The sequence below is a fragment of the Pimephales promelas genome, chromosome 25 (assembly GCF_988280905.1).
Source record: "Pimephales promelas chromosome 25, fPimPro1.hap1.1, whole genome shotgun sequence".
Lineage (NCBI taxonomy): Eukaryota > Metazoa > Chordata > Actinopteri > Cypriniformes > Leuciscidae > Pimephales > Pimephales promelas.
This window is the reverse complement of record NC_142793.1, coordinates 14807874-14930708: the sequence shown is the minus strand read 5'-3', so window position 1 is coordinate 14930708 and position 122835 is coordinate 14807874. Positions and strand designations below refer to the sequence as shown.

The following is a 122835-nucleotide window of genomic DNA, read 5'->3' as shown; positions in this document are numbered from 1 at the left end:
AAAAAAAAACAAAAAACGAAAGGGGTACCACTGTCGTTTTTTTTTTTTTCGGGTTAGAATTTTAAGTTGCTGTGATCTTCTTGAAACTCTGGATTCTCATAGAGGGCCATGGGACTTAGAACTGAGTACAAAAATGGAGGCTCTAGACCCTTCCAGAGCTGAGATATTGAGATCCCACGTAGCATTTAATGCCATTATAAATATCTCAGATCTGTAAGGGTCTAGAGCCTCCATTTTTGCACTAAGATCTAAGTCCCATGGCCCTCTATCAGAATCCAGAGTTTCAAGAAGATTGGAGAAACTTATTTTTTCGCACAAAAAAAAAAAATACGAAAGGGGTACCACTGTCGTTTTTTTTTTCGGGACGAAATTTTGAGTTGCTCTGATCTTCTTGAAACTCTGGATTCTGATAGAGGGCCATGGGACTTAGACCTGAGTGCAAAAATGGACGCTCTAGATCCTTCCAGAGCTGAGATATTAAAATCGCACGTAGCATTTATGCCATTATAAATATCTCAATATCTCAGCTCTAGAAGGGTCTAGAGACTCCTTTTTTGCACTCGGGTCTAAGTCCCATGGCCCTCTATCAGAATCCAGAGTTTCAAGAAGATTGGAGAAACTTATTTTTTCGCACAAAAAAAAAAAAAAACGAAAGGGGTACCACTGTCGTTTTTTTTTTCGGGTCGAAATTTTGAGTTGCTCTGATCTTCTTGAAACTCTGGATTCTGATAGAGGGCCATGGGACTTAGACCTGAGTGCAAAAAAGGAGCCTCTAGACCCTTCCAGAGCTGAGATATTTATAATGGCATGAATGCTACGTGGGATCTCTATATCTCAGCTCTGGAAGGGTCTAGAGCCTACATTTTTGCACTCAGGTCTAAGTCCCATGGCCCTCTATCAGAATCCAGAGTTTCAAGACGATCACAGCAACTAAAAATTTCGACCCAAAAAAAAAAAAAAAAAAAAAAGGACAGTGGTACCCCTTTCGTTTTTCGTTTTTTTTTTTGTGCAAAAAAATAAGTTACTCCAAGCTTCTTGAAACTCTGGATTCTGATAGAGGGCCATGGGACTTAGACCTGAGTGCAAAAATGGAGTCTCTAGACTCTTCCAGAGCTGCGATATTGAGATATTTATAATGGCATAAATGCTACGTGCGATTTTAATATCTCAGCTCTGGAAGGGTCTAGAGCCTCCATTTTTGCACTCAGGTCTAATTCCCATGGCCCTCTATCAGAATCCAGAGTTTCAAGCAGATTGGAGAAACGTATTTTTTCGCATTAAAAAAAAAACCGAAAGGGGTACCACTGTCGTTTTTTTTTTTTTTTGGGGTCGAAATTTTTAGTTGCTCTGATTTTCTTGAAACTCTGGACTCTGATAGAGGGCCATGGGACTTAGACCCGAGTGCAAAAATGGAGGCTCTAGACCCTTCCAGAGCTGAGATATTGAGATCCCACGTAGCATTTAATGCCATTATAAATATCTCAGATCTGTAAGGGTCTAGAGCCTCCATTTTTTGCACTAAGGTCTAAGTCCCATGGCCCTCTATCAGATGGCAGATTTTCAAGAAGATTGGAGAAACTTATTTTTTCACACAAAAAACAAAAAAAAACGAAAGGGGTACCACTGTCGTTTTTTTTTTTTTCGGGACAAAATTTTGAGTTGCTCTGATCTTCTTGAAACTCTGGATTCTGATAGAGGGCCATGGGACTTAGACCTGAGTGCAAAAATGGAGGCTCTAGACCCTTACAGATCTGAGATATTAAAATCGCATGTAGCATTTATGCCATTATAAATATCTCAATATCTCAGCTCTGGAAGGGTCTAGAGACTCCTTTTTTGCACTCAGGTCTAAGTCCCATGGCCCTTTATCAGAATCCAGAGTTTCAAGAAGATTTGGAGAAACTTAATTTTTCGCCCAAAAATGAAAAAAAAAAACGAAAGGGGTAACTGTCGTTTTTTTTTTTCGGGTCGAAATTTATAGTTGCTGTGATCTTCTTGAAACTCTGGATTCTGATAGAGGGCCATGGGACTTAGACCTGAGTGCAAAAATGGAGTCTCTAGACCCTTCCAGAGCTGAGATATTGAGATATTTATAATGGCATAAATGCTGCGTGTGATCTCAATATATCAGCTCTGGACGGGTCTAGAGCCTCCATTTTTGCACTCAGGTCTAAGTCCCATGGCCCTCTATCAGAATCCAGAGTTTCAAGAAGATCACAGCAACTAAAAATTTCGACCCAAAAAAAAAAAAACGACAGTGGTACCCCTTTCGTTTTTTTTTTTTTTTTTGTGCGAAAAAATAAGTTTCTCCAATCTTCTTGAAACTCTGGATTCTGATAGAGGGCCATGGGACTTAGAACTGAGTGCAAAAATTGAGTCTCTAGACCCTTCCAGAGCTGAGATATTGAGATATTTATAATGGCATGAAAGCTACGTGGGATCTCAATAACTCATTCGCCTTATTCACCTGTCGGCCATTTGGAAAACGGAACGCCGCTGGGGGGTACACTCACCCGGAAGTATGCATGCAACGCAGCAGCACCAGCAATGAAAACTCGCAGTGTGGCCCACCAATCTTTCCTGGTTGCCCGAATTAATTATGCAAAATGTGAAGCAGTGAGCCAGTGACTGCAACATCCCCCGGGCTGTGTAATTAAGGGTTACAGTACCTGGATCGGAGGTTTTATCCATGACATTGAACGTCTGAATGGACGCATCTTTGCCTCAGTTTCTGTGAGCTTGTTGCAGCTAGAGGTAGTAGCTGTAATATGGAGTTGTTGACTGTAAGTAATTATGTTTTAGATTAGAATCTATAAAAATCCGTAACCATCATTATTGTTCTTCTTTATGAATCTATACAAATATGTGAACTTGTATTGTCACCATAGCACCTTATACTAGTCAGTATGTAACAGGACCAGTCTCTGTCAGACCTTATAATCACTTCTCATGCTCTTTTACATACCTGTGAGTGATTTGATTGTTTTACATGTATGTGTGTGTGTATGTATACGCTACTGGATGTGTATCAATCTAAACAATAAAGTACAATTGTATTACACATGGATGATTTCCTTCATAACTTTATAAATTAATATACCGGAACCAGAACAGGCATAAGAAAAAAACAAACAAAAAAACATTAATAGGCACACTGGTTAAGGTTTGTAAAGTTAACTTTGTATATAGAAGTTGGTACAGGGTAATAAAGTAAAATGGCCTGCCTGCGTAAGCTTGGAAAAGAAACCAGAACATCAGAAAACAATTCAAATCAACTGGCCGTTCAAAAAACAATGATAGGCAGAATAGTCTAGGTTTGTAAAGGTAACCTTGTATAAGTATGGAAAAGGAACCGGAACAGGTCAGAACATTAGAAATTGCATTAGGAACAAACCATTTAAAAACATATAAAAACAAAAGAGAACTAAACACAAACAGATTATCAGTGATGTCTTGCACATTGTTGGGGGGACAAATGTATAGCCCATCTTGGCAAAGTGAGCGAGAGTGTAGAGTAGCCTGATGAGATGGTTGCACTGTCCCAAGCCAGGTTTGTAGTTGCACTGCGTCTCCCTTATAAATCGCTGCTCAAGTGACAGCTCCACCTAAAAACATAATCAAACTTTAGACACTTGACACTTAAGAGTTGCTAGTAATACATATATGATATATTGATATATCACACACACTGTTTGTGTCGTAAAGAATTAGGTACATCTGGCATTTAAATGAAAATACTGGTAATGCTAGGTTGTTTACAGCTGTGATGCTTGATAGTTATACTGTCATTACACTAACATTGTCAACAAGCAATAGCATACACTAAGTGTATGTCAGCTCTGGAAGAGTCTAGAGCCTCCATTTTTGCACTCAGGTCTAAGAAACTTTGGAGATTGGAGAAACTTAATTTTTCGCCCAAAAATGAAAAAAAAAAACGAAAGGGGTAACACTGTCGTTTTTTTTTTCGGGTCCAAATTTTGAATTTCGATATCTCAGCTCTAGAAGGGTCTAGAGCCTCCATTTTTGCACTCAGGTCAAAGTCTCGTGGCCCTTTATCAGAATCCAGAGTTTTAAGAAGATTGGAGAAACTTAATTTTTCGCCCAAAAATGAAAAAAAACGAAAGGGGTAACACTGTCGTTTTTTTTTCGGGTCCAAATTTTGAATTTCGATATCTCAGCTCTAGAAGGGTCTAGAGCCTCCATTTTTGCACTCAGGTCAAAGTCTCGTGGCCCTTTATCAGAATCCAGAGTTTTAAGAAGATTGGAGAAACTTAATTTTTCGCCCAAAAATGAAAAAAAACGAAAGGGGTAACACTGTCGTTTTTTTTTCCGGTTCCAAATTTTGAATTTCGATATCTCAGCTCTGGAAGGGTCTAGAGCCTCCATTTTTGCACTCAAGTCAAAGTCTCGTGGCCCTTTATCAGAATCCAGAGTTTTAAGAAGATTGGAGAAACTTACTTTTTCGCCCAAAAATGAAAAAAAAACGAAAGGGGTAACACTGTCGTTTTTTTTTCGGGTCCAAATTTTGAATTTCGATATCTCAGCTCTGGAAGGGTCTAGAGCCTCCATTTTTGCACTCAAGTCAAAGTCTCGTGGCCCTTTATCAGAATCCATAGTTGTAAGAAGATTGGAGAAACTTAATTTTTCGCCCAAAAATGAAAAAAAAACCGAAAGGGGTAACACTGTCGTTTTTTTTTTCGGGTCCAAATTTTGAATTTCGATATCTCAGCTCTAGAAGGGTCTAGAGCCTCCATTTTTGCACTCAAGTCAAAGTCTCGTGGCCCTTTATCAGAATCCAGAGTTTTAAGAAGATTGGAGAAACTTAATTTTTCGCCCAAAAATGAAAAAAACCGAAAGGGGTAACACTGTCGTTTTTTTTTCGGGTCCAAATTTTGAATTTCGATATCTCAGCTCTGGAAGGGTCTAGAGCCTCCATTTTTGCACTCAGGTCAAAGTCTCGTGGCCCTTTATCAGAATCCAGAGTTTTAAGAAGATTGGAGAAACTTAATTTTTCACCCAAAAATGAAAAAAAAAACGAAAGGGGTAACACTGTCGTTTTTTTTTTTCGGGTCCAAATTTTGAATTTCGATATCTCAGCTCTGGAAGGGTCTAGAGCCTCCATTTTTGCACTCAAGTCAAAGTCTCGTGGCCCTTTATCAGAATCCAGAGTTTTAAGAAGATTGGAGAAACTTAATTTTTCGCCCAAAAATTAAAAAAAAAGGAAAGGGGTAACACTGTCGTTTTTTTTTCGGGTCCAAATTTTGAATTTCGATATCTCAGCTCTGGAAGGGTCTAGAGCCTCCATTTTTGCACTCAGGTCAAAGTCTCGTGGCCCTTTCTCAGAATCCAGAGTTTTAAGAAGATTGGAGAAACTTAATTTTTCGCCCAAAAATGAAAAAAAAACGAAAGGGGTAACACTGTCGTTTTTTTTTTCGGGTCCAAATTTTGAATTTCGATATCTCAGCTCTGGAAGGGTCTAGAGCCTCCATTTTTGCACTCAAGTCAAAGTCTCGTGGCCCTTTATCAGAATCCAGAGTTTTAAGAAGATTGGAGAAACTTAATTTTTCGCCCAAAAATGAAAAAAAACGAAAGGGGTAACACTGTCGTTTTTTTTTCGGTGCCAAATTTTGAATTTCGATATCTCAGCTCTGGAAGGGTCTAGAGCCTCCATTTTTGCACTCAAGTCAAAGTCTCGTGGCCCTTTATCAGAATCCAGAGTTTTAAGAAGATTGGAGAAACTTAATTTTTCGCCCAAAAATGAAAAAAAAACGAAAGGGGTAACACTGTCGTTTTTTTTTTCGGGTCCAAATTTTGAATTTCGATATCTCAGCTCTGGAAGGGTCTAGAGCCTCCATTTTTGCACTCAGGTCAAAGTCTCGTGGCCCTTTATCAGAATCCAGAGTTTTCAGAAGATTGGAGAAACTTAATTTTTCGCCCAAAAATGAAAAAAAACGAAAGGGGTAACACTGTCGTTTTTTTTTCGGGTCCAAATTTTGAATTTCGATATCTCAGCTCTGGAAGGGTCTAGAGCCTCCATTTTTGCACTCAGGTCAAAGTCTCGTGGCCCTTTATCAGAATCCAGAGTTTTAAGAAGATTAATGAAAAAAAACGAAAGGGGTAACACTGTCGTTTTTTTTTCGGGTCCAAATTTTGAATTTCGATATCTCAGCTCTGGAAGGGTCTAGAGCCTCCATTTTTGCACTCAGGTCAAAGTCTCGTGGCCCTTTATCAGAATCCAGAGTTTTAAGAAGATTGGAGAAACTTAATTTTTCGCCCAAAAATGAAAAAAAACGAAAGGGGTAACACTGTCGTTTTTTTTTCGGGTCCAAATTTTGAATTTCGATATCTCAGCTCTAGAAGGGTCTAGAGCCTCCATTTTTGCACTCAAGTCAAAGTCTCGTGGCCCTTTATCAGAATCCAGAGTTTTAAGAAGATTGGAGAAACTTAATTTTTCGCCCAAAAATGAAAAAAAACGAAAGGGGTAACACTGTCGTTTTTTTTTTCGGGTCCAAATTTTGAATTTCGATATCTCAGCTCTGGAAGGGTCTAGAGCCTCCATTTTTGCACTCAGGTCAAAGTCTCGTGGCCCTTTATCAGAATCCATAGTTGTAAGAAGATTGGAGAAACTTAATTTTTCGCCCAAAAATGAAAAAAAAACGAAAGGGGTAACACTGTCGTTTTTTTTTTCGGGTCCAAATTTTGAATTTCGATATCTCAGCTCTAGAAGGGTCTAGAGCCTCCATTTTTGCACTCAGGTCATAGTCTCGTGGCCCTTTATCAGAATCCAGAGTTTTAAGAAGATTGGAGAAACTTAATTTTTCGCCCAAAAATGAAAAAAAACGAAAGGGGTAACACTGTCGTTTTTTTTTCGGGTCCAAATTTTGAATTTCGATATCTCAGCTCTGGAAGGGTCTAGAGCCTCCATTTTTGCACTCAAGTCAAAGTCTCGTGGCCCTTTATCAGAATCCAGAGTTTTAAGAAGATTGGAGAAACTTAATTTTTCGCCCAAAAATGAAAAAAAACGAAAGGGGTAACACTGTCGTTTTTTTTTTCGGGTCCAAATTTTGAATTTCGATATCTCAGCTCTGGAAGGGTCTAGAGCCTCCATTTTTGCACTCAGGTCAAAGTCTCGTAGCCCCTTATCAGAATCCAGAGTTTTAAGAAGATTGGAGAAACTTAATTTTTCGCCCAAAAATGAAAAAAAACGAAAGGGGTAACACTGTCGTTTTTTTTTCGGGTCCAAATTTTGAATTTCGATATCTCAGCTCTGGAAGGGTCTAGAGCCTCCATTTTTGCACTCAAGTCAAAGTCTCGTGACCCTTTATCAGAATCCAGAGTTTTAAGAAGATTGGAGAAACTTAATTTTTCGCCCAAAAATGAAAAAAAAACGAAAGGGGTAACACTGTCGTTTTTTTTTCGGGTCCAAATTTTGAATTTCGATATCTCAGCTCTAGAAGGGTCTAGAGCCTCCATTTTTGCACTCAGGTCAAAGTCTTGTGGCCCTTTATCAGAATCCAGAGTTTTAAGAAGATTGGAGAAACTTAATTTTTCGCCCAAAAATGAAAAAAAACGAAAGGGGTAACACTGTCGTTTTTTTTTTCGGGTCCAAATTTTGAATTTCGATATCTCAGCTCTGGAAGGGTCTAGAGCCTCCATTTTTGCACTCAAGTCAAAGTCTCGTGGCCCTTTATCAGAATCCAGAGTTTTAAGAAGATTGGAGAAACTTAATTTTTCGCCCAAAAATGAAAAAAAAACGAAAGGGGTAACACTGTCATTTTTTTTTTCGGGTCCAAATTTTGAATTTCGATATCTCAGCTCTAGAAGGGTCTAGAGCCTCCATTTTTGCACTCAAGCCAAAGTCTCGTGGCCCTTTATCAGAATTCAGAGTTTTAAGAAGATTGGAGAAACTTAATTTTTCGCCCAAAAATGAAAAAAAACGAAAGGGGTAACACTGTCGTTTTTTTTTTCGGGTCCAAATTTTGAATTTCGATATCTCAGCTCTGGAAGGGTCTAGAGCCTCCATTTTTGCACTCAGGTCAAAGTCTCGTGGCCCTTTATCAGAATCCAGAGTTTTAAGAAGATTGGAGAAACTTAATTTTTCACCCAAAAATGAAAAAAAAACGAAAGGGGTAACACTGTCGTTTTTTTTATCGGGTCCAAATTTTGAATTTCGATATCTCAGCTCTGGAAGGGTCTAGAGCCTCCATTTTTGCACTCAGGTCAAAGTCTCGTAGCCCTTTATCAGAATCCAGAGTTTTAAGAAGATTGGAGAACCTTAATTTTTCGCCCAAAAATGAAAAAAAACGAAAGGGGTAACACTGTCGTTTTTTTTTCGGGTCCAAATTTTGAATTTCGATATCTCAGCTCTAGAAGGGTCTAGAGCCTCCATTTTTGCACTCAGGTCAAAGTCTTGTGGCCCTTTATCAGAATCCAGAGTTTTAAGAAGATTGGAGAAACTTAATTTTTCGCCCAAAAATGAAAAAAAAACGAAAGGGGTAACACTGTCGTTTTTTTTTTCGGGTCCAAATTTTGAATTTCGATATCTCAGCTCTGGAAGGGTCTAGAGCCTCCATTTTTGCACTCAAGTCAAAGTCTCGTGGCCCTTTATCAGAATCCAGAGTTTTAAGAAGATTAGAGAAACTTAATTTTTCGCCCAAAAATGAAAAAAAACGAAAGGGGTAACACTGTCGTTTTTTTTTCGGGTCCAAATTTTGAATTTCGATATCTCAGCTCTGGAAGGGTCTAGAGCCTCCATTTTTGCACTCAAGTCAAAGTCTTGTGACCCTTTATCAGAATCCAGAGTTTTATAAAGATTGGAGAAACTTAATTTTTCGCCCAAAAATGAAAAAAAACGAAAGGGGTAACACTGTCGTTTTTTTTTCGGGTCCAAATTTTGAATTTCGATATCTCAGCTCTAGAAGGGTCTAGAGCCTCCATTTTTGCACTCAGGTCAAAGTCTTGTGGCCCTTTATCAGAATCCAGAGTTTTAAGAAGATTGGAGAAACTTAATTTTTCGCCCAAAAATGAAAAAAAACGAAAGGGGTAACACTGTCGTTTTTTTTTTCGGGTCCAAATTTTGAATTTCGATATCTCAGCTCTAGAAGGGTCTAGAGCCTCCATTTTTGCACTCAGGTCAAAGTCTTGTGGCCCTTTATCAGAATCCAGAGTTTTAAGAAGATTGGAGAAACTTAATTTTTCGCCCAAAAATGAAAAAAAACGAAAGGGGTAACACTGTCGTTTTTTTTTTCGGGTCCAAATTTTGAATTTCGATATCTCAGCTCTGGAAGGGTCTAGAGCCTCCATTTTTGCACTCAAGTCAAAGTCTCGTGGCCCTTTATCAGAATCCAGAGTTTTAGGAAGATTGGAGAAACTTAATTTTTCGCCCAAAAATGAAAAAAAACGAAAGGGGTAACACTGTCGTTTTTTTTTTCGGGTCCAAATTTTGAATTTCGATATCTCAGCTCTAGAAGGGTCTAGAGCCTCCATTTTTGCACTCAAGCCAAAGTCTCGTGGCCCTTTATCAGAATTCAGAGTTTTAAGAAGATTGGAGAAACTTAATTTTTCGCCCAAAAATGAAAAAAAAAACGAAAGGGGTAACACTGTCGTTTTTTTTTCAGGTCAAAATTTTGAATTTCGATATCTCAGCTCTGGAAGGGTCTAGAGCCTCCATTTTTGCACTCAAGTCAAAGTCTCGTGGCCCTTTATCAGAATACAGAGTTTTAAGAAGATTGGAGAAACTTAATTTTTCGCCCAAAAATGAAAAAAAACGAAAGGGGTAACACTGTCGTTTTTTTTTCGGGTCCAAATTTTGAATTTCGATATCTCAGCTCTGGAAGGGTCTAGAGCCTCCATTTTTGCACTCAGGTCAAAGTCTTGTGGCCCTTTATCAGAATCCAGAGTTTTAAGAAGATTGGAGAAACTTAATTTTTCACCCAAAAATGAAAAAAAACGAAAGGGGTAACACTGTCGTTTTTTTTTTCGGGTCCAAATTTTGAATTTCGATATCTCAGCTCTGGAAGGGTCTAGAGCCTCCATTTTTGCACTCAGGTCAAAGTCTCGTAGCCCTTTATCAGAATCCAGAGTTTTAAGAAGATTGGAGAACCTTAATTTTTCGCCCAAAAATGAAAAAAAACGAAAGGGGTAACACTGTCGTTTTTTTTTCGGGTCCAAATTTTGAATTTCGATATCTCAGCTCTAGAAGGGTCTAGAGCCTCCATTTTTGCACTCAAGTCAAAGTCTCGTGGCCCTTTATCAGAATCCAGAGTTTTAAGAAGATTAGAGAAACTTAATTTTTCGCCCAAAAATGAAAAAAAACGAAAGGGGTAACACTGTCGTTTTTTTTTCGGGTCCAAATTTTGAATTTCGATATCTCAGCTCTAGAAGGGTCTAGAGCCTCCATTTTTGCACTCAAGTCAAAGTCTCGTGGCCCTTTATCAGAATCCAGAGTTTTAAGAAGATTAGAGAAACTTAATTTTTCGCCCAAAAATGAAAAAAAAACGAAAGGGGTAACACTGTCGTTTTTTTTTCGGGTCCAAATTTTAAATTTCGATATCTCAGCTCTGGGAGGGTCTAGAGCCTCCATTTTTGCACTCAAGTCAAAGTCTCGTGGCCCTTTATCAGAATCCAGAGTTTTAAGAAGATTGGAGAAACTTAATTTTTCGCCCAAAAATGAAAAAAAACGAAAGGGGTAACACTGTCGTTTTTTTTTCGGGTCCAAATTTTGAATTTCGATATCTCAGCTCTAGAAGGGTCTAGAGCCTCCATTTTTGCACTCAAGTCAAAGTCTCGTGGCCCTTTATCAGAATCCAGAGTTTTAAGAAGATTGGAGAAACTTAATTTTTCGCCCAAAAATGAAAAAAAAAACGAAAGGGGTAACACTGTCGTTTTTTTTTCTGGTCCAAATTTTGAATTTCGATATCTCAGCTCTGGAAGGGTCTAGAGCCTCCATTTTTGCACTCAAGTCAAAGTCTCGTGGCCCTTTATCAGAATCCAGAGTTTTAAGAAGATCGGAGAAACTTAATTTTTCACCCAAAAATGAAAAAAAACGAAAGGGGTAACACTGTCGTTTTTTTTTCGGGTCCAAATTTTGAATTTCGATATCTCAGCTCTGGAAGGGTCTAGAGCCTCCATTTTTGCACTCAGGTCAAAGTCTCGTAGCCCTTTATCAGAATCCAGAGTTTTAAGAAGATTGGAGAACCTTAATTTTTCGCCCAAAAATGAAAAAAAACGAAAGGGGGTAACACTGTCGTTTTTTTTTCGGGTCCAAATTTTGAATTTCGATATCTCAGCTCTGGAAGGGTCTAGAGCCTCCATTTTTGCACTCAAGTCAAAGTCTCGTGGCCCTTTTTCAGAATCCAGAGTTTTAAGAAGATTAGAGAAACATAATTTTTCGCCCAAAAATGAAAAAAAACGAAAGGGGTAACACTGTCGTTTTTTTTTCGGGTCCAAATTTTGAATTTCGATATCTCAGCTCTGGAAGGGTCTAGAGCCTCCATTTTTGCACTCAGGTCAAAGTCTCGTGGCCCTTTTTCAGAATCCAGAGTTTTAAGAAGATTAGAGAAACATAATTTTTCGCCCAAAAATGAAAAAAAACGAAAGGGGTAACACTGTCGTTTTTTTTTCGGGTCAAAATTTTGAATTTCGATACCTCAGCTCTGGAAGGGTCTAGAGCCTCCATTTTTGCACTCAAGTCAAAGTCTCGTGGCCCTTTATCAGAATCCAGAGTTTTAAGAAGATTGGAGAAACTTAATTTTTCGCCCAAAAATGAAAAAAAACGAAAGGGGTAACACTGTCGTTTTTTTTTCGGGTCCAAATTTTGAATTTCGATATCTCAGCTCTGGAAGGGTCTAGAGCCTCCATTTTTGCACTCAGGTCAAAGTCTCGTGGCCCTTTATCAGAATCCAGAGTTTTAAGAAGATTGGAGAAACTTAATTTTTCACCCAAAAATGAAAAAAAACGAAAGGGGTAACACTGTCGTTTTTTTTTCGGGTCCAAATTTTGAATTTCGATATCTCAGCTCTGGAAGGGTCTAGAGCCTCCATTTTTGCACTCAGGTCAAAGTCTCGTAGCCCTTTATCAGAATCCAGAGTTTTAAGAAGATTGGAGAACCTTAATTTTTCGCCCAAAAATGAAAAAAAAAAACGAAAGGGGTAACACTGTCGTTTTTTTTTTTCGGGTCCAAATTTTGAATTTCGATATCTCAGCTCTGGAAGGGTCTAGAGCCTCCATTTTTGCACTCAAGTCAAAGTCTCGTGGCCCTTTATCAGAATCCAGAGTTTTAAGAAGATTAGAGAAACTTAATTTTTCGCCCAAAAATGAAAAAAAACGAAAGGGGTAACACTGTCGTTTTTTTTTCGGGTCCAAATTTTGAATTTCGATATCTCAGCTCTGGAAGGGTCTAGAGCCTCCATTTTTGCACTCAAGTCAAAGTCTCGTGACCCTTTATCAGAATCCAGAGTTTTAAGAAGATTGGAGAAACTTAATTTTTCGCCCAAAAATGAAAAAAAACGAAAGGGGTAACACTGTCGTTTTTTTTTTCGGGTCCAAATTTTGAATTTCGATATCTCAGCTCTGGAAGGGTCTAGAGCCTCCATTTTTGCACTCAAGTCAAAGTCTCGTGGCCCTTTATCAGAATCCAGAGTTTTAGGAAGATTGGAGAAACTTAATTTTTCGCCCAAAAATGAAAAAAAACGAAAGGGGTAACACTGTCGTTTTTTTTTTCGGGTCCAAATTTTGAATTTCGATATCTCAGCTCTAGAAGGGTCTAGAGCCTCCATTTTTGCACTCAAGCCAAAGTCTCGTGGCCCTTTATCAGAATTCAGAGTTTTAAGAAGATTGGAGAAACTTAATTTTTCGCCCAAAAATGAAAAAAAACGAAAGGGGTAACACTGTCGTTTTTTTTTCGGGTCCAAATTTTGAATTTCGATATCTCAGCTCTGGAAGGGTCTAGAGCCTCCATTTTTGCACTCAAGTCAAAGTCTCGTGACCCTTTATCAGAATCCAGAGTTTTAAGAAGATTGGAGAAACTTAATTTTTCGCCCAAAAATGAAAAAAAACGAAAGGGGTAACACTGTCGTTTTTTTTTCGGGTCCAAATTTTGAATTTCGATATCTCAGCTCTGGAAGGGTCTAGAGCCTCCATTTTTGCACTCAAGTCAAAGTCTCGTGGCCCTTTATCAGAATCCAGAGTTTTAGGAAGATTGGAGAAACTTAATTTTTCGCCCAAAAATGAAAAAAAACGAAAGGGGTAACACTGTCGTTTTTTTTTTCGGGTCCAAATTTTGAATTTCGATATCTCAGCTCTAGAAGGGTCTAGAGCCTCCATTTTTGCACTCAAGCCAAAGTCTCGTGGCCCTTTATCAGAATTCAGAGTTTTAAGAAGATTGGAGAAACTTAATTTTTCGCCCAAAAATGAAAAAAAAACGAAAGGGGTAACACTGTCGTTTTTTTTTCAGGTCAAAATTTTGAATTTCGATATCTCAGCTCTGGAAGGGTCTAGAGCCTCCATTTTTGCACTCAAGTCAAAGTCTCGTGGCCCTTTATCAGAATACAGAGTTTTAAGAAGATTGGAGAAACTTAATTTTTCGCCCAAAAATGAAAAAAAACGAAAGGGGTAACACTGTCGTTTTTTTTTCGGGTCCAAATTTTGAATTTCGATATCTCAGCTCTGGAAGGGTCTAGAGCCTCCATTTTTGCACTCAGGTCAAAGTCTCGTGGCCCTTTATCAGAATCCAGAGTTTTAAGAAGATTGGAGAAACTTAATTTTTCACCCAAAAATGAAAAAAAACGAAAGGGGTAACACTGTCGTTTTTTTTTTCGGGTCCAAATTTAGAATTTCGATATCTCAGCTCTGGAAGGGTCTAGAGCCTCCATTTTTGCACTCAGGTCAAAGTCTCGTAGCCCTTTATCAGAATCCAGAGTTTTAAGAAGATTGGAGAACCTTAATTTTTCGCCCAAAAATGAAAAAAAACGAAAGGGGTAACACTGTCGTTTTTTTTTCGGGTCCAAATTTTGAATTTCGATATCTCAGCTCTAGAAGGGTCTAGAGCCTCCATTTTTGCACTCAAGTCAAAGTCTCGTGGCCCTTTATCAGAATCCAGAGTTTTAAGAAGATTAGAGAAACTTAATTTTTCGCCCAAAAATGAAAAAAAACGAAAGGGGTAACACTGTCGTTTTTTTTTTCGGGTCCAAATTTTGAATTTCGATATCTCAGCTCTAGAAGGGTCTAGAGCCTCCATTTTTGCACTCAAGTCAAAGTCTCGTGGCCCTTTATCAGAATCCAGAGTTTTAAGAAGATTAGAGAAACTTAATTTTTCGCCCAAAAATGAAAAAAAACGAAAGGGGTAACACTGTCGTTTTTTTTTCGGGTCCAAATTTTGAATTTCGATATCTCAGCTCTGGGAGGGTCTAGAGCCTCCATTTTTGCACTCAAGTCAAAGTCTCGTGGCCCTTTATCAGAATCCAGAGTTTTAAGAAGATTGGAGAAACTTAATTTTTCGCCCAAAAATGAAAAAAAACGAAAGGGGTAACACTGTCGTTTTTTTTCGGGTCCAAATTTTGAATTTCGATATCTCAGCTCTAGAAGGGTCTAGAGCCTCCATTTTTGCACTCAAGTCAAAGTCTCGTGGCCCTTTATAAGAATCCAGAGTTTTAAGAAGATTGGAGAAACTTAATTTTTCGCCCAAAAATGAAAAAAAAAAACGAAAGGGGTAACACTGTCGTTTTTTTTTCTGGTCCAAATTTTGAATTTCGATATCTCAGCTCTGGAAGGGTCTAGAGCCTCCATTTTTGCACTCAAGTCAAAGTCTCGTGGCCCTTTATCAGAATCCAGAGTTTTAAGAAGATCGGAGAAACTTAATTTTTCACCCAAAAATGAAAAAAAACGAAAGGGGTAACACTGTCGTTTTTTTTTTCGGGTCCAAATTTTGAATTTCGATATCTCAGCTCTGGAAGGGTCTAGAGCCTCCATTTTTGCACTCAGGTCAAAGTCTCGTAGCCCTTTATCAGAATCCAGAGTTTTAAGAAGATTGGAGAACCTTAATTTTTCGCCCAAAAATGAAAAAAAACGAAAGGGGTAACACTGTCGTTTTTTTTTCGGGTCCAAATTTTGAATTTCGATATCTCAGCTCTGGAAGGGTCTAGAGCCTCCATTTTTGCACTCAAGTCAAAGTCTCGTGGCCCTTTTTCAGAATCCAGAGTTTTAAGAAGATTAGAGAAACATAATTTTTCGCCCAAAAATGAAAAAAAACGAAAGGTGTAACACTGTCGTTTTTTTTTCGGGTCCAAATTTTGAATTTCGATATCTCAGCTCTGGAAGGGTCTAGAGCCTCCATTTTTGCACTCAAGTCAAAGTCTCGTGGCCCTTTTTCAGAATCCAGAGTTTTAAGAAGATTAGAGAAACATAATTTTTCGCCCAAAAATGAAAAAAAAACGAAAGGGGTAACACTGTCGTTTTTTTTTCGGGTCCAAATTTTGAATTTCGATATCTCAGCTCTGGAAGGGTCTAGAGCCTCCATTTTTGCACTCAAGTCAAAGTCTCGTGGCCCTTTATCAGAATCCAGAGTTTTAAGAAGATTGGAGAAACTTAATTTTTCGCCCAAAAATGAAAAAAAACGAAAGGGGTAACACTGTCGTTTTTTTTTCGGGTCAAAATTTTGAATTTCGATATCTCAGCTCTGGAAGGGTCTAGAGCCTCCATTTTTGCACTCAAGTCAAAGTCTCGTGGCCCTTTATCAGAATCCAGAGTTTTAAGAAGATTGGAGAAACTTAATTTTTCGCCCAAAAATGAAAAAAAACGAAAGGGGTAACACTGTCGTTTTTTTTTCGGGTCCAAATTTTGAATTTCGATATCTCAGCTCTAGAAGGGTCTAGAGCCTCCATTTTTGCACTCAGGTCAAAGTCTCGTGGCCCTTTATCAGAATCCAGAGTTTTAAGAAGATTGGAGAAACTTAATTTTTCGCCCAAAAATGAAAAAAAACGAAAGGTGTAACACTGTCGTTTTTTTTTCGGGTCCAAATTTTGAATTTCGATATCTCAGCTCTGGAAGGGTCTAGAGCCTCCATTTTTGCACTCAAGTCAAAGTCTCGTGGCCCTTTATCAGAATCCAGAGTTTTAAGAAGATTGGAGAAACTTAATTTTTCGCCCAAAAATGAAAAAAAACGAAAGGGGTAACACTGTCGTTTTTTTTTCGGGTCAAAATTTTGAATTTCGATATCTCAGCTCTGGAAGGGTCTAGAGCCTCCATTTTTGCACTCAAGTCAAAGTCTCGTGGCCCTTTATCAGAATCCAGAGTTTTAAGAAGATTGGAGAAACTTAATTTTTCGCCCAAAAATGAAAAAAAACGAAAGGGGTAACACTGTCGTTTTTTTTTCGGGTCCAAATTTTGAATTTCGATATCTCAGCTCTAGAAGGGTCTAGAGCCTCCATTTTTGCACTCAGGTCAAAGTCTCGTGGCCCTTTATCAGAATCCAGAGTTTTAAGAAGATTGGAGAAACTTAATTTTTCGCCCAAAAATGAAAAAAAACGAAAGGGGTAACACTGTCGTTTTTTTTTTCGGGTCCAAATTTTGAATTTCGATATCTCAGCTCTGGAAGGGTCTAGAGCCTCCATTTTTGCACTCAAGTCAAAGTCTCGTGGCCCTTTATCAGAATCCAGAGTTTTAAGAAGATTAGAGAAACTTAATTTTTCGCCCAAAAATGAAAAAAAACGAAAGGGGTAACACTGTCGTTTTTTTTTCAGGTCCAAATTTTGAATTTCGATATCTCAGCTCTAGAAGGGTCTAGAGCCTCCATTTTTGCACTCAGGTCAAAGTCTTGTGGCCCTTTATCAGAATCCAGAGTTTTAAGAAGATTGGAGAAACTTAATTTTTCGCCCAAAAATGAAAAAAAAAACGAAAGGGGTAACACTGTCGTTTTTTTTTTCGGGTCCAAATTTTGAATTTCGATATCTCAGCTCTGGAAGGGTCTAGAGCCTCCATTTTTGCACTCAAGTCAAAGTCTCGTGGCCCTTTATCAGAATCCAGAGTTTTAAGAAGATTGGAGAAACTTAATTTTTCGCCCAAAAATGAAAAAAAACGAAAGGGGTAACACTGTCGTTTTTTTTTTTCGGGTCCAAATTTTGAATTTCGATATCTCAGCTCTAGAAGGGTCTAGAGCCTCCATTTTTGCACTCAAGTCAAAGTCTCGTGGCCCTTTATCAGAATCCAGAGTTTTAAGAAGATTGGAGAAACTTAATTTTTCGCCCAAAAATGAAAAAAAAAAACGAAAGGGGTAACACTGTCGTTTTTTTTTCTGGTCCAAATTTTGAATTTCGATATCTCAGCTCTGGAAGGGTCTAGAGCCTCCATTTTTGCACTCAGGTCAAAGTCTCGTGGCCCTTTATCAGAATCCAAAGTTTTAAGAAGATTGGAGAAACTTAATTTTTCGCCCAAAAATGAAAAAAAAACGAAAGGGGTAACACTGTCGTTTTTTTTTTCGGGTCCAAATTTTGAATTTCGATGTCTCAGCTCTGGAAGGGTCTAGAGCCTCAATTTTTGCACTCAAGTCAAAGTCTCGTGGCCCTTTATCAGAATCCAGAGTTTTAAGAAGATTGGATAAACTTAATTTTTCGCCCAAAAATGAAAAAAAACGAAAGGGGTAACACTGTCGTTTTTTTTTCGGGTCCAAATTTTGAATTTCGATATCTCAGCTCTGGAAGGGTCTAGAGCCTCCATTTTTGCACTCAGGTCAAAGTCTCGTGGCCCTTTATCAGAATCCAGAGTTTTAAGAAGATTGGAGAAACTTAATTTTTCGCCCAAAAATGAAAAAAAACGAAAGGGGTAACACTGTCGTTTTTTTTTTCGGGTCCAAATTTTGAATTTCGATATCTCAGCTCTAGAAGGGTCTAGAGCCTCCATTTTTGCACTCAAGCCAAAGTCTCGTGGCCCTTTATCAGAATTCAGAGTTTTAAGAAGATTGGAGAAACTTAATTTTTCGCCCAAAAATGAAAAAAAACGAAAGGGGTAACACTGTCGTTTTTTTTTTCGGGTCAAAATTTTGAATTTCGATATCTCAGCTCTGGAAGGGTCTAGAGCCTCAATTTTTGCACTCAAGTCAAAGTCTCGTGGCCCTTTATCAGAATCCAGAGTTTTAAGAAGATTGGAGAAACTTAATTTTTCGCCCAAAAATGAAAAAAAACGAAAGGGGTAACACTGTCGTTTTTTTTATCGGGTCCAAATTTTGAATTTCGATATCTCAGCTCTGGAAGGGTCTAGAGCCTCCATTTTTGCACTCAGGTCAAAGTCTCGTGGCCCTTTATCAGAATCCAGAGTTTTAAGAAGATTGGAGAAACTTAATTTTTCGCCCAAAAATGAAAAAAAACGAAAGGGGTAACACTGTCGTTTTTTTTTCGGGTCCAAATTTTGAATTTCGATATCTCAGCTCTAGAAGGGTCTAGAGCCTCCATTTTTGCACTCAGGTCAAAGTCTCGTGGCCCTTTATCAGAATCCAGAGTTTTAAGAAGATTGGAGAAACTTAATTTTTCGCCCAAAAATGAAAAAAAACGAAAGGTGTAACACTGTCGTTTTTTTTTCGGGTCCAAATTTTGAATTTCGATATCTCAGCTCTGGAAGGGTCTAGAGCCTCCATTTTTGCACTCAAGTCAAAGTCTCGTGGCCCTTTATCAGAATCCAGAGTTTTAAGAAGATTGGAGAAACTTAATTTTTCGCCCAAAAATGAAAAAAAACGAAAGGGGTAACACTGTCGTTTTTTTTTCGGGTCAAAATTTTGAATTTCGATATCTCAGCTCTGGAAGGGTCTAGAGCCTCCATTTTTGCACTCAAGTCAAAGTCTCGTGGCCCTTTATCAGAATCCAGAGTTTTAAGAAGATTGGAGAAACTTAATTTTTCGCCCAAAAATGAAAAAAAACGAAAGGGGTAACACTGTCGTTTTTTTTTCGGGTCCAAATTTTGAATTTCGATATCTCAGCTCTAGAAGGGTCTAGAGCCTCCATTTTTGCACTCAGGTCAAAGTCTCGTGGCCCTTTATCAGAATCCAGAGTTTTAAGAAGATTGGAGAAACTTAATTTTTCGCCCAAAAATGAAAAAAAACGAAAGGGGTAACACTGTCGTTTTTTTTTTCGGGTCCAAATTTTGAATTTCGATATCTCAGCTCTGGAAGGGTCTAGAGCCTCCATTTTTGCACTCAAGTCAAAGTCTCGTGGCCCTTTATCAGAATCCAGAGTTTTAAGAAGATTAGAGAAACTTAATTTTTCGCCCAAAAATGAAAAAAAACGAAAGGGGTAACACTGTCGTTTTTTTTTCAGGTCCAAATTTTGAATTTCGATATCTCAGCTCTAGAAGGGTCTAGAGCCTCCATTTTTGCACTCAGGTCAAAGTCTTGTGGCCCTTTATCAGAATCCAGAGTTTTAAGAAGATTGGAGAAACTTAATTTTTCGCCCAAAAATGAAAAAAAAAACGAAAGGGGTAACACTGTCGTTTTTTTTTTCGGGTCCAAATTTTGAATTTCGATATCTCAGCTCTGGAAGGGTCTAGAGCCTCCATTTTTGCACTCAAGTCAAAGTCTCGTGGCCCTTTATCAGAATCCAGAGTTTTAAGAAGATTGGAGAAACTTAATTTTTCGCCCAAAAATGAAAAAAAACGAAAGGGGTAACACTGTCGTTTTTTTTTTTCGGGTCCAAATTTTGAATTTCGATATCTCAGCTCTAGAAGGGTCTAGAGCCTCCATTTTTGCACTCAAGTCAAAGTCTCGTGGCCCTTTATCAGAATCCAGAGTTTTAAGAAGATTGGAGAAACTTAATTTTTCGCCCAAAAATGAAAAAAAAAAACGAAAGGGGTAACACTGTCGTTTTTTTTTCTGGTCCAAATTTTGAATTTCGATATCTCAGCTCTGGAAGGGTCTAGAGCCTCCATTTTTGCACTCAGGTCAAAGTCTCGTGGCCCTTTATCAGAATCCAAAGTTTTAAGAAGATTGGAGAAACTTAATTTTTCGCCCAAAAATGAAAAAAAAACGAAAGGGGTAACACTGTCGTTTTTTTTTTCGGGTCCAAATTTTGAATTTCGATGTCTCAGCTCTGGAAGGGTCTAGAGCCTCAATTTTTGCACTCAAGTCAAAGTCTCGTGGCCCTTTATCAGAATCCAGAGTTTTAAGAAGATTGGATAAACTTAATTTTTCGCCCAAAAATGAAAAAAAACGAAAGGGGTAACACTGTCGTTTTTTTTTCGGGTCCAAATTTTGAATTTCGATATCTCAGCTCTGGAAGGGTCTAGAGCCTCCATTTTTGCACTCAGGTCAAAGTCTCGTGGCCCTTTATCAGAATCCAGAGTTTTAAGAAGATTGGAGAAACTTAATTTTTCGCCCAAAAATGAAAAAAAACGAAAGGGGTAACACTGTCGTTTTTTTTTTCGGGTCCAAATTTTGAATTTCGATATCTCAGCTCTAGAAGGGTCTAGAGCCTCCATTTTTGCACTCAAGCCAAAGTCTCGTGGCCCTTTATCAGAATTCAGAGTTTTAAGAAGATTGGAGAAACTTAATTTTTCGCCCAAAAATGAAAAAAAACGAAAGGGGTAACACTGTCGTTTTTTTTTCGGGTCAAAATTTTGAATTTCGATATCTCAGCTCTGGAAGGGTCTAGAGCCTCAATTTTTGCACTCAAGTCAAAGTCTCGTGGCCCTTTATCAGAATCCAGAGTTTTAAGAAGATTGGAGAAACTTAATTTTTCGCCCAAAAATGAAAAAAAACGAAAGGGGTAACACTGTCGTTTTTTTTATCGGGTCCAAATTTTGAATTTCGATATCTCAGCTCTGGAAGGGTCTAGAGCCTCCATTTTTGCACTCAGGTCAAAGTCTCGTAGCCCTTTATCAGAATCCAGAGTTTTAAGAAGATTGGAGAACCTTAATTTTTCGCCCAAAAATGAAAAAAAAACGAAAGGGGTAACACTGTCGTTTTTTTTTTTTCGGGTCCAAATTTTGAATTTCGATATCTCAGCTCTGGAAGGGTCTAGAGCCTCCATTTTTGCACTCAAGTCAAAGTCTCGTGGCCCTTTATCAGAATCCAGAGTTTTAAGAAGATTAGAGAAACTTAATTTTTCGCCCAAAAATGAAAAAAAACGAAAGGGGTAACACTGTCGTTTTTTTTTCGGGTCCAAATTTTGAATTTCGATATCTCAGCTCTGGAAGGGTCTAGAGCCTCCATTTTTGCACTCAAGTCAAAGTCTCGTGACCCTTTATCAGAATCCAGAGTTTTATAAAGATTGGAGAAACTTAATTTTTCGCCCAAAAATGAAAAAAAACGAAAGGGGTAACACTGTCGTTTTTTTTTCGGGTCCAAATTTTGAATTTCGATATCTCAGCTCTAGAAGGGTCTAGAGCCTCCATTTTTGCACTCAGGTCAAAGTCTTGTGGCCCTTTATCAGAATCCAGAGTTTTAAGAAGATTGGAGAAACTTAATTTTTCGCCCAAAAATGAAAAAAAACGAAAGGGGTAACACTGTCGTTTTTTTTTTTCGGGTCCAAATTTTGAATTTCGATATCTCAGCTCTGGAAGGGTCTAGAGCCTCCATTTTTGCACTCAAGTCAAAGTCTCGTGGCCCTTTATCAGAATCCAGAGTTTTAGGAAGATTGGAGAAACTTAATTTTTCGCCCAAAAATGAAAAAAAACGAAAGGGGTAACACTGTCGTTTTTTTTTTCGGGTCCAAATTTTGAATTTCGATATCTCAGCCCTAGAAGGGTCTAGAGCCTCCATTTTTGCACTCAAGCCAAAGTCTCGTGGCCCTTTATCAGAATTCAGAGTTTTAAGAAGATTGGAGAAACTTAATTTTTCGCCCAAAAATGAAAAAAAAACGAAAGGGGTAACACTGTCGTTTTTTTTTCAGGTCAAAATTTTGAATTTCGATATCTCAGCTCTGGAAGGGTCTAGAGCCTCCATTTTTGCACTCAAGTCAAAGTCTCGTGGCCCTTTATCAGAATACAGAGTTTTAAGAAGATTGGAGAAACTTAATTTTTCGCCCAAAAATGAAAAAAAACGAAAGGGGTAACACTGTTGTTTTTTTTTCGGGTCCAAATTTTGAATTTCGATATCTCAGCTCTGGAAGGGTCTAGAGCCTCCATTTTTGCACTCAGGTCAAAGTCTCGTGGCCCTTTATCAGAATCCAGAGTTTTAAGAAGATTGGAGAAACTTAATTTTTCGCCCAAAAATGAAAAAAAAAACGAAAGGGGTAACACTGTCGTTTTTTTTTCTGGTCCAAATTTTGAATTTCGATATCTCAGCTCTGGAAGGGTCTAGAGCCTCCATTTTTGCACTCAAGTCAAAGTCTCGTGGCCCTTTATCAGAATCCAGAGTTTTAAGAAGATCGGAGAAACTTAATTTTTCACCCAAAAATGAAAAAAAACGAAAGGGGTAACACTGTCGTTTTTTTTTCGGGTCCAAATTTTGAATTTCGATATCTCAGCTCTGGAAGGGTCTAGAGCCTCCATTTTTGCACTCAAGTCAAAGTCTCGTGGCCCTTTTTCAGAATCCAGAGTTTTAAGAAGATTAGAGAAACATAATTTTTCGCCCAAAAATGAAAAAAAACGAAAGGGGTAACACTGTCGTTTTTTTTTCGGGTCCAAATTTTGAATTTCGATATCTCAGCTCTGGAAGGGTCTAGAGCCTCCATTTTTGCACTCAAGTCAAAGTCTCGTGGCCCTTTTTCAGAATCCAGAGTTTTAAGAAGATTAGAGAAACATAATTTTTCGCCCAAAAATGAAAAAAAACGAAAGGGGTAACACTGTCGTTTTTTTTTTCGGGTCCAAATTTTGAATTTCGATATCTCAGCTCTGGAAGGGTCTAGAGCCTCCATTTTTGCACTCAAGTCAAAGTCTCGTGGCCCTTTTTCAGAATCCAGAGTTTTAAGAAGATTAGAGAAACATAATTTTTCGCCCAAAAATGAAAAAAAACGAAAGGGGTAACACTGTCGTTTTTTTTTCGGGTCCAAATTTTGAATTTCGATATCTCAGCTCTGGAAGGGTCTAGAGCCTCCATTTTTGCACTCAAGTCAAAGTCTCGTGGCCCTTTATCAGAATCCAGAGTTTTAAGAAGATTGGAGAAACTTAATTTTTCGCCCAAAAATGAAAAAAAACGAAAGGGGTAACACTGTCGTTTTTTTTTCGGGTCCAAATTTTGAATTTCGATATCTCAGCTCTGGAAGGGTCTAGAGCCTCCATTTTTGCACTCAGGTCAAAGTCTCGTGGCCCTTTATCAGAATCCAGAGTTTTAAGAAGATTGGAGAAACTTAATTTTTCACCCAAAAATGAAAAAAAACGAAAGGGGTAACACTGTCGTTTTTTTTTTCGGGTCCAAATTTTGAATTTCGATATCTCAGCTCTGGAAGGGTCTAGAGCCTCCATTTTTGCACTCAGGTCAAAGTCTCGTAGCCCTTTATCAGAATCCAGAGTTTTAAGAAGATTGGAGAACCTTAATTTTTCGCCCAAAAATGAAAAAAAACGAAAGGGGTAACACTGTCGTTTTTTTTTCGGGTCCAAATTTTGAATTTCGATATCTCAGCTCTAGAAGGGTCTAGAGCCTCCATTTTTGCACTCAGGTCAAAGTCTTGTGGCCCTTTATCAGAATCCAGAGTTTTAAGAAGATTGGAGAAACTTAATTTTTCGCCCAAAAATGAAAAAAAAAACGAAAGGGGTAACACTGTCGTTTTTTTTTTTCGGGTCCAAATTTTGAATTTCGATATCTCAGCTCTGGAAGGGTCTAGAGCCTCCATTTTTGCACTCAAGTCAAAGTCTCGTGGCCCTTTATCAGAATCCAGAGTTTTAAGAAGATTAGAGAAACTTAATTTTTCGCCCAAAAATGAAAAAAAAACGAAAGGGGTAACACTGTCGTTTTTTTTTCGGGTCCAAATTTTGAATTTCGATATCTCAGCTCTGGAAGGGTCTAGAGCCTCCATTTTTGCACTCAAGTCAAAGTCTCGTGACCCTTTATCAGAATCCAGAGTTTTAAGAAGATTGGAGAAACTTAATTTTTCGCCCAAAAATGAAAAAAAACGAAAGGGGTAACACTGTCGTTTTTTTTTTCGGGTCCAAATTTTGAATTTCGATATCTCAGCTCTGGAAGGGTCTAGAGCCTCCATTTTTGCACTCAAGTCAAAGTCTCGTGGCCCTTTATCAGAATCCAGAGTTTTAGGAAGATTGGAGAAACTTAATTTTTCGCCCAAAAATGAAAAAAAACGAAAGGGGTAACACTGTCGTTTTTTTTTTCGGGTCCAAATTTTAAATTTCGATATCTCAGCTCTAGAAGGGTCTAGAGCCTCCATTTTTGCACTCAAGCCAAAGTCTCGTGGCCCTTTATCAGAATTCAGAGTTTTAAGAAGATTGGAGAAACTTAATTTTTCGCCCAAAAATGAAAAAAAACGAAAGGGGTAACACTGTCGTTTTTTTTTCGGGTCCAAATTTTGAATTTCGATATCTCAGCTCTGGAAGGGTCTAGAGCCTCCATTTTTGCACTCAAGTCAAAGTCTCGTGACCCTTTATCAGAATCCAGAGTTTTAAGAAGATTGGAGAAACTTAATTTTTCGCCCAAAAATGAAAAAAAACGAAAGGGGTAACACTGTCGTTTTTTTTTTCGGGTCCAAATTTTGAATTTCGATATCTCAGCTCTGGAAGGGTCTAGAGCCTCCATTTTTGCACTCAAGTCAAAGTCTCGTGGCCCTTTATCAGAATCCAGAGTTTTAGGAAGATTGGAGAAACTTAATTTTTCGCCCAAAAATGAAAAAAAACGAAAGGGGTAACACTGTCGTTTTTTTTTTCGGGTCCAAATTTTGAATTTCGATATCTCAGCTCTAGAAGGGTCTAGAGCCTCCATTTTTGCACTCAAGCCAAAGTCTCGTGGCCCTTTATCAGAATTCAGAGTTTTAAGAAGATTGGAGAAACTTAATTTTTCGCCCAAAAATGAAAAAAAAAACGAAAGGGGTAACACTGTCGTTTTTTTTTCAGGTCAAAATTTTGAATTTCGATATCTCAGCTCTGGAAGGGTCTAGAGCCTCCATTTTTGCACTCAAGTCAAAGTCTCGTGGCCCTTTATCAGAATACAGAGTTTTAAGAAGATTGGAGAAACTTAATTTTTCGCCCAAAAATGAAAAAAAACGAAAGGGGTAACACTGTCATTTTTTTTTCGGGTCCAAATTTTGAATTTCGATATCTCAGCTCTGGAAGGGTCTAGAGCCTCCATTTTTGCACTCAGGTCAAAGTCTCGTGGCCCTTTATCAGAATCCAGAGTTTTAAGAAGATTGGAGAAACTTAATTTTTCACCCAAAAATGAAAAAAAACGAAAGGGGTAACACTGTCGTTTTTTTTTTCGGGTCCAAATTTTGAATTTCGATATCTCAGCTCTGGAAGGGTCTAGAGCCTCCATTTTTGCACTCAGGTCAAAGTCTCGTAGCCCTTTATCAGAATCCAGAGTTTTAAGAAGATTGGAGAACCTTAATTTTTCGCCCAAAAATGAAAAAAAACGAAAGGGGTAACACTGTCGTTTTTTTTTCGGGTCCAAATTTTGAATTTCGATATCTCAGCTCTAGAAGGGTCTAGAGCCTCCATTTTTGCACTCAAGTCAAAGTCTCGTGGCCCTTTATCAGAATCCAGAGTTTTAAGAAGATTAGAGAAACTTAATTTTTCGCCCAAAAATGAAAAAAAACGAAAGGGGTAACACTGTCGTTTTTTTTTCGGGTCCAAATTTTGAATTTCGATATCTCAGGTCTAGAAGGGTCTAGAGCCTCCATTTTTGCACTCAAGTCAAAGTCTCGTGGCCCTTTATCAGAATCCAGAGTTTTAAGAAGATTAGAGAAACTTAATTTTTCGCCCAAAAATGAAAAAAAACGAAAGGGGTAACACTGTCGTTTTTTTTTCGGGTCCAAATTTTGAATTTTGATATCTCAGCTCTGGAAGGGTCTAGAGCCTCCATTTTTGCACTCAAGTCAAAGTCTCGTGGCCCTTTATCAGAATCTAGAGTTTTAAGAAGATTGGAGAAACTTAATTTTTCGCCCAAAAATGAAAAAAAACGAAAGGGGTAACACTGTCGTTTTTTTTCGGGTCCAAATTTTGAATTTCGATATCTCAGCTCTAGAAGGGTCTAGAGCCTCCATTTTTGCACTCAAGTCAAAGTCTCGTGGCCCTTTATCAGAATCCAGAGTTTTAAGAAGATTGGAGAAACTTAATTTTTCGCCCAAAAATGAAAAAAAAAAACGAAAGGGGTAACACTGTCGTTTTTTTTTCTGGTCCAAATTTTGAATTTCGATATCTCAGCTCTGGAAGGGTCTAGAGCCTCCATTTTTGCACTCAAGTCAAAGTCTCGTGGCCCTTTATCAGAATCCAGAGTTTTAAGAAGATCGGAGAAACTTAATTTTTCACCCAAAAATGAAAAAAAACGAAAGGGGTAACACTGTCGTTTTTTTTTTCGGGTCCAAATTTTGAATTTCGATATCTCAGCTCTGGAAGGGTCTAGAGCCTCCATTTTTGCACTCAGGTCAAAGTCTCGTAGCCCTTTATCAGAATCCAGAGTTTTAAGAAGATTGGAGAACCTTAATTTTTCGCCCAAAAATGAAAAAAAACGAAAGGGGTAACACTGTCGTTTTTTTTTCGGGTCCAAATTTTGAATTTCGATATCTCAGCTCTGGAAGGGTCTAGAGCCTCCATTTTTGCACTCAAGTCAAAGTCTCGTGGCCCTTTTTCAGAATCCAGAGTTTTAAGAAGATTAGAGAAACATAATTTTTCGCCCAAAAATGAAAAAAAACGAAAGGGGTAACACTGTCGTTTTTTTTTCGGGTCCAAATTTTGAATTTCGATATCTCAGCTCTGGAAGGGTCTAGAGCCTCCATTTTTGCACTCAAGTCAAAGTCTCGTGGCCCTTTTTCAGAATCCAGAGTTTTAAGAAGATTAGAGAAACATAATTTTTCGCCCAAAAATGAAAAAAAAACGAAAGGGGTAACACTGTCGTTTTTTTTTCGGGTCCAAATTTTGAATTTCGATATCTCAGCTCTAGAAGGGTCTAGAGCCTCCATTTTTGCACTCAGGTCAAAGTCTTGTGGCCCTTTATCAGAATCCAGAGTTTTAAGAAGATTGGAGAAACTTAATTTTTCGCCCAAAAATGAAAAAAAAAACCGAAAGGGGTAACACCGTCGTTTTTTTTTTTTCGGGTCCAAATTTTGAATTTCGATATCTCAGCTCTGGAAGGGTCTAGAGCCTCCATTTTTGCACTCAAGTCAAAGTCTCGTGGCCCTTTATCAGAATCCAGAGTTTTAAGAAGATTGGAGAAACTTAATTTTTCGCCCAAAAATGAAAAAAAACGAAAGGGGTAACACTGTCGTTTTTTTTTCGGGTCAAAATTTTGAATTTCGATATCTCAGCTCTGGAAGGGTCTAGAGCCTCCATTTTTGCACTCAAGTCAAAGTCTCGTGGCCCTTTATCAGAATCCAGAGTTTTAAGAAGATTGGAGAAACTTAATTTTTCGCCCAAAAATGAAAAAAAACGAAAGGGGTAACACTGTCGTTTTTTTTTCGGGTCCAAATTTTGAATTTCGATATCTCAGCTCTAGAAGGGTCTAGAGCCTCCATTTTTGCACTCAGGTCAAAGTCTCGTGGCCCTTTATCAGAATCCAGAGTTTTAAGAAGATTGGAGAAACTTAATTTTTCGCCCAAAAATGAAAAAAAACGAAAGGGGTAACACTGTCATTTTTTTTTTCGGGTCCAAATTTTGAATTTCGATATCTCAGCTCTGGAAGGGTCTAGAGCCTCCATTTTTGCACTCAAGTCAAAGTCTCGTGGCCCTTTATCAGAATCCAGAGTTTTAAGAAGATTAGAGAAACTTAATTTTTCGCCCAAAAATGAAAAAAAACGAAAGGGGTAACACTGTCGTTTTTTTTTCAGGTCCAAATTTTGAATTTCGATATCTCAGCTCTAGAAGGGTCTAGAGCCTCCATTTTTGCACTCAGGTCAAAGTCTTGTGGCCCTTTATCAGAATCCAGAGTTTTAAGAAGATTGGAGAAACTTAATTTTTCGCCCAAAAATGAAAAAAAAAACGAAAGGGGTAACACTGTCGTTTTTTTTTCGGGTCCAAATTTTGAATTTCGATATCTCAGCTCTGGAAGGGTCTAGAGCCTCCATTTTTGCACTCAAGTCAAAGTCTCGTGGCCCTTTATCAGAATCCAGAGTTTTAAGAAGATTGGAGAAACTTAATTTTTCGCCCAAAAATGAAAAAAAACGAAAGGGGTAACACTGTCGTTTTTTTTTCGGGTCCAAATTTTGAATTTCGATATCTCAGCTCTAGAAGGGTCTAGAGCCTCCATTTTTGCACTCAAGTCAAAGTCTCGTGGCCCTTTATCAGAATCCAGAGTTTTAAGAAGATTGGAGAAACTTAATTTTTCGCCCAAAAATGAAAAAAAAAAAACGAAAGGGGTAACACTGTCGTTTTTTTTTCTGGTCCAAATTTTGAATTTCGATATCTCAGCTCTGGAAGGGTCTAGAGCCTCCATTTTTGCACTCAGGTCAAAGTCTCGTGGCCCTTTATCAGAATCCAAAGTTTTAAGAAGATTGGAGAAACTTAATTTTTCGCCCAAAAATGAAAAAAAAACGAAAGGGGTAACACTGTCGTTTTTTTTTCGGGTCCAAATTTTGAATTTCGATGTCTCAGCTCTGGAAGGGTCTAGAGCCTCCATTTTTGCACTCAAGTCAAAGTCTCGTGGCCCTTTATCAGAATCCAGAGTTTTAAGAAGATTGGATAAACTTAATTTTTCGCCCAAAAATGAAAAAAAACGAAAGGGGTAACACTGTCGTTTTTTTTTCGGGTCCAAATTTTGAATTTCGATATCTCAGCTCTGGAAGGGTCTAGAGCCTCCATTTTTGCACTCAGGTCAAAGTCTCGTGGCCCTTTATCAGAATCCAGAGTTTTAAGAAGATTGGAGAAACTTAATTTTTCACCCAAAAATGAAAAAAAAAACGAAAGGGGTAACACTGTCGTTTTTTTTTTCGGGTCCAAATTTTGAATTTCGATATCTCAGCTCTGGAAGGGTCTAGAGCCTCCATTTTTGCACTCAGGTCAAAGTCTCGTAGCCCTTTATCAGAATCCAGAGTTTTAAGAAGATTGGAGAACCTTAATTTTTCGCCCAAAAATGAAAAAAAACGAAAGGGGTAACACTGTCGTTTTTTTTTCGGGTCCAAATTTTGAATTTCGATATCTCAGCTCTAGAAGGGTCTAGAGCCTCCATTTTTGCACTCAGGTCAAAGTCTTGTGGCCCTTTATCAGAATCCAGAGTTTTAAGAAGATTGGAGAAACTTAATTTTTCGCCCAAAAATGAAAAAAAAACGAAAGGGGTAACACTGTCGTTTTTTTTTCGGGTCCAAATTTTGAATTTCGATATCTCAGCTCTAGAAGGGTCTAGAGCCTCCATTTTTGCACTCAGGTCAAAGTCTTGTGGCCCTTTATCAGAATCCAGAGTTTTAAGAAGATTGGAGAAACTTAATTTTTCGCCCAAAAATGAAAAAAAAACGAAAGGGGTAACACTGTCGTTTTTTTTTTCGGGTCCAAATTTTGAATTTCGATATCTCAGCTCTGGAAGGGTCTAGAGCCTCCATTTTTGCACTTAAGTCAAAGTCTCGTGGCCCTTTATCAGAATCCAGAGTTTTAAGAAGATTGGAGAAACTTAATTTTTCGCCCAAAAATGAAAAAAAACGAAAGGGGTAACACTGTCGTTTTTTTTTTCGGGTCCAAATTTTGAATTTCGATATCTCAGCTCTAGAAGGGTCTAGAGCCTCCATTTTTGCACTCAGGCCAAAGTCTCGTGGCCCTTTATCAGAATTTAGAGTTTTAAGAAGATTGGAGAAACTTAATTTTTCGCCCAAAAATGAAAAAAAAAACGAAAGGGGTAACACTGTCGTTTTTTTTTCGGGTCCAAATTTTGAATTTCGATATCTCAGCTCTGGAAGGGTCTAGAGCCTCCATTTTTGCACTCAGGTCAAAGTCTCGTGGCCCTTTATCAGAATCCAGAGTTTTAAGAAGATTGGAGAAACTCAATTTTTCGCCCAAAAATGAAAAAAAAAACGAAAGGGTTACACTGTCGTTTTTTTTCGGGTCCAAATTTTGAATTTCGATATCTCAGCTCTGGAAGGGTCTAGAGCCTCCATTTTTGCACTCAAGTCAAAGTCTCGTGGCCCTTTATCAGAATCCAGAGTTTTAAGAAGATTGGAGAAACTTAATTTTTCGCCCAAAAATGAAAAAAAACGAAAGGGGTAACACTGTCGTTTTTTTTTCGGGTCCAAATTTTGAATTTCGATATCTCAGCTCTAGAAGGGTCTAGAGCCTCCATTTTTGCACTCAGGTCAAAGTCTTGTGGCCCTTTATCAGAATCCAGAGTTTTAAGAAGATTGGAGAAACTTAATTTTTCGCCCAAAAATGAAAAAAAACGAAAGGGGTAACACTGTCGTTTTTTTTTCGGGTCCAAATTTTGAATTTCGATATCTCAGCTCTGGAAGGGTCTAGAGCCTCCATTTTTGCACTCAAGTCAAAGTCTCGTGGCCCTTTATCAGAATCCAGAGTTTTAAGAAGATTGGAGAAACTTAATTTTTCGCCCAAAAATGAAAAAAAACGAAAGGGGTAACACTGTCGTTTTTTTTTTCGGGTCCAAATTTTGAATTTCGAAATCACAGCTCTAGAAGGGTCTAGAGCCTCCATTTTTGCACTCAAGCCAAAGTCTCGTGGCCCTTTATCAGAATTCAGAGTTTTAAGAAGATTGGAGAAACTTAATTTTTCGCCCAAAAATGAAAAAAAACGAAAGGGGTAACACTGTCGTTTTTTTTTCGGGTCCAAATTTTGAATTTCGATATCTCAGCTCTGGAAGGGTCTAGAGCCTCCATTTTTGCACTCAGGTCAAAGTCTCGTGGCCCTTTATCAGAATCCAGAGTTTTAAGAAGATTGGAGAAACTTAATTTTTCACCCAAAAATGAAAAAAAACGAAAGGGGTAACACTGTCGTTTTTTTTTTCGGGTCCAAATTTTGAATTTCGATATCTCAGCTCTGGAAGGGTCTAGAGCCTCCATTTTTGCACTCAGGTCAAAGTCTCGTAGCCCTTTATCAGAATCCAGAGTTTTAAGAAGATTGGAGAACCTTAATTTTTCGCCCAAAAATGAAAAAAAAACGAAAGGGGTAACACTGTCGTTTTTTTTTCGGGTCCAAATTTTGAATTTCGATATCTCAGCTCTAGAAGGGTCTAGAGCCTCCATTTTTGCACTCAGGTCAAAGTCTTGTGGCCCTTTATCAGAATCCAGAGTTTTAAGAAGATTGGAGAAACTTAATTTTTCGCCCAAAAATGAAAAAAAACGAAAGGGGTAACACTGTGGTTTTTTTTTTTCGGGTCCAAATTTTGAATTTCGATATCTCAGCTCTGGAAGGGTCTAGAGCCTCCATTTTTGCACTCAAGTCAAAGTCTCGTGGCCCTTTATCAGAATCCAGAGTTTTAAGAAGATTAGAGAAACTTAATTTTTCGCCCAAAAATGAAAAAAAACGAAAGGGGTAACACTGTCGTTTTTTTTTCGGGTCCAAATTTTGAATTTCGATATCTCAGCTCTGGAAGGGTCTAGAGCCTCCATTTTTGCACTCAAGTCAAAGTCTCGTGACCCTTTATCAGAATCCAGAGTTTTAAGAAGATTGGAGAAACTTAATTTTTCGCCCAAAAATGAAAAAAAACGAAAGGGGTAACACTGTCGTTTTTTTTTCGGGTCCAAATTTTGAATTTCGATATCTCAGCTCTAGAAGGGTCTAGAGCCTCCATTTTTGCACTCAGGTCAAAGTTTGGTGGCCCTTTATCAGAATCCAGAGTTTTAAGAAGATTGGAGAAACTTAATTTTTCGCCCAAAAATGAAAAAAAACGAAAGGGGTAACACTGTCGTTTTTTTTTTCGGGTCCAAATTTTGAATTTCGATATCTCAGCTCTGGAAGGGTCTAGAGCCTCCATTTTTGCACTCAGGTCAAAGTCTCGTAGCCCCTTATCAGAATCCAGAGTTTTAAGAAGATTGGAGAAACTTAATTTTTCGCCCAAAAATGAAAAAAAAACGAAAGGGGTAACACTGTCGTTTTTTTTTCGGGTCCAAATTTTGAATTTCGATATCTCAGCTCTGGAAGGGTCTAGAGCCTCCATTTTTGCACTCAAGTCAAAGTCTCGTGACCCTTTATCAGAATCCAGAGTTTTAAGAAGATTGGAGAAACTTAATTTTTCGCCCAAAAATGAAAAAAAAACGAAAGGCGTAACACTGTCGTTTTTTTTTCGGGTCCAAATTTTGAATTTCGATATCTCAGCTCTAGAAGGGTCTAGAGCCTCCATTTTTGCACTCAGGTCAAAGTCTTGTGGCCCTTTATCAGAATTCAGAGTTTTAAGAAGATTGGAGAAACTTAATTTTTCGCCCAAAAATGAAAAAAAACGAAAGGGGTAACACTGTCGTTTTTTTTTTCGGGTCCAAATTTTGAATTTCGATATCTCAGCTCTGGAAGGGTCTAGAGCCTCCATTTTTGCACTCAAGTCAAAGTCTCGTGGCCCTTTATCAGAATCCAGAGTTTTAAGAAGATTGGAGAAACTTAATTTTTCGCCCAAAAATGAAAAAAAACGAAAGGGGTAACACTGTCGTTTTTTTTTTCGGGTCCAAATTTTGAATTTCGATATCTCAGCTCTAGAAGGGTCTAGAGCCTCCATTTTTGCACTCAAGCCAAAGTCTCGTGGCCCTTTATCAGAATTCAGAGTTTTAAGAAGATTGGAGAAACTTAATTTTTCGCCCAAAAATGAAAAAAAACGAAAGGGGTAACACTGTCGTTTTTTTTTCGGGTCAAAATTTTGAATTTCGATATCTCAGCTCTGGAAGGGTCTAGAGCCTCCATTTTTGCACTCAAGTCAAAGTCTCGTGGCCCTTTATCAGAATCCAGAGTTTTAAGAAGATTGGAGAAACTTAATTTTTCACCCAAAAATGAAAAAAAACGAAAGGGGTAACACTGTCGTTTTTTTTTCGGGTCCAAATTTTGAATTTCGATATCTCAGCTCTGGAAGGGTCTAGAGCCTCCATTTTTGCACTCAGGTCAAAGTCTCGTGGACCTTTATCAGAATCCAGAGTTTTAAGAAGATTGGAGAAACTTAATTTTTCACCCAAAAATGAAAAAAAAACGAAAGGGGTAACACTGTCGTTTTTTTTTTCGGGTCCAAATTTTGAATTTCGATATCTCAGCTCTGGAAGGGTCTAGAGCCTCCATTTTTGCACTCAGGTCAAAGTCTCGTAGCCCTTTATCAGAATCCAGAGTTTTAAGAAGATTGGAGAACCTTAATTTTTCGCCCAAAAATGAAAAAAAACGAAAGGGGTAACACTGTCGTTTTTTTTTCGGGTCCAAATTTTGAATTTCGATATCTCAGCTCTAGAAGGGTCTAGAGCCTCCATTTTTGCACTCAAGTCAAAGTCTCGTGGCCCTTTATCAGAATCCAGAGTTTTAAGAAGATTAGAGAAACTTAATTTTTCGCCCAAAAATGAAAAAAAACGAAAGGGGTAACACTGTCGTTTTTTTTTCGGGTCCAAATTTTGAATTTCGATATCTCAGCTCTAGAAGGGTCTAGAGCCTCCATTTTTGCACTCAGGTCAAAGTCTTGTGGCCCTTTATCAGAATCCAGAGTTTTAAGAAGATTGGAGAAACTTAATTTTTCGCCCAAAAATGAAAAAAAAAAACGAAAGGGGTAACACTGTCGTTTTTTTTTTTCGGGTCCAAATTTTGAATTTCGATATCTCAGCTCTGGAAGGGTCTAGAGCCTCCATTTTTGCACTCAAGTCAAAGTCTCGTGGCCCTTTATCAGAATCCAGAGTTTTAAGAAGATTAGAGAAACTTAATTTTTCGCCCAAAAATGAAAAAAAACGAAAGGGGTAACACTGTCGTTTTTTTTTCGGGTCCAAATTTTGAATTTCGATATCTCAGCTCTGGAAGGGTCTAGAGCCTCCATTTTTGCACTCAAGTCAAAGTCTCGTGACCCTTTATCAGAATCCAGAGTTTTAAGAAGATTGGAGAAACTTAATTTTTCGCCCAAAAATGAAAAAAAACGAAAGGGGTAACACTGTCGTTTTTTTTTCGGGTCCAAATTTTGAATTTCGATATCTCAGCTCTAGAAGGGTCTAGAGCCTCCATTTTTGCACTCAGGTCAAAGTCTTGTGGCCCTTTATCAGAATCCAGAGTTTTAAGAAGATTGGAGAAACTTAATTTTTCGCCCAAAAATGAAAAAAAACGAAAGGGGTAACACTGTCGTTTTTTTTTTCGGGTCCAAATTTTGAATTTCGATATCTCAGCTCTGGAAGGGTCTAGAGCCTCCATTTTTGCACTCAAGTCAAAGTCTCGTGGCCCTTTATCAGAATCCAGAGTTTTAGGAAGATTGGAGAAACTTAATTTTTCGCCCAAAAATGAAAAAAAAACGAAAGGGGTAACACTGTCGTTTTTTTTTTCGGGTCCAAATTTTGAATTTCGATATCTCAGCTCTAGAAGGGTCTAGAGCCTCCATTTTTGCACTCAAGCCAAAGTCTCGTGGCCCTTTATCAGAATTCAGAGTTTTAAGAAGATTGGAGAAACTTAATTTTTCACCCAAAAATGAAAAAAAACGAAAGGGGTAACACTGTCGTTTTTTTTTTCGGGTCCAAATTTTGAATTTCGATATCTCAGCTCTGGAAGGGTCTAGAGCCTCCATTTTTGCACTCAGGTCAAAGTCTCGTAGCCCTTTATCAGAATCCAGAGTTTTAAGAAGATTGGAGAACCTTAATTTTTCGCCCAAAAATGAAAAAAAACGAAAGGGGTAACACTGTCGTTTTTTTTTCGGGTCCAAATTTTGAATTTCGATATCTCAGCTCTAGAAGGGTCTAGAGCCTCCATTTTTGCACTCAAGTCAAAGTCTCGTGGCCCTTTATCAGAATCCAGAGTTTTAAGAAGATTAGAGAAACTTAATTTTTCGCCCAAAAATGAAAAAAAAACGAAAGGGGTAAACACTGTCGTTTTTTTTTCGGGTCCAAATTTTGAATTTCGATATCTCAGCTCTAGAAGGGTCTAGAGCCTCCATTTTTGCACTCAAGTCAAAGTCTCGTGGCCCTTTATCAGAATCCAGAGTTTTAAGAAGATTAGAGAAACTTAATTTTTCGCCCAAAAATGAAAAAAAACGAAAGGGGTAACACTGTCGTTTTTTTTTCGGGTCCAAATTTTGAATTTCGATATCTCAGCTCTGGGAGGGTCTAGAGCCTCCATTTTTGCACTCAAGTCAAAGTCTCGTGGCCCTTTATCAGAATCCAGAGTTTTAAGAAGATTGGAGAAACTTAATTTTTCGCCCAAAAATGAAAAAAAACGAAAGGGGTAACACTGTCGTTTTTTTTTCGGGTCCAAATTTTGAATTTCGATATCTCAGCTCTAGAAGGGTCTAGAGCCTCCATTTTTGCACTCAAGTCAAAGTCTCGTGGCCCTTTATCAGAATCCAGAGTTTTAAGAAGATTGGAGAAACTTAATTTTTCGCCCAAAAATGAAAAAAAAAACGAAAGGGGTAACACTGTCGTTTTTTTTTCGGGTCAAAATTTTGAATTTCGATATCTCAGCTCTGGAAGGGTCTAGAGCCTCCATTTTTGCACTCAAGTCAAAGTCTCGTGGCCCTTTATCAGAATCCAGAGTTTTAAGAAGATTGGATAAACTTAATTTTTCGCCCAAAAATGAAAAAAAACGAAAGGGGTAACACTGTCGTTTTTTTTTCGGGTCCAAATTTTGAATTTCGATATCTCAGCTCTGGAAGGGTCTAGAGCCTCCATTTTTGCACTCAGGTCAAAGTCTCGTGGCCCTTTATCAGAATCCAGAGTTTTAAGAAGATTGGAGAAACTTAATTTTTCACCCAAAAATGAAAAAAAACCGAAAGGGGTAACACTGTCGTTTTTTTTTTCGGGTCCAAATTTTGAATTTCGATATCTCAGCTCTAGAAGGGTCTAGAGCCTCCATTTTTGCACTCAGGCCAAAGTCTCGTGGCCCTTTATCAGAATCCAGAGTTTTAAGAAGATTGGAGAAACTTAATTTTTCGCCCAAAAATGAAAAAAAAACGAAAGGGTTACACTGTCGTTTTTTTTTCGGGTCCAAATTTTGAATTTCGATATCTCAGCTCTGGAAGGGTCTAGAGCCTCCATTTTTGCACTCAAGTCAAAGTCTCGTGGCCCTTTATCAGAATCCAGAGTTTTAAGAAGATTGGAGAAACTTAATTTTTCGCCCAAAAATGAAAAAAAACGAAAGGGGTAACACTGTCGTTTTTTTTTCGGGTCCAAATTTTGAATTTCGATATCTCAGCTCTAGAAGGGTCTAGAGCCTCCATTTTTGCACTCAGGTCAAAGTCTTGTGGCCCTTTATCAGAATCCAGAGTTTTAAGAAGATTGGAGAAACTTAATTTTTCGCCCAAAAATGAAAAAAAACGAAAGGGGTAACACTGTCGTTTTTTTTTTCGGGTCCAAATTTTGAATTTCGATATCTCAGCTCTGGAAGGGTCTAGAGCCTCCATTTTTGCACTCAAGTCAAAGTCTCGTGGCCCTTTATCAGAATCCAGAGTTTTAAGAAGATTGGAGAAACTTAATTTTTCGCCCAAAAATGAAAAAAAAAACCGAAAGGGGTAACACTGTCGTTTTTTTTTCTGGTCCAAATTTTGAATTTCGATATCTCAGCTCTGGAAGGGTCTAGAGCCTCCATTTTTGCACTCAAGTCAAAGTCTCGTGGCCCTTTATCAGAATCCAGAGTTTTAAGAAGATTGGAGAAACTTAATTTTTCGCCCAAAAATGAAAAAAAAACGAAAGGGGTAACACTGTCGTTTTTTTTTTCGGGTCCAAATTTTGAATTTCGATATCTCAGCTCTGGAAGGGTCTAGAGCCTCCATTTTTGCACTCAAGTCAAAGTCTCGTGGCCCTTTATCAGAATCCAGAGTTTTAAGAAGATTAGAGAAACTTAATTTTTCGCCCAAAAATGAAAAAAAACGAAAGGGGTAACACTGTCGTTTTTTTTTCGGGTCCAAATTTTGAATTTCGATATCTCAGCTCTGGAAGGGTCTAGAGCCTCCATTTTTGCACTCAAGTCAAAGTCTCGTGACCCTTTATCAGAATCCAGAGTTTTAAGAAGATTGGAGAAACTTAATTTTTCGCCCAAAAATGAAAAAAAACGAAAGGGGTAACACTGTCGTTTTTTTTTCGGGTCCAAATTTTGAATTTCGATATCTCAGCTCTAGAAGGGTCTAGAGCCTCCATTTTTGCACTCAGGTCAAAGTCTTGTGGCCCTTTATCAGAATCCAGAGTTTTAAGAAGATTGGAGAAACTTAATTTTTCGCCCAAAAATGAAAAAAAACGAAAGGGGTAACACTGTCGTTTTTTTTTCGGGTCCAAATTTTGAATTTCGATATCTCAGCTCTGGAAGGGTCTAGAGCCTCCATTTTTGCACTCAGGTCAAAGTCTCGTAGCCCCTTATCAGAATCCAGAGTTTTAAGAAGATTGGAGAAACTTAATTTTTCGCCCAAAAATGAAAAAAAAACGAAAGGGGTAACACTGTCGTTTTTTTTTCGGGTCCAAATTTTGAATTTCGATATCTCAGCTCTGGAAGGGTCTAGAGCCTCCATTTTTGCACTCAAGTCAAAGTCTCGTGACCCTTTATCAGAATCCAGAGTTTTAAGAAGATTGGAGAAACTTAATTTTTCGCCCAAAAATGAAAAAAAAACGAAAGGGGTAACACTGTCGTTTTTTTTTTCGGGTCCAAATTTTGAATTTCGATATCTCAGCTCTAGAAGGGTCTAGAGCCTCCATTTTTGCACTCAGGTCAAAGTCTTGTGGCCCTTTATTAGAATCCAGAGTTTTAAGAAGATTGGAGAAACTTAATTTTTCGCCCAAAAATGAAAAAAAACGAAAGGGGTAACACTGTCGTTTTTTTTTTCGGGTCCAAATTTTGAATTTCGATATCTCAGCTCTGGAAGGGTCTAGAGCCTCCATTTTTGCACTCAAGTCAAAGTCTCGTGGCCCTTTATCAGAATCCAGAGTTTTAAGAAGATTGGAGAAACTTAATTTTTCGCCCAAAAATGAAAAAAAACGAAAGGGGTAACACTGTCGTTTTTTTTTTCGGGTCCAAATTTTGAATTTCGATATCTCAGCTCTAGAAGGGTCTAGAGCCTCCATTTTTGCACTCAAGCCAAAGTCTCGTGGCCCTTTATCAGAATTCAGAGTTTTAAGAAGATTGGAGAAACTTAATTTTTCGCCCAAAAATGAAAAAAAACGAAAGGGGTAACACTGTCGTTTTTTTTTTCGGGTCCAAATTTTGAATTTCGATATCTCAGCTCTGGAAGGGTCTAGAGCCTCCATTTTTGCACTCAGGTCAAAGTCTCGTAGCCCCTTATCAGAATCCAGAGTTTTAAGAAGATTGGAGAAACTTAATTTTTCGCCCAAAAATGAAAAAAAAACGAAAGGGGTAACACTGTCGTTTTTTTTTCGGGTCCAAATTTTGAATTTCGATATCTCAGCTCTGGAAGGGTCTAGAGCCTCCATTTTTGCACTCAAGTCAAAGTCTTGTGGCCCTTTATCAGAATCCAGAGTTTTAAGAAGATTGGAGAAACTTAATTTTTCGCCCAAAAATGAAAAAAAAACGAAAGGGGTAACACTGTCGTTTTTTTTTTTCGGGTCCAAATTTTGAATTTCGATATCTCAGCTCTGGAAGGGTCTAGAGCCTCCATTTTTGCACTCAAGTCAAAGTCTCGTGGCCCTTTATCAGAATCCAGAGTTTTAAGAAGATTAGAGAAACTTAATTTTTCGCCCAAAAATGAAAAAAAACGAAAGGGGTAACACTGTCGTTTTTTTTTCGGGTCCAAATTTTGAATTTCGATATCTCAGCTCTGGAAGGGTCTAGAGCCTCCATTTTTGCACTCAGGTCAAAGTCTCGTAGCCCCTTATCAGAATCCAGAGTTTTAAGAAGATTGGAGAAACTTAATTTTTCGCCCAAAAATGAAAAAAAAACGAAAGGGGTAACACTGTCGTTTTTTTTTCGGGTCCAAATTTTGAATTTCGATATCTCAGCTCTGGAAGGGTCTAGAGCCTCCATTTTTGCACTCAAGTCAAAGTCTCGTGACCCTTTATCAGAATCCAGAGTTTTAAGAAGATTGGAGAAACTTAATTTTTCGCCCAAAAATGAAAAAAAAACGAAAGGGGTAACACTGTCGTTTTTTTTTTCGGGTCCAAATTTTGAATTTCGATATCTCAGCTCTAGAAGGGTCTAGAGCCTCCATTTTTGCACTCAGGTCAAAGTCTTGTGGCCCTTTATTAGAATCCAGAGTTTTAAGAAGATTGGAGAAACTTAATTTTTCGCCCAAAAATGAAAAAAAACGAAAGGGGTAACACTGTCGTTTTTTTTTTCGGGTCCAAATTTTGAATTTCGATATCTCAGCTCTGGAAGGGTCTAGAGCCTCCATTTTTGCACTCAAGTCAAAGTCTCGTGGCCCTTTATCAGAATCCAGAGTTTTAAGAAGATTGGAGAAACTTAATTTTTCGCCCAAAAATGAAAAAAAACGAAAGGGGTAACACTGTCGTTTTTTTTTTCGGGTCCAAATTTTGAATTTCGATATCTCAGCTCTAGAAGGGTCTAGAGCCTCCATTTTTGCACTCAAGCCAAAGTCTCGTGGCCCTTTATCAGAATTCAGAGTTTTAAGAAGATTGGAGAAACTTAATTTTTCGCCCAAAAATGAAAAAAAACGAAAGGGGTAACACTGTCGTTTTTTTTTCGGGTCAAAATTTTGAATTTCGATATCTCAGCTCTGGAAGGGTCTAGAGCCTCCATTTTTGCACTCAAGTCAAAGTCTCGTGGCCCTTTATCAGAATCCAGAGTTTTAAGAAGATTGGAGAAACTTAATTTTTTGCCCAAAAATGAAAAAAAACGAAAGGGGTAACACTGTCGTTTTTTTTTCGGGTCCAAATTTTGAATTTCGATATCTCAGCTCTGGAAGGGTCTAGAGCCTCCATTTTTGCACTCAGGTCAAAGTCTCGTGGCCCTTTATCAGAATCCAGAGTTTTAAGAAGATTGGAGAAACTTAATTTTTCACCCAAAAATGAAAAAAAACGAAAGGGGTAACACTGTCGTTTTTTTTTTTCGGGTCCAAATTTTGAATTTCGATATCTCAGCTCTGGAAGGGTCTAGAGCCTCCATTTTTGCACTCAGGTCAAAGTCTCGTAGCCCTTTATCAGAATCCAGAGTTTTAAGAAGATTGGAGAACCTTAATTTTTCGCCCAAAAATGAAAAAAAACGAAAAGGGGTAACACTGTCGTTTTTTTTTCGGGTCCAAATTTTGAATTTCGATATCTCAGCTCTAGAAGGGTCTAGAGCCTCCATTTTTGCACTCAGGTCAAAGTCTTGTGGCCCTTTATCAGAATCCAGAGTTTTAAGAAGATTGGAGAAACTTAATTTTTCGCCCAAAAATGAAAAAAAAACGAAAGGGGTAACACTGTCGTTTTTTTTTTTCGGGTCCAAATTTTGAATTTCGATATCTCAGCTCTGGAAGGGTCTAGAGACTCCATTTTTGCACTCAAGTCAAAGTCTCGTGGCCCTTTATCAGAATCCAGAGTTTTAAGAAGATTAGAGAAACTTAATTTTTCGCCCAAAAATGAAAAAAAACGAAAGGGGTAACACTGTCGTTTTTTTTTCGGGTCCAAATTTTGAATTTCGATATCTCAGCTCTGGAAGGGTCTAGAGCCTCCATTTTTGCACTCAGGTCAAAGTCTCGTAGCCCCTTATCAGAATCCAGAGTTTTAAGAAGATTGGAGAAACTTAATTTTTCGCCCAAAAATGAAAAAAAAACGAAAGGGGTAACACTGTCGTTTTTTTTTCGGGTCCAAATTTTGAATTTCGATATCTCAGCTCTGGAAGGGTCTAGAGCCTCCATTTTTGCACTCAAGTCAAAGTCTCGTGACCCTTTATCAGAATCCAGAGTTTTAAGAAGATTGGAGAAACTTAATTTTTCGCCCAAAAATGAAAAAAAAACGAAAGGGGTAACACTGTCGTTTTTTTTTTCGGGTCCAAATTTTGAATTTCGATATCTCAGCTCTAGAAGGGTCTAGAGCCTCCATTTTTGCACTCAGGTCAAAGTCTTGTGGCCCTTTATTAGAATCCAGAGTTTTAAGAAGATTGGAGAAACTTAATTTTTCGCCCAAAAATGAAAAAAAACGAAAGGGGTAACACTGTCGTTTTTTTTTTCGGGTCCAAATTTTGAATTTCGATATCTCAGCTCTGGAAGGGTCTAGAGCCTCCATTTTTGCACTCAAGTCAAAGTCTCGTGGCCCTTTATCAGAATCCAGAGTTTTAAGAAGATTGGAGAAACTTAATTTTTCGCCCAAAAATGAAAAAAAACGAAAGGGGTAACACTGTCGTTTTTTTTTTCGGGTCCAAATTTTGAATTTCGATATCTCAGCTCTAGAAGGGTCTAGAGCCTCCATTTTTGCACTCAAGCCAAAGTCTCGTGGCCCTTTATCAGAATTCAGAGTTTTAAGAAGATTGGAGAAACTTAATTTTTCGCCCAAAAATGAAAAAAAACGAAAGGGGTAACACTGTCGTTTTTTTTTCGGGTCAAAATTTTGAATTTCGATATCTCAGCTCTGGAAGGGTCTAGAGCCTCCATTTTTGCACTCAAGTCAAAGTCTCGTGGCCCTTTATCAGAATCCAGAGTTTTAAGAAGATTGGAGAAACTTAATTTTTTGCCCAAAAATGAAAAAAAACGAAAGGGGTAACACTGTCGTTTTTTTTTCGGGTCCAAATTTTGAATTTCGATATCTCAGCTCTGGAAGGGTCTAGAGCCTCCATTTTTGCACTCAGGTCAAAGTCTCGTGGCCCTTTATCAGAATCCAGAGTTTTAAGAAGATTGGAGAAACTTAATTTTTCACCCAAAAATGAAAAAAAACGAAAGGGGTAACACTGTCGTTTTTTTTTTTCGGGTCCAAATTTTGAATTTCGATATCTCAGCTCTGGAAGGGTCTAGAGCCTCCATTTTTGCACTCAGGTCAAAGTCTCGTAGCCCTTTATCAGAATCCAGAGTTTTAAGAAGATTGGAGAACCTTAATTTTTCGCCCAAAAATGAAAAAAAACGAAAAGGGGTAACACTGTCGTTTTTTTTTCGGGTCCAAATTTTGAATTTCGATATCTCAGCTCTAGAAGGGTCTAGAGCCTCCATTTTTGCACTCAGGTCAAAGTCTTGTGGCCCTTTATCAGAATCCAGAGTTTTAAGAAGATTGGAGAAACTTAATTTTTCGCCCAAAAATGAAAAAAAAACGAAAGGGGTAACACTGTCGTTTTTTTTTTTCGGGTCCAAATTTTGAATTTCGATATCTCAGCTCTGGAAGGGTCTAGAGCCTCCATTTTTGCACTCAAGTCAAAGTCTCGTGGCCCTTTATCAGAATCCAGAGTTTTAAGAAGATTAGAGAAACTTAATTTTTCGCCCAAAAATGAAAAAAAACGAAAGGGGTAACACTGTCGTTTTTTTTTCGGGTCCAAATTTTGAATTTCGATATCTCAGCTCTGGAAGGGTCTAGAGCCTCCATTTTTGCACTCAAGTCAAAGTCTCGTGACCCTTTATCAGAATCCAGAGTTTTAAGAAGATTGGAGAAACTTAATTTTTCGCCCAAAAATGAAAAAAAAAACGAAAGGGGTAACACTGTCGTTTTTTTTTCGGGTCCAAATTTTGAATTTCGATATCTCAGCTCTAGAAGGGTCTAGAGCCTCCATTTTTGCACTCAGGTCAAAGTCTTGTGGCCCTTTATCAGAATCCAGAGTTTTAAGAAGATTAGAGAAACTTAATTTTTCGCCCAAAAATGAAAAAAAACGAAAGGGGTAAACACTGTCGTTTTTTTTTCGGGTCCAAATTTTGAATTTCGATATCTCAGCTCTAGAAGGGTCTAGAGCCTCCATTTTTGCACTCAAGTCAAAGTCTCGTGGCCCTTTATCAGAATCCAGAGTTTTAAGAAGATTAGAGAAACTTAATTTTTCGCCCAAAAATGAAAAAAAACGAAAGGGGTAACACTGTCGTTTTTTTTTTCGGGTCCAAATTTTGAATTTCGATATCTCAGCTCTGGGAGGGTCTAGAGCCTCCATTTTTGCACTCAAGTCAAAGTCTCGTGGCCCTTTATCAGAATCCAGAGTTTTAAGAAGATTGGAGAAACTTAATTTTTCGCCCAAAAATGAAAAAAAACGAAAGGGGTAACACTGTCGTTTTTTTTTCGGGTCCAAATTTTGAATTTCGATATCTCAGCTCTAGAAGGGTCTAGAGCCTCCATTTTTGCACTCAAGTCAAAGTCTCGTGGCCCTTTATCAGAATCCAGAGTTTTAAGAAGATTGGAGAAACTTAATTTTTCGCCCAAAAATGAAAAAAAAAAACGAAAGGGGTAACACTGTCGTTTTTTTTTTCGGGTCAAAATTTTGAATTTCGATATCTCAGCTCTGGAAGGGTCTAGAGCCTCCATTTTTGCACTCAAGTCAAAGTCTCGTGGCCCTTTATCAGAATCCAGAGTTTTAAGAAGATTGGATAAACTTAATTTTTCGCCCAAAAATGAAAAAAAACGAAAGGGGTAACACTGTCGTTTTTTTTTCGGGTCCAAATTTTGAATTTCGATATCTCAGCTCTGGAAGGGTCTAGAGCCTCCATTTTTGCACTCAGGTCAAAGTCTCGTGGCCCTTTATCAGAATCCAGAGTTTTAAGAAGATTGGAGAAACTTAATTTTTCACCCAAAAATGAAAAAAAACCGAAAGGGGTAACACTGTCGTTTTTTTTTTCGGGTCCAAATTTTGAATTTCGATATCTCAGCTCTGGAAGGGTCTAGAGCCTCCATTTTTGCACTCAGGTCAAAGTCTCGTAGCCCTTTATCAGAATCCAGAGTTTTAAGAAGATTGGAGAACCTTAATTTTTCGCCCAAAAATGAAAAAAAACGAAAGGGGTAACACTGTCGTTTTTTTTTCGGGTCCAAATTTTGAATTTCGATATCTCAGCTCTAGAAGGGTCTAGAGCCTCCATTTTTGCACTCAGGTCAAAGTCTTGTGGCCCTTTATCAGAATCCAGAGTTTTAAGAAGATTGGAGAAACTTAATTTTTCGCCCAAAAATGAAAAAAAAACGAAAGGGGTAACACTGTCGTTTTTTTTTTCGGGTCCAAATTTTGAATTTCGATATCTCAGCTCTGGAAGGGTCTAGAGCCTCCATTTTTGCACTCAAGTCAAAGTCTCGTGGCCCTTTATCAGAATCCAGAGTTTTAAGAAGATTGGAGAAACTTAATTTTTCGCCCAAAAATGAAAAAAAACGAAAGGGGTAACACTGTCGTTTTTTTTTTCGGGTCCAAATTTTGAATTTCGATATCTCAGCTCTAGAAGGGTCTAGAGCCTCCATTTTTGCACTCAGGCCAAAGTCTCGTGGCCCTTTATCAGAATTCAGAGTTTTAAGAAGATTGGAGAAACTTAATTTTTCGCCCATAAATGAAAAAAAAACGAAAGGGGTAACACTGTCGTTTTTTTTTTCGGGTCCAAATTTCGAATTTCGATATCTCAGCTCTGGAAGGGTCTAGAGCCTCCATTTTTGCACTCAGGTCAAAGTCTCGTGGCCCTTTATCAGAATCCAGAGTTTTAAGAAGATTGGAGAAACTTAATTTTTCGCCCAAAAATGAAAAAAAAACGAAAGGGTTACACTGTCGTTTTTTTTTCGGGTCCAAATTTTGAATTTCGATATCTCAGCTCTGGAAGGGTCTAGAGCCTCCATTTTTGCACTCAAGTCAAAGTCTCGTGGCCCTTTATCAGAATCCAGAGTTTTAAGAAGATTGGAGAAACTTAATTTTTCGCCCAAAAATGAAAAAAAACGAAAGGGGTAACACTGTCGTTTTTTTTTCGGGTCCAAATTTTGAATTTCGATATCTCAGCTCTAGAAGGGTCTAGAGCCTCCATTTTTGCACTCAGGTCAAAGTCTTGTGGCCCTTTATCAGAATCCAGAGTTTTAAGAAGATTGGAGAAACTTAATTTTTCGCCCAAAAATGAAAAAAAACGAAAGGGGTAACACTGTCGTTTTTTTTTTCGGGTCCAAATTTTGAATTTCGATATCTCAGCTCTGGAAGGGTCTAGAGCCTCCATTTTTGCACTCAAGTCAAAGTCTCGTGGCCCTTTATCAGAATCCAGAGTTTTAAGAAGATTGGAGAAACTTAATTTTTCGCCCAAAAATGAAAAAAAACGAAAGGGGTAACACTGTCGTTTTTTTTTTCGGGTCCAAATTTTGAATTTCGATATCTCAGCTCTAGAAGGGTCTAGAGCCTCCATTTTTGCACTCAAGCCAAAGTCTCGTGGCCCTTTATCAGAATTCAGAGTTTTAAGAAGATTGGAGAAACTTAATTTTTCGCCCAAAAATGAAAAAAAACGAAAGGGGTAACACTGTCGTTTTTTTTTCGGGTCAAAATTTTGAATTTCGATATATCAGCTCTGGAAGGGTCTAGAGCCTCCATTTTTGCACTCAAGTCAAAGTCTCGTGGCCCTTTATCAGAATCCAGAGTTTTAAGAAGATTGGAGAAACTTAATTTTTCGCCCAAAAATGAAAAAAAAACGAAAGGGGTAACACTGTCGTTTTTTTTTCGGGTCCAAATTTTGAATTTCGATATCTCAGCTCTGGAAGGGTCTAGAGCCTCCATTTTTGCACTCAGGTCAAAGTCTCGTGGCCCTTTATCAGAATCCAGAGTTTTAAGAAGATTGGAGAAACTTAATTTTTCACCCAAAAATGAAAAAAAACGAAAGGGGTAACACTGTCGTTTTTTTTTTCGGGTCCAAATTTTGAATTTCGATATCTCAGCTCTGGAAGGGTCTAGAGCCTCCATTTTTGCACTCAGGTCAAAGTCTCGTAGCCCTTTATCAGAATCCAGAGTTTTAAGAAGATTGGAGAACCTTAATTTTTCGCCCAAAAATGAAAAAAAACGAAAGGGGTAACACTGTCGTTTTTTTTTTCGGGTCCAAATTTTGAATTTCGATATCTCAGCTCTAGAAGGGTCTAGAGCCTCCATTTTTGCACTCAGGTCAAAGTCTTGTGGCCCTTTATCAGAATCCAGAGTTTTAAGAAGATTGGAGAAACTTAATTTTTCGCCCAAAAATGAAAAAAAACGAAAGGGGTAACACTGTCGTTTTTTTTTTTTCGGGTCCAAATTTTGAATTTCGATATCTCAGCTCTGGAAGGGTCTAGAGCCTCCATTTTTGCACTCAAGTCAAAGTCTCGTGGCCCTTTATCAGAATCCAGAGTTTTAAGAAGATTAGAGAAACTTAATTTTTCGCCCAAAAATGAAAAAAAACGAAAGGGGTAACACTGTCGTTTTTTTTTCGGGTCCAAATTTTGAATTTCGATATCTCAGCTCTGGAAGGGTCTAGAGCCTCCATTTTTGCACTCAAGTCAAAGTCTCGTGGCCCTTTATCAGAATCCAGAGTTTTAAGAAGATTGGAGAAACTTAATTTTTCGCCCAAAAATGAAAAAAAAACGAAAGGGGTAACACTGTCGTTTTTTTTTCGGGTCCAAATTTTGAATTTCGATATCTCAGCTCTAGAAGGGTCTAGAGCCTCCATTTTTGCACTCAGGTCAAAGTCTTGTGGCCCTTTATCAGAATCCAGAGTTTTAAGAAGATTGGAGAAACTTAATTTTTCGCCCAAAAATGAAAAAAAACGAAAGGGGTAACACTGTCGTTTTTTTTTTTCGGGTCCAAATTTTGAATTTCGATATCTCAGCTCTGGAAGGGTCTAGAGCCTCCATTTTTGCACTCAAGTCAAAGTCTCGTGGCCCTTTATCAGAATCCAGAGTTTTAAGAAGATTGGAGAAACTTAATTTTTCGCCCAAAAATGAAAAAAAAACGAAAGGGGTAACACTGTCGTTTTTTTTTTCGGGTCCAAATTTTGAATTTCGATATCTCAGCTCTAGAAGGGTCTAGAGCCTCCATTTTTGCACTCAAGCCAAAGTCTCGTGGCCCTTTATCAGAATTCAGAGTTTTAAGAAGATTGGAGAAACTTAATTTTTCGCCCAAAAATGAAAAAAAACGAAAGGGGTAACACTGTCGTTTTTTTTTCGGGTCAAAATTTTGAATTTCGATATATCAGCTCTGGAAGGGTCTAGAGCCTCCATTTTTGCACTCAAGTCAAAGTCTCGTGGCCCTTTATCAGAATCCAGAGTTTTAAGAAGATTGGAGAAACTTAATTTTTCGCCCAAAAATGAAAAAAAAACGAAAGGGGTAACACTGTCGTTTTTTTTTCGGGTCCAAATTTTGAATTTCGATATCTCAGCTCTGGAAGGGTCTAGAGCCTCCATTTTTGCACTCAGGTCAAAGTCTCGTGGCCCTTTATCAGAATCCAGAGTTTTAAGAAGATTGGAGAAACTTAATTTTTCACCCAAAAATGAAAAAAAACGAAAGGGGTAACACTGTCGTTTTTTTTTTCGGGTCCAAATTTTGAATTTCGATATCTCAGCTCTGGAAGGGTCTAGAGCCTCCATTTTTGCACTCAGGTCAAAGTCTCGTAGCCCTTTATCAGAATCCAGAGTTTTAAGAAGATTGGAGAACCTTAATTTTTCGCCCAAAAATGAAAAAAAACGAAAGGGGTAACACTGTCGTTTTTTTTTTCGGGTCCAAATTTTGAATTTCGATATCTCAGCTCTAGAAGGGTCTAGAGCCTCCATTTTTGCACTCAGGTCAAAGTCTTGTGGCCCTTTATCAGAATCCAGAGTTTTAAGAAGATTGGAGAAACTTAATTTTTCGCCCAAAAATGAAAAAAAAACGAAAGGGGTAACACTGTCGTTTTTTTTTTTCGGGTCCAAATTTTGAATTTCGATATCTCAGCTCTGGAAGGGTCTAGAGCCTCCATTTTTGCACTCAAGTCAAAGTCTCGTGGCCCTTTATCAGAATCCAGAGTTTTAAGAAGATTAGAGAAACTTAATTTTTCGCCCAAAAATGAAAAAAAACGAAAGGGGTAACACTGTCGTTTTTTTTTCGGGTCCAAATTTTGAATTTCGATATCTCAGCTCTGGAAGGGTCTAGAGCCTCCATTTTTGCACTCAAGTCAAAGTCTCGTGACCCTTTATCAGAATCCAGAGTTTTAAGAAGATTGGAGAAACTTAATTTTTCGCCCAAAAATGAAAAAAAACGAAAGGGGTAACACTGTCGTTTTTTTTTCGGGTCCAAATTTTGAATTTCGATATCTCAGCTCTAGAAGGGTCTAGAGCCTCCATTTTTGCACTCAGGTCAAAGTCTTGTGGCCCTTTATCAGAATCCAGAGTTTTAAGAAGATTGGAGAAACTTAATTTTTCGCCCAAAAATGAAAAAAAACGAAAGGGGTAACACTGTCGTTTTTTTTTTCGGGTCCAAATTTTGAATTTCGATATCTCAGCTCTGGAAGGGTCTAGAGCCTCCATTTTTGCACTCAGGTCAAAGTCTCGTAGCCCCTTATCAGAATCCAGAGTTTTAAGAAGATTGGAGAAACTTAATTTTTCGCCCAAAAATGAAAAAAAAACGAAAGGGGTAACACTGTCGTTTTTTTTTTCGGGTCCAAATTTTGAATTTCGATATCTCAGCTCTGGAAGGGTCTAGAGCCTCCATTTTTGCACTCAAGTCAAAGTCTCGTGACCCTTTATCAGAATCCAGAGTTTTAAGAAGATTGGAGAAACTTAATTTTTCGCCCAAAAATGAAAAAAAAACGAAAGGGGTAACACTGTCGTTTTTTTTTTCGGGTCCAAATTTTGAATTTCGATATCTCAGCTCTGGAAGGGTCTAGAGCCTCCATTTTTGCACTCAGGTCAAAGTCTTGTGGCCCTTTATTAGAATCCAGAGTTTTAAGAAGATTGGAGAAACTTAATTTTTCGCCCAAAAATGAAAAAAAACGAAAGGGGTAACACTGTCGTTTTTTTTTTCGGGTCCAAATTTTGAATTTCGATATCTCAGCTCTAGAAGGGTCTAGAGCCTCCATTTTTGCACTCAAGCCAAAGTCTCGTGGCCCTTTATCAGAATTCAGAGTTTTAAGAAGATTGGAGAAACTTAATTTTTCGCCCAAAAATGAAAAAAAACGAAAGGGGTAACACTGTCGTTTTTTTTTCGGGTCAAAATTTTGAATTTCGATATCTCAGCTCTGGAAGGGTCTAGAGCCTCCATTTTTGCACTCAAGTCAAAGTCTCGTGGCCCTTTATCAGAATCCAGAGTTTTAAGAAGATTGGAGAAACTTAATTTTTTGCCCAAAAATGAAAAAAAAACGAAAGGGGTAACACTGTCGTTTTTTTTTCGGGTCCAAATTTTGAATTTCGATATCTCAGCTCTGGAAGGGTCTAGAGCCTCCATTTTTGCACTCAGGTCAAAGTCTCGTGGCCCTTTATCAGAATCCAGAGTTTTAAGAAGATTGGAGAAACTTAATTTTTCACCCAAAAATGAAAAAAAACGAAAGGGGTAACACTGTCGTTTTTTTTTTCGGGTCCAAATTTTGAATTTCGATATCTCAGCTCTGGAAGGGTCTAGAGCCTCCATTTTTGCACTCAGGTCAAAGTCTCGTAGCCCTTTATCAGAATCCAGAGTTTTAAGAAGATTGGAGAACCTTAATTTTTCGCCCAAAAATGAAAAAAAACGAAAAGGGGTAACACTGTCGTTTTTTTTTCGGGTCCAAATTTTGAATTTCGATATCTCAGCTCTAGAAGGGTCTAGAGCCTCCATTTTTGCACTCAGGTCAAAGTCTTGTGGCCCTTTATCAGAATCCAGAGTTTTAAGAAGATTGGAGAAACTTAATTTTTCGCCCAAAAATGAAAAAAAAACGAAAGGGGTAACACTGTCGTTTTTTTTTTCGGGTCCAAATTTTGAATTTCGATATCTCAGCTCTGGAAGGGTCTAGAGCCTCCATTTTTGCACTCAAGTCAAAGTCTCGTGGCCCTTTATCAGAATCCAGAGTTTTAAGAAGATTAGAGAAACTTAATTTTTCGCCCAAAAATGAAAAAAAACGAAAGGGGTAACACTGTCGTTTTTTTTTCGGGTCCAAATTTTGAATTTCGATATCTCAGCTCTGGAAGGGTCTAGAGCCTCCATTTTTGCACTCAAGTCAAAGTCTCGTGACCCTTTATCAGAATCCAGAGTTTTAAGAAGATTGGAGAAACTTAATTTTTCGCCCAAAAATGAAAAAAAAACGAAAGGGGTAACACTGTCGTTTTTTTTTCGGGTCCAAATTTTGAATTTCGATATCTCAGCTCTAGAAGGGTCTAGAGCCTCCATTTTTGCACTCAGGTCAAAGTCTTGTGGCCCTTTATCAGAATCCAGAGTTTTAAGAAGATTGGAGAAACTTAATTTTTCGCCCAAAAATGAAAAAAAACGAAAGGGGTAACACTGTCGTTTTTTTTTTCGGGTCCAAATTTTGAATTTCGATATCTCAGCTCTGGAAGGGTCTAGAGCCTCCATTTTTGCACTCAAGTCAAAGTCTCGTGGCCCTTTATCAGAATCCAGAGTTTTAGGAAGATTGGAGAAACTTAATTTTTCGCCCAAAAATGAAAAAAAACGAAAGGGGTAACACTGTCGTTTTTTTTTTCGGGTCCAAATTTTGAATTTCGATATCTCAGCTCTAGAAGGGTCTAGAGCCTCCATTTTTGCACTCAAGCCAAAGTCTCGTGGCCCTTTATCAGAATTCAGAGTTTTAAGAAGATTGGAGAAACTTAATTTTTCGCCCAAAAATGAAAAAAAACGAAAGGGGTAACACTGTCGTTTTTTTTTCAGGTCAAAATTTTGAATTTCGATATCTCAGCTCTGGAAGGGTCTAGAGCCTCCATTTTTGCACTCAGGTCAAAGTCTCGTAGCCCCTTATCAGAATCCAGAGTTTTAAGAAGATTGGATAAACTTAATTTTTCGCCCAAAAATGAAAAAAAACGAAAGGGGTAACACTGTCGTTTTTTTTTTCGGGTCCAAATTTTGAATTTCGATATCTCAGCTCTAGAAGGGTCTAGAGCCTCCATTTTTGCACTCAAGCCAAAGTCTCGTGGCCCTTTATCAGAATTCAGAGTTTTAAGAAGATTGGAGAAACTTAATTTTTCGCCCAAAAATGAAAAAAAAAAACGAAAGGGGTAACACTGTCGTTTTTTTTCAGGTCAAAATTTTGAATTTCGATATCTCAGCTCTGGAAGGGTCTAGAGCCTCCATTTTTGCACTCAAGTCAAAGTCTCGTGGCCCTTTATCAGAATACAGAGTTTTAAGAAGATTGGAGAAACTTAATTTTTCGCCCAAAAATGAAAAAAAACGAAAGGGGTAACACTGTCATTTTTTTTTCGGGTCCAAATTTTGAATTTCGATATCTCAGCTCTGGAAGGGTCTAGAGCCTCCATTTTTGCACTCAGGTCAAAGTCTCGTGGCCCTTTATCAGAATCCAGAGTTTTAAGAAGATTGGAGAAACTTAATTTTTCACCCAAAAATGAAAAAAAACGAAAGGGGTAACACTGTCGTTTTTTTTTTCGGGTCCAAATTTTGAATTTCGATATCTCAGCTCTGGAAGGGTCTAGAGCCTCCATTTTTGCACTCAAGTCAAAGTCTCGTGGCCCTTTATCAGAATACAGAGTTTTAAGAAGATTGGAGAAACTTAATTTTTCGCCCAAAAATGAAAAAAAACGAAAGGGGTAACACTGTCATTTTTTTTTCGGGTCCAAATTTTGAATTTCGATATCTCAGCTCTGGAAGGGTCTAGAGCCTCCATTTTTGCACTCAGGTCAAAGTCTCGTGGCCCTTTATCAGAATCCAGAGTTTTAAGAAGATTGGAGAAACTTAATTTTTCACCCAAAAATGAAAAAAAACGAAAGGGGTAACACTGTCGTTTTTTTTTTCGGGTCCAAATTTTGAATTTCGATATCTCAGCTCTGGAAGGGTCTAGAGCCTCCATTTTTGCACTCAGGTCAAAGTCTCGTAGCCCTTTATCAGAATCCAGAGTTTTAAGAAGATTGGAGAACCTTAATTTTTCGCCCAAAAATGAAAAAAAACGAAAGGGGTAACACTGTCGTTTTTTTTTCGGGTCCAAATTTTGAATTTCGATATCTCAGCTCTAGAAGGGTCTAGAGCCTCCATTTTTGCACTCAAGTCAAAGTCTCGTGGCCCTTTATCAGAATCCAGAGTTTTAAGAAGATTAGAGAAACTTAATTTTTCGCCCAAAAATGAAAAAAAACGAAAGGGGTAACACTGTCGTTTTTTTTTCGGGTCCAAATTTTGAATTTCGATATCTCAGGTCTAGAAGGGTCTAGAGCCTCCATTTTTGCACTCAAGTCAAAGTCTCGTGGCCCTTTATCAGAATCCAGAGTTTTAAGAAGATTAGAGAAACTTAATTTTTCGCCCAAAAATGAAAAAAAACGAAAGGGGTAACACTGTCGTTTTTTTTTCGGGTCCAAATTTTGAATTTCGATATCTCAGCTCTGGAAGGGTCTAGAGCCTCCATTTTTGCACTCAAGTCAAAGTCTCGTGGCCCTTTATCAGAATCCAGAGTTTTAAGAAGATTGGAGAAACTTAATTTTTCGCCCAAAAATGAAAAAAAAAAAACGAAAGGGGTAACACTGTCGTTTTTTTTTTCTGGTCCAAATTTTGAATTTCGATATCTCAGCTCTGGAAGGGTCTAGAGCCTCCATTTTTGCACTCAAGTCAAAGTCTCGTGGCCCTTTATCAGAATCCAGAGTTTTAAGAAGATCGGAGAAACTTAATTTTTCACCCAAAAATGAAAAAAAACGAAAGGGGTAACACTGTCGTTTTTTTTTTCGGGTCCAAATTTTGAATTTCGATATCTCAGCTCTGGAAGGGTCTAGAGCCTCCATTTTTGCACTCAGGTCAAAGTCTCGTAGCCCTTTATCAGAATCCAGAGTTTTAAGAAGATTGGAGAACCTTAATTTTTCGCCCAAAAATGAAAAAAAACGAAAGGGGTAACACTGTCGTTTTTTTTTCGGGTCCAAATTTTGAATTTCGATATCTCAGCTCTGGAAGGGTCTAGAGCCTCCATTTTTGCACTCAAGTCAAAGTCTCGTGGCCCTTTTTCAGAATCCAGAGTTTTAAGAAGATTAGAGAAACATAATTTTTCGCCCAAAAATGAAAAAAAACGAAAGGGGTAACACTGTCGTTTTTTTTTCGGGTCCAAATTTTGAATTTCGATATCTCAGCTCTGGAAGGGTCTAGAGCCTCCATTTTTGCACTCAAGTCAAAGTCTCGTGGCCCTTTTTCAGAATCCAGAGTTTTAAGAAGATTAGAGAAACATAATTTTTCGCCCAAAAATGAAAAAAAACGAAAGGGGTAACACTGTCGTTTTTTTTTCGGGTCCAAATTTTGAATTTCGATATCTCAGCTCTAGAAGGGTCTAGAGCCTCCATTTTTGCACTCAGGTCAAAGTCTTGTGGCCCTTTATCAGAATCCAGAGTTTTAAGAAGATTGGAGAAACTTAATTTTTCGCCCAAAAATGAAAAAAAAAAACGAAAGGGGTAACACCGTCGTTTTTTTTTTTCGGGTCCAAATTTTGAATTTCGATATCTCAGCTCTGGAAGGGTCTAGAGCCTCCATTTTTGCACTCAAGTCAAAGTCTCGTAGCCCTTTATCAGAATCCAGAGTTTTAAGAAGATTGGAGAACCTTAATTTTTCGCCCAAAAATGAAAAAAAACGAAAGGGGTAACACTGTCGTTTTTTTTTCGGGTCCAAATTTTGAATTTCGATATCTCAGCTCTAGAAGGGTCTAGAGCCTCCATTTTTGCACTCAAGTCAAAGTCTCGTGGCCCTTTATCAGAATCCAGAGTTTTAAGAAGATTAGAGAAACTTAATTTTTCGCCCAAAAATGAAAAAAAACGAAAGGGGTAACACTGTCGTTTTTTTTTCGGGTCCAAATTTTGAATTTCGATATCTCAGGTCTAGAAGGGTCTAGAGCCTCCATTTTTGCACTCAAGTCAAAGTCTCGTGGCCCTTTATCAGAATCCAGAGTTTTAAGAAGATTAGAGAAACTTAATTTTTCGCCCAAAAATGAAAAAAAACGAAAGGGGTAACACTGTCGTTTTTTTTTCGGGTCCAAATTTTGAATTTCGATATCTCAGCTCTGGAAGGGTCTAGAGCCTCCATTTTTGCACTCAAGTCAAAGTCTCGTGGCCCTTTATCAGAATCCAGAGTTTTAAGAAGATTGGAGAAACTTAATTTTTCGCCCAAAAATGAAAAAAAAAAACGAAAGGGGTAACACTGTCGTTTTTTTTTTCTGGTCCAAATTTTGAATTTCGATATCTCAGCTCTGGAAGGGTCTAGAGCCTCCATTTTTGCACTCAAGTCAAAGTCTCGTGGCCCTTTATCAGAATCCAGAGTTTTAAGAAGATCGGAGAAACTTAATTTTTCACCCAAAAATGAAAAAAAACGAAAGGGGTAACACTGTCGTTTTTTTTTTCGGGTCCAAATTTTGAATTTCGATATCTCAGCTCTGGAAGGGTCTAGAGCCTCCATTTTTGCACTCAGGTCAAAGTCTCGTAGCCCTTTATCAGAATCCAGAGTTTTAAGAAGATTGGAGAACCTTAATTTTTCGCCCAAAAATGAAAAAAAACGAAAGGGGTAACACTGTCGTTTTTTTTTCGGGTCCAAATTTTGAATTTCGATATCTCAGCTCTGGAAGGGTCTAGAGCCTCCATTTTTGCACTCAAGTCAAAGTCTCGTGGCCCTTTTTCAGAATCCAGAGTTTTAAGAAGATTAGAGAAACATAATTTTTCGCCCAAAAATGAAAAAAAACGAAAGGGGTAACACTGTCGTTTTTTTTTCGGGTCCAAATTTTGAATTTCGATATCTCAGCTCTGGAAGGGTCTAGAGCCTCCATTTTTGCACTCAAGTCAAAGTCTCGTGGCCCTTTTTCAGAATCCAGAGTTTTAAGAAGATTAGAGAAACATAATTTTTCGCCCAAAAATGAAAAAAAACGAAAGGGGTAACACTGTCGTTTTTTTTTCGGGTCCAAATTTTGAATTTCGATATCTCAGCTCTAGAAGGGTCTAGAGCCTCCATTTTTGCACTCAGGTCAAAGTCTTGTGGCCCTTTATCAGAATCCAGAGTTTTAAGAAGATTGGAGAAACTTAATTTTTCGCCCAAAAATGAAAAAAAAAAACGAAAGGGGTAACACCGTCGTTTTTTTTTTTCGGGTCCAAATTTTGAATTTCGATATCTCAGCTCTGGAAGGGTCTAGAGCCTCCATTTTTGCACTCAAGTCAAAGTCTCGTGGCCCTTTATCAGAATCCAGAGTTTTAAGAAGATTGGAGAAACTTAATTTTTCGCCCAAAAATGAAAAAAAACGAAAGGGGTAACACTGTCGTTTTTTTTTCGGGTCAAAATTTTGAATTTCGATATCTCAGCTCTGGAAGGGTCTAGAGCCTCCATTTTTGCACTCAAGTCAAAGTCTCGTGGCCCTTTATCAGAATCCAGAGTTTTAAGAAGATTGGAGAAACTTAATTTTTCGCCCAAAAATGAAAAAAAACGAAAGGGGTAACACTGTCGTTTTTTTTTCGGGTCCAAATTTTGAATTTCGATATCTCAGCTCTAGAAGGGTCTAGAGCCTCCATTTTTGCACTCAGGTCAAAGTCTCGTGGCCCTTTATCAGAATCCAGAGTTTTAAGAAGATTGGAGAAACTTAATTTTTCGCCCAAAAATGAAAAAAAACGAAAGGGGTAACACTGTCGTTTTTTTTTTCGGGTCCAAATTTTGAATTTCGATATCTCAGCTCTGGAAGGGTCTAGAGCCTCCATTTTTGCACTCAAGTCAAAGTCTCGTGGCCCTTTATCAGAATCCAGAGTTTTAAGAAGATTAGAGAAACTTAATTTTTCGCCCAAAAATGAAAAAAAACGAAAGGGGTAACACTGTCGTTTTTTTTTCAGGTCCAAATTTTGAATTTCGATATCTCAGCTCTAGAAGGGTCTAGAGCCTCCATTTTTGCACTCAGGTCAAAGTCTTGTGGCCCTTTATCAGAATCCAGAGTTTTAAGAAGATTGGAGAAACTTAATTTTTCGCCCAAAAATGAAAAAAAAAACGAAAGGGGTAACACTGTCGTTTTTTTTTCGGGTCCAAATTTTGAATTTCGATATCTCAGCTCTGGAAGGGTCTAGAGCCTCCATTTTTGCACTCAAGTCAAAGTCTCGTGGCCCTTTATCAGAATCCAGAGTTTTAAGAAGATTGGAGAAACTTAATTTTTCGCCCAAAAATGAAAAAAAACGAAAGGGGTAACACTGTCGTTTTTTTTTTCGGGTCCAAATTTTGAATTTCGATATCTCAGCTCTAGAAGGGTCTAGAGCCTCCATTTTTGCACTCAAGTCAAAGTCTCGTGGCCCTTTATCAGAATCCAGAGTTTTAAGAAGATTGGAGAAACTTAATTTTTCGCCCAAAAATGAAAAAAAAAAACGAAAGGGGTAACACTGTCGTTTTTTTTTCTGGTCCAAATTTTGAATTTCGATATCTCAGCTCTGGAAGGGTCTAGAGCCTCCATTTTTGCACTCAGGTCAAAGTCTCGTGGCCCTTTATCAGAATCCAAAGTTTTAAGAAGATTGGAGAAACTTAATTTTTCGCCCAAAAATGAAAAAAAAACGAAAGGGGTAACACTGTCGTTTTTTTTTCGGGTCCAAATTTTGAATTTCGATGTCTCAGCTCTGGAAGGGTCTAGAGCCTCCATTTTTGCACTCAAGTCAAAGTCTCGTGGCCCTTTATCAGAATCCAGAGTTTTAAGAAGATTGGATAAACTTAATTTTTCGCCCAAAAATGAAAAAAAACGAAAGGGGTAACACTGTCGTTTTTTTTTCGGGTCCAAATTTTGAATTTCGATATCTCAGCTCTGGAAGGGTCTAGAGCCTCCATTTTTGCACTCAGGTCAAAGTCTCGTGGCCCTTTATCAGAATCCAGAGTTTTAAGAAGATTGGAGAAACTTAATTTTTCACCCAAAAATGAAAAAAAAAACGAAAGGGGTAACACTGTCGTTTCTTTTTTTCGGGTCCAAATTTTGAATTTCGATATCTCAGCTCTGGAAGGGTCTAGAGCCTCCATTTTTGCACTCAGGTCAAAGTCTCGTAGCCCTTTATCAGAATCCAGAGTTTTAAGAAGATTGGAGAACCTTAATTTTTCGCCCAAAAATGAAAAAAAACGAAAGGGGTAACACTGTCGTTTTTTTTTCGGGTCCAAATTTTGAATTTCGATATCTCAGCTCTAGAAGGGTCTAGAGCCTCCATTTTTGCACTCAGGTCAAAGTCTTGTGGCCCTTTATCAGAATCCAGAGTTTTAAGAAGATTGGAGAAACTTAATTTTTCGCCCAAAAATGAAAAAAAAAACGAAAGGGGTAACACTGTCGTTTTTTTTTCGGGTCCAAATTTTGAATTTCGATATCTCAGCTCTAGAAGGGTCTAGAGCCTCCATTTTTGCACTCAGGTCAAAGTCTTGTGGCCCTTTATCAGAATCCAGAGTTTTAAGAAGATTGGAGAAACTTAATTTTTCGCCCAAAAATGAAAAAAAAACGAAAGGGGTAACACTGTCGTTTTTTTTTTCGGGTCCAAATTTTGAATTTCGATATCTCAGCTCTGGAAGGGTCTAGAGCCTCCATTTTTGCACTTAAGTCAAAGTCTCGTGGCCCTTTATCAGAATCCAGAGTTTTAAGAAGATTGGAGAAACTTAATTTTTCGCCCAAAAATGAAAAAAAACGAAAGGGGTAACACTGTCGTTTTTTTTTTCGGGTCCAAATTTTGAATTTCGATATCTCAGCTCTAGAAGGGTCTAGAGCCTCCATTTTTGCACTCAGGCCAAAGTCTCGTGGCCCTTTATCAGAATTCAGAGTTTTAAGAAGATTGGAGAAACTTAATTTTTCGCCCAAAAATGAAAAAAAAAACGAAAGGGGTAACACTGTCGTTTTTTTTTCGGGTCCAAATTTTGAATTTCGATATCTCAGCTCTGGAAGGGTCTAGAGCCTCCATTTTTGCACTCAGGTCAAAGTCTCGTGGCCCTTTATCAGAATCCAGAGTTTTAAGAAGATTGGAGAAACTCAATTTTTCGCCCAAAAATGAAAAAAAAACGAAAGGGTTACACTGTCGTTTTTTTTCGGGTCCAAATTTTGAATTTCGATATCTCAGCTCTGGAAGGGTCTAGAGCCTCCATTTTTGCACTCAAGTCAAAGTCTCGTGGCCCTTTATCAGAATCCAGAGTTTTAAGAAGATTGGAGAAACTTAATTTTTCGCCCAAAAATGAAAAAAAACGAAAGGGGTAACACTGTCGTTTTTTTTTCGGGTCCAAATTTTGAATTTCGATATCTCAGCTCTAGAAGGGTCTAGAGCCTCCATTTTTGCACTCAGGTCAAAGTCTTGTGGCCCTTTATCAGAATCCAGAGTTTTAAGAAGATTGGAGAAACTTAATTTTTCGCCCAAAAATGAAAAAAAACGAAAGGGGTAACACTGTCGTTTTTTTTTTCGGGTCCAAATTTTGAATTTCGATATCTCAGCTCTGGAAGGGTCTAGAGCCTCCATTTTTGCACTCAAGTCAAAGTCTCGTGGCCCTTTATCAGAATCCAGAGTTTTAAGAAGATTGGAGAAACTTAATTTTTCGCCCAAAAATGAAAAAAAAACGAAAGGGGTAACACTGTCGTTTTTTTTTTCGGGTCCAAATTTTGAATTTCGATATCTCAGCTCTAGAAGGGTCTAGAGCCTCCATTTTTGCACTCAAGCCAAAGTCTCGTGGCCCTTTATCAGAATTCAGAGTTTTAAGAAGATTGGAGAAACTTAATTTTTCGCCCAAAAATGAAAAAAAACGAAAGGGGTAACACTGTCGTTTTTTTTTCGGGTCCAAATTTTGAATTTCGATATCTCAGCTCTAGAAGGGTCTAGAGCCTCCATTTTTGCACTCAGGTCAAAGTCTTGTGGCCCTTTATCAGAATCCAGAGTTTTAAGAAGATTGGAGAAACTTAATTTTTCGCCCAAAAATGAAAAAAAAACGAAAGGGGTAACACTGTCGTTTTTTTTTTTCGGGTCCAAATTTTGAATTTCGATATCTCAGCTCTGGAAGGGTCTAGAGCCTCCATTTTTGCACTCAAGTCAAAGTCTCGTGGCCCTTTATCAGAATCCAGAGTTTTAAGAAGATTAGAGAAACTTAATTTTTCGCCCAAAAATGAAAAAAAACGAAAGGGGTAACACTGTCGTTTTTTTTTCGGGTCCAAATTTTGAATTTCGATATCTCAGCTCTGGAAGGGTCTAGAGCCTCCATTTTTGCACTCAAGTCAAAGTCTCGTGACCCTTTATCAGAATCCAGAGTTTTAAGAAGATTGGAGAAACTTAATTTTTCGCCCAAAAATGAAAAAAAAACGAAAGGGGTAACACTGTCGTTTTTTTTTCGGGTCCAAATTTTGAATTTCGATATCTCAGCTCTAGAAGGGTCTAGAGCCTCCATTTTTGCACTCAGGTCAAAGTCTTGTGGCCCTTTATCAGAATCCAGAGTTTTAAGAAGATTGGAGAAACTTAATTTTTCGCCCAAAAATGAAAAAAAACGAAAGGGGTAACACTGTCGTTTTTTTTTTCGGGTCCAAATTTTGAATTTCGATATCTCAGCTCTGGAAGGGTCTAGAGCCTCCATTTTTGCACTCAAGTCAAAGTCTCGTGGCCCTTTATCAGAATCCAGAGTTTTAGGAAGATTGGAGAAACTTAATTTTTCGCCCAAAAATGAAAAAAAACGAAAGGGGTAACACTGTCGTTTTTTTTTTCGGGTCCAAATTTTGAATTTCGATATCTCAGCTCTAGAAGGGTCTAGAGCCTCCATTTTTGCACTCAAGCCAAAGTCTCGTGGCCCTTTATCAGAATTCAGAGTTTTAAGAAGATTGGAGAAACTTAATTTTTCGCCCAAAAATGAAAAAAAACGAAAGGGGTAACACTGTCGTTTTTTTTTCAGGTCAAAATTTTGAATTTCGATATCTCAGCTCTGGAAGGGTCTAGAGCCTCCATTTTTGCACTCAGGTCAAAGTCTCGTAGCCCCTTATCAGAATCCAGAGTTTTAAGAAGATTGGATAAACTTAATTTTTCGCCCAAAAATGAAAAAAAACGAAAGGGGTAACACTGTCGTTTTTTTTTTCGGGTCCAAATTTTGAATTTCGATATCTCAGCTCTAGAAGGGTCTAGAGCCTCCATTTTTGCACTCAAGCCAAAGTCTCGTGGCCCTTTATCAGAATTCAGAGTTTTAAGAAGATTGGAGAAACTTAATTTTTCGCCCAAAAATGAAAAAAAAAACGAAAGGGGTAACACTGTCGTTTTTTTTTCAGGTCAAAATTTTGAATTTCGATATCTCAGCTCTGGAAGGGTCTAGAGCCTCCATTTTTGCACTCAAGTCAAAGTCTCGTGGCCCTTTATCAGAATACAGAGTTTTAAGAAGATTGGAGAAACTTAATTTTTCGCCCAAAAATGAAAAAAAACGAAAGGGGTAACACTGTCATTTTTTTTTCGGGTCCAAATTTTGAATTTCGATATCTCAGCTCTGGAAGGGTCTAGAGCCTCCATTTTTGCACTCAGGTCAAAGTCTCGTGGCCCTTTATCAGAATCCAGAGTTTTAAGAAGATTGGAGAAACTTAATTTTTCACCCAAAAATGAAAAAAAACGAAAGGGGTAACACTGTCGTTTTTTTTTTCGGGTCCAAATTTTGAATTTCGATATCTCAGCTCTGGAAGGGTCTAGAGCCTCCATTTTTGCACTCAGGTCAAAGTCTCGTAGCCCTTTATCAGAATCCAGAGTTTTAAGAAGATTGGAGAACCTTAATTTTTCGCCCAAAAATGAAAAAAAACGAAAGGGGTAACACTGTCGTTTTTTTTTCGGGTCCAAATTTTGAATTTCGATATCTCAGCTCTAGAAGGGTCTAGAGCCTCCATTTTTGCACTCAAGTCAAAGTCTCGTGGCCCTTTATCAGAATCCAGAGTTTTAAGAAGATTAGAGAAACTTAATTTTTCGCCCAAAAATGAAAAAAAACGAAAGGGGTAACACTGTCGTTTTTTTTTCGGGTCCAAATTTTGAATTTCGATATCTCAGGTCTAGAAGGGTCTAGAGCCTCCATTTTTGCACTCAAGTCAAAGTCTCGTGGCCCTTTATCAGAATCCAGAGTTTTAAGAAGATTAGAGAAACTTAATTTTTCGCCCAAAAATGAAAAAAAACGAAAGGGGTAACACTGTCGTTTTTTTTTCGGGTCCAAATTTTGAATTTCGATATCTCAGCTCTGGAAGGGTCTAGAGCCTCCATTTTTGCACTCAAGTCAAAGTCTCGTGGCCCTTTATCAGAATCCAGAGTTTTAAGAAGATTGGAGAAACTTAATTTTTCGCCCAAAAATGAAAAAAAACGAAAGGGGTAACACTGTCGTTTTTTTTTCGGGTCCAAATTTTGAATTTCGATATCTCAGCTCTAGAAGGGTCTAGAGCCTCCATTTTTGCACTCAAGTCAAAGTCTCGTGGCCCTTTATCAGAATCCAGAGTTTTAAGAAGATTGGAGAAACTTAATTTTTCGCCCAAAAATGAAAAAAAAAACGAAAGGGGTAACACTGTCGTTTTTTTTTCTGGTCCAAATTTTGAATTTCGATATCTCAGCTCTGGAAGGGTCTAGAGCCTCCATTTTTGCACTCAAGTCAAAGTCTCGTGGCCCTTTATCAGAATCCAGAGTTTTAAGAAGATCGGAGAAACTTAATTTTTCACCCAAAAATGAAAAAAAACGAAAGGGGTAACACTGTCGTTTTTTTTTTCGGGTCCAAATTTTGAATTTCGATATCTCAGCTCTGGAAGGGTCTAGAGCCTCCATTTTTGCACTCAGGTCAAAGTCTCGTAGCCCTTTATCAGAATCCAGAGTTTTAAGAAGATTGGAGAACCTTAATTTTTCGCCCAAAAATGAAAAAAAACGAAAGGGGTAACACTGTCGTTTTTTTTTCGGGTCCAAATTTTGAATTTCGATATCTCAGCTCTGGAAGGGTCTAGAGCCTCCATTTTTGCACTCAAGTCAAAGTCTCGTGGCCCTTTTTCAGAATCCAGAGTTTTAAGAAGATTAGAGAAACATAATTTTTCGCCCAAAAATGAAAAAAAACGAAAGGGGTAACACTGTCGTTTTTTTTTCGGGTCCAAATTTTGAATTTCGATATCTCAGCTCTGGAAGGGTCTAGAGCCTCCATTTTTGCACTCAAGTCAAAGTCTCGTGGCCCTTTTTCAGAATCCAGAGTTTTAAGAAGATTAGAGAAACATAATTTTTCGCCCAAAAATGAAAAAAAACGAAAGGGGTAACACTGTCGTTTTTTTTTCGGGTCCAAATTTTGAATTTCGATATCTCAGCTCTAGAAGGGTCTAGAGCCTCCATTTTTGCACTCAGGTCAAAGTCTTGTGGCCCTTTATCAGAATCCAGAGTTTTAAGAAGATTGGAGAAACTTAATTTTTCGCCCAAAAATGAAAAAAAAAAACGAAAGGGGTAACACCGTCGTTTTTTTTTTTCGGGTCCAAATTTTGAATTTCGATATCTCAGCTCTGGAAGGGTCTAGAGCCTCCATTTTTGCACTCAAGTCAAAGTCTCGTGGCCCTTTATCAGAATCCAGAGTTTTAAGAAGATTGGAGAAACTTAATTTTTCGCCCAAAAATGAAAAAAAACGAAAGGGGTAACACTGTCGTTTTTTTTTCGGGTCAAAATTTTGAATTTCGATATCTCAGCTCTGGAAGGGTCTAGAGCCTCCATTTTTGCACTCAAGTCAAAGTCTCGTGGCCCTTTATCAGAATCCAGAGTTTTAAGAAGATTGGAGAAACTTAATTTTTCGCCCAAAAATGAAAAAAAAACGAAAGGGGTAACACTGTCGTTTTTTTTTCGGGTCCAAATTTTGAATTTCGATATCTCAGCTCTAGAAGGGTCTAGAGCCTCCATTTTTGCACTCAGGTCAAAGTCTCGTGGCCCTTTATCAGAATCCAGAGTTTTAAGAAGATTGGAGAAACTTAATTTTTCGCCCAAAAATGAAAAAAAACGAAAGGGGTAACACTGTCGTTTTTTTTTTCGGGTCCAAATTTTGAATTTCGATATCTCAGCTCTGGAAGGGTCTAGAGCCTCCATTTTTGCACTCAAGTCAAAGTCTCGTGGCCCTTTATCAGAATCCAGAGCTTTAAGAAGATTAGAGAAACTTAATTTTTCGCCCAAAAATGAAAAAAAACGAAAGGGGTAACACTGTCGTTTTTTTTTCAGGTCCAAATTTTGAATTTCGATATCTCAGCTCTAGAAGGGTCTAGAGCCTCCATTTTTGCACTCAGGTCAAAGTCTTGTGGCCCTTTATCAGAATCCAGAGTTTTAAGAAGATTGGAGAAACTTAATTTTTCGCCCAAAAATGAAAAAAAAAACGAAAGGGGTAACACTGTCGTTTTTTTTTCGGGTCCAAATTTTGAATTTCGATATCTCAGCTCTGGAAGGGTCTAGAGCCTCCATTTTTGCACTCAAGTCAAAGTCTCGTGGCCCTTTATCAGAATCCAGAGTTTTAAGAAGATTGGAGAAACTTAATTTTTCGCCCAAAAATGAAAAAAAACGAAAGGGGTAACACTGTCGTTTTTTTTTCGGGTCCAAATTTTGAATTTCGATATCTCAGCTCTAGAAGGGTCTAGAGCCTCCATTTTTGCACTCAAGTCAAAGTCTCGTGGCCCTTTATCAGAATCCAGAGTTTTAAGAAGATTGGAGAAACTTAATTTTTCGCCCAAAAATGAAAAAAAACGAAAGGGGTAACACTGTCGTTTTTTTTTCGGGTCCAAATTTTGAATTTCGATACCTCAGCTCTGGAAGGGTCTAGAGCCTCCATTTTTGCACTCAGGTCAAAGTCTCGTGGCCCTTTATCAGAATCCAGAGTTTTAAGAAGATTGGAGAAACTTAATTTTTCACCCAAAAATGAAAAAAAACGAAAGGGGTAACACTGTCGTTTTTTTTTTCGGGTCCAAATTTTGAATTTCGATATCTCAGCTCTGGAATGGTCTAGAGCCTCCATTTTTGCACTCAGGTCAAAGTCTCGTAGCCCTTTATCAGAATCCAGAGTTTTAAGAAGATTTGAGAACCTTAATTTTTCGCCCAAAAATGAAAAAAAAACGAAAGGGGTAACACTGTCGTTTTTTTTTCGGGTCCAAATTTTGAATTTCGATATCTCAGCTCTAGAAGGGTCTAGAGCCTCCATTTTTGCACTCAAGTCAAAGTCTCGTGGCCCTTTATCAGAATCCAGAGTTTTAAGAAGATTAGAGAAACTTAATTTTTCGCCCAAAAATGAAAAAAAAACGAAAGGGGTAACACTGTCGTTTTTTTTTCGGGTCCAAATTTTGAATTTCGATATCTCAGCTCTAGAAGGGTCTAGAGCCTCCATTTTTGCACTCAAGTCAAAGTCTCGTGGCCCTTTATCAGAATCCAGAGTTTTAAGAAGATTAGAGAAACTTAATTTTTCGCCCAAAAATGAAAAAAAACGAAAGGGGTAACACTGTCGTTTTTTTTTCGGGTCCAAATTTTGAATTTCGATATCTCAGCTCTGGGAGGGTCTAGAGCCTCCATTTTTGCACTCAAGTCAAAGTCTCGTGGCCCTTTATCAGAATCCAGAGTTTTAAGAAGATTGGAGAAACTTAATTTTTCGCCCAAAAATGAAAAAAAACGAAAGGGGTAACACTGTCGTTTTTTTTTCGGGTCCAAATTTTGAATTTCGATATCTCAGCTCTAGAAGGGTCTAGAGCCTCCATTTTTGCACTCAAGTCAAAGTCTCGTGGCCCTTTATCAGAATCCAGAGTTTTAAGAAGATTGGAGAAACTTAATTTTTCGCCCAAAAATGAAAAAAAAAAACGAAAGGGGTAACACTGTCGTTTTTTTTTCTGGTCCAAATTTTGAATTTCGATATCTCAGCTCTGGAAGGGTCTAGAGCCTCCATTTTTGCACTCAAGTCAAAGTCTCGTGGCCCTTTATCAGAATCCAGAGTTTTAAGAAGATTGGAGAACCTTAATTTTTCGCCCAAAAATGAAAAAAAAACGAAAGGGGTAACACTGTCGTTTTTTTTTCGGGTCCAAATTTTGAATTTCGATATCTCAGCTCTAGAAGGGTCTAGAGCCTCCATTTTTGCACTCATGTCAAAGTCTTGTGGCCCTTTATCAGAATCCAGAGTTTTAAGAAGATTGGAGAAACTTAATTTTTCGCCCAAAAATGAAAAAAAAAACGAAAGGGGTAACACTGTCGTTTTTTTTTCGGGTCAAAATTTTGAATTTCGATATCTCAGCTCTGGAAGGGTCTAGAGCCTCCATTTTTTCACTCAAGTCAAAGTCTCGTGGCCCTTTATCAGAATCCAGAGTTTTAAGAAGATTGGAGAAACTTAATTTTTTGCCCAAAAATGAAAAAAAACGAAAGGGGTAACACTGTCGTTTTTTTTTCGGGTCCAAATTTTGAATTTCGATATCTCAGCTCTGGAAGGGTCTAGAGCCTCCATTTTTGCACTCAGGTCAAAGTCTCGTGGCCCTTTATCAGAATCCAGAGTTTTAAGAAGATTGGAGAAACTTAATTTTTCACCCAAAAATGAAAAAAAAACGAAAGGGGTAACACTGTCGTTTTTTTTTTCGGGTCCAAATTTTGAATTTCGATATCTCAGCTCTGGAAGGGTCTAGAGCCTCCATTTTTGCACTCGGGTCAAAGTCTCGTAGCCCTTTATCAGAATCCAGAGTTTTAAGAAGATTGGAGAACCTTAATTTTTCACCCAAAAATGAAAAAAAAACGAAAGGGGTAACACTGTCGTTTTTTTTTCGGGTCCAAATTTTGAATTTCGATATCTCAGCTCTAGAAGGGTCTAGAGCCTCCATTTTTGCACTCAGGTCAAAGTCTTGTGGCCCTTTATCAGAATCCAGAGTTTTAAGAAGATTGGAGAAACTTAATTTTTCGCCCAAAAATGAAAAAAAAACGAAAGGGGTAACACTGTCGTTTTTTTTTTTCGGGTCCAAATTTTGAATTTCGATATCTCAGCTCTGGAAGGGTCTAGAGCCTCCATTTTTGCACTCAAGTCAAAGTCTCGTGGCCCTTTATCAGAATCCAGAGTTTTAAGAAGATTAGAGAAACTTAATTTTTCGCCCAAAAATGAAAAAAAACGAAAGGGGTAACACTGTCGTTTTTTTTTCGGGTCCAAATTTTGAATTTCGATATCTCAGCTCTGGAAGGGTCTAGAGCCTCCATTTTTGCACTCAAGTCAAAGTCTCGTGACCCTTTATCAGAATCCAGAGTTTTAAGAAGATTGGAGAAACTTAATTTTTCGCCCAAAAATGAAAAAAAACGAAAGGGGTAACACTGTCGTTTTTTTTTCGGGTCCAAATTTTGAATTTCGATATCTCAGCTCTAGAAGGGTCTAGAGCCTCCATTTTTGCACTCAGGTCAAAGTCTTGTGGCCCTTTATCAGAATCCAGAGTTTTAAGAAGATTGGAGAAACTTAATTTTTCGCCCAAAAATGAAAAAAAACGAAAGGGGTAACACTGTCGTTTTTTTTTTCGGGTCCAAATTTTGAATTTCGATATCTCAGCTCTGGAAGGGTCTAGAGCCTCCATTTTTGCACTCAAGTCAAAGTCTCGTGGCCCTTTATCAGAATCCAGAGTTTTAGGAAGATTGGAGAAACTTAATTTTTCGCCCAAAAATGAAAAAAAACGAAAGGGGTAACACTGTCGTTTTTTTTTTCGGGTCCAAATTTTGAATTTCGATATCTCAGCTCTAGAAGGGTCTAGAGCCTCAATTTTTGCACTCAAGCCAAAGTCTCGTGGCCCTTTATCAGAATTCAGAGTTTTAAGAAGATTGGAGAAACTTAATTTTTCGCCCAAAAATGAAAAAAAACGAAAGGGGTAACACTGTCGTTTTTTTTTCAGGTCAAAATTTTGAATTTCGATATCTCAGCTCTGGAAGGGTCTAGAGCCTCCATTTTTGCACTCAGGTCAAAGTCTCGTAGCCCCTTATCAGAATCCAGAGTTTTAAGAAGATTGGATAAACTTAATTTTTCGCCCAAAAATGAAAAAAAACGAAAGGGGTAACACTGTCGTTTTTTTTTTCGGGTCCAAATTTTGAATTTCGATATCTCAGCTCTAGAAGGGTCTAGAGCCTCCATTTTTGCACTCAAGCCAAAGTCTCGTGGCCCTTTATCAGAATTCAGAGTTTTAAGAAGATTGGAGAAACTTAATTTTTCGCCCAAAAATGAAAAAAAACGAAAGGGGTAACACTGTCGTTTTTTTTTCAGGTCAAAATTTTGAATTTCGATATCTCAGCTCTGGAAGGGTCTAGAGCCTCCATTTTTGCACTCAAGTCAAAGTCTCGTGGCCCTTTATCAGAATACAGAGTTTTAAGAAGATTGGAGAAACTTAATTTTTCGCCCAAAAATGAAAAAAAACGAAAGGGGTAACACTGTCGTTTTTTTTTCGGGTCCAAATTTTGAATTTCGATATCTCAGCTCTGGAAGGGTCTAGAGCCTCCATTTTTGCACTCAGGTCAAAGTCTCGTGGCCCTTTATCAGAATCCAGAGTTTTAAGAAGATTGGAGAAACTTAATTTTTCACCCAAAAATGAAAAAAAACGAAAGGGGTAACACTGTCGTTTTTTTTTTCGGGTCCAAATTTTGAATTTCGATATCTCAGCTCTGGAAGGGTCTAGAGCCTCCATTTTTGCACTCAGGTCAAAGTCTCGTAGCCCTTTATCAGAATCCAGAGTTTTAAGAAGATTGGAGAACCTTAATTTTTCGCCCAAAAATGAAAAAAAACGAAAGGGGTAACACTGTCGTTTTTTTTTCGGGTCCAAATTTTGAATTTCGATATCTCAGCTCTAGAAGGGTCTAGAGCCTCCATTTTTGCACTCAAGTCAAAGTCTCGTGGCCCTTTATCAGAATCCAGAGTTTTAAGAAGATTAGAGAAACTTAATTTTTCGCCCAAAAATGAAAAAAAACGAAAGGGGTAACACTGTCGTTTTTTTTTCGGGTCCAAATTTTGAATTTCGATATCTCAGCTCTAGAAGGGTCTAGAGCCTCCATTTTTGCACTCAAGTCAAAGTCTCGTGGCCCTTTATCAGAATCCAGAGTTTTAAGAAGATTAGAGAAACTTAATTTTTCGCCCAAAAATGAAAAAAAACGAAAGGGGTAACACTGTCGTTTTTTTTTCGGGTCCAAATTTTGAATTTCGATATCTCAGCTCTGGGAGGGTCTAGAGCCTCCATTTTTGCACTCAAGTCAAAGTCTCGTGGCCCTTTATCAGAATCCAGAGTTTTAAGAAGATTGGAGAAACTTAATTTTTCGCCCAAAAATGAAAAAAAACGAAAGGGGTAACACTGTCGTTTTTTTTTCGGGTCCAAATTTTGAATTTCGATATCTCAGCTCTAGAAGGGTCTAGAGCCTCCATTTTTGCACTCAAGTCAAAGTCTCGTGGCCCTTTATCAGAATCCAGAGTTTTAAGAAGATTGGAGAAACTTAATTTTTCGCCCAAAAATGAAAAAAAAAAACGAAAGGGGTAACACTGTCGTTTTTTTTTTCTGGTCCAAATTTTGAATTTCGATATCTCAGCTCTGGAAGGGTCTAGAGCCTCCATTTTTGCACTCAAGTCAAAGTCTCGTGGCCCTTTATCAGAATCCAGAGTTTTAAGAAGATTGGAGAACCTTAATTTTTCGCCCAAAAATGAAAAAAAACGAAAGGGGTAACACTGTCGTTTTTTTTTCGGGTCCAAATTTTGAATTTCGATATCTCAGCTCTAGAAGGGTCTAGAGCCTCCATTTTTGCACTCAGGTCAAAGTCTTGTGGCCCTTTATCAGAATCCAGAGTTTTAAGAAGATTGGAGAAACTTAATTTTTCGCCCAAAAATGAAAAAAAAAACGAAAGGAGTAACACTGTCGTTTTTTTTTTCGGGTCCAAATTTTGAATTTCGATATCTCAGCTCTAGAAGGGTCTAGAGCCTCCATTTTTGCACTCAGGTCAAAGTCTTGTGGCCCTTTATCAGAATCCAGAGTTTTAAGAAGATTGGAGAAACTTAATTTTTCGCCCAAAAATGAAAAAAAAAACGAAAGGGGTAACACTGTCGTTTTTTTTTTCGGGTCCAAATTTTGAATTTCGATATCTCAGCTCTGGAAGGGTCTAGAGCCTCCATTTTTGCACTCAAGTCAAAGTCTCGTGGCCCTTTATCAGAATCCAGAGTTTTAAGAAGATTGGAGAAACTTAATTTTTCGCCCAAAAATGAAAAAAAACGAAAGGGGTAACACTGTCGTTTTTTTTTCGGGTCCAAATTTTGAATTTCGATATCTCAGCTCTAGAAGGGTCTAGAGCCTCCATTTTTGCACTCAGGCCAAAGTCTCGTGGCCCTTTATCAGAATTCAGAGTTTTAAGAAGATTGGAGAAACTTAATTTTTCGCCCAAAAATGAAAAAAAACGAAAGGGGTAACACTGTCGTTTTTTTTTCGGGTCCAAATTTTGAATTTCGATATCTCAGCTCTGGAAGGGTCTAGAGCCTCCATTTTTGCACTCAGGTCAAAGTCTCGTGGCCCTTTATCAGAATCCAGAGTTTTAAGAAGATTGGAGAAACTTAATTTTTCGCCCAAAAATGAAAAAAAAACGAAAGGGTTACACTGTCGTTTTTTTTTCGGGTCCAAATTTTGAATTTCGATATCTCAGCTCTGGAAGGGTCTAGAGCCTCCATTTTTGCACTCAAGTCAAAGTCTCGTGGCCCTTTATCAGAATCCAGAGTTTTAAGAAGATTGGAGAAACTTAATTTTTCGCCCAAAAATGAAAAAAAACGAAAGGGGTAACACTGTCGTTTTTTTTTCGGGTCCAAATTTTGAATTTCGATATCTCAGCTCTAGAAGGGTCTAGAGCCTCCATTTTTGCACTCAGGTCAAAGTCTTGTGGCCCTTTATCAGAATCCAGAGTTTTAAGAAGATTGGAGAAACTTAATTTTTCGCCCAAAAATGAAAAAAAACGAAAGGGGTAACACTGTCGTTTTTTTTTTCGGGTCCAAATTTTGAATTTCGATATCTCAGCTCTGGAAGGGTCTAGAGCCTCCATTTTTGCACTCAAGTCAAAGTCTCGTGGCCCTTTATCAGAATCCAGAGTTTTAAGAAGATTGGAGAAACTTAATTTTTCGCCCAAAAATGAAAAAAAACGAAAGGGGTAACACTGTCGTTTTTTTTTTCGGGTCCAAATTTTGAATTTCGATATCTCAGCTCTAGAAGGGTCTAGAGCCTCCATTTTTGCACTCAAGCCAAAGTCTCGTGGCCCTTTATCAGAATTCAGAGTTTTAAGAAGATTGGAGAAACTTAATTTTTCGCCCAAAAATGAAAAAAAACGAAAGGGGTAACACTGTCGTTTTTTTTTCGGGTCAAAATTTTGAATTTCGATATCTCAGCTCTGGAAGGGTCTAGAGCCTCCATTTTTGCACTCAAGTCAAAGTCTCGTGGCCCTTTACCAGAATCCAGAGTTTTAAGAAGATTGGAGAAACTTAATTTTTCGCCCAAAAATGAAAAAAAAACGAAAGGGGTAACACTGTCGTTTTTTTTTCGGGTCCAAATTTTGAATTTCGATATCTCAGCTCTGGAAGGGTCTAGAGCCTCCATTTTTGCACTCAGGTCAAAGTCTCGTGGCCCTTTATCAGAATCCAGAGTTTTAAGAAGATTGGAGAAACTTAATTTTTCACCCAAAAATGAAAAAAAACGAAAGGGGTAACACTGTCGTTTTTTTTTTCGGGTCCAAATTTTGAATTTCGATATCTCAGCTCTGGAAGGGTCTAGAGCCTCCATTTTTGCACTCAGGTCAAAGTCTCGTAGCCCTTTATCAGAATCCAGAGTTTTAAGAAGATTGGAGAACCTTAATTTTTCGCCCAAAAATGAAAAAAAACGAAAGGGGTAACACTGTCGTTTTTTTTTCGGGTCCAAATTTTGAATTTCGATATCTCAGCTCTAGAAGGGTCTAGAGCCTCCATTTTTGCACTCAGGTCAAAGTCTTGTGGCCCTTTATCAGAATCCAGAGTTTTAAGAAGATTGGAGAAACTTAATTTTTCGCCCAAAAATGAAAAAAAACGAAAGGGGTAACACTGTCGTTTTTTTTTTTCGGGTCCAAATTTTGAATTTCGATATCTCAGCTCTGGAAGGGTCTAGAGCCTCCATTTTTGCACTCAAGTCAAAGTCTCGTGGCCCTTTATCAGAATCCAGAGTTTTAAGAAGATTAGAGAAACTTAATTTTTCGCCCAAAAATGAAAAAAAACGAAAGGGGTAACACTGTCGTTTTTTTTTCGGGTCCAAATTTTGAATTTCGATATCTCAGCTCTGGAAGGGTCTAGAGCCTCCATTTTTGCACTCAAGTCAAAGTCTCGTGACCCTTTATCAGAATCCAGAGTTTTAAGAAGATTGGAGAAACTTAATTTTTCGCCCAAAAATGAAAAAAAACGAAAGGGGTAACACTGTCGTTTTTTTTTCGGGTCCAAATTTTGAATTTCGATATCTCAGCTCTGGAAGGGTCTAGAGCCTCCATTTTTGCACTCAAGTCAAAGTCTCGTGACCCTTTATCAGAATCCAGAGTTTTAAGAAGATTGGAGAAACTTAATTTTTCGCCCAAAAATGAAAAAAAACGAAAGGGGTAACACTGTCGTTTTTTTTTCGGGTCCAAATTTTGAATTTCGATATCTCAGCTCTAGAAGGGTCTAGAGCCTCCATTTTTGCACTCAGGTCAAAGTCTTGTGGCCCTTTATCAGAATCCAGAGTTTTAAGAAGATTGGAGAAACTTAATTTTTCGCCCAAAAATGAAAAAAAACGAAAGGGGTAACACTGTCGTTTTTTTTTTCGGGTCCAAATTTTGAATTTCGATATCTCAGCTCTGGAAGGGTCTAGAGCCTCCATTTTTGCACTCAAGTCAAAGTCTCGTGGCCCTTTATCAGAATCCAGAGTTTTAGGAAGATTGGAGAAACTTAATTTTTCGCCCAAAAATGAAAAAAAAACGAAAGGGGTAACACTGTCGTTTTTTTTTTCGGGTCCAAATTTTGAATTTCGATATCTCAGCTCTAGAAGGGTCTAGAGCCTCCATTTTTGCACTCAAGCCAATGTCTCGTGGCCCTTTATCAGAATTCAGAGTTTTAAGAAGATTGGAGAAACTTAATTTTTCGCCCAAAAATGAAAAAAAACGAAAGGGGTAACACTGTCGTTTTTTTTTCAGGTCAAAATTTTGAATTTCGATATCTCAGCTCTGGAAGGGTCTAGAGCCTCCATTTTTGCACTCAAGTCAAAGTCTCGTGGCCCTTTATCAGAATCCAGAGTTTTAGGAAGATTGGAGAAACTTAATTTTTCGCCCAAAAATGAAAAAAAAACGAAAGGGGTAACACTGTCGTTTTTTTTTTCGGGTCCAAATTTTGAATTTCGATATCTCAGCTCTAGAAGGGTCTAGAGCCTCCATTTTTGCACTCAAGCCAATGTCTCGTGGCCCTTTATCAGAATTCAGAGTTTTAAGAAGATTGGAGAAACTTAATTTTTCGCCCAAAAATGAAAAAAAACGAAAGGGGTAACACTGTCGTTTTTTTTTCAGGTCAAAATTTTGAATTTCGATATCTCAGCTCTGGAAGGGTCTAGAGCCTCCATTTTTGCACTCAAGTCAAAGTCTCGTGGCCCTTTATCAGAATACAGAGTTTTAAGAAGATTGGAGAAACTTAATTTTTCGCCCAAAAATGAAAAAAAACGAAAGGGGTAACACTGTCGTTTTTTTTTTCGGGTCCAAATTTTGAATTTCGATATCTCAGCTCTGGAAGGGTCTAGAGCCTCCATTTTTGCACTCAGGTCAAAGTCTCGTGGCCCTTTATCAGAATCCAGAGTTTTAAGAAGATTGGAGAAACTTAATTTTTCACCCAAAAATGAAAAAAAACGAAAGGGGTAACACTGTCGTTTTTTTTTTCGGGTCCAAATTTTGAATTTCGATATCTCAGCTCTGGAAGGGTCTAGAGCCTCCATTTTTGCACTCAGGTCAAAGTCTCGTAGCCCTTTATCAGAATCCAGAGTTTTAAGAAGATTGGAGAACCTTAATTTTTCGCCCAAAAATGAAAAAAAACGAAAGGGGTAACACTGTCGTTTTTTTTTCGGGTCCAAATTTTGAATTTCGATATCTCAGCTCTAGAAGGGTCTAGAGCCTCCATTTTTGCACTCAAGTCAAAGTCTTGTGGCCCTTTATCAGAATCCAGAGTTTTAAGAAGATTAGAGAAACTTAATTTTTCGCCCAAAAATGAAAAAAAACGAAAAGGGGTAACACTGTCGTTTTTTTTTCGGGTCCAAATTTTGAATTTCGATATCTCAGCTCTAGAAGGGTCTAGAGCCTCCATTTTTGCACTCAAGTCAAAGTCTCGTGGCCCTTTATCAGAATCCAGAGTTTTAAGAAGATTAGAGAAACTTAATTTTTCGCCCAAAAATGAAAAAAAACGAAAGGGGTAACACTGTCGTTTTTTTTTCGGGTCCAAATTTTGAATTTCGATATCTCAGCTCTGGAAGGGTCTAGAGCCTCCATTTTTGCACTCAAGTCAAAGTCTCGTGACCCTTTATCAGAATCCAGAGTTTTAAGAAGATTGGAGAAACTTAATTTTTCGCCCAAAAATGAAAAAAAACGAAAGGGGTAACACTGTCGTTTTTTTTTCGGGTCCAAATTTTGAATTTCGATATCTCAGCTCTGGAAGGGTCTAGAGCCTCCATTTTTGCACTCAAGTCAAAGTCTCGTGACCCTTTATCAGAATCCAGAGTTTTAAGAAGATTGGAGAAACTTAATTTTTCGCCCAAAAATGAAAAAAAACGAAAGGGGTAACACTGTCGTTTTTTTTTCGGGTCCAAATTTTGAATTTCGATATCTCAGCTCTAGAAGGGTCTAGAGCCTCCATTTTTGCACTCAGGTCAAAGTCTTGTGGCCCTTTATCAGAATCCAGAGTTTTAAGAAGATTGGAGAAACTTAATTTTTCGCCCAAAAATGAAAAAAAACGAAAGGGGTAACACTGTCGTTTTTTTTTTCGGGTCCAAATTTTGAATTTCGATATCTCAGCTCTGGAAGGGTCTAGAGCCTCCATTTTTGCACTCAAGTCAAAGTCTCGTGGCCCTTTATCAGAATCCAGAGTTTTAGGAAGATTGGAGAAACTTAATTTTTCGCCCAAAAATGAAAAAAAAACGAAAGGGGTAACACTGTCGTTTTTTTTTTCGGGTCCAAATTTTGAATTTCGATATCTCAGCTCTAGAAGGGTCTAGAGCCTCCATTTTTGCACTCAAGCCAATGTCTCGTGGCCCTTTATCAGAATTCAGAGTTTTAAGAAGATTGGAGAAACTTAATTTTTCGCCCAAAAATGAAAAAAAACGAAAGGGGTAACACTGTCGTTTTTTTTTCAGGTCAAAATTTTGAATTTCGATATCTCAGCTCTGGAAGGGTCTAGAGCCTCCATTTTTGCACTCAAGTCAAAGTCTCGTGGCCCTTTATCAGAATCCAGAGTTTTAGGAAGATTGGAGAAACTTAATTTTTCGCCCAAAAATGAAAAAAAAACGAAAGGGGTAACACTGTCGTTTTTTTTTTCGGGTCCAAATTTTGAATTTCGATATCTCAGCTCTAGAAGGGTCTAGAGCCTCCATTTTTGCACTCAAGCCAATGTCTCGTGGCCCTTTATCAGAATTCAGAGTTTTAAGAAGATTGGAGAAACTTAATTTTTCGCCCAAAAATGAAAAAAAACGAAAGGGGTAACACTGTCGTTTTTTTTTCAGGTCAAAATTTTGAATTTCGATATCTCAGCTCTGGAAGGGTCTAGAGCCTCCATTTTTGCACTCAAGTCAAAGTCTCGTGGCCCTTTATCAGAATACAGAGTTTTAAGAAGATTGGAGAAACTTAATTTTTCGCCCAAAAATGAAAAAAAACGAAAGGGGTAACACTGTCGTTTTTTTTTTCGGGTCCAAATTTTGAATTTCGATATCTCAGCTCTGGAAGGGTCTAGAGCCTCCATTTTTGCACTCAGGTCAAAGTCTCGTGGCCCTTTATCAGAATCCAGAGTTTTAAGAAGATTGGAGAAACTTAATTTTTCACCCAAAAATGAAAAAAAACGAAAGGGGTAACACTGTCGTTTTTTTTTTCGGGTCCAAATTTTGAATTTCGATATCTCAGCTCTGGAAGGGTCTAGAGCCTCCATTTTTGCACTCAGGTCAAAGTCTCGTAGCCCTTTATCAGAATCCAGAGTTTTAAGAAGATTGGAGAACCTTAATTTTTCGCCCAAAAATGAAAAAAAACGAAAGGGGTAACACTGTCGTTTTTTTTTCGGGTCCAAATTTTGAATTTCGATATCTCAGCTCTAGAAGGGTCTAGAGCCTCCATTTTTGCACTCAAGTCAAAGTCTCGTGGCCCTTTATCAGAATCCAGAGTTTTAAGAAGATTAGAGAAACTTAATTTTTCGCCCAAAAATGAAAAAAAACGAAAAGGGGTAACACTGTCGTTTTTTTTTCGGGTCCAAATTTTGAATTTCGATATCTCAGCTCTAGAAGGGTCTAGAGCCTCCATTTTTGCACTCAAGTCAAAGTCTCGTGGCCCTTTATCAGAATCCAGAGTTTTAAGAAGATTAGAGAAACTTAATTTTTCGCCCAAAAATGAAAAAAAACGAAAGGGGTAACACTGTCGTTTTTTTTTCGGGTCCAAATTTTGAATTTCGATATCTCAGCTCTGGGAGGGTCTAGAGCCTCCATTTTTGCACTCAAGTCAAAGTCTCGTGGCCCTTTATCAGAATCCAGAGTTTTAAGAAGATTGGAGAAACTTAATTTTTCGCCCAAAAATGAAAAAAAACGAAAGGGGTAACACTGTCGTTTTTTTTTTCGGGTCCAAATTTTGAATTTCGATACCTCAGCTCTAGAAGGGTCTAGATCCTCCATTTTTGCACTCAAGTCAAAGTCTCGTGGCCCTTTATCAGAATCCAGAGTTTTAAGAAGATTGGAGAAACTTAATTTTTCGCCCAAAAATGAAAAAAAAACGAAAGGGGTAACACTGTCGTTTTTTTTTCGGGTCCAAATTTTGAATTTCGATATCTCAGCTCTGGAAGGGTCTAGAGCCTCCATTTTTGCACTCAAGTCAAAGTCTCGTGGCCCTTTTTCAGAATCCAGAGTTTTAAGAAGATTAGAGAAACATAATTTTTCGCCCAAAAATGAAAAAAAACGAAAGGGGTAACACTGTCGTTTTTTTTTCGGGTCCAAATTTTGAATTTCGATATCTCAGCTCTGGAAGGGTCTAGAGCCTCCATTTTTGAACTCAAGTCAAAGTCTCGTGGCCCTTTTTCAGAATCCAGAGTTTTAAGAAGATTAGAGAAACATAATTTTTCGCCCAAAAATGAAAAAAAACGAAAGGGGTAACACTGTCGTTTTTTTTTTCGGGTCCAAATTTTGAATTTCGATATCTCAGCTCTAGAAGGGTCTAGAGCCTCCATTTTTGCACTCAGGTCAAAGTCTTGTGGCCCTTTATCAGAATCCAGAGTTTTAAGAAGATTGGAGAAACTTAATTTTTCGCCCAAAAATGAAAAAAAACCGAAAGGGGTAACACTGTCGTTTTTTTTTTTCGGGTCCAAATTTTGAATTTCGATATCTCAGCTCTGGAAGGGTCTAGAGCCTCCATTTTTGCACTCAAGTCAAAGTCTCGTGGCCCTTTATCAGAATCCAGAGTTTTAAGAAGATTGGAGAAACTTAATTTTTCGCCCAAAAATGAAAAAAAAACGAAAGGGGTAACACTGTCGTTTTTTTTTCGGGTCAAAATTTTGAATTTCGATATCTCAGCTCTGGAAGGGTCTAGAGCCTCCATTTTTGCACTCAAGTCAAAGTCTCGTGGCCCTTTATCAGAATCCAGAGTTTTAAGAAGATTGGAGAAACTTAATTTTTCGCCCAAAAATGAAAAAAAACGAAAGGGGTAACACTGTCGTTTTTTTTTTCGGGTCCAAATTTTGAATTTCGATATCTCAGCTCTGGAAGGGTCTAGAGCCTCCATTTTTGCACTCAAGTCAAAGTCTCGTGGCCCTTTATCAGAATCCAGAGTTTTAAGAAGATTAGAGAAACTTAATTTTTCGCCCAAAAATGAAAAAAAACGAAAGGGGTAACACTGTCGTTTTTTTTTCGGGTCCAAATTTTGAATTTCGATATCTCAGCTCTAGAAGGGTCTAGAGCCTCCATTTTTGCACTCAGGTCAAAGTCTCGTGGCCCTTTATCAGAATCCAGAGTTTTAAGAAGATTGGAGAAACTTAATTTTTCGCCCAAAAATGAAAAAAAACGAAAGGGGTAAGTAACACTGTCGTTTTTTTTTTCGGGTCCAAATTTTGAATTTCGATATCTCAGCTCTGGAAGGGTCTAGAGCCTCCATTTTTGCACTCAAGTCAAAGTCTCGTGGCCCTTTATCAGAATCCAGAGTTTTAAGAAGATTAGAGAAACTTAATTTTTCGCCCAAAAATGAAAAAAAAAAAACGAAAGGGGTAACACTGTCGTTTTTTTTTCGGGTCCAAATTTTGAATTTCGATATCTCAGCTCTGGAAGGGTCTAGAGCCTCCATTTTTGCACTCAAGTCAAAGTCTCGTGGCCCTTTATCAGAATCCAGAGTTTTAAGAAGATTGGAGAAACTTAATTTTTCGCCCAAAAATGAAAAAAAAAACGAAAGGGGTAACACTGTCGTTTTTTTTTCGGGTCCAAATTTTGAATTTCGATATCTCAGCTCTAGAAGGGTCTAGAGCCTCCATTTTTGCACTCAAGTCAAAGTCTCGTGGCCCTTTATCAGAATCCAGAGTTTTAAGAAGATTGGAGAAACTTAATTTTTCGCCCAAAAATGAAAAAAAAAAACGAAAGGGGTAACACTGTCGTTTTTTTTTCGGGTCAAAATTTTGAATTTCGATATCTCAGCTCTGGAAGGGTCTAGAGCCTCCATTTTTGCACTCAAGTCAAAGTCTCGTGGCCCTTTATCAGAATCCAGAGTTTTAAGAAGATTGGAGAAACTTAATTTTTCGCCCAAAAATGAAAAAAAAACGAAAGGGGTAACACTGTCGTTTTTTTTTCGGGTCCAAATTTTGAATTTCGATATCTCAGCTCTAGAAGGGTCTAGAGCCTCCATTTTTGCACTCAGGTCAAAGTCTCGTGGCCCTTTATCAGAATCCAGAGTTTTAAGAAGATTGGAGAAACTTAATTTTTCGCCCAAAAATGAAAAAAAACGAAAGGGGTAAGTAACACTGTCGTTTTTTTTTCGGGTCCAAATTTTGAATTTCGATATCTCAGCTCTAGAAGGGTCTAGAGCCTCCATTTTTGCACTCAGGTCAAAGTCTTGTGGCCCTTTATCAGAATCCAGAGTTTTAAGAAGATTGGAGAAACTTAATTTTTCGCCCAAAAATGAAAAAAAAAAAACGAAAGGGGTAACACTGTCGTTTTTTTTTCGGGTCCAAATTTTGAATTTCGATATCTCAGCTCTGGAAGGGTCTAGAGCCTCCATTTTTGCACTCAAGTCAAAGTCTCGTGGCCCTTTATCAGAATCCAGAGTTTTAAGAAGATTGGAGAAACTTAATTTTTCACCCAAAAATGAAAAAAAAACGAAAGGGGTAACACTGTCGTTTTTTTTTTTCGGGTCCAAATTTTGAATTTCGATATCTCAGCTCTAGAAGGGTCTAGAGCCTCCATTTTTGCACTCAGGTCAAAGTCTTGTGGCCCTTTATCAGAATCCAGAGTTTTAAGAAGATTGGAGAAACTTAATTTTTCGCCCAAAAATGAAAAAAAAAAAACGAAAGGGGTAACACTGTCGTTTTTTTTTCGGGTCCAAATTTTGAATTTCGATATCTCAGCTCTAGAAGGGTCTAGAGCCTCCATTTTTGCACTCAGGTCAAAGTCTCGTGGCCCTTTATCAGAATCCAGAGTTTTAAGAAGATTGGAGAAACTTAATTTTTCGCCCAAAAATGAAAAAAAACGAAAGGGGTAAGTAACACTGTCGTTTTTTTTTTCGGGTCCAAATTTTGAATTTCGATATCTCAGCTCTGGAAGGGTCTAGAGCCTCCATTTTTGCACTCAAGTCAAAGTCTCGTGGCCCTTTATCAGAATCCAGAGTTTTAAGAAGATTAGAGAAACTTAATTTTTCGCCCAAAAATGAAAAAAAAAAAACGAAAGGGGTAACACTGTCGTTTTTTTTTCGGGTCCAAATTTTGAATTTCGATATCTCAGCTCTGGAAGGGTCTAGAGCCTCCATTTTTGCACTCAAGTCAAAGTCTCGTGGCCCTTTATCAGAATCCAGAGTTTTAAGAAGATTGGAGAAACTTAATTTTTCGCCCAAAAATGAAAAAAAAAACGAAAGGGGTAACACTGTCGTTTTTTTTTCGGGTCCAAATTTTGAATTTCGATATCTCAGCTCTAGAAGGGTCTAGAGCCTCCATTTTTGCACTCAAGTCAAAGTCTCGTGGCCCTTTATCAGAATCCAGAGTTTTAAGAAGATTGGAGAAACTTAATTTTTCGCCCAAAAATGAAAAAAAAAAACGAAAGGGGTAACACTGTCGTTTTTTTTTCGGGTCAAAATTTTGAATTTCGATATCTCAGCTCTGGAAGGGTCTAGAGCCTCCATTTTTGCACTCAAGTCAAAGTCTCGTGGCCCTTTATCAGAATCCAGAGTTTTAAGAAGATTGGAGAAACTTAATTTTTCGCCCAAAAATGAAAAAAAAAACGAAAGGGGTAACACTGTCGTTTTTTTTTCGGGTCCAAATTTTGAATTTCGATATCTCAGCTCTAGAAGGGTCTAGAGCCTCCATTTTTGCACTCAGGTCAAAGTCTCGTGGCCCTTTATCAGAATCCAGAGTTTTAAGAAGATTGGAGAAACTTAATTTTTCGCCCAAAAATGAAAAAAAACGAAAGGGGTAAGTAACACTGTCGTTTTTTTTTCGGGTCCAAATTTTGAATTTCGATATCTCAGCTCTAGAAGGGTCTAGAGCCTCCATTTTTGCACTCAGGTCAAAGTCTTGTGGCCCTTTATCAGAATCCAGAGTTTTAAGAAGATTGGAGAAACTTAATTTTTCGCCCAAAAATGAAAAAAAAAAAACGAAAGGGGTAACACTGTCGTTTTTTTTTCGGGTCCAAATTTTGAATTTCGATATCTCAGCTCTGGAAGGGTCTAGAGCCTCCATTTTTGCACTCAAGTCAAAGTCTCGTGGCCCTTTATCAGAATCCAGAGTTTTAAGAAGATTGGAGAAACTTAATTTTTCACCCAAAAATGAAAAAAAAACGAAAGGGGTAACACTGTCGTTTTTTTTTTCGGGTCCAAATTTTGAATTTCGATGTCTCAGCTCTGGAAGGGTCTAGAGCCTCCATTTTTGCACTCAGGTCAAAGTCTCGTGGCCCTTTATCAGAATCCAGAGTTTTAAGAAGATTGGAGAAACTTAATTTTTCGCCCAAAAATGAAAAAAAAAAAACGAAAGGGGTAACACTGTCGTTTTTTTTTCGGGTCAAAATTTTGAATTTCGATATCTCAGCTCTGGAAGGGTCTAGAGCCTCCATTTTTGCACTCAAGTAAAAGTCTCGTGGCCCTTTATCAGAATCCAGAGTTTTAAGAAGATTGGAGAAACTTAATTTTTCGCCCAAAAATGAAAAAAAACGAAAGGGGTAACACTGTCGTTTTTTTTTCGGGTCCAAATTTTGAATTTCGATATCTCAGCTCTGGAAGGGTCTAGAGCCTCCATTTTTGCACTCAGGTCAAAGTCTCGTGGCCCTTTATCAGAATCCAGAGTTTTAAGAAGATTGGAGAAACTTAATTTTTCGCCCAAAAATGAAAAAAAACGAAAGGGGTAACACTGTCGTTTTTTTTTTCGGGTCCAAATTTTGAATTTCGATATCTCAGCTCTAGAAGGGTCTAGAGCCTCCATTTTTGCACTCAGGCCAAAGTCTCGTGGCCCTTTATCAGAATTCAGAGTTTTAAGAAGATTGGAGAAACTTAATTTTTCGCCCAAAAATGAAAAAAAACGAAAGGGGTAACACTGTCGTTTTTTTTTCGGGTCAAAATTTTGAATTTCGATATCTCAGCTCTGGAAGGGTCTAGAGCCTCCATTTTTGCACTCAAGTCAAAGTCTCGTGGCCCTTTATCAGAATCCAGAGTTTTAAGAAGATTGGAGAAACTTAATTTTTCGCCCAAAAATGAAAAAAAACGAAAGGGGTAACACTGTCGTTTTTTTTTCGGGTCCAAATTTTGAATTTCGATATCTCAGCTCTGGAAGGGTCTAGAGCCTCCATTTTTGCACTCAGGTCAAAGTCTCGTGGCCCTTTATCAGAATCCAGAGTTTTAAGAAGATTGGAGAAACTTAATTTTTCACCCAAAAATAAAAAAAAAAACGAAAGGGGTAACACTGTCGTTTTTTTTTTCGGGTCCAAATTTTGAATTTCGATATCTCAGCGCTGGAAGGGTCTAGAGCCTCAATTTTTGCACTCAGGTCAAAGTCTCGTAGCCCTTTATCAGAATCCAGAGTTTTAAGAAGATTGGAGAACCTTAATTTTTCGCCCAAAAATGAAAAAAAAACGAAAGGGGTAACACTGTCGTTTTTTTTTTGGGTCCAAATTTTGAATTTCGATATCTCAGCTCTAGAAGGGTCTAGAGCCTCCATTTTTGCACTCAGGTCAAAGTCTTGTGGCCCTTTATCAGAATCCAGAGTTTTAAGAAGATTGGAGAAACTTAATTTTTCGCCCAAAAATGAAAAAAAACGAAAGGGGTAACACTGTCGTTTTTTTTTTTCGGGTCCAAATTTTGAATTTCGATATCTCAGCTCTGGAAGGGTCTAGAGCCTCCATTTTTGCACTCAAGTCAAAGTCTCGTGGCCCTTTATCAGAATCCAGAGTTTTAAGAAGATTAGAGAAACTTAATTTTTCGCCCAAAAATGAAAAAAAACGAAAGGGGTAACACTGTCGTTTTTTTTTCGGGTCCAAATTTTGAATTTCGATATCTCAGCTCTAGAAGGGTCTAGAGCCTCCATTTTTGCACTCAAGTCAAAGTCTCGTGGCCCTTTATCAGAATCCAGAGTTTTAAGAAGATTAGAGAAACTTAATTTTTCGCCCAAAAATGAAAAAAAACGAAAGGGGTAACACTGTCGTTTTTTTTTCGGGTCCAAATTTTGAATTTCGATATCTCAGCTCTGGGAGGGTCTAGAGCCTCCATTTTTGCACTCAAGTCAAAGTCTCGTGGCCCTTTATCAGAATCCAGAGTTTTAAGAAGATTGGAGAAACTTAATTTTTCGCCCAAAAATGAAAAAAAAAACGAAAGGGGTAACACTGTCGTTTTTTTTTCGGGTCCAAATTTTGAATTTCGATATCTCAGCTCTAGAAGGGTCTAGAGCCTACATTTTTGCACTCAAGTCAAAGTCTCGTGGCCCTTTATCAGAATCCAGAGTTTTAAGAAGATTGGAGAAACTTAATTTTTCGCCCAAAAATGAAAAAAAAAACGAAAGGGCTAACACTGTCGTTTTTTTTTTCTGGTCCAAATTTTGAATTTCGATATCTCAGCTCTGGAAGGGTCTAGAGCCTCCATTTTTGCACTCAAGTCAAAGTCTCGTGGCCCTTTATCAGAATCCAGAGTTTTAAGAAGATCGGAGAAACTTAATTTTTCACCCAAAAATGAAAAAAAACGAAAGGGGTAACACTGTCGTTTTTTTTTCGGGTCCAAATTTTGAATTTCGATATCTCAGCTCTGGAAGGGTCTAGAGCCTCCATTTTTGCACTCAGGTCAAAGTCTCGTAGCCCTTTATCAGAATCCAGAGTTTTAAGAAGATTGGAGAACCTTAATTTTTCGCCCAAAAATGAAAAAAAACGAAAGGGGTAACACTGTCGTTTTTTTTTCGGGTCCAAATTTTGAATTTCGATATCTCAGCTCTGGAAGGGTCTAGAGCCTCCATTTTTGCACTCAAGTCAAAGTCTCGTGGCCCTTTTTCAGAATCCAGAGTTTTAAGAAGATTAGAGAAACTTAAATTTTCGCCCAAAAATGAAAAAAAACGAAAGGGGTAACACTGTCGTTTTTTTTTTCGGGTCCAAATTTTGAATTTCGATATCTCAGCTCTAGAAGGGTCTAGAGCCTCCATTTTTGCACTCAGGTCAAAGTCTTGTGGCCCTTTATCAGAATCCAGAGTTTTAAGAAGATTGGAGAAACTTAATTTTTCGCCCAAAAATGAAAAAAAACGAAAGGGGTAATACTGTCGTTTTTTTTTTCGGGTCCAAATTTTGAATTTCGATATCTCAGCTCTGGAAGGGTCTAGAGCCTCCATTTTTGCACTCAAGTCAAAGTCTCGTGGCCCTTTATCAGAATCCAGAGTTTTAAGAAGATTGGAGAAACTTAATTTTTCGCCCAAAAATGAAAAAAAACGAAAGGGGTAACACTGTCGTTTTTTTTTCGGGTCAAAATTTTGAATTTCGATATCTCAGCTCTGGAAGGGTCTAGAGCCTCCATTTTTGCACTCAAGTCAAAGTCTCGTGGCCCTTTATCAGAATCCAGAGTTTTAAGAAGATTGGAGAAACTTAATTTTTCGCCCAAAAATGAAAAAAAACGAAAGGGGTAACACTGTCGTTTTTTTTTCGGGTCCAAATTTTGAATTTCGATATCTCAGCTCTAGAAGGGTCTAGAGCCTCCATTTTTGCACTCAGGTCAAAGTCTCGTGGCCCTTTATCAGAATCCAGAGTTTTAAGAAGATTGGAGAAACTTAATTTTTCGCCCAAAAATGAAAAAAAACGAAAGGGGTAACACTGTCGTTTTTTTTTCGGGTCCAAATTTTGAATTTCGATATCTCAGCTCTGGAAGGGTCTAGAGCCTCCATTTTTGCACTCAAGTCAAAGTCTCGTGGCCCTTTATCAGAATCCAGAGTTTTAAGAAGATTAGAGAAACTTAATTTTTCGCCCAAAAATGAAAAAAAAACGAAAGGGGTAACACTGTCGTTTTTTTTTCGGGTCCAAATTTTGAATTTCGATATCTCAGCTCTAGAAGGGTCTAGAGCCTCCATTTTTGCACTCAGGTCAAAGTCTTGTGGCCCTTTATCAGAATCCAGAGTTTTAAGAAGATTGGAGAAACTTAATTTTTCGCCCAAAAATGAAAAAAAAAAAACGAAAGGGGTAACACTGTCGTTTTTTTTTTTCGGGTCCAAATTTTGAATTTCGATATCTCAGCTCTGGAAGGGTCTAGAGCCTCCATTTTTGCACTCAAGTCAAAGTCTCGTGGCCCTTTATCAGAATCCAGAGTTTTAAGAAGATTGGAGAAACTTAATTTTTCGCCCAAAAATGAAAAAAAACGAAAGGGGTAACACTGTCGTTTTTTTTTTCGGGTCCAAATTTTGAATTTCGATATCTCAGCTCTGGAAGGGTCTAGAGCCTCCATTTTTGCACTCAGGTCAAAGTCTCGTGGCCCTTTATCAGAATCCAGAGTTTTAAGAAGATTGGAGAAACTTAATTTTTCGCCCAAAAATGAAAAAAACGAAAGGGGTAACACTGTCGTTTTTTTTTCGGGTCCAAATTTTGAATTTCGATATCTCAGCTCTGGAAGGGTCTAGAGCCTCCATTTTTGCACTCAGGTCAAAGTCTCGTAGCCCCTTATCAGAATCCAGAGTTTTAAGAAGATTGGAGAAACTTAATTTTTCGCCCAAAAATGAAAAAAAACGAAAGGGGTAACACTGTCGTTTTTTTTTCGGGTTCAAATTTTGAATTTCGATATCTCAGCTCTAGAAGGGTCTAGAGCCTCCATTTTTGCACTCAAGTCAAAGTCTCGTGGCCCTTTATCAGAATCCAGAGTTTTAAGAAGATTGGAGAAACTTAATTTTTCGCCCAAAAATGAAAAAAAACGAAAGGGGTAACACTGTCGTTTTTTTTTCGGGTCCAAATTTTGAATTTCGATATCTCAGCTCTGGAAGGGTCTAGAGCCTCCATTTTTGCACTCAAGTCAAAGTCTCGTGGCCCTTTATCAGAATCCAGAGTTTTAAGAAGATTGGAGAAACTTAATTTTTCGCCCAAAAATGAAAAAAAACGAAAGGGGTAACACTGTCGTTTTTTTTTTCGGGTCCAAATTTTGAATTTCGATATCTCAGCTCTGGAAGGGTCTAGAGCCTCCATTTTTGCACTCAAGTCAAAGTATCGTGGCCCTTTATCAGAATCCAGAGTTTTAAGAAGATTAGAGAAACTTAATTTTTCGCCCAAAAATGAAAAAAAACGAAAGGGGTAACACTGTCGTTTTTTTTTCGGGTTCAAATTTTGAATTTCGATATCTCAGCTCTAGAAGGGTCTAGAGCCTCCATTTTTGCACTCAAGTCAAAGTCTCGTGGCCCTTTATCAGAATCCAGAGTTTTAAGAAGATTAGAGAAACTTAATTTTTCGCCCAAAAATGAAAAAAAAAACGAAAGGGGTAACACTGTCGTTTTTTTTTCGGGTCCAAATTTTGAATTTCGATATCTCAGCTCTGGAAGGGTCTAGAGCCTCCATTTTTGCACTCAAGTCAAAGTCTCGTGGCCCTTTATCAGAATCCAGAGTTTTAAGAAGATTGGAGAAACTTAATTTTTCGCCCAAAAATGAAAAAAAACGAAAGGGGTAACACTGTCGTTTTTTTTTTCGGGTCCAAATTTTGAATTTCGATATCTCAGCTCTAGAAGGGTCTAGAGCCTCCATTTTTGCACTCAGGTCAAAGTCTTGTGGCCCTTTATCAGAATCCAGAGTTTTAAGAAGATTGGAGAAACTTAATTTTTCGCCCAAAAATGAAAAAAAACGAAAGGGGTAACACTGTCGTTTTTTTTTCGGGTCCAAATTTTGAATTTCGATATCTCAGCTCTGGAAGGGTCTAGAGCCTCCATTTTTGCACTCAAGTCAAAGTCTCGTGGCCCTTTATCAGAATCCAGAGTTTTAAGAAGATTGGAGAAACTTAATTTTTCGCCCAAAAATGAAAAAAAAACGAAAGGGGTAACACTGTCGTTTTTTTTTTTCGGGTCCAAATTTTGAATTTCGATATCTCAGCTCTAGAAGGGTCTAGAGCCTCCATTTTTGCACTCAAGCCAAAGTCTCGTGGCCCTTTATCAGAATTCAGAGTTTTAAGAAGATTGGAGAAACTTAATTTTTCGCCCAAAAATGAAAAAAAACGAAAGGGGTAACACTGTCGTTTTTTTTTCGGGTCCAAATTTTGAATTTCGATATCTCAGCTCTGGAAGGGTCTAGAGCCTCCATTTTTGCACTCAGGTCAAAGTCTCGTGGCCCTTTATCAGAATCCAGAGTTTTAAGAAGATTGGAGAAACTTAATTTTTCGCCCAAAAATGAAAAAAAACGAAAGGGGTAACACTGTCGTTTTTTTTTTTCGGGTCCAAATTTTGAATTTCGATATCTCAGCTCTGGAAGGGTCTAGAGCCTCCATTTTTGCACTCAAGTCAAAGTCTCGTGGCCCTTTATCAGAATCCAGAGTTTTAAGAAGATTAGAGAAACTTAATTTTTCGCCCAAAAATGAAAAAAAACGAAAGGGGTAACACTGTCGTTTTTTTTTCGGGTTCAAATTTTGAATTTCGATATCTCAGCTCTAGAAGGGTCTAGAGCCTCCATTTTTGCACTCAAGTCAAAGTCTCGTGGCCCTTTATCAGAATCCAGAGTTTTAAGAAGATTAGAGAAACTTAATTTTTCGCCCAAAAATGAAAAAAAAAACGAAAGGGGTAACACTGTCGTTTTTTTTTCGGGTCCAAATTTTGAATTTCGATATCTCAGCTCTGGAAGGGTCTAGAGCCTCCATTTTTGCACTCAAGTCAAAGTCTCGTGGCCCTTTATCAGAATCCAGAGTTTTAAGAAGATTGGAGAAACTTAATTTTTCGCCCAAAAATGAAAAAAAACGAAAGGGGTAACACTGTCGTTTTTTTTCGGGTCAAAATTTTGAATTTCGATATCTCAGCTCTGGAAGGGTCTAGAGCCTCCATTTTTGCACTCAGGTCAAAGTCTCGTGGCCCTTTATCAGAATCCATAGTTGTAAGAAGATTGGAGAAACTTAATTTTTCGCCCAAAAATGAAAAAAAACGAAAGGGGTAACACTGTCGTTTTTTTTTTCGGGTCCAAATTTTGAATTTCGATATCTCAGCTCTGGAAGGGTCTAGAGCCTCCATTTTTGCACTCAGGTCAAAGTCTCGTGGCCCTTTATCAGAATCCAGAGTTTTAAGAAGATTGGAGAAACTTAATTTTTCACCCAAAAATGAAAAAAAACGAAAGGGGTAACACTGTCGTTTTTTTTTTCGGGTCCAAATTTTGAATTTCGATATCTCAGCTCTGGAAGGGTCTAGAGCCTCCATTTTTGCACTCAGGTCAAAGTCTCGTAGCCCTTTATCAGAATCCAGAGTTTTAAGAAGATTGGAGAACCTTAATTTTTCGCCCAAAAATGAAAAAAAACGAAAGGGGTAACACTGTCGTTTTTTTTTCGGGTCCAAATTTTGAATTTCGATATCTCAGCTCTAGAAGGGTCTAGAGCCTCCATTTTTGCACTCAGGTCAAAGTCTTGTGGCCCTTTATCAGAATCCAGAGTTTTAAGAAGATTGGAGAAACTTAATTTTTCGCCCAAAAATGAAAAAAAACGAAAGGGGTAACACTGTCGTTTTTTTTTTCGGGTCCAAATTTTGAATTTCGATATCTCAGCTCTGGAAGGGTCTAGAGCCTCCATTTTTGCACTCAAGTCAAAGTCTCGTGGCCCTTTATCAGAATCCAGAGTTTTAAGAAGATTAGAGAAACTTAATTTTTCGCCCAAAAATGAAAAAAAACGAAAGGGGTAACACTGTCGTTTTTTTTTCGGGTCCAAATTTTGAATTTCGATTTCTCAGCTCTGGAAGGGTCTAGAGCCTCCATTTTTGCACTCAAGTCAAAGTCTCGTGACCCTTTATCAGAATCCAGAGTTTTAAGAAGATTGGAGAAACTTAATTTTTCGCCCAAAAATGAAAAAAAACGAAAGGGGTAACACTGTCGTTTTTTTTTCGGGTCCAAATTTTGAATTTCGATATCTCAGCTCTGGAAGGGTCTAGAGCCTCCATTTTTGCACTCAAGTCAAAGTCTCGTGGCCCTTTATCAGAATCCAGAGTTTTAGGAAGATTGGAGAAACTTAATTTTTCGCCCAAAAATGAAAAAAAACGAAAGGGGTAACACTGTCGTTTTTTTTTCGGGTCCAAATTTTGAATTTCGATATCTCAGCTCTGGAAGGGTCTAGAGCCTCCATTTTTGCACTCAAGTCAAAGTCTCGTGGCCCGTTATCAGAATCCAGAGTTTTAGGAAGATTGGAGAAACTTAATTTTTCGCCCAAAAATGAAAAAAAAAACGAAAGGGGTAACACTGTCGTTTTTTTTTTCGGGTCCAAATTTTGAATTTCGATATCTCAGCTCTAGAAGGGTCTAGAGCCTCCATTTTTGCACTCAAGTCAAAGTCTCGTGGCCCTTTATCAGAATCCAGAGTTTTAAGAAGATTGGAGAAACTTAATTTTTCGCCCAAAAATGAAAAAAAAAACCCGAAAGGGGTAACACTGTCGTTTTTTTTTCTGGTCCAAATTTTGAATTTCGATATCTCAGCTCTGGAAGGGTCTAGAGCCTCCATTTTTGCACTCAAGTCAAAGTCTCGTGGCCCTTTATCAGAATCCAGAGTTTTAAGAAGATTGGAGAAACTTAATTTTTCGCCCAAAAATAAAAAAAAACGAAAGGGGTAACACTGTCGTTTTTTTTTTCGGGTCCAAATTTTGAATTTCGATATCTCAGCTCTAGAAGGGTCTAGAGCCTCCATTTTTGCACTCAGGTCAAAGTCTTGTGGCCCTTTATCAGAATCCAGAGTTTTAAGAAGATTGGAGAAACTTAATTTTTCGCCCAAAAATGAAAAAAAACGAAAGGGGTAACACTGTCGTTTTTTTTTTGGGTCCAAATTTTGAATTTCGATATCTCAGCTCTGGAAGGGTCTAGAGCCTCCATTTTTGCACTCAAGTCAAAGTCTCGTGGCCCTTTATCAGAATCCAGAGTTTTAAGAAGATTGGAGAAACTTAATTTTTCGCCCAAAAATGAAAAAAAAAACGAAAGGGGTAACACTGTCGTTTTTTTTTTCGGGTCCAAATTTTGAATTTCGATATCTCAGCTCTAGAAGGGTCTAGAGCCTCCATTTTTGCACTCAAGCCAAAGTCTCGTGGCCCTTTATCAGAATTCAGAGTTTTAAGAAGATTGGAGAAACTTAATTTTTCGCCCAAAAATGAAAAAAAACGAAAGGGGTAACACTGTCGTTTTTTTTTCGGGTCCAAATTTTGAATTTCGATATCTCAGCTCTGGAAGGGTCTAGAGCCTCCATTTTTGCACTCAGGTCAAAGTCTCGTGGCCCTTTATCAGAATCCAGAGTTTTAAGAAGATTGGAGAAACTTAATTTTTCGCCCAAAAATGAAAAAAAACGAAAGGGGTAACACTGTCGTTTTTTTTTTTCGGGTCCAAATTTTGAATTTCGATATCTCAGCTCTGGAAGGGTCTAGAGCCTCCATTTTTGCACTCAAGTCAAAGTCTCGTGGCCCTTTATCAGAATCCAGAGTTTTAAGAAGATTAGAGAAACTTAATTTTTCGCCCAAAAATGAAAAAAAACGAAAGGGGTAACACTGTCGTTTTTTTTTCGGGTTCAAATTTTGAATTTCGATATCTCAGCTCTAGAAGGGTCTAGAGCCTCCATTTTTGCACTCAAGTCAAAGTCTCGTGGCCCTTTATCAGAATCCAGAGTTTTAAGAAGATTAGAGAAACTTAATTTTTCGCCCAAAAATGAAAAAAAAAACGAAAGGGGTAACACTGTCGTTTTTTTTTCGGGTCCAAATTTTGAATTTCGATATCTCAGCTCTGGAAGGGTCTAGAGCCTCCATTTTTGCACTCAAGTCAAAGTCTCGTGGCCCTTTATCAGAATCCAGAGTTTTAAGAAGATTGGAGAAACTTAATTTTTCGCCCAAAAATGAAAAAAAACGAAAGGGGTAACACTGTCGTTTTTTTTCGGGTCAAAATTTTGAATTTCGATATCTCAGCTCTGGAAGGGTCTAGAGCCTCCATTTTTGCACTCAGGTCAAAGTCTCGTGGCCCTTTATCAGAATCCATAGTTGTAAGAAGATTGGAGAAACTTAATTTTTCGCCCAAAAATGAAAAAAAACGAAAGGGGTAACACTGTCGTTTTTTTTTTCGGGTCCAAATTTTGAATTTCGATATCTCAGCTCTGGAAGGGTCTAGAGCCTCCATTTTTGCACTCAGGTCAAAGTCTCGTGGCCCTTTATCAGAATCCAGAGTTTTAAGAAGATTGGAGAAACTTAATTTTTCACCCAAAAATGAAAAAAAAACGAAAGGGGTAACACTGTCGTTTTTTTTTTCGGGTCCAAATTTTGAATTTCGATATCTCAGCTCTGGAAGGGTCTAGAGCCTCCATTTTTGCACTCAGGTCAAAGTCTCGTAGCCCTTTATCAGAATCCAGAGTTTTAAGAAGATTGGAGAACCTTAATTTTTCGCCCAAAAATGAAAAAAAACGAAAGGGGTAACACTGTCGTTTTTTTTTCGGGTCCAAATTTTGAATTTCGATATCTCAGCTCTAGAAGGGTCTAGAGCCTCCATTTTTGCACTCAGGTCAAAGTCTTGTGGCCCTTTATCAGAATCCAGAGTTTTAAGAAGATTGGAGAAACTTAATTTTTCGCCCAAAAATGAAAAAAAACGAAAGGGGTAACACTGTCGTTTTTTTTTTCGGGTCCAAATTTTGAATTTCGATATCTCAGCTCTGGAACGGTCTAGAGCCTCCATTTTTGCACTCAAGTCAAAGTCTCGTGGCCCTTTATCAGAATCCAGAGTTTTAAGAAGATTAGAGAAACTTAATTTTTCGCCCAAAAATGAAAAAAAACGAAAGGGGTAACACTGTCGTTTTTTTTTCGGGTCCAAATTTTGAATTTCGATATCTCAGCTCTGGAAGGGTCTAGAGCCTCCATTTTTGCACTCAAGTCAAAGTCTCGTGACCCTTTATCAGAATCCAGAGTTTTAAGAAGATTAGAGAAACTTAATTTTTCGCCCAAAAATGAAAAAAAAAACGAAAGGGGTAACACTGTCGTTTTTTTTTCGGGTCCAAATTTTGAATTTCGATATCTCAGCTCTGGAAGGGTCTAGAGCCTCCATTTTTGCACTCAAGTCAAAGTCTCGTGGCCCTTTATCAGAATCCAGAGTTTTAAGAAGATTGGAGAAACTTAATTTTTCGCCCAAAAATGAAAAAAAACGAAAGGGGTAACACTGTCGTTTTTTTTTTCGGGTCCAAATTTTGAATTTCGATATCTCAGCTCTAGAAGGGTCTAGAGCCTCCATTTTTGCACTCAGGTCAAAGTCTTGTGGCCCTTTATCAGAATCCAGAGTTTTAAGAAGATTGGAGAAACTTAATTTTTCGCCCAAAAATGAAAAAAAACGAAAGGGGTAACACTGTCGTTTTTTTTTCGGGTCCAAATTTTGAATTTCGATATCTCAGCTCTGGAAGGGTCTAGAGCCTCCATTTTTGCACTCAAGTCAAAGTCTCGTGGCCCTTTATCAGAATCCAGAGTTTTAAGAAGATTGGAGAAACTTAATTTTTCGCCCAAAAATGAAAAAAAAACGAAAGGGGTAACACTGTCGTTTTTTTTTTTCGGGTCCAAATTTTGAATTTCGATATCTCAGCTCTAGAAGGGTCTAGAGCCTCCATTTTTGCACTCAAGCCAAAGTCTCGTGGCCCTTTATCAGAATTCAGAGTTTTAAGAAGATTGGAGAAACTTAATTTTTCGCCCAAAAATGAAAAAAAACGAAAGGGGTAACACTGTCGTTTTTTTTTCGGGTCCAAATTTTGAATTTCGATATCTCAGCTCTGGAAGGGTCTAGAGCCTCCATTTTTGCACTCAGGTCAAAGTCTCGTGGCCCTTTATCAGAATCCAGAGTTTTAAGAAGATTGGAGAAACTTAATTTTTCGCCCAAAAATGAAAAAAAACGAAAGGGGTAACACTGTCGTTTTTTTTTTTCGGGTCCAAATTTTGAATTTCGATATCTCAGCTCTGGAAGGGTCTAGAGCCTCCATTTTTGCACTCAAGTCAAAGTCTCGTGGCCCTTTATCAGAATCCAGAGTTTTAAGAAGATTAGAGAAACTTAATTTTTCGCCCAAAAATGAAAAAAAACGAAAGGGGTAACACTGTCGTTTTTTTTTCGGGTTCAAATTTTGAATTTCGATATCTCAGCTCTAGAAGGGTCTAGAGCCTCCATTTTTGCACTCAAGTCAAAGTCTCGTGGCCCTTTATCAGAATCCAGAGTTTTAAGAAGATTAGAGAAACTTAATTTTTCGCCCAAAAATGAAAAAAAAAACGAAAGGGGTAACACTGTCGTTTTTTTTTCGGGTCCAAATTTTGAATTTCGATATCTCAGCTCTGGAAGGGTCTAGAGCCTCCATTTTTGCACTCAAGTCAAAGTCTCGTGGCCCTTTATCAGAATCCAGAGTTTTAAGAAGATTGGAGAAACTTAATTTTTCGCCCAAAAATGAAAAAAAACGAAAGGGGTAACACTGTCGTTTTTTTTCGGGTCAAAATTTTGAATTTCGATATCTCAGCTCTGGAAGGGTCTAGAGCCTCCATTTTTGCACTCAGGTCAAAGTCTCGTGGCCCTTTATCAGAATCCATAGTTGTAAGAAGATTGGAGAAACTTAATTTTTCGCCCAAAAATGAAAAAAAACGAAAGGGGTAACACTGTCGTTTTTTTTTTCGGGTCCAAATTTTGAATTTCGATATCTCAGCTCTGGAAGGGTCTAGAGCCTCCATTTTTGCACTCAGGTCAAAGTCTCGTGGCCCTTTATCAGAATCCAGAGTTTTAAGAAGATTGGAGAAACTTAATTTTTCACCCAAAAATGAAAAAAAACGAAAGGGGTAACACTGTCGTTTTTTTTTTCGGGTCCAAATTTTGAATTTCGATATCTCAGCTCTGGAAGGGTCTAGAGCCTCCATTTTTGCACTCAGGTCAAAGTCTCGTAGCCCTTTATCAGAATCCAGAGTTTTAAGAAGATTGGAGAACCTTAATTTTTCGCCCAAAAATGAAAAAAAACGAAAGGGGTAACACTGTCGTTTTTTTTTCGGGTCCAAATTTTGAATTTCGATATCTCAGCTCTAGAAGGGTCTAGAGCCTCCATTTTTGCACTCAGGTCAAAGTCTTGTGGCCCTTTATCAGAATCCAGAGTTTTAAGAAGATTGGAGAAACTTAATTTTTCGCCCAAAAATGAAAAAAAACGAAAGGGGTAACACTGTCGTTTTTTTTTTCGGGTCCAAATTTTGAATTTCGATATCTCAGCTCTGGAAGGGTCTAGAGCCTCCATTTTTGCACTCAAGTCAAAGTCTCGTGGCCCTTTATCAGAATCCAGAGTTTTAAGAAGATTAGAGAAACTTAATTTTTCGCCCAAAAATGAAAAAAAACGAAAGGGGTAACACTGTCGTTTTTTTTTCGGGTCCAAATTTTGAATTTCGATTTCTCAGCTCTGGAAGGGTCTAGAGCCTCCATTTTTGCACTCAAGTCAAAGTCTCGTGACCCTTTATCAGAATCCAGAGTTTTAAGAAGATTGGAGAAACTTAATTTTTCGCCCAAAAATGAAAAAAAACGAAAGGGGTAACACTGTCGTTTTTTTTTCGGGTCCAAATTTTGAATTTCGATATCTCAGCTCTGGAAGGGTCTAGAGCCTCCATTTTTGCACTCAAGTCAAAGTCTCGTGGCCCTTTATCAGAATCCAGAGTTTTAGGAAGATTGGAGAAACTTAATTTTTCGCCCAAAAATGAAAAAAAACGAAAGGGGTAACACTGTCGTTTTTTTTTCGGGTCCAAATTTTGAATTTCGATATCTCAGCTCTGGAAGGGTCTAGAGCCTCCATTTTTGCACTCAAGTCAAAGTCTCGTGGCCCGTTATCAGAATCCAGAGTTTTAGGAAGATTGGAGAAACTTAATTTTTCGCCCAAAAATGAAAAAAAAACGAAAGGGGTAACACTGTCGTTTTTTTTTTCGGGTCCAAATTTTGAATTTCGATATCTCAGCTCTAGAAGGGTCTAGAGCCTCCATTTTTGCACTCAAGTCAAAGTCTCGTGGCCCTTTATCAGAATCCAGAGTTTTAAGAAGATTGGAGAAACTTAATTTTTCGCCCAAAAATGAAAAAAAAAACCCGAAAGGGGTAACACTGTCGTTTTTTTTTCTGGTCCAAATTTTGAATTTCGATATCTCAGCTCTGGAAGGGTCTAGAGCCTCCATTTTTGCACTCAAGTCAAAGTCTCGTGGCCCTTTATCAGAATCCAGAGTTTTAAGAAGATTGGAGAAACTTAATTTTTCGCCCAAAAATAAAAAAAAACGAAAGGGGTAACACTGTCGTTTTTTTTTTCGGGTCCAAATTTTGAATTTCGATATCTCAGCTCTAGAAGGGTCTAGAGCCTCCATTTTTGCACTCAGGTCAAAGTCTTGTGGCCCTTTATCAGAATCCAGAGTTTTAAGAAGATTGGAGAAACTTAATTTTTCGCCCAAAAATGAAAAAAAACGAAAGGGGTAACACTGTCGTTTTTTTTTTGGGTCCAAATTTTGAATTTCGATATCTCAGCTCTGGAAGGGTCTAGAGCCTCCATTTTTGCACTCAAGTCAAAGTCTCGTGGCCCTTTATCAGAATCCAGAGTTTTAAGAAGATTGGAGAAACTTAATTTTTCGCCCAAAAATGAAAAAAAAAACGAAAGGGGTAACACTGTCGTTTTTTTTTTTCGGGTCCAAATTTTGAATTTCGATATCTCAGCTCTAGAAGGGTCTAGAGCCTCCATTTTTGCACTCAAGCCAAAGTCTCGTGGCCCTTTATCAGAATTCAGAGTTTTAAGAAGATTGGAGAAACTTAATTTTTCGCCCAAAAATGAAAAAAAACGAAAGGGGTAACACTGTCGTTTTTTTTTCGGGTCCAAATTTTGAATTTCGATATCTCAGCTCTGGAAGGGTCTAGAGCCTCCATTTTTGCACTCAGGTCAAAGTCTCGTGGCCCTTTATCAGAATCCAGAGTTTTAAGAAGATTGGAGAAACTTAATTTTTCGCCCAAAAATGAAAAAAAACGAAAGGGGTAACACTGTCGTTTTTTTTTTTCGGGTCCAAATTTTGAATTTCGATATCTCAGCTCTGGAAGGGTCTAGAGCCTCCATTTTTGCACTCAAGTCAAAGTCTCGTGGCCCTTTATCAGAATCCAGAGTTTTAAGAAGATTAGAGAAACTTAATTTTTCGCCCAAAAATGAAAAAAAACGAAAGGGGTAACACTGTCGTTTTTTTTTCGGGTTCAAATTTTGAATTTCGATATCTCAGCTCTAGAAGGGTCTAGAGCCTCCATTTTTGCACTCAAGTCAAAGTCTCGTGGCCCTTTATCAGAATCCAGAGTTTTAAGAAGATTAGAGAAACTTAATTTTTCGCCCAAAAATGAAAAAAAAAACGAAAGGGGTAACACTGTCGTTTTTTTTTCGGGTCCAAATTTTGAATTTCGATATCTCAGCTCTGGAAGGGTCTAGAGCCTCCATTTTTGCACTCAAGTCAAAGTCTCGTGGCCCTTTATCAGAATCCAGAGTTTTAAGAAGATTGGAGAAACTTAATTTTTCGCCCAAAAATGAAAAAAAACGAAAGGGGTAACACTGTCGTTTTTTTTCGGGTCAAAATTTTGAATTTCGATATCTCAGCTCTGGAAGGGTCTAGAGCCTCCATTTTTGCACTCAGGTCAAAGTCTCGTGGCCCTTTATCAGAATCCATAGTTGTAAGAAGATTGGAGAAACTTAATTTTTCGCCCAAAAATGAAAAAAAAACGAAAGGGGTAACACTGTCGTTTTTTTTTTCGGGTCCAAATTTTGAATTTCGATATCTCAGCTCTGGAAGGGTCTAGAGCCTCCATTTTTGCACTCAGGTCAAAGTCTCGTGGCCCTTTATCAGAATCCAGAGTTTTAAGAAGATTGGAGAAACTTAATTTTTCACCCAAAAATGAAAAAAAAACGAAAGGGGTAACACTGTCGTTTTTTTTTTCGGGTCCAAATTTTGAATTTCGATATCTCAGCTCTGGAAGGGTCTAGAGCCTCCATTTTTGCACTCAGGTCAAAGTCTCGTAGCCCTTTATCAGAATCCAGAGTTTTAAGAAGATTGGAGAACCTTAATTTTTCGCCCAAAAATGAAAAAAAACGAAAGGGGTAACACTGTCGTTTTTTTTTCGGGTCCAAATTTTGAATTTCGATATCTCAGCTCTAGAAGGGTCTAGAGCCTCCATTTTTGCACTCAGGTCAAAGTCTTGTGGCCCTTTATCAGAATCCAGAGTTTTAAGAAGATTGGAGAAACTTAATTTTTCGCCCAAAAATGAAAAAAAACGAAAGGGGTAACACTGTCGTTTTTTTTTTTCGGGTCCAAATTTTGAATTTCGATATCTCAGCTCTGGAACGGTCTAGAGCCTCCATTTTTGCACTCAAGTCAAAGTCTCGTGGCCCTTTATCAGAATCCAGAGTTTTAAGAAGATTAGAGAAACTTAATTTTTCGCCCAAAAATGAAAAAAAACGAAAGGGGTAACACTGTCGTTTTTTTTTCGGGTCCAAATTTTGAATTTCGATATCTCAGCTCTGGAAGGGTCTAGAGCCTCCATTTTTGCACTCAAGTCAAAGTCTCGTGACCCTTTATCAGAATCCAGAGTTTTAAGAAGATTGGAGAAACTTAATTTTTCGCCCAAAAATGAAAAAAAACGAAAGGGGTAACACTGTCGTTTTTTTTTCGGGTCCAAATTTTGAATTTCGATATCTCAGCTCTGGAAGGGTCTAGAGCCTCCATTTTTGCACTCAAGTCAAAGTCTCGTGGCCCTTTATCAGAATCCAGAGTTTTAGGAAGATTGGAGAAACTTAATTTTTCGCCCAAAAATGAAAAAAAACGAAAGGGGTAACACTGTCGTTTTTTTTTCGGGTCCAAATTTTGAATTTCGATATCTCAGCTCTGGAAGGGTCTAGAGCCTCCATTTTTGCACTCAGGTCAAAGTCTCGTAGCCCTTTATCAGAATCCAGAGTTTTAAGAAGATTGGAGAACCTTAATTTTTCGCCCAAAAATGAAAAAAAACGAAAGGGGTAACACTGTCGTTTTTTTTTCGGGTCCAAATTTTGAATTTCGATATCTCAGCTCTGGAAGGGTCTAGAGCCTCCATTTTTGCACTCAAGTCAAAGTCTCGTGGCCCTTTATCAGAATCCAGAGTTTTAGGAAGATTGGAGAAACTTAATTTTTCGCCCAAAAATGAAAAAAAACGAAAGGGGTAACACTGTCGTTTTTTTTTCGGGTCCAAATTTTGAATTTCGATATCTCAGCTCTGGAAGGGTCTAGAGCCTCCATTTTTGCACTCAAGTCAAAGTCTCGTGGCCCGTTATCAGAATCCAGAGTTTTAGGAAGATTGGAGAAACTTAATTTTTCGCCCAAAAATGAAAAAAAAACGAAAGGGGTAACACTGTCGTTTTTTTTTTCGGGTCCAAATTTTGAATTTCGATATCTCAGCTCTAGAAGGGTCTAGAGCCTCCATTTTTGCACTCAAGCCAAAGTCTCGTGGCCCTTTATCAGAATTCAGAGTTTTAAGAAGATTGGAGAAACTTAATTTTTCGCCCAAAAATGAAAAAAAAACGAAAGGGGTAACACTGTCGTTTTTTTTTTCAGGTCAAAATTTTGAATTTCGATATCTCAGCTCTGGAAGGGTCTAGAGCCTCCATTTTTGCACTCAAGTCAAAGTCTCGTGGCCCTTTATCAGAATACAGAGTTTTAAGAAGATTGGAGAAACTTAATTTTTCGCCCAAAAATGAAAAAAAACGAAAGGGGTAACACTGTCGTTTTTTTTTCGGGTCCAAATTTTGAATTTCGATATCTCAGCTCTGGAAGGGTCTAGAGCCTCCATTTTTGCACTCAGGTCAAAGTCTCGTGGCCCTTTATCAGAATCCAGAGTTTTAAGAAGATTGGAGAAACTTAATTTTTCACCCAAAAATGAAAAAAAACGAAAGGGGTAACACTGTCGTTTTTTTTTTCGGGTCCAAATTTTGAATTTCGATATCTCAGCTCTGGAAGGGTCTAGAGCCTCCATTTTTGCACTCAGGTCAAAGTCTCGTAGCCCTTTATCAGAATCCAGAGTTTTAAGAAGATTGGAGAACCTTAATTTTTCGCCCAAAAATGAAAAAAAACGAAAGGGGTAACACTGTCGTTTTTTTTTCGGGTCCAAATTTTGAATTTCGATATCTCAGCTCTGGAAGGGTCTAGAGCCTCCATTTTTGCACTCAAGTCAAAGTCTCGTGGCCCTTTATCAGAATCCAGAGTTTTAAGAAGATTAGAGAAACTTAATTTTTCGCCCAAAAATGAAAAAAAAAACGAAAGGGGTAACACTGTGGTTTTTTTTTTTCGGGTCGAAATTTTGAATTTCGATATCTCAGCTCTGGAAGGGTCTAGAGCCTCCATTTTTGCACTCAGGTCAAAGTCTCGTGGCCCTTTATCAGAATCCAGAGTTTTGAGAAGATTGGAGAAACGTAATTTTTCACCCGAAAATGGAAAAAACGAAAGGGGTAACACTGTCGTTTTTTTTTTCGGGTCAATATTTTGAATTTCGATATCTCATCTCTGGAAGGGTCTAGAGCTTCCATTTTTGCACTCAGGTCAAAGTCTCGTGGCCCTCTATCAGAATCCAGAGTTTTGAGAAGATTGGAGAAACTTAATTTTTCGCCCGAAAACGAAAAAAAAGAAAGGGGTAACACTGTCGTTTTTTTTTTCAGGTCGAAATTTTGAATTTCGATATGTCAGCTCTGGAAGGGTCTAGAGCCTCCATTTTTGCACTCAGGTCAAAGTCTTGTGGCCCTTTATCAGAATCCAGAGTTTTAAGAAGATTGGAGAAACTTAATTTTTCGCCCAAAAATGAAAAAAAAAAAACGAAAGGGGTAACACTGTCATTTTTTTTTCGGGTCGAAATTTTGAATTTCGATATCTCAGCTCTGGAAGGGTCTAGAGCCTCCATTTTTGCACTCAGGTCAAAGTCTCGTGGCCCTCTATCAGAATCCAGAGTTTTGAGAAGATTGGAGGAACTTAATTTTTCGCCCGAAAACAAAAAAAAACACGAAAGGGGGTAACACTGTCGTTTTTTTTTTTCGAGTCGAAATTTTGAATTTCGATATCTCAGCTCTGGAAGGGTCTAGAGCCTCCATTTTTGCACTCAGGTCAAAGTCTCGTGGCCCTCTATCAGAATCCTGAGTTTTGAAAAGATTGGAGGAACTTAATTTTTCACCCGAAAACAAAAAAAAAAAACGAAAGGGGTAACACTGTGTTTTTTTTTTTTCGGGTCGAAATTTTGAAGTTCGATATCTCAGCTCTGGAAGGGTCTAGAGCCTCCATTTTTGCACTCAGGTCAAAGTCTCGTAGCCCTTTATCAGAATCCAGAGTTTTGAGAAGATTGGAGAAACTTAATTTTTCGCCCGAAAACGAAAAAAACGAAAGGGGTAACACTGTCGTTTTTTTTTTCGGGTTGAAATTCTGAATTTCGATATCTCAGCTCTTGAAGGGTCTAGAGCATCCATTTTTGTACTCAGGTCAAAGTCTCGTGGCCCTCTATCAGAATCCAGAGTTTTGAAACGATTGGAGAAACTTAATTTTTCGCCCGAAGACGAAAAACGAAAGGGGTAACACTGTCGTTTTTTTTTTCGGGTTGAAATTCTGAATTTCGATATCTCAGCTCTGGAAGGGTCTAGAGCCTCCATTTTTGCACTCATGTCAAAGTCTCGTGGCCCTCTATCAGAATCCAGAGTTTTGAAACGATTGGAGAAACTTAATTTTTCGCCCGAAAACGAAAAAAACGAAAGGGGTAACACTGTCGTTTTTTTTTTTTCGGGTCGAAATTTTGAATTTCAATATCTCAGCTCTGGAAGGGTCTAGAGCCTCCATTTTTGCACTCAGGTCAAAGTCTCTAGGCCCTTTGTCAGAATCCAGAGTTTTAAGAAGATTGGAGAAACTTCATTTTTCGCCCGAAAACGAAAAATACGAAAGGGGTACCACTGTCGCTTTTTTTTTTCGGGTCGAAATTTATAGTTGCTCTGATCTTCTCGAAATTCTGGATTCTGATAGAGGGCCATTGGACTTAGACCTGAGTGCAAAAATGGAGGCTCTAGACCCTTCCAGAGCTGAGATATTAAAATCGCACGTAGCATTTATGCCATTATAAATATCTCAATATCTCAGCTCTGCAAGGGTCTAGAGCCTCCTGTCATTTACTTTCGGGTCGAAATTTTGAGTTGCTCTGATCTTCTTGAAACTCTGGATTCTGATAGATGGCCATGGGACTTAGACCCGAGTGCAAAAATGGAGGCTCTAGACCCTTCCAGAGTTGAGATATTGAGATATTTATAATTGCATAAATGCTACGTGGGATCTCAATATCTCAACTCTGGAACGGTAAACTATTAAATGTTTCAAAGAACAAAGAACTTTACCCAACATATTAGGCTACATGAGCTGAGAGGACACAACATCATTGGCTGATCTGAATACAGAAAGGCAGCCACAAACTATTGTTATCTCCCTTTTTTAATCAGACATCACCTGATATGTAAATCACCAGGTTACAATGGAAAATTACTGAATCTCCCCCAACATGCTTATTGGGCGCAGACCATTTCAATATAACATCATGACTGCATGAAAAGACTGTTTACTGTTATAAAAACTGATTTGTGCGTTTTAGTGGAACTAAAGGTGTGAAAATAAACCCGAAACGCACGTGATCGTTGTCATGCGGTGAATCCGGGTGAATCTGGCGAATCGTGGAACAGCTGTGACATCATCAGCGCTCGTGCAGCCGCTCTTGAGAAACTGCGCTGGCTGAGTCCTCCGGCTACTCTCGAATCAGTCTCGTGGTACTTTTATGGCATACACGTCACAGTCATGTGGAGTCAGCGCTGCATCAAGTCGGACAAAATTTCTAACCGGCGTGCACTGCTTCAAGTCAGCCACCGATCGGTCTGCGCAGAGCTGCATGAAGTCGAACAAGCCTCTTCACTCTCTCTACTCTCTCCCAAGGGGGTATTCCATCAGCCGGAAGTTGCTCCGGGGCGCCATTGTAGCGGGCTATCACCTGCTGTTAGCATCCCATTGACTCCCATTCATTTTGGCGTCACTTTGACAGCGAATAACTTTACATCTGAGGCGTCCAAAGACTCCATTTATCCATTATTTATTTCTAAAGAAACACAACAATGTATAAAAGGTTCCATTACTTTGTATGTTACATTATGGACGTAGAAGACGTTCTTGTAAAAATAGGCTAAAAATTGCGTCATAACCACTCGACTTTCCGTCGCACAGAGGTTACTGTATAGACAGGAGAAGCTCGCACAGCCTCGCAGGCAATCTTTTACTGTCTAAAGTCAGCCCATGGCATAGATAAAAGCAAAATGACAAAATAATTAATCAGAATACTTACCAAAAGTTGCTCCAGGTCGCGCTTTGCCGTCTCTGTGCACGATTAAAATTTGTCTTGGCTGTCAGTCAGTTTGCTCACGTGACATCTACGTCGTCAAGCTCAGTTTGAGCCTGCACAGAACGCTTGGCTATCAGGAAGTGAGTGCCCATGTTGAGCTTCAACTCTCTCCGTTGAAATCAACGGGGTCGCTGTGTCCATTTCTTTTACTGTCTATGCTGTCTCCTCGTGCGACTTGTCATAACCCCATAATGGCGGCGCCCTTGTCAAATGTCAAAATAAAAGCCTTCACCATTTTAATCACACATTTCTAGATCCCCTACACTGAGGATCTGTGCTGATGGCTGTCATGTCGAGTCGACGAGGCCTTCGCAGGGGACTGCTGACATGCATGGCTGCGTTTTGGTCATGTCTAGGTGCAGGTCCACCATCTGATATGGATATTGACCAGATCTGTCTGACTGAGATAGACAGACTAATATTAGCATAGATGCCATTCTTCTTATAATGTAACAAGTACATCAGATGTTATAAGAAGTGTTCCCAGTTCCGGTTGACCACATTTATGCAGCCTAACAATCATTTAACTGATTTGAATAATAGAAATTGATAACGTGTTATGTGTTTTAGTCTAGATTTAATCTGACGGGGAGTTTCTGCTTCCTGGACAGAATAGGAAGTCTAGAAGGATAATTGAAGCTCAAAGATGCAATTATTAATATGCTTGAGTGTTGCTAATTGGACCTAGAAGTTGAAATGTATTTAGATCCAAAAAGATAATAATAAAACCAGGACAAAATGATCTACCATGATCCACTGCATCCCCGTATTCTCTTCCCAGGGGTCAGTGCAGCGGCAGATTCACTGCTGAACTCCTGTAAAATGCTAAAAAAAAAATGTTAAAACATTATTTTAATGAATCATCCAAAATATGGTCCTGTCAAATCTTGATTAGTTCCTTGTTAATGAGGTCGCCCTTCTCATCTCCACCTCTGTCTGCAGTCCTCTGATCCAAAGCATTATGGTGTGATTGATAGCTGTAAATCTTTTTTTGAGTATCTCCTGCCATCGTTCTGACCCAACGTAAAGTGAGAGACAGCAGTTTAATAGATCTCTAATTTACATCCAGGCCGTGGAGCCCTTCGTCTTTAATTAAGACAGTGTGAGATGGTCTTGAGGAATGAACATGACACTTCTCTCTCGCTGCACACCAGGCGACTGAAGATAAGATAAAGCCGACCAGCCAGTCTAAATCCGAAATGACCCCGTTCCTCACTTTCACCTCTTGAATGCAGTCTGTGGTGGAAAAGAGACAGTTATGGAGCATATTTGCTAAGCTTCACTTGTAGCATGAATACACAAAGTCGGACTGCTCAAGGTAATGCATTGCAATCCTGTTTGGTGGCACCAGTGATAAATAAACAGCTTTAGCATAATAAAGGCCTTTATATAAAGTGTTGTTAATCAGAAAAGTTAATTTTGCATGGCATTTATCTTTGGTTTGTTGTTGTATCCTTTGCTGTTTTTCAATTTACTCTTCATTCACAGCCCCTTCTTAGTTCTTCTGATTCCCAACAAGACTTCAGGTAATTCATCTCACCATGGAACTCCCAGTGCAATGACAGGCAACTGTGAATTAGACCAGACCTGCGTCGGTGCAATTTACAGATCAGACATTACAAACACCATGCAAGTCAAACTGGTAATGAATTATGCAGACAGGGTGAGTTGACAAGCCTTTGAAGGTTGGAAAGGAGGGTGAAAGTCAGCTTTCTCCCGGGTACACACTGCACAAAAGAAACTGAGGTGTTGTGTGTGAGCGACTGGGGAGGCATGTGCAAAGCATCAATGATGGTTTAATTTAACGCATTATTCCCCCAATGATACTGCATTATTATATATCTATTACCACGGCATATTATGGTTTTTGTTTATAATATCTGTGGCAATCTTTAGGAAGGTAATTTGCATTGCACCTTTTGGAAATCCAGACATGTTTACGTTGTATTCAAAAATCAACAGACAAAACAACTATTTCGTTTCTTAAAGGTACAGTTGACCCAACAACCCAGTCTTATTAACCCATCCTTTTGACATTGCTAACCTGTATGACGCAATGCAAAGTCATTATAAGCGGTCTTCTGAAGTGATACGACATCTTTATGTGAATGGATCCAATTCAAGTCTTTATTCACAGCTAATCTTGCTCTCCAATGGAACTGGATCAGTCACATCTCTTTAGCAAATCATACACAAATCGTTACGTTTTTTTCCGGCTAGTTTTGCCTTCCATTAAGGAACTAATGATCAATCCCATTAGTGAAGCAACCGTACAGTTTGGATCAACCAATTCATTGGAAAGATTTGACTCAAAAGAATCATAAACTATTAGTCCTAATTCACGAAAAGAGTTCTACACAGTGTTCCACAGAAGAAATAGTGTCAGTTAAGAACAACATGACGGTGAGTAAATAATGACTATTCCTATGAACTATTTCTTTAATACAAGTTCTGAAAGATTTGGAGGTTTCCATGATAAGAAAAAGGCTGTTCATGACACATATTTCTCATGGCCTAGATCAAATAAAAGTCGGTAAATGTTTTTCCTCCATTCCGTCCCTCTTCATTTAAGAAATAAAAGCATTCAAAGCATCAAAGCATTCAATTAACAGTACACTGACAGGTTTCGGTAAGTAAAGAGGCTATTTTTTAAGAATTAAATTATAAATTAAGGTGGCCAGGGCAATTCCCAGCACTCGCTTTCTTGCCGAAACCAAGGCTGCTTTATGATTTATTAAAAACGCATAACCTGAGGTCCCATTAACATTTCAGAAAGTGAGCTATTTTCTCCACACCTTTAATGTGCCTTTTAATGCACTGCATTTAGCCATGGGAGTACCAGGTGTTGGCGGAGATCAGGCACATCATGACGTTCACACATCTGCCGACACTATAAGACCAGGCTGCTAGAAATGTGTCAGGATTGTTGGATATTCCTCCTGGGCATGTAGTCTGCAATCTCCTTTGGGGACATAAAAAGTGTAATGGGTTAGAACGGCAGCCCTCATTCAGTCAAACTATAATGAAAACCAAAGTGTCATGTCTGCGTGAGGATAATAGTATAGACGCATTTTCTTTTCTGTGTGATTTTAGCTCATTGCCATTTCTTAGCATTAATCTAGCATGGAGAATGGACTTTAATTGAATGGAGGCTACTATTGTGCATTGCGATTTTGGATTGATTTAGTCCCTTGCGCTGCTTTTGTGTTATAAACAGCTAGCTGAACCCCATAAAATCTATAGGCTTTCTTAATTGTCGGAAAATGAAACATGGGTAGGTTGATAATATTACAAGCGTGCGTTCATATAGGGGACAAATTCCTGAGTTACGGATAAGACTGGATAGACTAAGATCAATGGATTAGCTCAACAACCGGATTCTCTGTGCAGAACTATGTAACCAGGTCTTGTTTGGTGTACATTTCAAAAGTACAAGTACCATGACCTACTGCTGCATTGATTGGTTTCCCATTCAAACAAGTGATAATGAATTAAAGATGTAACACAGGAACTCATAATTGTCTTTGACTCAATCAAGTGATCACTTAGTTTCACTAATGAGTGATGCAGTGGCATTACCTCAGTGAATTGATCAGTGGTCTCACCAATAATGAAGTCTCTGGTTTCATCTCCAGACGACTCATCGTCTTCTCCGTTTATTGTTCCTTCATGCCAGGATTGCGTTCAACATCTAAATGGGGCGTATAACTGTGGCCACTTACTCAGTGCTGTTGTGTTTCTTGGCTTTCTTGTGTTTCACAAGTGAGAGCATCTTCCCCTTATCAGAAGTGACGGAAAAAAGAGATGCTGGAGTTCCCCAGGGGGAGACAGCAGGCTCGTCTGAGTGCCATGATCAATATGGGTCCTCCACGCTTTTATATCATGAAAATAATACAGCAGCACCATAATGCATCTGGTTAAGGCCCCCCGGCATACGCTTAGGGAGGCTGCCGTTTCTCATTCACTATAAAGCAGTCCCCTTTCAGCACGTCCCCCAAAGGGCTCCTGGCACACGGTATCAACTAGAAGACAAAGCATTTTTTACTGTTAGCGATGGTGCAGTCAAACCTAAACTATGGATTTCTACCACCTAAGGTGGGACTTCACTACTTACAAAATGCTACATTGAGGTAGTGTGTTTGTTTAGGCCAACATGTACATTTACAGAGTTCCTACCCTGCAAAGAAATAACTTTGTGAATTTGAATTTTCTATTTGATTTCCAGTATATATATATATATATATATACTTGTGTATATACAAAATTTTGTTTACGCTTTTGGAGGGAAATTAACTCACAAATTATGACTCTGTAATAATGTGATCGTCCATGTTGATTGGTATTTAAAACAGCTATTTTGCTAGTTTCCACCTTGGTTGCAATAATTGAAGTGGATATATTTAGATGATTATGGACCATAGGCTATGTTTAGCTACAACATGTTTCATAGAGGAACAGAGTGGTATTTAGGAATATAAGTGCAATATTTGAATGTCAAGGAGGTCTTGAAGAAAAAGTATTATATGAGACACAAACCACCCTTCACTCTATTAATTACATTCCCTGAGGCCACTTCAAACGGCATAAATCTAATAACAGGGTTCTAGTGAGGTGCATCATGGGTAATATATAAACTCCACTTTATGGCCCAGAAGGGCAGGAGAGGGATCTGATGAAATATAGATAGAGAGAGTAAACTCAAAGCTCAGCCACATAATGTAGCAGGAAAACATGGTCGATAGCAGATTTGAAATGTGATTAAAATGTGCTTACAATGATAAACACCTCGTCCAAAAATATGTTTACTTTTCATTTCTCATCTGCAAGGCTGGTTAAGCTTGGTCACTTGTCCACACACAGCACATCTGCAAGACTGTAATACAGTACAGTGATAAAAAATAAAGCAAATGACTATTCTTGAAGTCACACAACATCTATATGCTTCAGTCGCTTTGCCAAACCAACAGCTTGAGATTGAAGACTGGTGGCTTCAGAGCAGACCTCTCACCTCGGATCTCTGCTTTTGATCTGGATGTTTCTTGATATGTCACAAGTGTGTATCTTGATATGACCTCATCAGACAGCAGAGCCCTCTGTTCTCCTCCAGCACTATTAGTTGATATGGTTGGAGAGGTTCCTCTGTAGTCCTTGTTGCGTCCGGTTTCATAGCCGGAATGGACAGTGAACCAGGCGAGAGAGCGAGATGATGTAAGGAAAACTCATAGGAGGTCATCCTTGCTGGCCTCAATACCCTGAGTATCGACAACCCAGTGGCATAACGGCGCCAGCTTGTTAAACTCATGTCCGCTGGCCAAGAGAACACGGCTGTGTTTCATTCCCAAGAGGACACTTGCTGCTTCAACCTCTCTACATTGTTAATCTTTATTGATCTTCCGCTAGAGACATTTGCACTAGGTACAACGTGGATACATATTGCTCTAAATCTGTTTGTGTGTTTTAGCAGAGGCGAACAGGTGTGGAGGACTCATTCCTCGTATGTTTGGCTCGCCTCCAGCGATACGAAATGCCTTCAAGCTGAAACAAAACTACAAAGTGAGAGCGATTTGCAACCGCTGATGGTCCAAATAGCAAATATCTGACATTTTCCCATAAAGAAACTGATCTTCTTAATCCTTGCCTGCATTAGCTTGCTGTTTACTCTCCTTGAGCTGTTGAAGCCTCACACCTGAGTACACCAATCTTTAATTAAGACTCTCAGCAAGACTTCCGCGCTGTTCTCCCAAGACTCTCGTTCTCATGAACTTTCCTAATGTTAATTTAACTTTATGCTGCCCAGAACTCCTTTTCATATCAGGCACTAGTTCTTACTTGCTATATTTGTGGGAAATGCAATGTGTGTGTTGTTAATATTAAAAATAGTAACTTGCATGTGTTGTGGAAAAAATATTTCCAGGACGGTTAGAAGTGGGAAACTGTGAATAGCAATTTAGGAGGTCTTTTGTGGGGGGTAAAACTGATCATCGTGCTTGCTTTAACAAATCCTCAACTCACCTCACCACACTCACACGTGAGAAATGATTCATGAGATTTGTACTGAGGATTTCAGCGAAGAACATGGAATGACTGTAAACCAGCGGCAGGGTCTCAGAGTGAGATGGTAAGAGAAGATTTTTCTTTGCAACATTTGAGTGAAGCTTTCACATCACTCATGTATGATAAGTGACTAAAAATGAAGAAAAAAAACTGTGATTGATCTTCTGTTAATTCGCTAGCTTCATATTCAGATCAGGTTGTTCATTTGCCCATTCTTCCATTCTACAATAACACACAAATTTCTTTATTTCCTTCATCATGCTTTTTTCTTTCCTTCATGTTTTTACTTCATTAATTCATCCATCCTTCCTGTTCTCTCCTTCTTATTTTCTTTTTCCTCCTAGTTTCCTTTGTGACCTTTCTTCTTATCCTGCCCCCTTCTTCTTCTATTTTTCTTCCCTTTCTTTTTTTGTACTTCTAAAATTATTTCCATTTTCCATTGCATGCTTTCTTTCCCTATTCCTTCATTCCTTTCTGTTTTTCCTTCCTTCCATCCTTCCTTCCTTTCTTCCTTTGTAATCTTTCTTCATTTCCGACTTTTTCATTCTTCCTTCCGGTTTTCATTTACTTCCTTCACATTCTTCCTTACTTTTTCATTCTTCCTTACTGTGTTTTCACCACTTCTTCCTTCCTTCCTCCCTTCCCCCCTTCCTCCCATCCTTCCTTCCTTCCTTCTTCCTGTTTTTCTTTACTTTCTTTGTCCTTCCTTTGTCATTCTTCCTTCCTGTGTTTTCAACACTTCTTCCTCCCTTCCTTTTCATTCCTTCTTCCTATTTTTTCTTTACTTTCTTTGTCCTTCCTTCCTTCGTAATGTTCCTTAATTTCCTCCCTTTTCATTCTTCCTCCATGTTTTCCTTCCTTCCTTTGTAATCTTCCTTCCCTTCCTCATTTTTCATTCATTTATTCATTCATTCATTCATTCATTCATTCATTCATTAGTTTGTGTCCTTCCTTCCTTCCTTCCTTCCTTCGTACTTTCTTTCTTCCTTCCTGGGTTTTTCCTTATTCTCTTCCTGTCTTTTTTTTACCTCACAAGAAAGCGGTTCTTCTTGTCAATGAGATGAGTAACACTCCACAGATGAACAACACGAACATTAATACTCTTCAAAAGTGCACCCTTTCTTTTCATACATGCTAAATGCTCAAAACGTACAGAAATAAAAAAAAAATTGTACAATAAAGGATGTAGTGACTATGTGGCAAGTCCACTGCATTATACTATGATTAGAGTGGCAGTGCCACTTAATATATGAGCAGAAGAAAGATATACTTATGCAACTTAGATGACACAAAACTGTTACTTCCAGCTTTTATCTTTTTTTTTCTAGGTATGCAAAAAAGACTATCCTTATTACGGCCAAGGTTTTTGCAGCACCTAGAATAATAACAGTTTAATGTTAATGGGCTTTTAAACATTATCACTTCCTTTTAGAAACAGTAATTCTACATAAAATGATATAGCTTACATGGAAGAATGAGGTTTTCTTAAAAAGGTACTCAATAATATACTTAAAGGTAAAGGTTTACTTGAGGTTACATTAATTAATATCATTAATGCATGCATAAAGGACACCCACGCTGCATTCTTAGGCAATAACAAAGCAATAAACCTCTACAAAGTCTCTTCGTGTCTAGAAATCAAAGAGGGGGCGTTTACTAAGTCTACAACACTAGACTCAAAGCGCTTTCTTGAGAGGAACTTGCATGAAATTTTGTGAAAAGATCTCACTCATCTTTCAATAGAAAAATATTTACAGCTACAGTATATTTTGAAGAAATTAAGTGATTGCAGTGTAGTGTTTTACGTGATTTGTTTTTGCTTGAAGTTTAATTTCCCCATATTCTAGAGTTTTATTTCTTTTATTTTCCCGTCATACCATGTGGCCAATATTTTGCCCATGGTTTACGCCTGAGTTAACAGATTTTGATATATTTGCCTTTGATTACATAATGGCAAGTTCAAAGTAATGTTGTTCAATCCATTAAATAAAACGTATAAAAGTCAAGGCTAGCCACATGTTGTTTAAAGTTTGTGAAAACTATTATAATACTTTAAGAAGAAACACCCAATGGATCCCATAGACTGTGCTGTCAGTTTAAAAGGAACACCTGTCATGAATGGTTTTTATTATTATTATTATTATTATTATTATTATTATTTCTTGTCAGGTGAAAATCCTCTATCATTTAGAAAAGTAAAACCTCTCCTCAAAAAGTTACATGATTTTAATGTCTTCAAATGGTTTGGGGGTAATAACAATACATTTAAATATTTTAGTAGAAAGCAATAACATGAATTGCCTACTAATAATAACTAATGAAATCCCTAATAATTGTCAATACATTTCAATTAAAGTCCATGTCCACAAATGGTTTGAGATTAGTTCGGTTTTGCTTTAATAATATAATATAATATAATGAGATAAAATAAATTGCTACTACAATTACTACACTAATAATTATCAATAAAATGTTATTGAAATGCTCCATTTTATGTTCTAACTGCTTGATTTAACATTCTGACATTCAGATGATTTTAACTGAAACAGCGAGGGCAATTAAAGTTGGTATTAGCTCTTACTGCCAACAGAGAGACTTGAAAGGATCACACATGGCAGTTAACTAGATACCTGAAAAACGTAGATACCTGGCATGCTGTTATATCCTTCTCCTGATTCAAAGCAGACAAAGGCACAGGCATACCAACTTTACATCTGAACATTCCTCATTACGGCTTCATTTTTCTACAGTCAATGTTTCACAAAACAACTGTGAAATGATTTCGTGTTTTTCATGCGCTTTTTGCTCATCAAAGTGAATCAAGTCAGGAGACCTCATCTAATTCTGCTTCATTGCATCTGAAGTTGTCCAGACAATTGCAATTCACAGCTGAACCAAGTCAAGCATTGGCTTCAACAGTGTGCCTCACACATACACACACACACACTGACAGTACCAGTGTGGTAATCAGAGTGCAATGTCGAACATTTGATCCATCTCAGGGCTGACCGAGCAGCTGGTGTGTGGCTATGGGCACATCTAAGCTGTCAGACTTATCAGAAAGGCTGGTACATTGGGGATGGAGACACTGATAAGGCATCAATTATGCATGAAAATAGGTACTCTACATCGCTCTCATGGTTGTCTTCGCCTTTCTTTTCCAACCATTTTTATCCAGGAGCACCCCAAATGCATGACTGCTGGATGGGTAATCCATCTCATAACCTTCCTGACCATCACATCTTGGTCATAATTTTCTAGTTGGAAGCCCAGATAAGGCCCTGAAAGTTTTATGAGGACAAATAAGATCCCCATCTTGTCTAAGGGCTGATGTCATGATGTCATTGGCGACTGCATACGAGAAGACCTCGGATAAAAATCCGATACCTCAAAATTGAGACTTCTCTTGCCGGGGAGAAAGAAAGAGAGAGAAAGGATTACTTTGAGCCCTTAATCTTCTATATCAGATGTTCTCTTATTTCTATATTTTTTCAATGGCCCTCTCTAGGGTGTCAAAGTGGCCTGATATCGCTGGGACGACAGGACCTGAAAGAGTAGGGCATAGTAATTCCCAGATGCAATACGATCCCCTATTTATTTCTCCCATTCTGTACGCCAAATGGCAAGTTTAACAGCGGCCATCATCCCATCATTACTCAAAACCCTTTGAGAATAACAGTTTCACAAATTCGTGTCGGACTGAAAATCCGGACAAGAATTCTTTATCAATTATTGGACCTTCCAGCTTTTCTCTCATATGTCTACTGTTTACTTCTGTGGAGGTGGAAAATTGGGCCAGTGAAATTGGATGAAAAAATTAAGCTGACAGGTAATAAGAGTGACAGTCAGAAGCAATAATCTCCCCGAGGTACCCGACCCACGTGGGAAGAAACCCACAGGTGCACAGCGTCTATCATCTTGCTTTTTTTTTTTAACGTCTGCACTGCAGGATATCCATGGGCAGCACTGGGAGTTTTGAAGAGGCCTCTCCTCTCCTGTGCTTTTCTGGAGGGCTTACTGGCACACGTGGAATGTCAATTTAAGAGCATTTGTGCCCGTTTCTGCTTGGATTAGTAGAACCCAGGGCAGCGAGTGACTGTTGGAAGAGATATTGTATTTTTGTCCTGTTTCCATTCATCATGCTTTTGAAATCAGAACTCTGAGTTTTCTTGCAGTTTAGTTCTGGTATTGAATGTTACAGCCATGTGGGCAGAAAATCATGAATATTAGTTTATCTGCATGTTGCCTGCACTTCTGGTGCTCAGTTTGGGGGAGTAGGCTAACTAACTAAGCAATGCTAATAACTTAAAGTACTTTCAAGTAGTTTTTTTGGATAACGAGTTACTTTTTCTTACATTTTGTTGTATCCAAGTTGTAAAGTGAAACGAATCCAATGCAATTCATTGAATCGGTTAATTAAAAATTGCTGTGCGTCCTTTTTGTTAAATGTTGCTTTTCGTCACCATGTTTTTAACTAAATTGTTTATTTTCACGTTTTCTTTATTGAATTTATTTTTTGTCACCCAAAATTGGATCCTCCTATTTTTGCCAGATAAATACTGCTCTGATTATAAAAAAAATAATCATTTGTGAAGATATTTTCCCATTGCTTCAGTACTTTTTATTCGCTGTAAAAAATAATTATGATGTTAACAGTAAAAGACTGACGGAATTGGTTAACAGAAAGTTTCTCATAGTTTTCTTGTTTTCTAATCAGTTATGTACATTATAGGGTTTTTGTTACATTTAATGTTGTTAAATTATGTTTATTGCATTTTTTTTTAATTTCATGTGTGTTACCGTGATGGTGTTTAATGTTTGTGTGAATGACACTGGGCAGCTTCTTTTTACAAAACAGATGTAAAAAACAGAATTTTTTTTTTTTTTTCAAATGTTGGTAAATTAACATTATAAGTAAGTGACCAAGCTGTCCGTTAAAGACACACTTATGAGGAAGTAGTAGCTATGTCCAAAAGCTTGCCTAGATACACACTCAAAAGTATGTACTTTTTCTTCACAAAAACATATTTTCAGGGCACAGTATAAGTAGGCAAATTGGGATGTGACAAGTGACAATGAAACCAAACTGAACACAACTATTAGAAAGGCTATATACAGAAGGGCCTTGATCCACTAAACACCGGGACACTGATGACTTAATTACCTGTGACAGAATTACGAGGCAGTGCATTAAAACCTTACTCGCATTTATGAACAACATTGCTGTGTAACGTACCCCATTTTGTTTGTTTATCGTGCAGCTTCATTGTAGCTGTTAATTCACTGGCATAAACTTGCTCTCATCCTTTATTTCCGATGGCATTTCAAGTCAGTGACTATAGTGAATGCCTAATGCTCACTGGTTTTACAGTGAATGTCTAGTTTACTTGACTACTGAATGACATATAAACTAAAAATGTTAAACAAACGTAAGGCAGGGCATGAAGCTGAGATCCTCAATCTAACCTCTTTAAAGATCCATAATTGAGAAAGAAAAAGTGAATGATATTCGCTTTCCATCAATCTTGTCGCCATAGAAAATGGTTCAGGGGGGCCAATTTATCAGTTCAAAGAGATTCAACATCAGCAAATAGTGTTTGAAGCAAAGAAATATGAATACCCTCCTTGCCACCTCTGATTAATCTCTGCCGGAAAATCTGTGTTGGCAACTACAGGAATGGTAGATGTGAACCCTGAGATCTGAGTGAGTTATCTATATCATACATCATATTCTTTATTTTAACTGTGTCTTTATCCAAATCATATTTGATGAGAAACAGTAGAATGCTCGAGGCTATTAAATTATTTGAAAAGGATTTTATCACTGTCACAGGGTTGCAGTCAGAAGAAACTGCAGGCTGCTGTACTTAGGAGTTCAGTCATCTATGAATAAAGAGATCACTGCTAGAGCACAGGTTGGAGATGTGATGAAATCCGTTGCGGTGCCATAAAGACAGTTGAACTGAATCACTTAGTAGGGATAAGAATCTTAAAGAATTTATTGATTCCAGTTCAGGTTTCAGTTCACCTTAACGGTTCCATTAGTGTGTGTTTCATTAGTTTAAAGAACATATATATATATATATATATATATATATACTATACATATATACAGTATATATATATATATATATATATATATATATATATATATGAAGAGTTCAGATGCAAAAGCCTCTAAATGCCATTTGAAATTTTCTTCTTTAATGATGATTTTTGTCAAACTTGTATATTCAAGTTCAGTAATTTTACTTAAATAACAATTAATAGGTAATTATCATTGTCATTTAAGTGAAATCACTAAACTTAAATATACAAGCTTGACAAAAATCATCATTAAAGAAGAAAATTTCAAATGGCATTTAGAGGCTTTTGCATCTGAACTCTTCATATATATATATATACTTTGTATATATGTAAGCAATAAGGTACGAGAGGCTGTGCTGTATAGTGAATGCAGCCGCTTCACGCCGAAGTAACTGCTTCGCATCGTGCCTAACAACACCCTTCAGCCGTTACTTATTCACGATACAGCACTTACCTCGAGTACCTTATTGCTTACATATATATAATTATAAAACGGTTATTAACCGGTTGCCACAAAATATTGAAGTAAAAAACAATGTATTAGTACAACTTTCTTGAAGTAAAATCACTAAAAGCCTTCCTTCCGCTAGAAAAAATAGTCCCTGAGCGTGAACAGCAACAACGTTCCTGTTGCAACCGCCGTGTTGCGCAGCGATCAATAGAAGCATTGGGTGAAACGGTCATAGTCGTGTTTTATCGTGAATAAAGCACAGCTCTTGACCAATAAGGATCAAGGACTCGAACTAACCGTTCATTAAAATGTAGATGGGGTGGTTGGTGTGAGAGACCCGGGTTCAAATCCACTGTGAGACACCAATGTGTCCCTGAGTAAGACACTTAAAGGGATAGTTCCCTTTGAAATTAATTTTTGATGTTTTAGCTTACCTCAAGGGCATCCAAGGTGTCTTTTTTTTCCATAGTATTTTCAATTTTTATATTTTCAGTCAAACTGTTGTTGTCTATCAGTCATATAATGCAGGTATGGGGGTCCACCTAAAAGAGCATGCACAGAGAAGTCCAAATTAAACATGATTTAATGACTCGTAAATGTAAGTACACATTGATGGCCTAAGACACAAAACAAGCGGTTTGTGTGAGAAATCGAACAGTATTTATATCGTTTTTACCTCGTGTAACCACAGCCATGTCCACCTGATCTGACGGCATGGGCGCTTCGGTCTGCGCATGCGCCGGAAGTGATCGCTTGCGTGTGTGCGTCACTCATTGTTTACACAGAGATTTCGGAAGTTTTACCTTTCACTCTGAAGATCTAAACATATTTAGATATACAGGAAATCGCAATGGAAGACGATTTCGATATATCTAAATATATTTCGTGAAAAAAAAATAGTGTTATATTGATTATTGTTTAATACAGAAAAATTGCAAGACAAAGTACTGCAGCTTTAATCAGTATGCAAATATTTGAACCCTTTCAACTCTTCAGTCAAACTGATGTCATTTGTACTTTGTTGTCATTGTTCGGCCTGTATTAATAGAGGATTGTACACGAGTGTCTTGATTGGTGGATTTGTAGGGTACTGAGAATGTAATTTCATACTGCAACTAACACTTATAGTGGCCCAGCCCAGTTGATCATTTCGACGTAATTAATTTGTTTGTTGGCACTGACTGGGTCCTGGGCGCATATGCACTGGAACGTTAATTAAATGAGATGTAACTCTCTCCAATTATGAAAAGAAATACTTGCCTGCAGATTGGCACCATTAAACATTGTACAAGTTTTAATCAGAATGGTGGTTGCTGGTGCTTTTTTTGTTGGTTTCCTATTGGTCTGAAGAGCCCACCCCCAAAATCTCTTTGATATTTGCATCTTAAGTGTATGACTCAGGTAAGAACAAGCAATAATAGTGATGCTTGGCTTAATGATTAATAAGATAGAATTATCTGTTAACATAAATGCTCCTCCGGGGTAATTTCTCTCTAATCTTCTGTGCATCATTCCTTTGAAACAGGGCAGTTGAGAGACACTGGCTTTCATTACCGAGGTCACAGGCAATAGCAGACTCATCTGTTTTCACCATAGGAACATTGTAAGCCGTGTTCAAGGTGGACGAGTCAAATGTGGGCAACTAGCTCTGTAACACTTCAGCGTTTTCCATTTCAGGGTCACCAGCGGTAGATCAGGGAACTAGCAAAGGGTTCTGATCTTGTTATGTTTGCAGATTGTGCCTGTAGACAACAGAAAAAAAAAAGAACCACAATGTTGGCTTTCTGTTCATTGGAGGACATGCAAATTTATCTCCTGGGTAGTTGAATTACGCAATCTTAAAAAAACAACATGACTTACCAAAAGATTTTCAATCTTGTTATAATCTCACAAGCAGTGTTGGGGAATTTTACTTTTAAAGTAACATTAATTAGCATTAATACTTGTTTCTTTTTACAGAACACATGTTATTCTAACTTTTCATTGCCATCCACTGACTGAGACTTCTCTCATGTTGACTTACAAGCCAATTTTTGCATGAATTAGTATATATTTAAAGCCCAGGGATACTTCCGTTCCATCTTTCGCTCATACAAAACTATCAAAATATAGGCTACTACTCTACTAACCGTGAGTGCGGATTAATGTAGTGTAGCTTTCTTTGCAAGAGCTCAAATCACTCCCAATGTAAATTATATCAATTATACTTGGCAATAAATAAATAGGGAGACCGGGGATGGAAGTAACACTTTATGTTTGTGCTAGATCTCTCAAACTTTGATACATGGTAACCACATTTGTCTACTACAAATAACACTCACTTGGACTGGACATGTACAGTACTACACACCTAAACCTACCCCATCACCTAACCGACTGTTATGATGAGGGAAGGATGAAGTGGAGAGGGAATCCAAACGCAAGCACTTTAATAATCCACCAAACAAATAAAAAAGGATAAACTCAGAACAGGGAACTCAGAACAGCATAACATTAAACAACGACCGACACCCAACAACTGAAGCACAGAGGTTTAAATACACAGACAAACAAGCTAAACAAGGGAACAAGGGGGCGTGGCAAATCAGAAACACCTGGGGAAACTAATCAACAAGAAAAACTACAAAGGACTACAAAACATGGCACGGAACAGGAAATAACTAAAGTCCACACAAGACAAGGAAAACACAAGACAGGAATCGTGACACCGACGTTAAAGGTAAAGCGTCAGTTGTATGACGGCCCGGGATCGTCATGTAACCGACGTTTAAGGGTACCCTAAAAAGGCGGATGTTGACGTATGGTCAAAATACGTCCCAAGACGTCAGTTATATGACTTCTTGGGATGAGACTGTGTTAGTTAATGTCAAATGCATGAGTTCTGTTGTTAAAACCTAACAACGTAAAGCTGGGGATTGATGAGAGGTGATTTGCGCAATGTCTTTGAAGAACAAATAATAATCTGTTTTGAATAAAGTGAGCCATTTAAAGTGACAAAATTTGCCACCTATTATTATGTGAATTTTGTGATACCACATTAAAAAACACTACATGAAAACGCCAAGATGTGCATCAATTGTAAAATTGTGTACAAAAAAACGTATTTGCTCAATTGAGGCAGATATGATTTTTTATCTAACAAGACATGAACATTAACGATGGAAACACATTTACTTGATAAATCCCTTAATGGATTTGATTGGTAACTTTATAACTGGACCCATTGGAATTATCATAATGGGTTGGTTGTAACATTTTTAATGAACTGTCCTGAACTATCTCCACCTCAAAAAAAAAAAAAAAAAAACATAACATTGCTAGCTGTTTTACCATGTGGGTTTGAAGTTAGCATGAGCATAAAGCTTCAAATGAAACTAAAGAAATGGCTACTTTGAGTTATCTAAATCAAATAATTGTATTTAAAATTTGTAATTTTTAATAATCTTGATAAAAGATGTTGCTTTCTTCCCTGAAAATCTTTTTTATGTTGTTTTTACGATGCTCATCACAGTCACATGGCACTTCTCTTGTGAGCTCAAAAAGGTGAGTATATTGTTGACATTTCTTACATTTCAATCTGCCAGTTATAACTGACCGTATTACAACACTCCCATATCTCCCCCTACATAAATATCAAAGTTATCTGTTAATGATTTATAAAGAAATTCAAATGACATAGTGTGATTCAAACCACCCATACTGTAAGTCTAAGCATTACTTGAAAAAAAAAAAAAATCGAATTGTAACGTGCACAACATTAACCGTATTCCTTTTTATACTTTTCCCCCAATACTGCTCACACGTACAGAAATTGTCACCATCCATGCAACAGGATATATGGATATTAAATACGTGGTCAATAACAGTGATGTCTTCAGTGCTCGCCACATATCCGAGCACTGCTCCTTGCTCCCTGGCAGACCCCCACCGCCCGCAGTCTCCAGGTCCCCTTTAATCATTTTAATGTACAATTCTGGGATTGCAGGCGATCTGGCAGCTTTTAATGAGATGGGCTTTTACCTCATATACCTGCTGTGGTGTTTTATAGTTGTAGTATAACGCTGTGCTTTGTTGTAATCTGTTTGTTTTCACCCCTCACCGAGTCACCTTTTAAAAAAACTTGATGATCCCTTCGGCAAGGAAAATGTCAATTAGTTTCCTCTATACATTCGGCATCCAATCTATGGTGTGAAACATGCTCAAAAGACACGGATAAATATGCAGGTGTTTAACCTTGTGAATCCTGGGAAGAGATTTGAAGCCTCTGTGGTGTGTAAAAGTAAGCTCAAGACAATTAAACAGCTTCTGTTTGGTCATCTTTTTAAACATGAATTTGTCTTCTTGGATGCTGATGAAGCTTGGTCGATGGAGCTATCATGTCTGTATGTGTATTCCTGCAATACCGGAGGCTACAGTTTTTTATTAAAGTAAGTTTATTATTATGAAAAATTTACTATATATATATATATATATATATATATAAATTAAGGTAAATTTACTCTTTTTTAGGTATAAGTTACTCTTTCACTCATTACACAGTCACTAGTAGGCTAATAAACATTATTCAGTACCACTTTATTTTACAGTGTCTGCGATACAGTGTAATTACTTAGTTAATTACTTAGTACATTGTAATAACAAAATGTAACAAAATGTAATTAACATGTAACTAAGTTATAGAACAATCTGTCTGTACTTACAGATTGTAATTACACTTATGTATTAGGCAGCTGCTGTTACACATGTAACAGGCCGAGATGGTTACATGTTAGTGACTTGGTTGTACTTAAGTGCACTTCATGTGTATCTATATACCTTAACCATCTGAATTAACCCTCTAGTTTACAGCTTAAATACATGCAGTAGAAATATTACACAGGTATAAACTACGTAAAATAAAGTGAATCAAGATTGTACTTCACGTGTATCTGCAAACCTTTATGTTTGAATTAGGCCTAACTCCCTCATTCACAGTTTAAATGCATGCGGTAGCTTCCTAATAACATAGCAATTATTACATAATATTACACAGGGATAAGCTACGTAATATAAAGTGTGTCAAGATTGTACATATGATTGTATATGTGTTACATGTGTAAAAGCTACCTATTACATGAGTCTAATAACAATCTTTAAGTACAGGTTTTTCCATAACTTAGTTACATGTTAATTACATTTTTTTACATGTCATTACAACATCTACTACTAAGTAATTACTCTGTATCACGGACACCATAAAATAAAGTGTTACCCATTATTCATATAGATTATTTGTGAGATTGTGATATGTATCATTTTGATCATATAATGCATGACCGAAAGGACATATCTATAGTACAATCGCAGCAGCATTTAGAGGCAGGGAAGCTTGCACTCTGGATTTTGAGATAGTAAGATGGACACAACTGGAGGCCACACCGCAAGGGACAATTGGAGTCTGAGTGGAGACATAATGGACAGATAAGGTCCAACAGCCCGGGGAGATTAAATGACAAGACACTAAGTGGCTTTAAAGATTACAAAAGGGAAGCAAATGGAGAGACACACACACCATTTTACAATCTATTTGGAACTGATATTATAGTTGTACACAGAAACGCAACTAAGGCTGGTCGATACATCACATATTTGCAATGATTTTGCTGGCAAACGCAAACATTTATGCAACACTGTGAATATGATCACATACTTTTATTTTGGCCAACAAAATAAATGGAGTTAAAAAAAATGGAATGACTTTCTTTTACAGAACATAAAAGAAAGTTGTCTGAACAATGGTTTCACCATCAAAGTTAATGGGGACCAAAACAACTTCTATTGGATCGCCACGTCGCGGGATGCTTTGCGGGTGTGTTTAAGTTGCGTGACGTAACCCATGGGAACAAAGGGGAGCGTGGCGCGACAGAAGTATCGTACGGACAAGTGGATCCGCACCCTTAAGGCTGATTTATACTTCTGCGTCAGACCTACGCCGACGCCGCTACGCTATAGACTACGCGTTGGAGCACGTGAAAGCCGGGGAGCGGTTCTAGGAGACCAATCACAGCACTTGCGGTACGCATAGAATTGGCATGTTGTTACATTTTTGCCTGGAGAGGTGCACGTCAGGGTATGCTGAAGTGATACACTACACAGCCTACGACATAGCTATGGCGTGAGTTTGACGCAGAAGTATAAATTGGGCTTTAGCCTCACTTTGTAGTGCGCTTCAATTCTGTGTTTACTTTTTGGAGTAACTACTAACCGGAGTAAAGTAAAATTCTGCCGCTGCTGAGAAACTAGTTACTGTAAATGTAATGCGATCATTGAGATGCAAGAATACTTTGATTTCTAACAATATTCCCTCAACAGAAATTTATATCGATAGTCTGGCGTTATCATTTACTTGATTTTGGTGTACTATAGAGTGGGTAAAACTGTTTTTAATGGCAAGCTAGCAGATACCGTTGACTCGCATTAGCTTAGCATTGTGCAACTGACATGACATTTTTAAAAACCATCTCCACAGATAAATGACACCCAATACTTGGAAATGAGGTCAGATGTCCAAAATCCCGATCCACCCCTTTAAAGCAGTCACAAGATTCCTGTATTAAACACTTAAGTGAATGATTTAGTGAGTCACTCAAAAACAGTTCCTGACTTAATCAGTATTTTGGTTACACTTTATTTTGATAGTCACTTTAGACGTTCTACTAATTACAAGTAACTTTTCAACTACATGTCAACTGTAGAGTATTAGTATATTATCGTAAACTGTCAGTAGACTGTTAGGTTATGATTAGTTGTTAGGCTTTGGGTTAAGAGAATAAGTTTACTTGTAGTCGCCAAGTTACTCATAGTCAGTTGAATGTCTGTTGGGAGACCAACAAAATAAAGTGTTCCTCATCGCCCCCGTGCCGACCACCTACTGAACAGTTGACTCCCGGGAATTACTGCTTTTACTCAAAGATCTGTCTGGTCTCGGGTACGCTCCTCAAGGTGGTCCTGGGTTTGAGGGGTGGGTGCAGGGGTGGGAGTCTGATTTGGCCCCCCCGACCTGTGACACATGTGCTGAAGGATACGTGGGTGTGCACGTACAGAGATGAAAAAGGTATGAATGGACTTATCTAACTCTGGGGATACGGTGAATAAGCTAAAGTCACAAAAAGTTGCCGTGTTCCTTTAATACCGGTAAGTAATATCCCACAAAGTAAATTTGTATCTGTTTAGCTTAAAATTATGTACTGTACATTTGCAATATACCACCAAGAAACATACACGAGATTTTGTCCACTGCAGATTACAACATCAGCACTCTGTTTGTTTCCTTTGTTTTAATTTAAGTCTTCCAGCAGTGTGTCATACAATCTAAAGCAGTGTGTTCAGCGGTCTTGCTGTTGTTTAATTAGCACCATCCACCATGTAATTAAACACATGGCAACACTGAAAACTGTGTGCCAGTTTTATCCAATCTGAATCAAAACAAGAGGAAGGGGATGCAGTTATTTTCTGACTATGATCATAACCCAGAATTGGATTATTATGGCCCTTGCTCAAAGGAGATAAAGCAGCAGTATAAACTCTCAAAATGCATCTTATAAACATGGCCTCTAAAGCTGACAGCACGGGCTGATGGATTGCGCTGATATTAATCAGATGCTCTCTCTCTCTCTCTCTCTCTCTCTCTCTCTCTCTCTCTCTCTCTCTCTCTCTCTCTCTCTCTCTCTCTCTCTCTCTCTCTCTCTCTCTCTCTCTCTCTCTCTCTCTCTGCTATAGACATTAATAAAATAAAATAAACTCACACTGGTCTTGAACTGCTGACACAAAACTACCTTTGTATAGTTCTTGAGAACTATGGCTGGCCTGATACTGCTGCTATATAGTTCTGCAGAACCAGTGTCTGGTCTGAAACAGCTGGCCTTATACTGCTGTTATATAGTTCTGCAGAACCAATGTCTGGCCTGAAACTGCTATTATAAAGTTCTGCAGAACCAATGTCTGATCTGAAACTGCTGGCCTTATACTGCTGTTATATAGTTCTGCAGAACCAGTGTCTGGTCTGAAACTGCTGGTCTGAAACTGCTGTTATATAGTTCTGCAGAACCAATGTCTGGCCTGATACTGCTGGTCTGAAACTGCTGGCCTGATACTTCTGGTCTGAAACTGCTGTTAGTTCTGCAGAACCAATGTCTGGCCTGATACTGCTGGTCTGAAACTGCTGTTATATAGTTCTGCAGAACCAATGTCTGGTCTGATACTGCTGGTCTGATACTGCTGTTATATAGTTCTGCAGAACCAATGTCTGGTCTGATACTGCTGGCCTGATACTTCTGGTCTGAAACTGCTGTTAGTTCTGCAGAACCAATGTCTGGCCTGATACTGCTGGTCTGAAACTGCTGTTATATAGTTCTGCAGAACCAATGTCTGGCCTGATACTGCTGGTCTGATACTGCTGGCCTGATACTGCTGTTATATAGTTCTACAGAACCAATGTCTGGTCTGAAACTGCTGGTCTGAAACTGCTGTTATATAGTTATAATAATATAGTTATTATTATATTATAAAATAAACAAAACTGAAGACAAACATAGTGAAGGTGCCAACTAGATCAGCCTTTCTCAAACTTTTTTCAGTCAGGGCACCTTTCAAAAGTGCATAAAATCTCAAGGCACCCCAGTGTAAAATATAATTTAAAAACACTGCATAACCCAAATTTAAATGCAAATGTCTTGTTTAGTTAGACAGAACAGTAATGAACAGAGCATAAT

The 122835-nt window shown here is 38.1% G+C and overlaps 1 long non-coding RNA gene across 2 annotated transcripts; it reads right to left on the bottom strand.

Annotated features, from left to right (window-relative positions):
- Positions 1-2420: 2420 nt before the first annotated feature.
- On the bottom strand, positions 2421-101869 carry LOC148965059 (uncharacterized). 2 transcript variants are annotated; one of them, XR_016150771.1, is made up of 3 exons: positions 101437-101869; positions 100735-101193; positions 2421-3605 (listed from the first exon to the last, which is right to left on the bottom strand). It is a non-coding gene; the product is annotated as an uncharacterized LOC148965059 (long non-coding RNA). The 2 variants fall into 2 exon arrangements; XR_016150770.1 differs by having other exon boundaries at positions 100941-101193; positions 101437-101856.
- Positions 101870-122835: the final 20966 nt, after the last annotated feature.